Here is a 144,179-nt window from a genome sequence, read left to right as displayed (position 1 = left end):
TTTATTTTAATAAGAAAACTGTATTCAGTCACACTTAACTAAAGTCTTTAAGATTCCTCTTATTAGTTTAAAGTTGAAGTGTGTCTTTTTTTAAACACTTTTTCCTATCCCAACTTAATATGCAGAGTCAACAACAAGTGGCTATTTGTAGGTGTAATAAAAAGTGTAAAAACCTTGGCTCTGTGGTGCTATCAAAACATTGCTCAGTTTGTTTGAGTGTCCCGAAAAGACAGACGTTTGCTTAATCAATGGAGTGAGTTTGGGGAGGAACTATCAGTTTGTTTATCAATGGGAGACTAGGAAGTGTTTGGGTTAATTTTTAAATTCTATTTGGTGACGCTAGTGGCACAGAAATTACACACTTCGGCTTTAAATAAAATATTTTTGTTCTCTTTAACTCTGACACAAGTTTATATCTTAATAAGTCAGTTAGTGACTGTCCTTACAAAAGATATGACAATTTAGTTATAATAACTATCAGTTCTTATAGAAATGCACAGCAGAATTGTAGATCTAAGATGGGTCTTGGTTTATTTAAGGCCACTTGCCTCTGGACTAAAAAGCCCTTTCATCCAGGCAGCCTCATGTGGAATAACAAGCAAGGATTAAAATGTTCAGAACGTCCTTGTCTCAGATCTCCCTAACAAAATGACCCATAAAAAGTTCTGTGTAATAAAAAGTTTCAAAAGTGTAATAGGAAAAGCATGCATTAAAAATGCATTATGCAGTAAACTGAATTTCATTCAGCCAACATAATTTAGTTGGATTAGGTCAAATCAATGTACTATAGCAGTTTTAACTAAACTTTATTAGTTTTGGCCAACTAAATTTAATCATGTTTAATTTAATAAATTTTCTTATGTTGGTCCAAGTTAATTTATTTTATTAATCAAGAGTATATGCCAGGTGAGCAAGTGTAAGGACAGTGAAAATGTTGCACTGTCAATTTGATAGCAACTGTTCATAGAGATATGCCACACTCGAATCAAGCATCACTTTAAAGTGAAAGTCCATCCTCAACCTACTCACAAGCAAAATCTTCACCACAATGGAAACTTTCAAAATTCCAGCATAACAGACACTCTTTTTAAGTGTCAATATAACAGAACATTAAACATTAACAAATCTCCTATTCTCATCTAGCTCAAAACTGCATTAAATAACACTAAATTTCAACACTTGTTCACCCCATCCAGTCCCATGCAAACATTCAGGAAAATGGAAATCCCCTGCCCAGTTTCATCAGTGCTACAAAAAGTATTCATGTAGTCCAAACTCAAATGGATTAATTAAACTTCAATTTTACAACTTTAATTGGATAGAATGCAATGAAATCAAGTTGTGACCAAATGCTCTAGAATTGTGTTGCTTTAGTTCATTTTAATTAAGTAAACTGATCAACCTACAAAAATTCTTTTTTTGAGTGCACCTAACAAGGAACGTTCCTATCAACTTTGGCTAATGTTATGTAAAGGTTAGAAACAAACATTGTTAAAAACGTTAATGGAACATCCTTATGATGTTATTAGTATTCAGTAAAGTAAAATGTTTGGAGAACACATTCTTAGTGCAACTGCTGCTACAGTAATATTTTAAGATATATTTCTATACATTATTAATTTTTTTTTATTTTAAGTTAATTTTTCAGGAAGTTTTCACGTTTTCAGTAATGTTATGCTCTAAATGTTATGGGGACGTTACAAGGTTCCCAAAACCTCAATGTAACATTTGAAAAACATTTAAAGAACATAAATTTGTTAGCTCGTAAAATATTTAATAAAACACTCTGTATGTTCTAACCATAAAAGAACTGCGAGAACTTGCCTTGTTTTTAGCCCTTAACCTCTTAACGACGTGTGGGTCACTAGTGTCCCATTTTTTTAATTTAGCGCCAAATGATTACATATATTTCCTCAGATTTACGAGCATTCTGCACACGCTATATGTTATTTGAAAGCTTAAAGCCTCACAAATCAACCTGTTGTGTCTGTTTTTCAATCAGAACATTATAGCCGAAATACTATTTTAATAAGCATGAGAATCGCACATTTTATCGCGAAAAAATTAATCATCGTTACTTACATTTCATCTCCGCTTGTTATGAACAGATCTGTAGAATCCCAGAAACACCACCATAGATTTCAATGTAAGAGTCCACTTAACAAAATGCACCTGACCATTTGATCCAAAACATCAGGAAAAAGAAAAAAATCAGACTGATCTTCCGTTGTTTACAGCTGCGTTACGTATAATCGATAATGTCTATTTTTGATAAAATATGGATATATTCCAGCGATCAAACTCGACATCTCCTGTATTTTGTAGAGGATCCCAAAAAAAAAAAACAATGACACCTCCCATTCCTCGATCAGTGATTCACAGCCAAAGCTGTCAATCAATCCAGATCAAAGGGCACATTGGCGTCTCCAAACGGGGGTTAAATTGGGGCAGAACAGTACGGTACGGTATCCCTGCACCTACGATTCCAAAAAGGGTTCCGCCACCTCAAAAATCCCAATTTAACCCCTGTTTGTAACTCAGTGTAAAAGCAAGGCACAACCTTGACACTTCTACCACCAGACTGTACCAAACTGAGAAACTGGACAAGAATCACAACTTTCAGAGAAGATTACAACACTAACAGAGTTGCAGGTGTCCTAATAGAAGAAATAGAAGTGCACAGACATCAGCACTCTATTCTGCTCTTCACAGATTCTGTGTTATTGAGAGTGGCCAGAAGGAAGCCACTTCTGAAAAAAGGACAACTCATCATCTCCTGAGTTTGCTCCAAGCCATGTGACAAAACCTGAAACCTTTTGAAGAAAACATTGTGCTCTGATGAGACTTAAATTGAGCTCTTTGGCCTGAGAGTAAAGCACTATTTGCCGCAAACCAAATGCAACCCATTGCATCATGCTGCAGTGTTGATTTTCTGCACTAGGAACTGAACATTGTGTATTGTTTGTATATGTTTTCATCAAGGTCACCATATGGAGCAAAACACAAGCACATACTGAAGAATCTGTTTCAGTTAGACAGAGATCTGTGTCTAGGGTGAAGATTAATTTTCCATCAGGACAATGGCCCAAAGCACACAACAAAAACGATGAAAGGATGGCTTGAAAAGAGGTTTGCGTTCTGGAATTGCTCAGCCAGAGCACTGGCTTGAATCCAATTGAATATTTTTGGTATGACTTGACAATTGCTGTCCACCAACGCTCTCATCTAATCTAGCAGAACAAATTTGCATTGAAGAATGGGCAAAAATTCCATATCTAAATGTGCAATGCTCAGACAGACATACCCAAGAAGATCCACAGCTGTCATTGCTGTTTGGGACTCTGTACAAAGAATTTACCTCCGGTTACTTTAGTAAGAGAGAAATGTATGTTTTTCGTTGCTGTTTTTGAATATATATATATATATATATATATATATATATATATATATATATATATATATATATATATATATGCATCACAGATTGAAGGTGTAATGGGAACAAAATGTGAAAAGATTTAAGGGGGTGAACATTCTGTATACATTTTTTTTTTTTCTATAATTTTTAAAGGAATATTCAAAGTTAAGCTCAGTTGACAGCATTTGTGGCATAATGTTGATTATCACAACAATTATTTTTGACTTGTCTCTCCTAAAAAATAATTAAAAAAAGAAAAAAATCTGGGTTACAGTGAGGCACTTACAATGGAAGTGAATGTTTCCAATCCATACATGCTAAAATACTTACTGTTTCAAAAGTATAGCCACAATAAATGACTTGTTTTGCTATTAGAGGACATGTGCCAACCTGTTCTTGAGCATATCCTGAGTTGGGTTGCATAATTAAAGGAATTGTTTGGAAATTTGGCATTCGCTGAAACAGGCGTTACTACAGTAACAGCAGCTGCTTCATGTTTACCTCTGTAAAACAGGACTCAACAGTATGAGAGGTGAGAACACAAATTGACTGAAAGTACTTCCTTCCTGATTATAAACTCGTATCTTTTGTAGTTTCTCAAGTGTGTCTAGTGAAACACATGGGAGGCTGGCGTTAGGGGTGTTTAACTTGGTTTAACCATAATACAATCATGCCAGTATTCTGAATAATTTCCAACCACCTTTATGACAACAAATGCAGATAGTGCCTTAATCTCCAATATTTGCATCATTTAAACGTGGCTTTAAAAATGTAAGAAGGCACTTTGTAAAGCCCTAAGGATGTCAATGGTATATTATTAAAGGACACGTTGGTACCTTGCATGGTAATTTGCAAGAAAATCGTGACTGCAGCACATAATTAAATATTATAAAAGTGGATGTAACGCTTCAGACAATACAGCTAATAAAAGTGGATTTACATAATAACTCAGGTGTGAAGAGATAATGAGACAATGAGAAGTGTGGAAAAGTTTTGGTGTGGGGTATGCATGTTTGACAAAGTTGTCAAACCATTTAATAATTGAGAAATGAGATGCTCAGGTTCACCTCAACCCAGGTCATCTGATGTGAAGGTCTGCTGGAAACCATGCAGCTAACTAAGGACAAACAGATTTGATAAATGTGTCACTGGGTACACATGGCTACTTTTTTCCTTTAAAGGAACAGTTCACCTAAAAAAGAACATTCTGTCATGATTTACTCACCCTGATGCCGTTCCAAACCAATATGCTTTTTTTCTTCTTTCTTCTGTGAAACACACACACACACACACACACACACACAAAACAACCCATGACTGACCTTATTTAAAAGCAACTGAACTGTAATTGCATAGGGATGGGCATTTTGAGTAATTTTGTAATCGAGTACTCTAACATAAAAAACGAGTAATCAATTACTTGAAATTTAGAATTTAAGTTCAATCTTCAACTTTCTTATGAAAAAATGAGCACTATGCATAAACAACAAGATCTATATTAAATTATAAAAAATGTTGCTGACGGCAGGGAAGGGTACAAAGGAAAATTTAATTGTAATATTCGAGTAGTGTTTTTGCTAGTTGAATATTTAAAGCTGAACAAGTACTTGATTAATCGATTACTTGTGCACATCCCTAATGGAGCAGCGTAAGATTCTTAAAAAAATGTGTGTTCCACGTAAAAAATTGCAGCATACCGGTTTGGAACAACATAGCAGTGAGTAAATGATGACATAATTGTAATTTTTGGGTGAACTATCCCTTTAATGGAAGTGTTTAGAGAATCTATTAAATCAATAAACCTCAATGAGGTAATTTGATATCTATGAGGTCATTTTGGACCTCAGAAGAACATGAAAGCTCTCAGTATCCAATCTGTATCCATGCCCCAATATTAGGCTATACTTGAAAAATGAAAAGCAACACTAGATCAAAAATGAGAGCACATACTATTTGTGAAATATCACCAAACAACACAGAAAAGCTAGAGGCAGAAACCGGTACTCCTCAGTGCACAGAGATCAGTGTCATTGAGTCAGATCACATTCAAAACATCACTGACTAACTGCTCATTAGGGGGCTGTTGTCTCAAGCTGGCAATAGTGTTGGCTTTCCAATGACTCACAAGGAGTGTCTTGTTGCCATTGTGGGCAGCCATTACTCACTCACAGTATGGCAGTTGTAATTACTTCCTTATTCCTCAGCATCACTTTGTTTACCCAGTGTGGCCCTGTGGCAGTGCGATTGGGCGCAAATCATAAAACACTCTTTCCTCCTCCAACAAAACACGTCATATATGGTGTATCTCAAAGGCAAGTCTCCTGTTTAGTGAGATAAGTCACTGTGACATTATGTGCCATTGTGTGTTGACCATTCAGAATGTCTACCTGGTGCTTACCCTTAAGCAAAATTGGAGGACAAAGTGCAGTTTGGACAAAATACTTGACAGCTCAACATCTCATGATCTTATGACTGAATAACTCATTGAGTTGAACTAATGACTGTGGCATTTCTTAGGATCTTTATTTTAGTGTTTTGAATCAGTGTGAGGAGATATATAAAAGCATAGTCTATAGGCCATTTTATGACTTTGATTATTAACCAGCTTGATAAGTAATCCCAGTCTTAGCAAAGTGTTGCTTTTAGCCTCTCTTTTTTATAGTCTCACAAGATCTAATTCAATTCAAACAGGCACAGAATTTTTTTTTCATCGTCACAACTGGGAGGACAATTACTCTATAATCCAACTTTGGCAACCTTGCAAATGAAAGTTTATAAAGTGGAGAGTTTGCAGGGTATTGAAAGGGCAGGATTAGAGCGTTTGGCAAATTTTAAAATACCACATCAAATGATACCCGTCACATTTTAAAAATGAGTTCATCTTGTCACCTGTGGCTTTCCAGTACAACCACTTTAAAGGTGTTGTAAGTGATTTTATTAAATGACAATGTCCTTATTACCTGTCAGATATCATTAAAATAGGTGGCATAAAATATCACACCTATCTCTGTAATTGCCCTTGGCTTGGTAAACAGCGGCAAGAAATATGTCAGGGGCGGCGTTCAGATCGTTTGTTTAGCCAATAAGAAGACTTTCTGCCTGTTAATCATTGTGCACGTTCACAGGGCAGCCTATATACACTCACCGAGCACTTTATTTGGAACACCTATACACCTACTTATTCATGGGATTATCTAATCATCCAATCATGTGGCAGCAGTGCAGTGCATAAAATCATGCAGATACGGATCAGGAGCTTCAATTAATGTTCACATCAACCATGGGGGAAAATTTTGACCAGGGCATGATTGTTGGTGCCAGACGGGCTGGTTTGAGTATTTCTGTAACTGCTAATCTTCTGGGATTTTCTCACACAACAGTCTCTAGAATTTACTCAGAATGGTGCCAAAAACAAAAAACATCCTGTGAGCAGCAGTTCTGTGGATGGAAACGCCTTGTTGATGAGAGAGGTCAACAGAGAATGGCCAGACTGGTTCATGCTGACATTAAAGCTATGGTAACTCAGATAACCGCTCTGTTCAACTGTGGTGAGCAGAACAGCTCACTACAATCTCAGAATGCACAACACGTCGAACCTTGGGCGGATGGGCTACAAGAGCAGAAGACCAAGTCGGGCACTCTATTTGGACCATAGTGTTCCTAATAAAGTGCTCTGTGAGTGTATGCTTGTATAAGAGCCGGTACGGTGTCCTACTCCCGTGAAACGCTCATGGTCGGAAAGGAAAATGCTCAGGGGAACCCTGCCCACCATCTGCTCTAATACAACAGTCTCCAAGTGTCTTATATTAGAATTACATTTTTGTGGATTCTACCTTCCAAAGTAAATTTTCACTGTCATATTTTTGTTATAGCTCTTGGTTAAACAAGCGAAGACAATAAAACCACACTGACAAACATTAAGACAAGGGTTACCTATATTATGAAGGTAGATTTTTACCGAAAGGTTTAAATGTGTTCTTAGGACAAAGGTATTTTTCATTAGAGGAATATTCTAGGTTCAACACACGTTAAGCTCAAGCAACAACAAATGTAGCATAATGTTGATTACCACAAAAATGTATTTCGACATGTCCCTACTTTTCTTTAAAAAAACCCTCAAATCTGGGTTTCAGTGAGGCACTTACAATGGAAGTGAATGTGGTCAGTCCATAAACAAAAATTCTCACTGTTTCAAAAGTATAGTCACAAGATGTAAACAAAATATGTTTTAATTAGAGCTGTCAAAATTTAAGTTTTAACATATGCGATTAATTTAAAAAGTTTAACGCGTTCATTTTTCTTAATCGCGATTAACACATTTACCATTAATAAAGCATAAACTAGCAGAAACACTGGTTGGAAGGGCAAAATAAAGTATTTTTAGCCTCTGTAAGGTGCATTTTAATTACCACATAAGCACGCAAAGTCTTAACTATCACCAAAGTGCAGAATGAGATGTTTTTATCAGCAAGTGATTTTTCACATGGAGTTCAAAGCGATGCTTGATGCTGGCGTTGACACCCTCATGCAAATAGTGAACGCAGCTTCATGATTGCTGTAACAAAGCAGATAACCACAGTCTACAGACAGATTAACATTGCGGAGGATAAGAGTTTAAGAGATGTAATGCCCATTGCAATGGATATGCAACCTATGGGTAAACAAGTTCTTTCAATTAGTCAAACTCCCATTTAGACTTTGGGAAACTTTTAATGTTACTTGAATTGGTGATATTTTAGTCTATTTCTATCTTTATACTGTGGAAGGCTTTGTTTGGAATATATAAATAAAGTATTATATTGTTTCACATTGTTTTGTTTTCTTTCCTTAGAGAGAATAAGTGCATTTTGACAGTATTTTGAAGTATATATAGAGTCAAATTTCAGCACTTTCAAAATCTGCAAATAAATGCGATTAAGAAAAATTATGTGATTAATTGTGATAAAAAAATTTAAATAGACTGAAAGCACTAGTTTTAATATGATTTTACCATGATAAAATCGCTTACTAACCTTTTCTGTGTAAAGTTATAGCCAATTTTTCAACTTTGTTTCCATGGCTACGTAACGCTGTAAACCATAAAACGACTGTAAACCCTAAAACGACTGTAAAAGCGACTATTTAAACAGTTTTACAGCTCAAATAATACAGGAGTTTTAACAGAAGAATTAATGTAAGTGTTTTTATAAAATTATAAGCTTCACATTTCTGCCTTTATACCCTCCAATAATTGGCCCCATTCACTTCCATTGTAAGTGCCTCACTGTAACCTCCATTTTGGAAGGGGAAGTTTTAGTGGTGATCAATATTATGCCACAAATGCTGTCGATTGAGCTTAACTTGTATTGATCCTTCAGTGTCAGATTGTGGCAGGATGTCACATATGTTTTAAATGTCATAATTTATCAACTACAATATTTGTTGGCCAAAACAATGGTTTGACATTTTTGTTCATTGCCTTTCCCATTGTTGGCGTTTCATGAATCGTGTTGTGCTTATTATTATTTAACCTTATAAATTTGGCTGAATAAGCTTAAAAAAAGGTGCTGTTTAAGGCAGGCATAGATTTAAAGAGAGGCATAGATTTGGTTTTGGTAGTGGTGATTGGGGCAAGTTGTCGCGAATGGTCAACATGTGTTCAGTGAACTGTAACTTTACTCCTAGGCAAGAACCATGAAAATGTTTAATAGCTTTTTTGTAGCCAAGACTTTAAGTTATGTTGCAGTGCAGAAATTGACTTCAAATAACAAACCTACCCTGAGAAATATTCACTGGAGTAAAAAAGTGTGACAACTAGCCCCGAAATATAATTTTCCTTATAAAATGCATAAAGTGAGAAAAGGAGGAATTACTCAGTAAGAGGGCAGACTGGTGAATTTACTTTTTGAACCATTTGTTGTAATATCTTGTGCTAAAACTTTCAGAATGATTTATGGCTATTTATGGAACTCATAGAGTCTTAATTTTACATTATAGAGATGGTCAGTCTGTTTCAAACAACTTGAAATACATTTTTAAGACTTAAAATTTCCATCACAAGGAAAATGCATGTATTTCTCATCACCATAACGCGTAATGTCAGATATCAGTTGTGTGTTATGATACATGCTCCATGTCTCCTCAACCTGTTGCATGTCAATGAACGTTGGCTTCACTCCTGCTGCTTCCGATGTTGCTCAAATGATGAGCCAATTCCTGAATAACAGCCGCTTTACCGATCTGATCGTTTCTCCTCTTTTCCATGATCACATCCTCCAAACTCTGAAACTCCAGCACATGAGACTGTTTATCAGACAAGAGCAGCTTTAATCTGTACGGTTGTTTTCCGATGCGTATCTCTCCTCCCATCTTAAACTCGCGTTTACCGAATTTGCACCAGGCGGCGAAACACTCGGAATTCCTCCAACTCAGTTCTTTGTCTTTCGCCCCGACCTGCTCCATCGCGTTCTGCACCACCACATCAGGACTGAGGGCTTTGAATTGATACAGCTCGTTCACGATCCTTCCCCTCCTGCCCTGGCTGGCATCGGTCAGGAAACTGTTCTTGACCTCCGCCCGGTGCAGGTGCGCCACCTGAAAGTCGCCGACGTACACAGCCCAGTGCGGGTACTGCCCGATGGACACGAACTCCAGCAGATCCCCGGGCTTACACTTGTTCAATAAATTCTCCGGGCTGAACGTCTCTGTATCTGCAGCGTTGACACTCTTCTCGTAAATACACTCGTCGCGATGGTAAACGGCGCAGTCCAGCTCGTTCCACTTGTCGTAGAGCTTCTCTTCCTGATTCTGCTCCGATCCATCGACATGATGATCGTCCAGTTCGTCGTCATCCGTCGCGAAAATGTACGAGACCCCAATACGCGGGACGTCTTCTTCAGTGTCGAATCCGTTAGGGTCGGTCGTGGGAACTTCGGCGTAACTTAGGTGTGACAGTTTGTCAACCTGGTTGCCCATATATGCCACTTCACTTCGGACTGATGGAGTAAAATGAGCTCCACCTGTTACGAGCAGACAGATATGGACATCTGGAAGTGCACTGCGATGCTCTAGATACGCGGATACTTTAATAGTAAACCTGCATCTCTACGTCCAATCCACTCGCATTTCAATTACAAATCACATATATATGGCAAGCCGTTTTATCATTAACTCCTTAAAATGTGCTATCCAGATGGAAACGGTTCCAGTACTGTAGTTTGACTGTAATCCATGCAGTTAGTAGTCTTCTCACACCTGACACCTCCAAGCAGAAAGTTCTTCATTTACAGATGGCTGGAATTAATAACATGTTGCTTGCCGTATCCAAAGAGAAAGATAAACAATAAAACCTATTACTGTTTTTATTCCCTCTCTCACAGCTGTGGTCAAATTGTTCTCGTTGTTTTGAAGTGTACCTGCTGTGTGTTTGTCAGCTCCAGCAGATATAATGTGAAGAGCTTGAGGAAAACCAACCACACACACTACACTAGCTTCCTTATTTAAAGAGATACAGAGCTTTTTAACATCATCAAGAGCCTCATACAAAAGCCAGGGTATGAATATTATTATTACAGTGTTCATGTTACACATATGCTAATAATTACATAATAATGCATTTTATACATTTATAGAGTGCAACAGTGCCCACCTTTTCAGCCGTCTGTGTTCCGGAAGTATTTGTCCCATTAATTTTTTTCATAGGCTTTTCATAAAATACTCCATTAAAGAGTTCTAAGCCATGAACCGAACCAGCCAGCTGCAAAGGTGAATTACAACATTACAAACTTTGACTTTGAAGCAAAAAAGTATTTGAAAATCGGACATAAAGATAAAGGCACAAGACTGTGTACTTAACACCTTTCACAAAGGCACAAACTACAATCCCATGAAGTATTGCGCATGATGTAATCGAATAAAAAAGGATGGAAATATATAAAACTATTGATTTTAGGTTGTTGATTATAAGCAGTGTTGGGTGTAATTGGATTACAAAGTGATAAATTACTGTAATCCAGTTACATTTAGGCACAAAAAAGTAGTATAACCCATTATGTTTTAAATTCTTGTAATTAGATTACAGTTACTGACTTTCAATGAAAGTCATTGCTTTTAAGTACATTACTTTTACAAATATTTCTAAAAAATATATTATTTGTGTAATACAATTAAAATGTGAATTCATATGTTCATATGTACGTCTGTTTGCATTTCTGTGACAGCTGAGGGGTGTGCAACAACGAACAAGGAGAAAATAGATATTATTTTGAATTAGTTGAACAAAAAAACAAAAAACTGCTTGTGACAAGTGTTTTAGAAAGGAACTTAAAATTAAAGTAATTAGTAATATGATTACTTTTCCAATGAAGTAATCAGTAAAGTAATTTTAGAGAAGTAGTTATTAATTTGTAGTGGATTACTTTTTTGTGTAACTTACCCAAGACTGATTATAAGTATATAAACAATATATTTAAAGTTTACAGCAAAATATTCAGATATTTACAAATATAAATGTAGTTTGAGGGTGTAAGGAGACCGAATGGATTGCGTCATTCAAAGTGCATCATGGATGTGGACGGTCGCTGCTGGACTTGTTTGGTGGGCTTTGTTGGCTGCGGTTCATTGATTGGTGGATCTTTCTCTGCTGGACCATGGGTAATGTAGTTGTTCATCAGGAATTCCACTATTAACCATGATTTTTAAACAATGAAGTTCAAATAACATGGACTGATGGTTTCAACAAAGGCATATACCATTGATTAACAACCTCGGAGTTCACGATAGGTCTGTCTTTAAAGGTTTATCGTTATAGTTGAAAATTCAATTAGTCTATGGAAAAAATAATGGGATTTGTATTTCCTTAACCAGACTGTTGGTTATTTTTAATGAGTAAATGCAGTAAAGTATCAACAAAATAATTTGTTAATTTTATGGTAAAAATAGCTGGTAATAATTATATAAAAACATAATTTTATCATTTTTGTAATTGTAATTTTGAAGGGTATTTTGAATTGTAATTTTAACGGGAAAAAATGCTACAGTAAAAAAACAGAAATATATACGTATATATAAATATATATTTAACAAGACAAAAAAAAATATTTTACAGTAAAATATGTATTTATTTTTTACCAAATAATTTACAATAAAAAAATTATATTATGTTTAACAAGAGAATACATATCTTTTACGGTAAACTGTTAAAAATATGGTTCCCAGACGTCCCTGCGGGGCCGCATTTGATTATATTTATATTTCTTCTTATGTTTTATATCAGTTATGTATATTGGGGTGTTCTATGTTACATTTTATGTAGATTAGCCTAACAAAGACCTTAGTGGTTGAAATGTTGTCTGTATAATCTATTAAATTGTATGGGAGCATGTAGCAGTGTGCCGGTCTCCTTTTTCACTATAAAGTGTAACGTGTTACCATGATGGTGTTTTGTGTTTGTGTGGGTAACACTGTGAACTGTCTCTCCATGTTTATTCAGTATTGCTCCTGGAAGGGCCACTCTTAACTGTAAAAAATTCAACTTCAAATTTGTCATATAAACTAAATTTTAAATGTTGATTAAACTATCTATTGTAGAAAGATTTTGAGATTTTTAATTGAGATTACTTAAAACAAACAATAGTAAACTTTTATGCCATTTTTGTCAGAGCAACTTAAAATTTTAAGCAAATACAATGTCAAGTTTGGTGATGAAAATAGAATTTACAGGTTTTTGATCATGCTCAGTTTGATCACTGATGCTCAGTCCTAAGGAGGCCATTTGTGGCAAAATAATAATATGAATATGTTTTAAATCAATAAGTGATTAGTGTCCCCTCTGATGAAGTTTCTTTAGTTATTAGGACTTCCAGATGTTTTATGTAATTGTTATTTACGCCACTTTTTAAGTTGGACCAACTACTTGGTACCTTGGTGGGGCTAACACATAATCTTATGTAGAAATGTAGATCTGCTTAATTTTATATCAAGAATACTGAAAATTATGGTCAGCTGTACTTGCATGTTTATTTAATATTAATATTTTTGAGTTTGCTGAACTTCTTGCTGAGTTCATGGAACTTCCAATCCAACTAAAATGTTTATGTTGGTGCAACAAATTTTCCTGAAGTTGAGTAAACTCAAAAATGCTTTGTGGCTGGTTGCTTTACTTTGTGTTGATGAACTTTAAGTCATTATGTGGCCTATTGTAGTTACTACGGTGATTAACAATACATTTTAAAGTGAAAATCATACTTGTATAGTTCTAGAAGGTTAGTATATCAAGTTTATATCAATTAATAATATAAACATTAAAGTATATGAACCATAAAATATACAGGCATCAAAATTACACCCCGTAAAGCCTGAAACATGGTCACCACATTTTTTTACAGTAAATTTCTGGCAACCAGTTAAAGGCTTTTTTTTTTTTTTTTTTTTTTTGATAATTGGGTCCTTTTCATAATAACACAGCGAAAGCAAATGTGTATTTATGTAAACTATACTGAAACAATTGAACATAACTTATATTTGTAACTAAGTAAAACAAAGAAAACCTACTCACAGTGGCCCTGTCTCTGAATATAACTGAATAAAAGATGTCACTGAAATAAAAATAATGCTCAACATGACAACATCTAATAATCATAATCTGTCTAATCACTTGAAAGTCTTGCACAAAAGCTCAATCAGCTGTCAGTTTATTAATGGACCTCACCTCCAGAGTATTCGCAATTATTGTGTAAAAAAGTATTCTTATTCTAAACTTCCTAACGAACTCTTATTAACAAATTAAGCCATTGATCATTTTACTTAACTTATTATAACCTGTTAATGGGTATTACAAATTATCAGTAATATTATGTGAATGCTGGTGAAAATGGATACGGTAACAACCCACTGTGACAAAGTTCCTCTCAGTTTTGTGAAAATTGAATGTTCCTTACTTCAGTTACTGACCTAGTTTTAAAGAGCAAGTCTCTAGATAAAACCAATTTCAATTATTAAGCTACAAGATTAATTATATAATTTGTGACAACAAATACTCAAACCACCAGACTGACCCAGCATAAAATAATGAAATATTAAGAACATTCCAACTGTTAACACAGCATTATTTCTTTTAGCTCAAGCAGGTTAAATGATATTAGAGTTGTGCTATTCCTAAAATGACAAGTCCCATTTCAGGGCCTCACTGCCCCCTGGTGATACCCTGAATGTGTTGCTATAGTAATTACATTAGGCAGGGAAAAGCAAAACAGTCTGCCTTTTAAATGGGTGTTTATGTAACATATTTATTAGTCCTTTCATATAATTTTTACATATTCATTTGTTATAACATATATTTTGGTGAATGTGATGGCGAAAGAGGGGAAATGTAACTTTTGTACAAATTTAATTACAAGAGCATTTTCACAGTCCCATCAAGTACACTACAACAGAGAGTTCCTAAAATGCAGGGTGACTTTATAAAACTGTCACTTATTCTTTCCTAACACTGTGACAGGGGCTGGCACGGGGGCTGGTGTTTTATGGATAGTACAGATGCAGGAAGGATTCAACGGAGTGGAAAAGAACAGATGAGGAGAGAATGGCGCACAATACACACAACTGTACACACTCATCATGCAGCACCAAGATCTCTAAAATGTGTTCATCATCATCGCTGAACACCACTATAATGTTTGATTGGGGAAACACTGTCAGCAACCTCAGTAAAGGCAAGAAAAAAAAGGTCAGGCCACTGAGGGATAACTGTATAATGCAGCAGTACTGCAAATTCTCACAATAAACTATACATTTATACTGATATTCAACACATCTAGGAACTGATGGTACTGATGGATAACCTTGTTGTCACTACTTGCAGGTTTCTGTGTGGCTGTGTCCATGCTGTCGTTCCCTCTGGACTAAAGCAGAAGATACTTTTATTGTAAAATCTGTGTATAACTACGGTTAGTCCAAGCGGGAACTCTTTAAACTGGCCAAGAAAATGAGCGCCACACTAGTGTATGAAATGCTTTTAGTGATCGGCAGTCTACTGGGCACATAGCAAATAAGGCAGCAAAAAAGTTAAATAATGATAAAAGATCAACATAAAAAAGAACCAAAAAAGTTGGTCTTTGGTCTCAGTGAAGCAGAAACGCTCCTCTGCTCAGCAGAAATGAGATGGACATGTTTTCCAGCTGGAATACGACCCAATAACTGAGGCTACGTCCATACGAAAATGTTTTCGGTTTCCTAACGTCATAGTTTTCCAAAGTATGCAGTACTTGAGAGCGCTTTCGAAAGTATAAATGTGTAAACATAGCAAAATCCATGCGTTTTCAACCGAAAATGTATTAGTGTGGACATGGGCTGATTATACTTATTGAAATTCCAAAAGAAATCTAAAAAATCCACAAGCTTTGTGCAAAAGTAAACCTCAACTTCATGTTTTCAAACCCTGCTGATTCAGTCAAGTAGTTTTTGGAGATTCTGTGCAATTATATCATGCATCAGGTCACAAAACATGACAATACAAGTAGGCGGGGGTTCATATACAGAAAACCTGGGTGACTTCATCCAACCATAGGATTGGTCCTTGGATGTTTTCCCAAGCAAAGTCTATATACACATTAAAAGGTCACAATAGGATACCTTTTTGCAAATAATTTTTTCTATTTATAATGAACCATTTTGTACTTTGAGTGAAGTGATATCTGATGAATAAAAGTGTTGGAAGTTAGGACAAGTGATTGAACCCATCTCAGTGAACTAGGACTATCAGTGCTACTCTGGATTATTGATATCTGGATGCTCGCATCCACTTGATGGTTGTGTGTTTCAGAGACACAGAAATAACATGGTAACTCAAGACATATGCAATCAGAAGTGAGCAGAATATGGTGTAGGGCTGAATGCAGTGATTTTGAGGGTGATGTTTTATGTGGGTTGATCTTTTTGTGGGGCAGAGATGTGTAGGGAGGGTGGCGCTCGCCCAATCCATTCCTTCAGCTTGCCGTCCTTGAAGAGCAGGTTGACTGCGGGGAGGGGTACACCAGACTCTGCTGGGGGCTGGCTCAGGGGACCCGAAACCCCGCTGTCAGGGTCTGCAGGCTGTTTGCCATCCTGTGAGAGATGAAAAATAGTAAACCCATTACAAATTCAAAGAACATCTGACAGTGAAAAAATACCAGGGGTCCCACACCTTTGGACAAATTAATTTCCATGACGACTTTTCCAGTGGCTTATGATTAATGGATTGTTAAATAGCATTTTATAGAGACTGTACGAATGAAGAGCAATTTCTAGCTGATGCAGTATTTTACAGCAGAGCAAAACTCTTAACATTTATATTCACTACAGAAACTTCCATGACTTTTTCCATTACATTTTTAGATTTTATACATTTCGATGGACTATTCCAAGCATGGAAATTACAGTTTAAAAAAATTCTCTGGTATTTCTATGACTACATGTACCCTGAACTACAGTTGAATGTAACCTTAAAAATAAGTACATTAGCATGGCTCCTATCAACCTTAACCCATTATATATTATGAAAAATATAGTTATTGAAGATTTACCTGGAATGATTGAACAAAACTGAGAACTTTTAATGCCAGTTTGCGACTGGAATGTAGTAACTCTTGAAGACTGCAAAAAAAACAGTCCATATTGTTTAGTCCAATGACAGTATTACGATAACATTGTAATGCATTGTATACTCTATATTGTACATGTTGTACATCTATATCAGTAACAGTGTCAAAAAAGGCCAACAATGTGTATTTAGACAGACAGACAGATATTTTCAAAGAGAAAAAGAGACAGACAGACAGACGGAGAGATGGATGGATGGATGGATGTTTAAATGCACTTGTCTATGGTTGACACCTGTCTGTGCTGCAGAGTTTGTGGGAGACGATCCTCTGACACACTTTATGGTTAAGCTCAGAGCTGAAGAGAGGCATTCCAAAGCACAGTTCCAGAGGAACCCACTCATCCTCACTAAACGACCCTGTGTACAAATGGAATTTTCTGAGTACATCGTATTTACTCGGTGACACAAGTTGACTGGCTTTTCCATTAGCAGGCCCAGATAGAAATTTTGTGAGCCCACAGAACTGTGTAGAAAGCTCAGCAGATTTCCACAGAATTGGAAAATCCATTATTCACATAGTTCTACACATCTTCCCTCCCTTATGTGTTCATTTATTAAATATTTCAGGAACATTGGAACAATGTTTGAAACAACATCAGGGTGAATATAAGATGACAGAATTTTTATTTTGGTTGAACTATCCCTTTAACACATTTGACAATGTTTAAACCCAAAAATCAGCTAAGAAAATGCGGAAAAAAGTCTCCAGACTCTGTCTGGGCGTAACCATTAGTGCAGGAACACATACCTTCTGTTTCCTGTTTCTTACTGCTATCTCCATTATTCTCCTCTGTAACCAGCTCGAAAGATTCATTGCTTCCATTGGCATCAAGCACTCCACTAAGCTCAGGATCTCCTGTGAGGAAAGTAAAGAGAATGAAAATACTGTAATGTTCCTTTGAGACCCCAGAGGTAGCATACAGCTTTCAGTCTGATTAGTGATGCAATCAAACATACGGACAACAATTAAAACACTAATTGGATTAGAGTCCAAAACAACTGCTCTAATAAAACACAGTGGTGAAAGCTTGGACCGGTTGTTCTCGTGCTCTCATTCTAATCTAATTGCAGCACTTATCAATATAGCCCAGTGTGGCTAATGATCCGCATAGAGGCCGTCCTTATCAGGCCTCTTAATGATTGATTAAATGGGCAGTGTGGATTTGGAAGACATTCTAAGCCTCACCATCGGCGTCACTGGGTCGTCTGCGATGTCTGTTGTTGTGGTTGAGCATGGTGATGTAGCCACACTGGTGCGCCAGATCCACTTTGTCCCGCAGGATTTTAAGGGCTTTGTGCGCACACATATTGGAATAAGAGAACTCTGGGAGAGGTAACAAAAAGAACAGGCAGTTAGAATAGCTGGGTTATTCAGAGTGTTAAAAAGAGGGATGAAATCAGATCTACATAAAGAGAGTTTAGATTTTACCTGCTTTAAAGTCTTCCTCGTCAAATGGGAAGGGGACATGGACGGTCTGACCATGTCCATGCATTCCATGACCCTGAAAAGAGATAACAAATCTAGTTATCGACAAAATGTTTTTTTTTTAATGGCCAATGTTGATCTAGAGAGCCAATAGGCTGATATAACACTGATATAGATAATATAATTTAATGATAGCAGATAAGATGTACACAAAATTGCTGAATTGAATCTTTTGGTAACACTTTCTCTGAAGCTCATATTTATAATACGCCTGATAATATGTTATAACTTCTCATAAATAATTTTAACCACAAATATAATACATTATAATACTTACCTATTCATAGTTAAACCTTTCAAAATTATATTATGTAATGTGTTATATATAACAGGCATGCTTTCAGTAAGAAGTTTTCAGTCATTTTATGAACATCCATAAGATATTTTTAAGTGGTTATAAGACATTACAAGTCAAGCTTGTAAAATGGAAGTTATATACAGTTGAAGTCAGAAGTTTACATACACCTTAGCCAAATACATTTAAACTCATCAATGGATCTCTCATCACAAATACATTATATATATATATATATATATATATAAAATGTATTTATTTATTTGTGATGAGAGATCCAGCTTTTGATACTTAGGACCATTTAGGGACTATTACATCTATTACACAAGGTGCAAGCATTCATTGATGACAACACACTACTGTATCCATACTATACTTTATGTAAATACCTGTTATGTAAATTCTGAAGGGCAGTACTAAATAAAAAAAAAAAAGATCTTTTATCTCTTATTTTGTATAAGTTCCGAAAGGGGTGTGAAAACTTATGAGACAAAAGGGGAATGCAAATTTGTGCACTCAACTATACAGTATATACTGTATATTAAACACCCAATTCATGAGCTATCAGTTGTCTTTTCTTTGGCTTTCTATCTTGTTTTTGAATAACAATCTAAATCGAGCAAATCTGTTATGTGGCAACTAAAACAGCCATTTGGCTCCTAAATGTTTCTGTTTAGTAGCCAATGGCTCCTTGGTAATTATTTTAGTCTGGAGCCCTGAATGTTGGTGCATCTTATTTGGAGCCATGAAAACGACAGAGCTGCTGTCCTCATATGCAAAAAATGCAATCTACAGTAAATACACTAAATAAAAAAAGTAATGTACTGTATAGTCCAATTAAGACATTAAACATTACAACTTCTGCGATAAAATTGGATGTTGATTGTGTTATAATGCATTATACTCTTTAAGGTATAACTATGATAAAGGTTAAGTATTATAATGTATTACAACTGTAGTTACAATTACTTTTGATAAGTTATAACATTTTATAAGGTGTATTGCGAGACTTTCTGAATGCATTATAAAGTATTTATAATGCCTTTACAATGCATTATAAATATGGGCTTCATTGAAACTTTTTGACACAATATTTACTCTAAATTCACCAAAAATATTTCTGTTAACTGACCCATCTCGCACAGTTATCAGCCAAAGCTGATAATCCCAAATTGGCCAAATAACGACTGATTAATTGGCCTGGCTGACATATCAGTCAACATCTAAATGCAGTGTAATTTAGTGTAAGGATCAAGAGAGCGCAAGTGTTTCTGGCTAAGCTGAATATGAGGATATGTAACTCTTGAATAAGTAATGATGCCCTTACCTGAATAAGTACAGCAGAGTGGGTAAGGGCATCATTCAGCATTGTTAGCACATTGGATGTGGAGACGACCCCTGGGTCATGACCCCATGATGTAATAAGCAGCCGGTCATAGGCCTGAGTAAAATAGCAAAATTCTATAAGCATCATATAAATTATCAAAAATAAATGCATCAGTTATTATTTGAATGGCAAGGCTGACCTGAAAGATCTCTGGCAGCTTCCGAAGCCTGGAACCCTTGGACAGCAGCAGTGAAGGAGGGCCTTGACCAGAGACATGATACAGGTACAGTTTGAACCAGATGGAGCTAACCTCAGGAATGGCTGGGCCAATGTGCTGGAAGACAGACAACATAACAATGTGTCCTTAACCAGGTGCAAGGCCACAGTTTTCAGACAAACAATTTGTCTGTCCACGCTGAATGCGAAACTGTTGTGCGACACGGCACAATCAGAGGATATTTTATGTTTAATCTACAGTTATAAACAGCAGGATTTTGGACCAATGAGATTTCACAGTGGGCAGGCTTCCCAGCGTGACACCACAGAAATAGAATCTAAATGATCGATAAAATGTCCTGTTGCTCAAGGTGGTCGCGGCTAGTTTTATCGCTTGTCGGTTAGGACACAATAAAGCTACTACAACATAGATTGTCAACTTGCAACTAAGTAACACAGAATGAACACCATTATGAGACTTATTCCCATGGTGAATTGCTAGCCTTGTTTGTGCTTTTCAAAAAGAAATAAGAGACCTGAACAGAATGTTAAAGAGCATGCAAATCCAGAGATGTAGTTGGTGGGTAATGTTTCATACATGGTGCAACATTTGTATAGAAACCCAGGGGCACAAAAAAGCTATTTAGTTTGAATCATCCTCTCGAGAGGACAGCGATCTGACTGCTCACTGAGCATGCACACAGTTCTGTAAGTCCCAGCGATCGCGCCTCCCTCCCTACAGGTCTGAATGCAGTCTCCTGGGTGAGCTGGGGCTACCTGAGGCGTGCAGCTGCTGATTGGTCGGATCTCGTTGCTGAGTGGTGCCATGGAAACGAGCAGTTTGTAGTTCTTGTTCAGCACACGGCTGCAGGTGGCAGGGTCCAATCCCAGCAGGCTTTCACAGCGGAGGAGGTCCAGAGGCAGGCCTGAAGAGACAAACAGACCCACATATTACTGCCAACCAGGACGTGGGAACATGTGTGTACTTGTACCGCTCCATACTTTAGTTCCATTTTTTGAACTTACAATGAACAAAACATTAAGCATTTATTCATCTTAGTTAATTTCAACATATAGTAATACATTTTTAAAATCAAAAGTTGTATATTATTTTAACATTAGTTAATACACTATGAACTAACATGAACTAACAATGAACAACTGTATTTTTGTACACTAACATTAACAAAGATTAACAAATACTTCAAAAAAATGTATTGTTCATTGTTAGTTTATGATACCTAATGCATTAACTAATGTTAACAAATGAAACCTTATTGTAAAGTGCTAGCAAATTAATAAAGATCACACAGTGATAAGGTTGAAATAAGGACATAAAAATGTCATGCACTACCAATCAGAATTAAACAGAGATGACACAATTTATCTCTATAATAAGAATTCCTAAAATTACATATGACATGGCATTTATAAAATATGAGAGATTTATCGCTAAACGCCACGCTGCTAAACACAATGTACACTAATGTGTACAATAGCACGTGGTTTTCAATGGAAATCCTATATTTACTGTGCAATTGCTACATTGTGGAAAAAAATTGCTTTCAGAGGCTTTATACGGAGTTAGGATGAAAATAAGGTGCATTTCAAACTGTTCTGAGACCAGTACAGACAGACAGCACACTGGAGGTTAAGTCATTCACTAAATAGGGAGCAAGGGAGCATTCTATATCTGTCCTATGCAGCTAAGTGCATTCACTCCTAAAATCCGACCAAAAGTTCAGTTTCAGGCTGCGATGTTTGGACCACTCAACATGTTTGGCAGACACGGGACGATGGTAATAAGTACATAGATTCAGAATTTATAATGTATAATTTTATTTTAACATGGTTGGCAGTGATTGGATGATGCTGGCCATTACTTTGAATCAGAATTATTTATTTCTGATGCAAGGTCTGTATCGTCTCAAAAACATGAATAACCAACACTCCTGGAAACAAAACAACAATTTGATATAAAATCTGACTTTCTATAGCTTGGTATAATTTTAAATTTCACAAAATTGCCATTTGAATAAGCAATTATGCAAACGAATTGTTGAACTGATTCATTGAAACGGACAGTTCGACAAAACTAAATTGTGTAAATAAACCAAACTTCTCATGGTTTCCACTTTTTTCAGGGCACAATTTTCCAGGACATTTCCAGGTCATTTTATGTGCCAACAGCTGTAATATTTAAGCAAAAATAGATTATTTTTTAAATCGAGCATTAATTTTGCCGTTTCTGCGTTTTTTTGATGGTAGTACTCATATCCATATAAGCAGTTTGCTACATGGCCCAGTGTGATCATTAATCCCCGTAAAGCTGTGATTTAATTAAATACATACATAGTCTTTATGTGTTGCGCACTTCAGAGTGCTCTCTGTCTGTCATATCACACACACACAAGAGTGCGTGTGATGATCATAATGAGATGTGTTCAGGGTATGAGCGGCCGGCTTCACAAATTTATTTTGAAGCGTGCATCACCTGCAGATGATATATTTATTCAATTAAATCAAAGACTTTTGCAGTTTAATTATCACACTAGGACATATTGCAATTTTAATTTAATTAACTGTGCATTCAAACATTCATTTTCGTCCAAATATATCATATTCCATGACATTCTGCCTTTTATAGCAAATTACATTTTTATGACTAGATTCCATGATTACGTCTGTGTTTTCTGCATTCTACATGTGGTAACGTGGTATAAGCAGACTCCGATCACTGAATTATTGAAAATTAATTCACAACCTGAGGTTACCAACCACACTACCAACTCGGTGTGAATTTGTTTGTTTTTTTAAATCTCAATGGTCCAACCGACATCGTTGACTGAAATTTATCACTCAAATGTTTTGGGGTTAACACAACAGCTATGTTGGAACAAAAAATCTTATTTTGTGCTTATATCAATACATAAACTATTTCATTGGAGCAGAGCAGAGATGACAGCAGATGAGCAGAGAAAATACGTGCAAGGGATTTGTTCATGACAGTTGGCCGTTGACATCGTTTCACAATGTGCAGCCGCCGGCAGCGACAAAACGATACGAATGTGTGTATTTGACACCTATCCAAAGTCCCAATCGTTACCATGTTTTTTTTTTTTTTTACATGTAATAAAAACCTTGTTAGCAACACATTCAAACAGTTCTATTATACAAAAATATTTTCCAGGACAAATAATTATTTTCCATGACTGGATAACTATACTGCAAAATTCCAGGTTTTCCAGCACGAGTGGGAACCTTGCTTCTAAACTGTATCACCATTTTAATGAGGTTTGAATCAGATGCTTTAAAATATTTATTTCTTAGTACACTTACAGTGTATCCGGAAAGTATTCACAGCGCTTCACTTTTTCCACATTTTGTTATGTTACAGCCTTATTCCAAAATGGATTAAATTCATTATTTTCCTCAAAATTCTACAAACAATACCCCATAATGACAACGTGAAAGTAGTTTGTTTGAAATCTTTACAAATTTATTAAAAAGAAAAAATGAAATCACATGTACATAAGCATTCACAGCCTTTGCTCAATACTTTGTTGAAGCACCTTTGGCACCAATTACAGCCTCAAGTCTTTTTGAGTATGATGATACAAGCTTGGCACACCTATTTTTGGGCAGTTTCTCTCATTCTTCTTTGCAGGACCTCTGAAGCTCCATCAGGTTGGATGGGGAGCGTCGGTGCACAGCCATTTTCAGATCTCTCCAGAGATGTTCAATCGGGTTCAAGTCTGGGCTCTGGCTGGGCCACTCAAGGACATTCACAGAGTTGTCCCGTAGCCACTCCTTTGTTATCTTGGCTGTGTGCTTAGGGTCGTTGTCCTGTTGGAAGATGAACCTTCGCCCCAGTCTGAGGTCCAGAGCGCTCTGGAGCAGGTTTTCATCAAGGATGTCTCTGTACATTGCTGCATTCATCTTTCCCTCGATCCTGACTAGTCTCCCAGTTCCTGCCACTGAAAAACATCCCCACAGCATGATGCTGCCACCACCATGCTTCACTGTAGGGATGGTATTGGCCAGGTGATGAGCGGTGCCTGGTTTCCTCCAGACATGACGCTTGCCATTCAGGCCAAGAGTTCAATCTTTGTTTCATCAGACCAGAGAATTTTGTTTCTCATGGTCTGAGAGTCCTTCAGGTGCCTTTTGGCAAACTCCAGGCGGGCTGTCACGTGCCTTTTACTGAGGAGTGGCTTCCGTCTGGCCACTCTACCATACAGGCCTGATTGGTGGAGTGCTGCAGAGATGGTTGTTCTTCTGGAAGTTTCTCCTCTCTCCACAGAGAAACGCTGGAGCTCTGTCAGAGTGACCATCAGGTTCTTGGTCACCTCCCTGACTAAGGCCCTTCTCCCCTGCTCGCTCAGTTTGGCTGGGCGGCCAGCTCTAGGAAGAGTCCTGGTGGTTACAAACTTCTTCCATTTACGGACGATGGAGGTCACTGTGCTCATTGGGACCTTCAATGCTGCAGACATTTTTCTGTACCCTTCCCAAGATCTGTGCCTTGATACAATCCTGTCTCGGAGGTCTATAGACAATTCCTTGGACTTCATGGCTTGGTTTGTGCTCTGACATGCACTGTTAACTGTGGGACCTTATATAGACAGGTGTGTGCCTTCCCAAATCATGTCCAATCAACTGAATTTACCACAGGTGGACTCCAATCAAGGTGTAGAAACATCTCAAGGATGATCAGTGAAAACAGGATGCACCTGAGCTCAATTTTGAGTGTCATGGCAAAGGCTGTGAATACTTATGTACATGTGGTTTTTTTTTCCGTTTTTTATTTTTAATAAATTTGCAAAGATTTCAAACAAACTTCTTTCACGTTGTCATTATGGGGTATTGTTTGTAGAATTTTGAGGAAAATAATGAATTTAATCCATTTTGGAATAAGGCTGTAACATAACAAAATGTGGAAAAAGTGAAGCGCTGTGAATACTTTCCAGATGCACTGTATACCCACAAGTCGTGTCAAATTGAGCTGCCATTAATGTGGCATATGGCTGCAGTCAAAGAAAACGTGCATTAAAACCACAGTGATTTTTTTTGATGGTGGTTAATTTTCTATATCTGCCAAAATATTGGATGAATCGTAAATATACGATATACAGTGTACTGCCCAGCCCTCAGATACTGACACATACCTATATTTGGTACATCAGGGCCCTGGTTGGGGGTGAGATCTTTGTTGTAGCGCAGAAAAAGTATTGTGTTCCTGAGGGTCAGCGCATGGTCAAAATATCTCTGAGCTTCTCCTTCAGCGGTGCTCTCCACCTTTGAACACAAAAGCATCCCTATCAGCCTCATCACACAAAGATGGCCAACATGCTTGTGAGTGTGAGAGCATATGTGAAAAAGAGAATAACTAAAGGTTGGAGAGATTTTAAGGGAGAAATGCCGTAACCTTTATTCTTTTATGTGTGTAGAAGAGATGAGAGAGCAGTGCCACAGAGAAATGTGAGTGTGTGTGTTGTATAATCAGCCTGTGGCGGTGGCCCCATTCTGTCTCAATGCAAGCACAGAGGCTAAGATACTCTGTCCACTGTGTGTCCTTCGGCTTCTTTGTGTGCTATAATAGAGGTATTACCTTCTCCAGCTCCATGAGAAAACTGTCCAGGGTCTCATCAGACAACTTCCCCACCTCAAACATCGTGACTGCATGGCTCTTCAAGTTCTAAGATGAAAAGAGAGAGGGAAATTTATCACAAAACAACCAGGTACAGTGGCTCTGAAATGAATTTGGACACTTAAGGCACACTGTGCATTATGTAAATATGTATGAATGTTATTGCATAGATAACAAAATATTAAACCACATGGTATCTGCAAACAAATTATGTTTCTCAGAACAATGAAACAAATGACCATATCTCAGAACTGAACAAATCACTTTAAACCAATTTGTCCCAAGGTGATTTTTAGTGGATGTATGAAGTCAGTTCCCCTTATTTTCAAACAGCCGTCCTAGCAGAGTAACAACAAGTGTAGTATCTTGTCATCGCATTAACTAAAGACATGTTCCACTGAGTTTCACAATGAGAATGTGTCCAAAATCCCTTCTGAACAGTGTATATATTGTTTTATCGTTTAAAACCAAACATATGTCTTTTGTGAAATGTTTTGTTCGAAAAGTGTGCTTGGGCCAACTTTCTTTCAAATAAATGCCTAAAAAATGTTAATATTTTTATTTTAATGCAATGACATTCATAAATTTTTAAGTGTGGCTTAAGTGTCCAAATGCTTTTTGTGGCCATAGACAATCTACAAAACATCTTCCTTCATGGCAAATTAAAGACAATCTTGGAACATCGTTACACATGCATCCTCCTTGTAGTTCAATAAATAATATCAAGCACTTTTATAATACACTGGAAAGTCACTTGCAGAGTATCACATATACATTGGGTATGAAATAGGAATACATATATCTGTGAGTGAGACACTCACAGGGGAGAGATTGCCCATCATAAGGAAGGCGGTGAGGGTGGAGTCAAACAAGAAGGCGATCCTTTTAGTGGGGGCCGCCGGAATACTTAGACTGCTCACACTTGCTGTGTCTGGATGACAGAGAAAATCACATAGTCTATTTAATCCCCATTATTATGATGTATGTACTGTTCAAAGCCAGACTAATGATTAAAGGTGCAGTATGTAACAATTTTCAAGTAATATTCACCTTTTTTTTTGCCAATGTATGAACGGCTTGTAACGCAACTTCAAAAATGAGCCCTTCCCAGACTTCCTAGGTTGCCTATTAAAGCCTGTAGACTGATTTTCATGCAAAGGGAGCAGGTCGCTTTTGCTGGGAAAATACAAAGGATGTGACGTTTATGCACGCTCCTGAGACCCTTGCCTCAGACAGTAATAGTGTCTCTTCTGCTATTCAACAGCGACAACAAACTGCAACGCTAGGTAATGTTATCTTAGAGATGGAATCCAGCAAACGTCCGGCTCCCAGCACAACACCGACTCCTACACAAATTCTGAGTAAGCCAAAAAAGCAAAACAAAAAAACATTTATCTACTGAATCCAGTCAGGCTAAGCGGGAACGTGATCGTGGTCGAGCGAAAACAAGAGTGAACATCGGCAGGGCATTTGATTCCTGGAGGGACCTTCGTTCGGTTTTGGGTATCAAAACCGACCCTGAATTGGCGTTCTTCTTATTGGACAGGTAAGCTTACATAACTGCAAAGCATGTGAAATATAGTGCCATAAGGATTGATCTGTGTAATTTTAGCTAACTTGATCTTGCCTGCTAACGCTGACGAATTGCAAGCTACCTTGCTTCGTAACTTTTAAATAATTTCAACGATCTTCTCTTTATACTAAAAGCCAGGTATACAGGATAAATTTAAGCAAATACACTGATTTCTTGATCGTAGTACAACATATGACATACAAAACATACAATAGTGCAACATAACAGTGCAGTGCAACAGTAAACTGTCTGGTATATTTCGGTAGTATGTAGCTGTATGTGTGTATCAGTATGCTATGTTAGCTGATAAGTAGTTTTAGTTTAGTCTCAAAGTTTGTAGTAAAACAATCATAACTATTTAATTTTAATTATGCTACCTCATCTGTCAGCATGATGCCGGTGGATCACATTCAGTCTCTTCATTGTTTTGGCCGATGCTCACTCGCTCGCGTCCCTATGGATTGTGTGCATGAGCACGAGCAACAGGTAGCTGGCTGCAGTTCACTTAACGGCCACAGGTGTCATTAATAACACGGGTTTCTGAATCTTACATACTGCACCTTTAATAAAACACTGCAGTAGAGTGAGCTAATGTCTAAAGGTTAAGTGGGAAAGCTGTTCTCACCCTGGTCCTCCAGGCTGGTGGTATCCGTATCAGTGGCTGAGGAACCTGCCTCCATCACTGGACTGCCACCCTCCCATGATAGCAGCATCTTCTGGGGATCCATAGTGCTCCTGGTCAAAGCAGACACATGAGGTGACCCCCAGACTCTCACATATTAAACCCAAAGAAACAGCAGAGTAAAGGGGCGTTCACATAAACAGTGATTTGTAGCAACAAAGCAACCAGAAGTCATTTGTTTTCAGTTAGAGTTGGCGATTTCTGGTGACAGTGTTTAAAGATTAAGTGTGTAATTTCTGCATATGGTACCAAACGGAATTGCAAAAATAATGACGGTTTTCAAACAGGTTTCCCGAACTTTCTACAAACAGATAGTCTCGCTGATTACACTGTTCAATATTATTTGTTTATGCCCACATGCAGATATATATATATATATATAAAAAGCATGGAAAACCATGTCAGGAACTTTTCACATTCTAAGAGTTTGATTCATGCATTGAAAATCGTTCATCTTGTTCATGAAATGATGCATTATGCACTCTAGCAATTTACTTTCAAATGCTTCCCCTCCAGGATGTTTATTTTTAGCAGTGAGAATTAATTTATTGTCAAATTAGAATATATTCTGTATACATTATTTTCACCAGCAATACATTACATTTGTGATCAAATTTTCATGGGCAGTAACATTAGGGCATCTAGCAGTAAAAACAGGCACTACAACCAAAAATAAAATACATAGTGACATACAGCAATAAAAACCATGTCATGTGTGAACGCCTCATCGGGCTTGAGAGTTCCAGAACAGCAAGGGTTTTGTTTGTTTCTCAGACATAGACCAGAAAATTGAAAGACTATTCATCAGTGTCAGGTCTGTTTCCAGATAAAAGACAACATACTTGAGTCTATTGACCGAAGGGGCACTCTTCCACGAGAGGTGCAGTTGATCTGGGCTGATCACCAGACCCTTTTTAATAGCGAACCCCAGGCGGCAATACATGGAAACTGCATTCTGGAAAAGCACAGCAAAAACTTAATATTCAACTGACAACAAGAACAAACAATCTGTAACATCTGACTTATTCTATGGCTGGGCAAACCAAAGTTAAGGTCATGAATACATATTCCCTGTTTTTTTCCAGAGGTTATTCTTTATGAAGCTATAAGCACAGGCCAGAATGGTTTTGGGTAAAGTGGAATGGAAAAGAAAATTGGGAAACTGTCACATATGGAGATAAAACTCTGTTGGCTCTTGAGATGGAGTGAATGATATGGAGAAAGTAGGTCAGGCTAGATGTGACATGGGCACAATTCAACATCATCCTATATTCCCTCATTGTGACTATACTGTATATTGCTATGTGAATGAGAATGCATCTCAACTGTGCACATGTATGGGAGTATCAAACCACAAATACTGCTTTAAATGTACGTATGTATAAAAAAGTCCTTCTATTGTGAATATTTCTAATGTAATACAGTCTTTTTCATTACAAATTATACTGTATTATCAGCACTGAAGTAAAACGCTGAATTGAATAATTAATATGAATTTCAGAATTTCATAGTATTTGGTAAACCCCCTTTTTGTTTTAATGACAGCATGTACTCGAGCTGGCATGGACTCCACAAGTTTGTGCAAAACCTGATGATCAATGATATTCCAACATGATTTTATGATTTAAAAAATCTTATTTGATGGACCCTTTTCACACGTCAAGTCGTCATAGTTGGCTAAACTTGAAAGGCCGTGAATGGGGGACCACAGCTAATTTAATTTATGCTTACCAGTTTGCTCAACAGCACAAGAAAAAAAATCAATGATTATGCTTTCACAGCTTTGCAAAACAAGATAAAGATATAACGCGCTGGATAACATCAGTAAGAAGAGAGAAACAGGCCAAATTTTCTGTCACTCCCTTAGCAGCTATGTTAGAAGCCTCATCACAGCTGTGGTAACTGATTTTCTAAAACATATTCCAATAATACAAAGTACAATATTATACATTTACACTAAATATTTGTAAAACTGAAAATATAAAAACGTTTGCTACTTTTACGCTGTGAAAAGGATCCATTGTCATGTCTGTGACCTAGACATTTTTTTATTTTTTTTTATCCTTAAAATTGCTGTTTATTTCCAGGTTTAAATTAGATTTTGTATCCCAGATTTCTAATGTGGACTGGACTCAGACTCCACTGGTTATGGCTGTGTTTGCGCATAAAAATAATGTCGGCCACACACATTGTTGAGACCATATGTCAACAACATTTGTCCAAAATAAATAGATTTTCACTAATAGGATGACTGTAGGAAAGGACCAGTTTCATTCTATTCATCAGTAAAATGTCAATGAGATAAAGAAAATGAATAGTGACTATGCCATATAAAAATAAATTCATTAGCAAAGATTGTGTTCTTTGAGTCACATCAGATTTAGCTTTTTAATATAAAGAGAGTAATGGCTTTTCATGATGGATTTCATGAATAAGCTTGTTTTTCACTCTGCCAAAGAGTGAAATGGGGCCAAAGAGCTACAAAGGAAATGTGTGAATACAATGGCTAAGTCCTTATTCTCTGTGGTCTGCATTATACATTCAAAGAAGGACTCAATTCACAAGCCATCCAAAGGATTTAGAAAATTGCCTCTCAGTTCTTTTGCAGCTAGCGTCGGTGCATACTGGATTCAACTCCCTCCCAGTAAGCCATACAGGCATAATTTTATATTAAGCATTCTATGAAAATGACCTTAAATTTTCATCCCTGCATGACACATACCTTCACCAGGCCCAAGTCAATTTCCAGTACATTAGCCAGCTGAAATGACAAATAGAAAAGTGGTGTAAAACCATCTAAGAGGCAGCCAAAGAGCAGAAGTAGTGCACTGCAAAGAGAAAATCATAATGCTGAGTATGTACCTCAGACACATTAGTCTGCTCATCAATGGAAACGAAGATTTTGTAGAGAAGCGTTTCGAAATAATCTCCCTGGACTCTGTTCATGACAAACCCCTCGAGTGGCGGCACTGAAAATAAAAAGCAATAGGCGAGGGGGTGAGTCGTCCACCCTAAATGTTTTCTCTGCCATTCCTCCAAATGGATTTGTGATTATCCCATTATCCATTTCTGATCAAGGATGCTCCCATCCGCTATTACATACAATCTGTGGCTAAAAGAGATTTGGGATGGACCTGCTAAATCCTTTTAAAAGGGTAGCATCATATAAAGAGCCTTTGGGTCTGGTATCAACTACAAATAAAGCATAAAACCTGCAGTTTTATTTGATGAACTGCAGCGCATACCTGATATACAGCTGTCATCTGATATGGGCACATCAAGATATATATAGCCCCGATTGTACAAACCTGAAAAAAAGTGGATTAAATGGATTAGAATTTGTTATATTAAATACGTAAGCCTTGAAAACAGGATGACAAATCTCAGCAAAGTAATCACTATCTTCAGAGTTTTCACACCTTTCTAACCAATGAATTTTGATGATTTTTGCAGTTATTTTTTACGCCTGGATTAGTTTAGAGGAAAATAGAGAAATAGAACATTTCCAGCTAATTAAATATTTTAGAGCTTTGCATAACTAATAACAAATAAATAATCAAATTCACTATAGAAATTTCCATGACTTTAAGATTTTAATTATTTCCATGATTTGTACAGGCCTAGAAACCCCATTTTTAACATCTTCAACTCTGGGGAATGTTTGGGCTGCTGTCTGCAATTTTTCACACTTAAATTTAAAAGCTCACCATTTATACACACTGTGGCCTAACTGCCAAAAATTTGTCTCATTTTCTCCCTTGTTCGATGAGTCCTGTTTTCTTTTACATCACGTGGACGGCCGTGTATGTGTGCACCATTTACCTGGGGAAGTGATGGCACCAGGATGCACTGTGGGAAGATGACAAGCTGTTGGAGGGAGTGTGATGCTCTGGGAAATGTTCTGCTGGGAAACCCTGGGTCCGAACATTCATGTGGACGTCAATTTGTCACGTGCAACCTACCTAAACATCGTTGCAGACCAGGTATATCCCTTCATGGTAATGGTATTCCCAGATGGCAGTGGCCTCTTTCAGCAGAATAATGCACACTGCACACATTGTTCAGGAATGTTTTGAGGAAAATGAAGAGTTGAAGAGTTCAAGGTGTTGCCCTGGCCTCCAAATTCCCCAGATGTCAATCCGGCTGAGCATCAGTGGGATGTGCTGGACCAACAAGCCCGTTCCACGGCGGCTCCACCTCGCAACTTACAAGACTTACAGGATCTGCTGCTAATGTTTTGGTGCCAGATACCACAGGACACCTTCAGGGGTCTTGTAGAGTCCATGTTTCGGCGGGTCGGCACTGTTTTGGTGGCACGAGTAGGACCAACAGCATATTAGGCAGGTGGTCATAATGTTTTGGCTCATCATATATATATATATATATATATATATATATATATATATATATATATATATATATATATATATATATACACACACACACACACACACACACACACACACACACACACTACCGGTCAAAAGTTTTGAAACACTTGACTGAAATGTTTCTCATGATCTTAAAAATCTTTTGATCTGAAGGCGTATGCTTAAATGTTTGAAATTAGTTTTGTAGACAAAAATATAATTGTGCTACCATATAAATGTATTTCATTATAAAACTAAAATGTAATTTAAATTTTTTTTTTTTTTTTAATGGATGACTTTGTCCAAATAATAAAGAAAAGCAGCCAATAAGTGCCCAACATAGATGGGAACTCCTTCAATACTGTTTAAAAAGCATCCCAGGGTGATACCTCAAGAAGTTGGTTGAGAAAATGTCAAGAGTACATTTCTGCAAATTCTAGGCAAAGTGTGACTACTTTGAAGATGCTAAAATATAACACAGTTTTGATTGAATTTTGGATTTTGTTTAGTCACAACATAATTCCCATAGTTCCATTTATGTTATTCCATAGTTTTGATGACTTTACTATTATTCTAAAATGTGAAAAAAATTATAATAAAGAATGAGTGTTTCAAAACTTTTGACCGGTAGTGTATATATATTGTTGTCTTAACTTTGTAAGCATGTAATTCTGGTTTTGTTCAAGTCATCTCCTTCCAAATAGTCTTGTTTTATTCCACTAGATGGCAGCAAGTACTAGAAAAATAATTTTTTCCTCTATCACCTTCCATTACAAAACTGCATTTTAGCCCTCACAGATGTGCTCATCCATAGACATTCAGTCTAATTTTCAGTTCACGCACAACCCCCATTATTTCATCGAATATCTCTGCCTCTGAGTGGACTAGAAGCTCAATATAGGTGTCATTAGAAAGCAGAGATCCTCCCCTTTGATGTAAAACATTTTATCATAAATAGTTCTTAACACATATTTCTGATGATTTGTTTAGCACGCTTTTCCTGCTGGACCGCATATTTCGCTCTGGACAGCTAAGATATAACATTGGATTATTCACACAAACGAGTAAAAAATGGCTAATTTGTTAGATTGTTAGACAACTGCCTAAAGTAAAAGCAGTTTTAACATTTTTTGCTATTTTACTGATCGGTGCAAAAAAGAGAAGTTGGTATTTGATGTCTTACAGAAATCATATTTTGAATATGATTTTTAATCTTTCAAACTGTGGTATTAAAGCAACAAAAGAAACTGTACAGCCACATTCCTGAGAATGAGAGCTTTCATTTGATATATGATTTGTCTATTTACATGCTATTTGAAAGACTTTTATATTCATATTAATATTTCAACCCCATTACCTATAACGGGCGCTGATTTGCAATGCAAATGTTTTCAGGCCTTATTTTGTTATTTTATGTAACAAAAATGCAGAAGAGATGGTTATCTCTGAAAAGCTGAGATTCTAAGCTTTCAAACGATACCCCACATGCCTGACTTATGTATTCGGAGACTTAAAAATTTTAAGAGTTTACTTTTTCACAACATAACGCCAGAGTTGAAGAGGTTAAATACCCTGATATTTTCAGGTTTTCCATGACTGTAGGAACAGTGCATCTTGCTTTAAACATACTTCTTAAAACATAACCATTTATAAAGTACATAATGTCTGTTCATGTATAAACCATGCCCTGTCTCAAGCCTAATTATTTTACATTGATTTTTATTTAAGTGGGCTTCTAACTGATTGAAACAGCCTCTACAACACTCACTCAGAACCACATTGTACTCCATTGATCCAGCCAGCTGGGGTCCAGAATCTATCATCTTATCAATGGCCGTCTTCTCTGCCACAGAGCAGATCTGTAATCAACCCAGCAAAAAGGCACCAAAACTCAAGGCCACATGTATTTTGATCCAGATGTAAACTTTCAGTTGAACAACTATGAGAGCTTTTGTCTGCATGATTCATGCAAGAGGAAAAATTTGGCCAAAAACAAGAGCACTGATTGATTTAACTTCATACATCTAGTTGAACTGAATGAATAATTAAGTTCTATTCTGTCATTCCATTTGAAGTATTTTTGTAATTTTTCATTCTCAGAAGCCTAATATACAGTGGGGTCAAAGTGGTCTGAGACCACTAGTGACAAAGCTTGTAGTTTTATAGTTCTAGTTCTTTATGTTTAGTACTATTTGTAATCATTATAAATTATATAATGAGCATTACAATTTAAGTGAAAAGTTGCATAGAAAAATCAATATTAATTTCTTCATATTTTTTCTGGCCCCCTTTTGTTTTAATGACAGCATGCATTCGAGCTAACATGTACTCTACACATTTGTATAAAACCTCAAGGTCCATGTTATCCCAGCATGATTTGAGAATTTTCCAGAGAGAATATCTGATCTTGTGTACAAAGTTAAAACGCTAGGAAACATTGTCACAAATTTGCTTATTTAGTGACCTAGAAATAGTGCTTCTTCTCCATTTTACATCATAACGTTCTTTGTTTGAATTTTTTTTAATTATCTAACATTGTTTAATTCCAGGATTAATTCGATTTTAAATTTTAAACCTGCCACGTTGATCTGCCTCACCCTGATGTCATCCTCGGTGATGTATCCAGTCTGCACCACCCACCACGGCTCCACTGTGATCTCCACAGGTTTTGATGGCAGAAGATCCCGGGCTGATTTCCTCCGGAAGAATTTCTAGCCACAGACAGATGCTTCTTAGGCAACAGTGTGAGGTTGCCATGGGGTGTACAAAGAACTGCTCTCTATGGACTACTACATCTTAGATCTTCAAAGAGACCCATAAACTATCCAGATTTGAAATAAACATTATGTTGAAATCTCAAGAGAGCTTCTAGGGAAGTTACCTGCAAGAGTTTGATCTGCAGCATAAAACCGTGAATTACTTACTTTGGAAGACCTGCACTGGTTCATCAGGTCAATATACTGGTTTCTGCCAATCCCGAGTAGCCTCAGACCTGAAAGATCAACAATTAGATCAATAAACAAGCTAATGGACCCTTAACTACCAAATTATTTATTGTAAATACCACATACTGTATACTATTATAGCTCTCTTTACACCTGGTAATAACATGTGATCCAATTACAAATGGTCAGGCGAGACAGATTCTCAAATGTGTCTCCTTCAATCAGATTTCCAGGTGAGGTTCTCTCTAATTTTGTGACACAGGGGAATGCTCATTGTTATTTTATTTTGCTGATTACTGTTGTTATTTTAGCTCCAAGAAAAACTGTTAATTCAGATATGCATGATTCACATTATCTGTGTCATTACATGTTGATGTCAGGCAAACTGGAGAAGATCTATGAAGACTTATTCATGCATATGCAGGGCTGTAACCACCTTTGAGGGTACATTAAAACCATTGTTTCAGAACAATGTTGGGAAATGACTTCTTAAAATGTAATCTGGTACTGATTACAAATTACACAACTAAAATTGTAATCAGTAATGCAATCTTTAATCTTACACTTTTTAGGTAATGTAATCTAAGTGATTAATCTAATCAGACCTTCTGATTATTTATTACATGTTTTGATGAATCTCTTATTTTAAGTGTACTAAACACCAATTTACACTTGTTTAATTTTTTTTTTGGATTTTCTCCCCTTTTCTCCCCAATTTGGCATGCCCAATTCCCAATGCGCTCTAGGTCCTCATGGTGGCATAGTAACTCGCCTCAATCCGGGTGGCGGAGGATGAATCTCAGTTGCCTCCGCGTCTGAGACCGTCAATCCACGCATCTTATCACGTGGCTTATTGAGCGTGTTACCGCGGAGACCTAGCGCATGTGGAGGCTCACACTATTCTCTGCGGCATCCATGCACAACTCACCACGTGCCTCACTGAGAGCGAGAACCACATTATAGCAACCACAAGGAGGTTAACCCAATGTGACTCTACCCACCCTAGCAACCCGGCCAACTGGTTGCTTAGGAAGCCTGACTGGAGTCACTCAGCACGCCCTGGATTCGAACTTGTGACTCCAGGTGTGGTAGTCAGCGTCTTTACTTGCTGAGCTACCCAGGCCCTATACTCCTTTCTTTAAACATTAGTATACATGAAATCAATCAACAATTTGCTATTTGTCAGCCTCTGTGTCCATTCCCATTGTTTTCATTCAAATGCGGTTTAAACAAAAAAAAAAAAGTCTGTTTGCACCTCTATTTAGCGCTGTCCGCTTATGATTAGATCACTCAAAATCTATATTTCTAAAGGAAGCTCATGTTCCTCTGTTCCCCAGATCCTTCCTCCTGGGGCTTCAGCAGCCTGTCTCTCCCCGTGCACAAAGGCACAGAGGTCTAAGACCATTAGACAAGGCTAAGGCTGACCACTACGTGCCAGGCATGATGCCAAAGGCAACTGGGTAAGCTGCGAAGGGCAGAGAGAGCGGCTTCACTTCAAGCAAAGAGATTAGAAAAAGAGACCCCAGGCATAGCCTGCTGACTAACTTCTGCTTCCCAATCTAAAGAGCAAGTAACCCCTGCTATAGGGCAATACCACCCACGTGCAAGGAAGACCCACAGGAGCTAAATCTGAGAACAATTAGCACATGTAGACAGCAACAATGGATGAATTTCTCTACACGTTGCTGCATTTGTTATTTGCCCGTATTTATTTCATATCTTAGCTTAATGTTGAGCTTTTATGGAGAAAATTTCTACAATCAGTGAGCTCTCTAATTGATTTACTCATATGTTTTGAAGTACAAATGTATGTATGTATGAGTAGTTACATTGTAATGCAGTCTTCTACACAATTCACCTTAATGTGAGCCTGCAATCCATGTAAGAATGTTGACATCAATTCCAATAGGATGTCATTACGCCAGCACATATTCTTATTTTGAAGAATTATAAAGACGTGTGGGCAACCAGAAAGGCTTCATAAAATGTACATACTTAAAAATTCTATGCCATAACTTTTTCCACAAAGAACACCAGATAATATGTAATGGTGGACCTTTTTGTCTTTAGTCTAGTGCACTTGTTTAAGATGTCCTCCTTCATGGTAACTGCAAAACTTAGAGTAATGCAAAATCCATACATAACCATGCTGTAGGAATTACTACAGTCCAAAGTCTAAACACAAATTCATTTTATGTTAATGTCTGACTATTTTGACAGTATTTTACCCTGAAAACTCAGACACTATTGTTTTCAATGCTATAAATAATTGTGGATATTTGAGACATACTGTGCTTTTTCAGTGAAAATGGAAGTAATGCCTGCATGATTATGAGAAACATAATAATTGTCAATTATTCCCCTTGATATTGTTATTGCAATTAATTTCGGCTTAATAGAATTAACATTAAAATACTTCTTTTGTGTGGGGCAAATGAATGTCATATTCTTTATGTAGGGTACACATCTAAAACAACTGAGAGCTATGCTCCTAAATTAATTTATTGCTGTCTTATACATTGGTAAATCAAGACATTGTTCCTTTTAGCAGAATGAAAAATAAAACCGTTCTTCAAATTATTAATAAATTACACAGAAATCTGTGATTGGTTACAATGCAAAATCGCGGCAAAAAAAGAAAAATAATGTGTGAGAGTGTGTGTGTGTGTGTGTGTGTGTGTGTGTGTGTGTGTGTGTATATATATATATATATATATATATATATATATATATATATATATATATATATATATATACACAGTGGTGTGAAAAAGTGTTTGCCCCCTTCCTGATTTCTTATTTTTTTGCATGTTTGTCACACTTAAATGTTTCAGATCATCAAACAAGTTTAAATACTAGTCAAAGATAACACAAGTAAACACAAAATGCAGTTTTTAAATGAAGGTTGTTATTATTAAGGGGAAACAAAATCCAAACCTACATGGCCCTGTGTGAAAAAGTGTTTGCCCCCTAAACCTAATAACTTGTTGGGCCACCCTTAGCAGTAACAACTGCAATCAAGCGTTTGCGATAACTTGCAATGAGTCTTTACAGCGCTGTGGAGGAATTTTGGCCCACTCAACTTTGCAGAATTGTTGTAATTCTGCCACATTGGAGGGCTTTCGAGCATGAACTGCCTTTTTAAGGTCATGCCACAGCATCTCAATAGGATTCAGGTCAGGACTTTGATTAGGCCACTCCAAAGTCTTCATTTTGTTTTTCTTCAGCCATTCAGAGGTGGACTTGCTGGTGTGTTTTGGATCATTGTCCTGCTGCAGAACCCAAGTTCGCTTCAGCTTGAGGTCACGAAGAGATGGCCGGACATTCTCCTTCGGACTTTTTGGTAGACAGCAGAATTCATGGTTCCATTTATCACAGCAAGTCTTCCAGGTCCTGAAGCAGCAAAACAGCCCCAGACCATCACACTACCACCACCATATTTTACTGTTGGTATGATGTTCTTTTTCTGAAATGCGGTGTTAATTTTACGCCAGATGTAATGGGACACACACCTTCCAAAAAGTTCAACTTTTGTCTCATCAGTCCACAGAGTATTTTCCCAAACGTCTTGGGGATCATCAAGATGTTTTCTGGCAAAAATGAGATGAGCCTTAATGTTCTTTTTGCTCAGCAGTGGTTTTCGTCTTGGAACTCTGCCATGCAGGCCATTTTTGCCCAGTCTCTTTCTTATGGTGGAGTCATGAACACTGACCTTAACTGAGGCAAGTGAGGCCTGCAGTTCTTTGGATGTTGTTGTGGGGTCTTTTGTGACCTCTTGGATGAGTCGTCACTGCACTCTTGGGGTAATTTTGGTCAGCCGGCCACTCCTGGGAAGGTTCACCACTGTTCCATGTTTTTGCCATTTGTGGATAATGGCTCTCACTGTGGTTCTCTGGAGTCCCAAAGCTTTAGAAATGGCTTTAAAATCTTTTCCAGACAGATAGATCTCAATTACTTTCTTTCTCATTTGTTCCTGAATTTCTTTGGATCTCGGCATGATGTCTAGCTTTTGAAGATCTTTTGGTCTACTTCACTTTGTCAGGCAGGTCCTATTTAAGTGATTTCTTGATTGAGAACATGTGTGGCAGTAATCAGGCCTGGGTGTGGCTAGAGAAATTGAACTCAGGTGTGATAAACCACAGTTAAGTTATGTTTTAACAGGTGGGGCAAACACTTTTTCACACAGGGCCATGTAGGTTTGGATTTTGTTTTCCCTTAATAATAACAACCTTCATTTAAAAACTGCATTTTGTGTTTACTTGTGTTATCTTTGACTAATATTTAAACTTGTTTGATGATCTGAAACATTTAAGTGTGACAAACATGCAAAAAAATAAGAAATCAGGAAGGGGGCAAACACTTTTTCACACCACTGTATATATATATATATAAATCAATTTACGTTACAGGAGTAAACCTAAAATGTTAATTGATCTGTTAAATGTGAAATGTGAATGTTAAATGTTAATGATCAGTTAATTGTGGCAACTTTAATTGTAATCTCACTTATTTCTTCACTTAATTGTGCAGTCATAATTGGAAGGGTCTTGTTTGTGAATTGAAAAAAATGTTAAAAATTACACAGATTTATGGCTGGATCAATTGATGGATTAATTTTTTTAGTTTTACCACCCTGTATCTTGATCAGATTAAATTAAAAACAGCACTATTCTATTTAATGAAACCGTAGCTGCACAAGACAGCATAATTAAATTTGAGATTACTCTTAAAAGTCCACTCTGGTGATAAAGTAGCTTACCAAATTTTTACTCACACAATAGCAAAATGCTTTCATTACAACATGTACTATCACGATAAGGCAGAGCAATTCTGTGCCACTGCGTTCTGAATGAGTGCTGTTAAGCTGTCTCATGTGGCTTGTAGCCTTGTTATTGTGCATGAGCGGTCATCAACAGTGGCAAATAATGATTCTCTGCACAAGCAGCAAGAGAACTTACAGTCAGCAGCAGTAAAGTTGGGCAGGGAATCATAACTCTTCTCGCAGTTCATGATGTCCTGAATGAAGTGGAAAGAGAGGGTTAAATATTTTATCGTGGCAGTATGGTATCATCAAGCACTTCAAATGAAATTAATTATAATATAAAGAAACATCAATAGAATGTTTGTAAATGCATTTGAATAACTACAATAAGACTGTTAATAAATCTCTCACATTGCATATATTATACTAAGATATTACATTAAATCTTTTTGTCAAATGTTTAGTAATTATTACAGGTTTTGTACTTCTTTTTTTTATATATATATTTAAAAAAAGTAAAAAAATGTATTGATAGAAGATTCACTGAACTGAGCTTATAACGGGCTAGTGAGGGGCACTCCCTGCAGAAAAAATGTCAAATAATAATAATTTTATTAACTACTTGCTTGATACTAACAAAATCCGTACTTTACAATGCATATAGCTTATCTTACCAGTTCTTAAATAATGCTTTTTAATGTGCTGTCATGATTATGAAATTTGGCTGACGATTAATTGTAAAACAAATAATTGTGATTCTGACGATAAATTGTCTGTTTTGGGGCTGTGGCGATTAATTGTCTCGTTAAGGGCTTTAACGATTAATTGTCATATAAATTGTCATATTTTTAAGGTGTGCTTTTTTTCTTTTATATATATATATTTTTTTCATACACCTTAAGAAGTTATTTTTACATATTTAACTTCAAATATATAAATCAAAAAATAAAATAGGAATGAACTATGATTTCCTTTTCAGGCTTTAAAAACTTATGAATGACATGAAAAATAATGTTTTAAATATAAAAATATTTCTAAATACTTAAAATATGTCTCTCTTTTTGTTCAACTTTAGTTTTGATCAATTTTACATTTACACATGTTTTTTTGAACTCATGTATTTTATGATTTATTAAATAAAAATAAAATAATTATTACTATTATATTTTTATTATACTATACAACAGTAAAACATTTCTTTCCTAATTTCTCCACTTTCATACATTATTTTAATGCTCTGATTAAACCTACAAGCCCTTATTTGTCATGAGGCAAAAACCTTTGAGATTCAGTTTCATCATTTTATCACTCCACAGAAATGGAGTAAGCGTGCGTCTCCTCCTCTTTGACACTGTGTGTCATTAACAGCGTGTATGAACCAGGAACATTTGCCATTACATGATCGTTTATAGCGAAACCGGAACGCTTTGCTTTCACTATCAAAGTTTATACTTGTTAGTTTATATTTTCGTGGGAGATTGGCCTCTGTTGACAGCATGCGCATCAGAGCACTTCACACGCTCTTCAGGACAGGAGCTGAATGACCTCCACGGTGCGGCTGTGGCAGTGATGCTTGGACTCGTTCAACTGAATGAAAAACGTGCTGTTCATGGCATTTATACAGTATATTCGCTTCAAATTCCTTATTTGGGCATTAAAATGTGATTGGAATTTGAAAGCCCAATAATCGCGGTTGTCTCAAATAACCGCAGTTAGATCAAATAACCACAATCAGACGGTTATTTAATAATTGCGACTGGCCTAGATAGCCCTGTGTTATTTATATCGTTGGAAAGGTCTCAATTAGTAAAATGCAATGAGCAAATTTGTTTCACTCTGAGGCCAAACTACGAGTACTACTGTATGAAATTCCCACTGACACACATTAATATAATAAATAGGAGTGTCTTTTTGTCTCATTTTTCCTTATTACTTCCTGAAACATACATATAGTTGTGCTCAAAAGTTTGCATATTCTGGCAGAAATTGTGAAATTTTGGTATTGATTTTGAAAATATGACTGATCATGCACTGATCATGTCTTTTATTTAAGGATAGTGATCATATGAAGCCATTTATTATCACATAGTTGTTTGGCTCCTTTTTAAATAATAATGGTAACAGAAATCACCCAAATGGCCCTGATCAAAAGTTTACATACCCTTGAATGTTTGGCGTTGTTACAGACACACAAGGTGACAAAAACAGGTTTAAATGACAGTTAAAGGTTAATTTCCCTCACCTGTGGCTTTTTAAATTGCAGTTAGTGTCTGTGTATGTGTAATCAATGAGTTTGTTAGCTCTCACGTGGATGCACTGAGCATGCTAGATACTGAGCCATGGGGAGCAGAAAAGAACTGTCAAAAGACCTGCGTAACAAGGTAATGGAACTTTATAAAGATGGAAAAGGATATAAAAAGAGATCCAAAGCATTGAAAATGCCAGTCAGTACTGTTTAATCACTTATTAAGAAGTGGAAAATTCGGGGATCTCTTGATACCAAGCCAAGGTCAGGTAGACCAAGAAAGATTTCAGTCACAACTGCCAGAAGAATTGTTCAGGATACAAAGAAAAACCCACAGGTAACCTCAGGAGAAATACAGGCTGCTCTGGAAAAAGATGGTGTGGTTGTTTCAAGAAGCATAATACGACGATACTTGAACAAAAATGAGCTGCATGGTAGAGTTGCCAGAAAGAGGCCTTTACTGTGCCAATGCCACAAATGACAACACCTTGACACGCCTCGCAGCTTCTGGCATACTGTAATTTGGAGTGACGAGACCAAAATAGAGCTTTATGGTCACAACCACAAGCGCTATGTTTGGAGAGGAGTCAACAAGGCCTATAGTGTAAAGAATACCATCCCCACTGTGAAGCATGGTGGTGGCTCACTGATGTTTTGGGGGTGTGTGAGCTCTAAAGGCACAGGGAATCTTGTGAAAATTGATGGCAAGATAAATGCAGCATGTTATCAGAAAATACTGGCAGACAATTTGCATTCTTCTGCATGAAAGCTGCACATGGGACGCTCTTGGACTTTCCAGCACGACAATGACCCTAAGCACAAGGCCAAGTTGAACCTCCAGTAGTTACAGCAGAAAAAGGTGAAGGTTCTGGAGTGGCCATCACAGTCTCCTAACCTTAATATCATCGAGCCACTCTGGGGAGATCTCAAACGTGCGGTTCATGCAAGACGACCAAAGACTTTGCATGACCTGGAGGCATTTTGCCAAGACGAATGGGCAGCTATACCACCTGAAAGAATTTGGGGCCTCATAGACAACTATTACAAAAGACTGCATGCTGTCATTGATGCTAAAGGGGGCAATGCACAGTATTAAGAACTAAGGGTATGCAGACTTTTGAACAGGGGTCATTTCATTTTTTTTCTTTGTTGCCATGTTTTGTTTTATGATTGTGCCATTCTGTTATAACCTACAGTTGAATATGAATCCCATAAGAAATAAATGTGTTTTGCCTGCTCACTCATGTTTTCTTTAAAAATGATACATATATTACCAATTCTCCAAGAGTATGCAAACTTTTGAGCACAACTGTATAACATAGACAATGACATATAGTAACTTACAGCTGACTTTCCCGATTCAAATGAGCCCAAACAACATAATATGATAAGATGTAGAAATATTCCTCAAAGAGTGTACGTGGAAAGACAATGCACAAAAGGGCACTCAACACACGTTGTGTGTTTGTGTGTGCGTGCGCACATGTCCGAGGACTTTGTGTGTGCAAATACACATCCACATATGTGCTCATCTAAAGGATTGGGAGCCCCTGAACACTTAATATTTCTGTATTTTGTAGTCTAATCCATTCATTTTCAATGGCCGATCATTTCTGAACGGGAACACAAAAGGTGTAATAAAGTGAAATAAATGCAATAAAATGTAAAGAAAATGGTCCAAAATTTTCTTTCTTTTTTTAGATACCATAAGTGAACAAAGTCAAGGAATTTTATTCCAATTGGATTAAGTAAAAAGAAAATTATTTTAAAAAAGTCGTCCGGGTCAGAATGACTGGAACACAACATAAGGGTTAAAGGAATATTCTGGATTCAATAAAACTTAAGCTAAATCGACAGCATTTGGGCATAATGTTGATTACCACAAAAATTAATTTTGGTACTTCCCTCCTTCAAAAAAAAATGCAAAATCGAGTTTATAGTGAGGAACTTACAATGGAAGAGAATGGGGCCAATTTTTGGAGGTTTTGAAAGGCAGAAATGTAAAGCTTATGATTTTATAAAAGCACTTGCATTAATTCTTCTGTTAAAACTTGTTTTATTTGAGCTGTAAAGTTATATTACAGAGTTTACGGCGTTACGTCACAAACTTCTAAAATTGGATATAAATTTACACAGAAAAGGTTAGTAAGTGATTTTATCACACTAAAATCATGTTAATATCCATATTATTTATGTCTTGTGGCTAAATTTTTGAAACAGTAAGTATTTTAACATTACGGATCGGCCCCATTCACTTCCATTGTAAATGCCTCACTGGAACCCAGTGCACCTGCCTGGAGCATTGTCAGAATGCAGAACTTCTACAATAATGTGCATTAGCAACAGAGCAACAATAATAGGTACATTAAATGCTTCTCTATCGCTCTATCATTAGAAGGGGAAAACACTTGATGGCTTTCAGTTTAGACCAGTAAAATGCTTGGCAGCTAGTCCATGTCTAAAATATGTTGTGTATTTATAAAAATAGTGACCAAACCTCCATAATGCTGATGTAGTAGGAGAAAGGGGTGACCCGCAGACCCTTGACCATGATGTCAGACAGGTGGTAGGGGTACAGCATCAGATGCTCTCGGCTGTACTTCAACAGCTCTTCGTAATACTTGCGTTCATCTTTCTTCACATGCCTGACTGTTAGAGACAAGGGTTTACTGGTGTTATAAATCAGAGAAACTGCGATGATTATTTCACTGTAATTACACCTAATAACAAGAGCTATTATATGCGTAGAGAGACCAGGCCAAAGATTGATTGGCAAAAACAAACGGCTTGGCACATTGTCAGAATGAAAGATGGCAGTTGTGGAAGAGGAAAGCAAAAGACTTCTCAGTTCATATAAAGCTTACCTAGGTTATTGCGGAAGCGTAGCTGGTTTCGGATACTGTAGAGAAGAACTTGCTTGTCATACTCGCGCTGCGAGTTTCCAAGACTCTATCAATGAATAACACAATACAAAAATGGCATTATAGATATAGATATGAGGTGCATTAAAATTTACTCACAAAGGGTTTAAGTTAGAGTATGCATGAACAGTAAACACATGATTTTTATATTTCATGGCACTACTTATAAGAAAGGAGTGAATCTGAAGGTCTGTTGTTGAAATATTTTTTCTATTGAAGGGTAATATTTGCCCCTGGATTTGATTTTTTTAAGGGCATTTTTATCTTTATGAGGGCATATTTATTTCTAACCATTTAAAACAGAATGTGTCTCATCCGTTGACTTTAATTTAATCAATTCATTAATGCACATTTTCAAGATTGACAATTTATTACCTCAAACCCTAAACATGAAATCAACATCAACAAATATTTTATGCCATAATATGTATTATAACTAGGACAATAGTAGAATATTAAGAACTATATCAGATGTTACAAATAAAAAAACAAAAACAAAAACAATACAAGAACAATTCATTACAAGGGCATTTTTTGCCCATGCATTATGAATGTCGGTGTCATTTTTGGTGGCATTTTCGCACTGAGCCTGCCTTAATTTCTGACCATGGTCTATAGTAAAGAAAATCACAAATGGCACCTCTTCCTAGACAGCAATGAGATTAAATGGAGACTTTTTCTGAAGTCTCCTGCTTCTCAGATTTTTTTTTTCATGTAGTCAAAACCCCCCAGTAATCTCACATGTGAGCTGAAGAAGAGATCTCAACAATGTTTCAAATTGTGCTAAAACTGCAAACAAATGTCAGAGAATTTTAATATGAACTCAAACATGCTCCAAATCCACATTATCTAGACTATGCCAGCCACATTCATTGTATAATACTCATACTGTATGTCAACAATGGTCTTAATTGTTTACATTTTTAGTTTCCATTCTCTGAGCAAGTCACATTTTCACTAATATCACACCACCTTTATGTTTTAAGCAATAATTTGTTTATTCAAATTGAAAGGCAACTGCAGTTGTGTTTATAAAAAGCTTAAAATGACATACAATTCGTAACATAATCTTGTTAACTGCATCCCACATGGATCTGCTGGTACATTAAGCTAGTAATGTCCTGCAGAAGAATCTGATGATGATGATGATGATGATGATGGTGGTGGTGGTGGTGGGTGGGTGTGTGTGTGTGTGTGTGTGTGTGTGTGTGTGTGTGTGTGTATTCACGGATGAATGAATGGGATGAATGACAGAATCACTGGAAATCATGATGATCATGTGGATTAGGATGTCGGTAGGTCAGGCAGGCAGCTGTCGAAAGCACATTACTCCAGGGGCAAGTGAGCTCAGATGTTGTTTGATGAAGACGTGAGTGTTGCTGTGTGTTACTGTACCTGTTTGACATTAGCGGGCAGCTTGTTCCACGGGTAATTCTGCCTGATGTGAAATTCAACGTCCGTGTTCATTTCTAGGCTCGAGCTCCACGTTTATTCACACAGATAGAAACGGGCTTTCGGGTAAGTCCCACACGACTATACCCTCCCGGTACTTATTCAGTGTTTAGACACCGTTAAGCTATTGAGTATCTCCTTCAGGAATATTATTTTACCGTTGTCAGTGATCGTCCACTTCCTTGTTGTATTTTTATGCGTCACGCTTTTGGCTGTCTACGTCACTTCCGCTCAGCGCGTGACGAAAGGGGATTAGTAGTGCACTATGCAGAGCTGAACAAATATCAAAGCACATTATGGTCAGAAGTAATGAAGGTGTATCCAAAAATAAATTCACAATTCATTATTATTATTCTTATAAAAGTGTCTTTTGTCTTTTTGACGTTTCAAGGCTCTAACTTTGTTTTAATCAAATTGTTCTTAGGAGAGCACATTTCAACATTGTTTGTTTAAAATGATAGTTCACCCAAAAATGAAAATTCTCTCATTTACTCACCCTCATACCATCTCAGATGTGTCTGACGTTCTTTCTTCAGCAGAACGCAAAGTAGCATTAATAGAAGAATATTTTCAGCTCTGTAGGTCCTTTCAATTGAACTGAATGGTGGCCAGAAATTTGAAGGTCAAAAAAACAGATAAAAGTAGCATCAAAGTAATCCAAAAGACTCCAGTGGTTAAATCCATGCCTTCTGAAGCAATATGATAGATGTGGGTGAGAAAAATATCAATATTTAAGTCCTATTTTACTATAAATCTCCACGTTCACTTTCACATCTTAAAGTAACATGATGTGGCGCCTGTTTAGTTTCACTTTTACATCTGAAAGTGAAAGTGGAGATTTATATTAAAAAAGAACTTAAATATTGATCTGTTTCTCACCCACACCTATTATATCACTTCTAATGATGTGGATTTAACCACTGCAGTCATATGGATTATATTTATGCTGCTTTTACCTGCTTTTTGGATCTTCAAAGTTCTGGCCACCATTCACTTGAATTGTATGGACCTACAGAGGTGAGATATTCTTCTAAAAATCTTTATTTGTGTTCTCAGAAGATAGAAAATCATACACATCTGGGATGGCTTAAAGGAGAGCAATGATGAGAGGTTTTTATTTTTGGGTGAACTATCCCTTTAAAATCTAAAGTCCAGATAAAGCAAACACAGCTGTGTGCATCCTAGAGAGGAAATGGCATTGCTAAAGATGATGTTCCCTTCTGACATTCCAGACTCCATGGCATTCCGTTACTGTCAATCTGCCTGGATGCATGTTTGTTTTTCTTTGCCTCTGCAGCAATCTAAACATGACAGTAATTCATCTTCTTCCTGGGTGCAGCTGATGATAGGGCTATAATAAGTATCAACAAAACAGACCGAGAATGAGCTGCCCGCAAACAAAGATGAGAGCAGAGAAGTGAAGTGAAGATATCCGATGAAATCAGAGAAGATGTGACATTGCTCTGTATTCTTTGTAGGTCTTTATCATTTTATGCAAGAGCAACTTCTAGTTTTTTTTATTTAAAAATATTTTATATAAATAAATGTATTATTTTTATTTATTTATTAGGTTCTTATGTCCTTAATGCAATTTTTTTAAAAATCTAATATTTGTTGAAATCATCATGTCAGGTGTCTTTATGCTACACTACCATCTAAAGTGTTAAATTTGAAGATCTGAGATGTTTTTTTGTTTTTTTTAATAGACATGTTCAATAGACAGCTGTTCACCCCACTTAGCCCAGCCATCAGCATTACACTATATTTACCAACTTCCTGGGTACACAACCCTGCCAAAGAGTGTGCACAAGCCCTTGACCCTTGCCTCTGTCCTCTGGATAAGCTGGGCTCTCCATCACAGCCATAGTAAACACAAAAAAAGTATGGTGAACTGCCCACCGCTGTGGGAACAAACAAGGGGAGGGTGACATGAGACCCGGACGACAGCAGCCCTCCAGCCTATTCGAGGTAACTGGAATGTACACAGCAACCTCATGGCAAACTTCAAACTTTGCAGAGCCTCTATGCCAATCTTTGACTGCATTTATCTGTCTTTGAGGGAGATATTTGGGGGAAATTGCCTTCATGCTGCTGAACTGGGCCTGATTCTGTCCTGAGTGTAAAGAGCAAACAGAGGTGAGTTTGAAAATGTATCCTGCAGCGGTGATAGTCACCTAACACTGTACTGTCTCCATTTAAAATTATAAGCAACTAGATTTAATTAATGAAATGTTTATATTTATATACTATATATATATACACTGTATATATATTGTGTATTATGATATAAGGCATTTACAGTTTTTCTCTATTAGGTCCTGAATTGTCCTGGTAATGTAATTAAAAAAATGTTTTTAGAACAGTTGTTAACATTTAATAACAGTGCATTTAATTCCAAAATATGATTTATGGTTTTGTTTTTGTTTTGCAGTGATGCATTCATGTGGCTTTTTTTTTTTAAAGGAGTTTCAGAGCTTTTTGAACCAGACTGTTATGTAGTTCAGGTTTAGTTATGTTATGTTGCATGTTGTTTTAGCAAAATAGGAGTAAAAGACGTATTTCACATTACTTTTGCTCAGTCATTTAGAAAACTGCATGGGCAGCTGAGCGATTACTTTCTATTTTGATGCTGTCTTTTTATACAAGTGCCATTGAAATATGTTTTATGTAATAGGTAATATGTTTTTCTTTTGGGAATACTTTCTGCCCTGTTGTTGTGTCACAGAATAAAGATTAATAATAAGAACAATACAGTTACCATCCCAAAATAGATGTCAGACAGGTCCACGTGATCTGGAGTGAAATAAAATGGGTAGCTGTCTCTGGGGTGATTAGATGACTTAGTGTTGATAATAGCCCAGTGAAATGCCCTCGACTAAATGGTTAGGCTGTCAAGGGCAAACCCACTGAGGGGATCAGAAATATCTGGGAAATGATACAACTGTGTTGATAAACTTAGCTTTGATAGGGAAATGTAGCCAAGTCCTTCACATGGATACATTTAAATGATTTACGAGACACGGGAATAGAAAGTTGTTTTGAGGCACTGAACATACTGGTGATAAAATAATGGAGACAGAGCTAAAAGGGCTAGTTTCGTGGAACACAAAAGGACATGTTAAGCAAACTGACAGCCTCAGTCACCCTTTACTTTCATTGTATGGAAATAAAAATGCAATAACTTTTTGCATAATATCTCTTTTTTGTATATGGTGATGACAGAGTTTTTATTTATAGGTAAACAGACTGATCTCACTTTGAATTTGGCGACATAGGTCGAAATCAGTGTGCAAATTCCACATTGACTTTCAGATGGTCTCTTTTTTTTTCTGATGTTGGAAACTCATGCAGGAAAGATATTTATAAATATATAATATTATAAATGTATTAAAATCATTATAATTTACAATACATAATAAAGGGGAAATGGAAAACTTATGCAGAAAAACATTTTATGCTGTTGTGTTGAAAAAAAAATTATAAAAAGATGACAGTGAAAGCCACCTGTCATCTTCTCCCACTTCATGATAGCATTTAGCCTAAATCATAAAAAATAAAAAAAACATTAAAACTCTCTTTTTGTAAACTTTTACACAATATAGACACAGTTCGCAGTGTCTGACTGGCAAGTTACTAAAATTGTAAGCTGTAGATGTTGCTGACCGCAGTAGGCCTACCACTCCAATGGTGTTCACGATTAATGCCAGTGTTGCACTCATGGGCAATATTTTACTTGTTGAGCTTAAATAATGATTAAATTCCAACTTACAAAGAGTGCAAACGACTTTCTGTTCCGTGCAGGTAAGTGTGCAAGAGTGAGAGAGACTAGAGATGTTCACGATTCTTTCATCTGAAGTCCGAGTCAAGTCTGAAGACTTTAAGCTGGAGTCTGAGTCAAGTCTCGAGTCTTTCGTCACGAGTCTGAGTAAAGTCTCAAGTCAATAAACGTTACATCTTTTATAGGGTATATACAATATATACACTCACCGACCACTTTATTAGGAACACCTGTCTGCCTACTTATTCATGTGATTATCTAATCAGCCAATCGTGTGACAGCAGTGTATCAGCTTCAGTAAATGTTCACATCAACCATCAGAATGGGGAAAAAAATGTGATCTCAGTGATTTGGACCGTGGCATGACTGTTGGTGCCAGACGGGCTGGTTTGAGTATTTCTGTAACTGCTGATCTCCTGGGATTTTCATGCACAACAGTCTCTAGAGTTTACTCAGAATGGTGCCAAAAACAAACAAAAACATCCAGTTCTGTGGGTGAAAACGGTTTGTTAATGCAGAGGTCAGAGGTGAATGGCCAGACTGGTCCAATCTGACAGGAAGATGACATTTACCCAAATAACCACACGTTACAACAGTGCTATGCAGAATAGCATTTCTGAACATACAACACGTCAAAAGCGGATGGGCTACAGCAGCAGAAGACCCCTCCGGGTAACACTACTGTCAGCTTAGAACTGGAAACTGAGGCTGCAGTGGGCACAGGCTCACCAAAACTGGACATTAGACAATTGAAAAAACATCACCTGGTCTGACAAATCTGGATTTCTGCTGAGGTATACAGATGGTAGGCCCACTGTAGCTTCAGGTTTTCGCTGAGCTCAGCGGTTCTGGGTGCAGTACAACACTAAAATAATCAGGAGATTATAGAAAATACACAAAAGCAAATAAAAATTATTCAAACCGAACTTATAGTACACTACAATTTATGTCTGCATGCAAAGTAAACTCAATAAAATAACTTAAAGGAATTTTCTGGCAGTAGTTTAGTTACGCTGCTTTGCTAAACATGGATCACACCGTTTAGGTGAGCATCTGATATTGTCTTTTTCAATTAAATGTATTTACATAAATTGCTTAGTTGCAGAGTGCGGTCAAATCTACAGATGTAAAAATGATCACCGCAGTTGTTACAGAAATGTTGTCGTGTACATCTCAGGCAACAAAACATACATTGATGATGAAAACCGAATGTTCAAAGAAAATGTGAGTAATTTCAATCATGAACAGCATCAACTCAGTTTGTTCTTTTTCCTGTGATTATCTGCAGGATTCCCCCTCACTGAATAGTATGATAATTTATAGAGAAAATGGAAGAACATTTTAGCTTTTTTTTTTTTTGCTATTATTATTATTATTACATTTAAATGTATTCTTAAGTAAACATGACATTTCTATATGGCCATTGTTTTCAAGTGGGTTGATATTGTGAGAGGGCTTTAGCAGATCTAAATGTTCCTCCTCAGTTTTCATAATATAAATAAACGCATAGTATCAAGTGTGTTTAAGTAACGTTACTTGCGAAGAAAGTGCTAGTTAAGATGAATACGGAAAACAATTTGGCACCCGCCAAGTTTTCACCTGGATAATCTGGCACACGCAAGAAAGTAGTTGAAGAGCTCTGCATAATATATATATACATGGTTGGGGAGTAACGGAATACATGTAACGAGATTACGTATTTAAAATACAAAACAGAATCAGAATCAGAATGAGCTTTATTGCCAAGTATGCTTACACATACAAGGAATTTGTCTTGGTGACAGGAGCTTCCAGTGTACAACAATACAAAAACAGCAACAAGACATAGATAATAATAAAAAAATAATTACAATTGAATAAAAAAATAAAAAAATAAAAATTGAATAGAAAATAAAGTATATATATATATAGAATATACAATAAGACAAAATATCTATCTATCTATCTATCTATATATATACACACATACATACATACATACATACACATACATATATACACAGATATACACATATACATACACACATATATACATACACATATACACATACACATGATTGGGAGGGTTACTTTTGAAATGTATTCCACTACAGATTACAGAATACACGCTGTAAAGTGTAATTTGTAACATATTCCATTAGATTACTCAAGGTCAGTAACGTATTCTAAATACTTTGGATTACTTCTTCAGCACTGGTAGATTTTTTCACTTGTTTTGACTATAAAAACTCTGCCAGTATAGTAAGACAAAATACACATGTTAAAAATACATTCTCTGAAAAACCTAAATATCTTATGCAGTGTTGTTTCTAAACATCTTGTTTTAAGGATTTATTGATATTTTTACAGGAAAACAATACAAAAATTATTATAAAGAATAAGATTTTTGCCCTAATATCAAAGGTCTTACTAGAAAAAAAGTATGATCCAACGTGAATTTTTTTGATAAAAAATTATGATCGTGCCTGGTAACATGTGCATGTAAAATGGCTAGAAATAGCATTTTAGCATAGCGTAAAGCTGACAATTTACACAAGGTTTATTTCTATTTCTTCTGCTCCAAACTTACTTCAAACGTACTTCTCTGTCTGCTCGTATGAATGTAACACATCATAAGAAAGTGTTTCACCGCTGTTCAAATGCACTTTGGATCGCATCATTTATATGTATAAATCTTATTCTTGATAATTTTTGTATTGTTTTCCTGTAAAAATATCTAAAAATCCTTAAAACAAGATCAATTTGATTTATCTTGTTTTAGAAACAACACTGCATAAGATATTTAGGTTTTTCAGAGAATGTATTTTTCACATGTGTATTTTGTCTTACTGTACTGGCAGAGTTTATATAGTCAAAACAAGTGAAAAAATCTACCAGTGCTGAAGAAGTAATCCAAGTTGACACACACAGGTTTAAATGGCAATTAAGGGTTAATTTCCCACACCTGTGGCTTTTAAATTGCAATTAGTGTCTGTGTATTAATAGTCAATGAGTTTGTTAGCTCTCACGTGGATGCACTGAGCAGGCTAGATACTGAGCCATGGGGATCAGAAAAGAAATGTAAAAAGACTTGCGTAACAAGGTAATGGAACTTTATAAAGATGGAAAAGATATAAAAAGATATCCAAAGCCTTGAAAATGCCAGTCAGTACTGTTTAATCACTTATTAAGAAGTGGTAAATTCAGGGATCTCTTGATACCAAGCCAAGGTCAGGTAGACTAAGAAAGATTTCAGCCACAACTGCCAGAAGAATTGTTCAGGATACAAAGAAAAACCCACAGATAACCTCAGGAGAAATACAGGCTGCTCTGGAAAAATAAGGTGTGGTTGTTTCAAGGAGCACAATACGACGATACTTGAACAAAAATGAGCTGCATGGTCGAGTTACCAGAAAGAAGCCTTTACAATGCCACAAAAAAGCCCGGTTACAATATGCCCGACAACAACTTGACACGCCTCACAGCTTCTGGCACACTGTAATTTGGAGTGACGAGACCAAAATAGAGCTTTATGGACACAACCATAAGCACTATGTTTGGAGAGGAGTCAACAAGGCCTATAGTGAAAAGAATACCATCCCCACTGTGAAGTATTGTGGTGGATCACTGAGGTTTTGGGGGTGTGTGAGCTCTAAAGGCACGGGGAATCTTGTGAAAATTGATGGCAAGATGAATGCAGCATGTTATCAGAAAATACCGGCAGACAATTTGCATTCTTCTGCATGAAATGCTGCGCATGGGACGCTCTTGGACTTTACAGCACGACAATGACCCTAAGCACAAGGCCAAGTTGACCCTCCAGTGGTTACAGCAGAAAAAGGTGAAGGTTCTGGAGTGGCCATCACAGTCTCCTGACCTTAATATCATCGAGCCACTCTGGGGAGATCTCAAATGTGCGGTTCATGCAAGACGACCAAAGACTTTGCATGACCTGGAGGCATTTTGCCAAGGAGTATGGGCAGCTATACCACCTGCAAGAATTTGGGGCCTCATAGACAACTATTACAAAAGACTGCACGCTGTCATTGATGCTAAAGGGGGCAATACACATTATTAAGAACTAAGGGTATGCAGACTTTTGAACAGGGGTCATTTCATTTTTTTCATTGTTGCCATGTTTTGTTTTATGATTGTGCCATTCTGTTATAACCTACAGTTGAATATGAATCCCATAAGAAATAAATGTGTTTTGCCTGCTCACTCATGTTTTCTTTAAAAATGATACATATATTACCAATTCTCCAAGAGTATGCAAACTTTTGAGCACAACTTTATATATATATATTGCTTATATACAACAGTTCAATGAACAAGTACATTTTTAAAAAATTAGGAAAAACTGAGTACGGTCATAAAAACACATTTGTGTGTGGAACTACTTTCTTACGCGACGGATCAGAATCTGCCGTTGCTGGTTCAAACCAAATGATGCGTCCAAGCCTTTGTTAGTAATTAAAAAATGTCACTTCAGAAATAGTGTCACGGCTTGGGCTGTTTCTAACAAGTTATTGGATAAACAAGGGTGTGTGTGTGTGTGAGAGAGAGAGAGAGACGGAGCGTGTGTGATCACCTGTTGCTACACCCAAGCACAGATGCTGTCAGCTTTCTGAAAATCAGCTTTCCCAGTGGAAAAGTAGCCGTCCAAGCGGGGGTATTTCTCCCTATTTTGCGGTAGCCTGTGCGCAAGAGTCATTTACTATAGAAACCCTAATGTCCTCCGCATTTTAAACAGCATGTCCTCTCCAATGTGGAAAGTCCGGTAAGAGGTAAGCGCTTTGAGATTGTGTAATTAATCAGTCTGTTGTTTCTCAGCTGTGATGAGCTGTAATGCTGAAGTTGTTAGTTTAAAGCCATTTAAAGTTATTTCCTAGCTTTAGTAGTGTAGTAGTAATACGAGCAATCATGGAGCGCTGTTGTATGTAAACACTGGCTGACGCAGATTCACTTCACGTCACCTGACTGGCTCATATTACACACAAAAATGATCTTTTGCCACCACCTTCTGGATAACATATGTAATGTAAAAAAAAAAAATAGATGTAAAAAGAGACACACATAGTAGCTCTTAACACATATGCACTGCTCTTACACTTTAGTTTAGAACGGCATGAACAGAAGCGGAGTGATACACAGTGAAGCGTCCGAGTGCTGATGGTGTGAGACTCATGGAACGTCTCTCGTCCAATCAGATTCAAGGACTGGAACTAACTGTTATGTGTGTGTGTGTGTGTGTGTGTGTGTGTGTGTGTGTGTGTGTGCGTGCGTGTGTGTGTGTATGTGTATATATATATATATATATATATATATATATATATATATATATATATATATATATATATATATCAGTTCAACAAGGCTCAGAACATGCACGCAAGCAATGTAATGCGATATCATTATGTATAAATTTGACAAAAACTTGCCAGCTGTTTTAAGTCCACAAAAAACTACGCAAGCTGATTGCAAGATGCAAAAATACAGGAGAAATCTCTCTCTCGCTCTCTCTCTCTCTCTCTCTGTCTCTCACACACACACACACACAGAAGGAAAGAGAGAAACTGTTCTAAACTATTTTCTATGTTGTTTTAATGCTTTGGCAATACAAAATGTACTTTTGTCATGCCAATAAAGCAACTTGAATTTAATTAAATTGAGAGCGAGAGAGAGAGAGGCAGCATACAACGAAAACATTGATAAAATGAAGCGTTAGGTTTAAATTTACGTAACATCTAGTTGTCTAACATAATGTAGCTACAATGCCCAATGTTTGAGAATTTTGAGAATGTGTGCTTTCAATATGTGGCTCGTTGGTCTAGGGGTATGATTCTCGCTTCGGGTGCGAGAGGTCCCGGGTTCAAATCCCGGACGAGCCCAGTGTAAATACTGAGACTTTGATTTGTGAGGAAGGTGTAATGCAGGAGCTTTCATGGATTAAGGTTGTCATTTTGATAGGCCCTGGATAACTCAGTGGTAAAATACACTGGCTACCACCCCTGGAGTTCACTAGCTCACCTAACCTAATAATCAGTGCAGTATAAATATAATCTTAGAGAGCCAGCTAATTTTACACAACATGGTGTGGATCACGCCACAGGAAAGGTAAACACGAACTAATGCAAGATGTATATTAGGAGATGCCGCTTGTCAGTTACTTGGCAGAATGCGGTCAATGTCAGGGTACTGGAACATTTGGTAGCAATATTTTGTGTTCAAATGTGATTATGCTGGAGTGAACAACCTTTTAAAGGGAGGACAAGTTGTATGGTGTCCATGAAAACATTAAATTATAACATGTTACTCACTGTCACTGAACTGCAATATGAGGTTTATGTGCCAGGCAAACTAGAGATTAAACTTAGCATTATGTGCTTGGTTGCCTTTCTTACAGAATACATAGCTGAATAACCACCCTTGCCATTGCAGGATGGCTAGTACATCAGTTGAGATTTTTCCCTTTAAGGACCAAGAGCTCCCTGCCCACCTTCTGTTTCAGTTGAACTTATTAAGACAGGAGCAGATCTTCACTGATGTAATCTTGTGCACTGAAGACAAGGAAATCCCTTGCCACAGGAACGTCTTGGTGTCCAGCAGCCCTAAGCCTAGTGTCTGCAGAAAGTGCAGTCAGCACCACAATGTACACCCTCTTTTTAAAGACCAACCAGTGGAGGACTGCTGAGTCCATGCTGGTACCACGTTACGCCCATCAGAGCGTCTCCTACCTTCGCTTCATCTTCACTCTGGGAGGAATAGGGGCAGACAAACAGATCTCAAATATGGTGGAGCGCTACAACAGCATGTTCAATCAGTGGGAGGCCATGGCGGCGATGCCCACAGCGGTACTACACCCTGCAGTCGCTGCCAACGACCAGAGGATTTACGTGTTTGGAGGAAAGGATGCCTTGCAGAATCTAGTCAGTCCTATTCGGGTAACAAAGGTCATTCAGAAAAGTTAATCCATGGTTTGTTTTGCTTCGCTCATGGTGTGATCTCACATGACATAACAAATGACTCTAATCCCTGCAAGGTTTATCAAATCTCCCGGAACTTGTGATCTAGACTGGAGACCAGGACAGTGAAGAATGTCTGCGCACCTGCTGCGGTCATAGAGGACAAGATATATATTGTTGGAGGTGAGACTGGGATAAATAGGTTTTTAATTTAATGTTGACTTAAAACATACTGTTTACTTATTTTTATTTTATTTTTAGGATACACAAGAAGAGTAATTGCCTATGACACCAAAGCCAATAAATTTGTGAAGTGTGCAAATATGAAGGAGAGGAGAATGCACCATGCAGCCACAGTCATCAATAATAAACTCTATGTAACCGGAGGCCGCTTCCTCAACACCCATTATGTCATAGAGGACTCTGACTGCTTTGAATACTATGACCCTAAAACAGATATATGGACTTCTAAAGGCTCTTTACCGTACAAGCTGTTTGATCACGGTTCCCTATCTTTGATCTGCTTCTCCAACCGCCCCAACCCACCATGAGGGTGCAGCACCTCTCCTGGGGCGTCCTATTCGCTCCCCTGCTCATTAAGGGAAATGAGAAATATGGGGCCACAGCTGCGACTGGCGAACGTCTGAGGAAGGTTACAGTTGTTTGTGGGCTGAGTACATCTCAATCGTGGCTTCGATGATATGCTGCTGGTTTTTCAATTGTTTACTTCATGTCTTGTGACCTTAGATTTGGTGATTAAAAATGAGGTATATCAGAAATATTGCTTTTTCTACTGTATTGGACTATACAGAAATGAAAGGTTGAACGGGGTTTGGAAAATCAACAGGCTATTCATTCCTACAATTGGATCAATTCATATACATTTTCACTGCACTTTGTCATTTACATGGTACAATAGTGAATAAACAACTGCACATTACATCCTGAGCATAACAAAGGGGCTTGACCATTGGAGGGACAGCGCGATCAGAAACACAGCTGGTCTCAAGCTAGATCTCACCAGTAACTGTAGCCACAAGCTTTTCGATTGAAAGTACACCCCTCAAGTGTAGATAACCCTTGACAACTGTCAGCATAGAAACCACCAATCAGACAACACGACAGGCTTGTTTTGCCAGCATCATCTTGTTATATTGTCCACTCTCACAGACTCAAACCCATTAGCTACACAAGATCTGAACTGAGCGTGAACAAGATTGTTTATAAATCAGTCACGATGAACTACTATGGTAATATAATTATTTTGCAAAAAATAAAAGCATGTCTTATGTGGTTCAAATAAAGGTTCAAGAAGTTCATTGTTTGATGTTCTGTTTTGACAAAAGAATATATATACACCGATCAACCACAACATTAAATCCACTTGCATAATACTGTGTAGGTTTCCCTCGTGCTGCCAAAACAGCACCATCCATCATCTCAGAATAGTATTCTGAGATTTTCTTCTCACCACAATTGTACAGAGCGGTTATCTGAGTTACCGTAGACTTTGTCATTTCGAACCAGTCTGGCCATTCTCTGTTGACCTCTCTCATCAACAATGCATTTCTGTCCACAGAACTGCTGCTCACTGGATGTTTTTTTTTTTTTAGCATCATTCGGAGTAAATTCTAGAGACCATTGTGTGTGAAAATCCCAGGAGATCAGCAGTTACAGAAATACTCAAACCAGCCCATCTGCCACCAACAATCATGCCACGCTCCAAATCACTGAGATCACATTTTTTCCCCATTCTGATGGTTGACGTGAACACTAACTGAAGCTCCTGACCTGTATCTGCGTGATTTTATGCACTGCACTGCTGCCACATGATTGGCTGATTAGATAATCGCATTGATGATTGTTGGTGCCAGACTGGCTGGTTTGAGTATTTCTGTAACTGCTGAATGGTGCCAAAAACAAAAAACATCCAGTGAGCGGCAGTTTTGTGGATGGAAACGCCTTGTTGGTGAGAAAGGTCAAAAGAGAATGGCCAGACTGGTGGCTTGTGGCTGATCGGTGTATATACTGTAAATTGAAACTTGTGGCTGTATATGTCAGTGCTGTATTTTGGACAAAAACAGCACCACATAAAGTTGGAAATGTCACATATTTTTTCTTTTTTCTGATCAGAACATCCATATCAGTATTACTGTACATATTCCAATTCACCTTATTCAGAGTAGCGTCATATAAAATTTTTTTGGTGGGAATGAAAACGAGGCTGTGAGGGATAGTAGTTCAGTCTCTTCAGTGGCATCCACACAAAGCTCCTAGGTCACATCAAATTTGATGTTTCTGGGGGTTTTCTGTAAAGTTAAACAACAGTAAAATCCATTGAACAGACTACCCCTCACAGCCTCATTTTCATTCCCGTCAAATATTAAAGGGTTAGTTCACCCAAAATTAAAAATTCTCTCAACCATTCACCCTCATGCCATCCCAGATGTGTATGACTTTCTTCTGCTGAACACAAAGATTTTTAGAAGAATATTTCAGATCTGTAGGTCTATACAATGCAAGTGAATGGTGACCAAAATGTTGAAGCTCCAAAAAGCACACAAAGGCCACATAAAAGTAATCCATAATACTCCAGTGGTTTAATTCATATCTTCAGAAGTTATATGATAGGTGTGGGTGGAAATGTTTTTTTTACTTTTTTGCCAGGTTGGTGGCGATATGCACAAAGAATGCAAATCGCCAAAAACAAAAGAAGTATGTGGAAGTAAAAGTGAAAGTGGAGTTTAATAGTAAATTATATATATATATATATATATATATATATATATATTACTCTATTAATGACAATCTGTGCCACTAAGCCACAGGGTCAAATTGCAATTTTGCACACGCAGTATCTTGTATCACAATCAGGAACATAGGGCTCTGTCGCTCTTTACAGCTATTTTCCATACATCTGTTCAAAAGGAAAGGATAATAGTTTGTTAAAAAATCATTTAACTTTTTAGAAAACAGTTGTTTGTCTTAATATAACAGAGCGATCATATCTTATGTATAGCTGCTCCTAAGCAGTTTCAGATATGTCAACTATTCCAGAAGTTTTACAGTCAGCTGTTAAAACTGAAGCTTTTCTGCCCTCTACTGGTATGCCCTGGGAACCTACACAATATTAGGCAGGTGGTTTTAATGTTGTGGCTTATCCTGTTATTCATAGAGATATTTCTGGTGGGGTATATCCAAAGGGGCTCAAATGATGTCATTGCTGATGTTATTTCATTGAGGCGTCAGTGTCACTTTGGTGTGAAATGTGCTATAATATCCAATACAATTTCAAATGCAATAATTTCAAATTCAAATGCTTTATTTATTGGCAATTCTCTCCTTGTTAAAAAAAAAATCATAGATTTCATCATGCACACCAATCATTCTTCAGGGGAAGGCAGTACAGTCAGTTATGCACAAAACAGAAGAACAAGTCAACAGGCCTTTATACCATTGCACTGCGTTTTTCTATTGGTATGTGTGTTTTATTTTTAACTGAGGAGAAAATAGAAATACTCCTTCAAAAACCCAGACATGACTTAAATAGCTTGTATTAAGAGTTGTTAAATTCTGCTTGAGAAGAATGTTTCATTGCACTAGTAATTGGTAATTAATACTTAAACTTAATTTACAATTTTTAAGACATGAAGGTTGAGTGAAAGTGGCAAAAATGACCATGAAGAGAGCAATATTTGCAACAACAAAAAAAAGACACTGAAAAATAAAATAACCATTAATATTAATCATAGTATTATAACAATAAAGCAGATTTTAATATTAGATAAGTAGATCAGATGAGATTTGGATATGCAGCATGTACATTAAACATATCCTACATAAGTTACATTCTATCTGAGAGAGTGAATTGGATCCCCCACCTCCGGTAAGTGTTATTGAGCATGTACATCAGGTCCAAGACACATATTGTTCAGATTGTGAAGATCTGTTTTGGCACAGACGATCCATCTCATTAGACAGACAAAAATATATATCTGTAAGGACTCTCTATAATTATCTAAAACTTCATTCAATTGGACCATGTTACCGTCACAGCAGCAGTTTGAGCGAACAATAAGAAAAAACATTTGGTAAGACTTAATCTTGAATTGTTGCGGCATTAATTACAGTGTCTCTTTGTCTTCCAGCGATCGACAAGTTCTTCCTAAGAGGAGAAAGTAAACCAGAGGTGGATGCCTATTTACATCTATAACATTTAGGCTGATCATTCAGCTTACTATTTACATACAACTGCAGAGTTCCAGTTTTCTATATTGAAAAATGTACATTCAGGCCTTGTAGTGCTCAAAGCAGCCTTACGTTTTTTTTCACTAATTAATCTCTAAACAGCTCTTTTCTTACCCTCATATCATTCGGTGTTAATCCAGGTACATCTTTGCCATGGAGAGGGCCAGTCGAAACAAGTTTTAAGTCTTAAACTACATTCCAAAGCTTTGATTACAAATGAAACCTATGTTTCCTGAGAAAGCTGGTGCCTAAGGGCTCATGCTAGAAGAGGGACGGCTTTATTCCTTCACCTCTGGCACTTTTTAAAAGGAAGAGGAGAGGTATCGAAGGTACATGACAAAACTAACAGTGGCCATACTGTCATACGTAACAAAAACCCTCTATTTCTGTCTGGCACTTTCAGTAGATTTTTCTGGCCACCAGGACTGAAGCATTTGCGACAGGTGAGAACAGTATAAACAGGGCCATTTTAAAAAGAGGACCACACCAATAGAGTTCCATGCACTTTGGATCTGTTAAGACAGTGGTCACTCAGTGCGGGGTTAAGAGGCGGGTCATAATCATCCTAAACTTCTTTGATAGTCCGTTCAGATGGCTTGTAGTTGGAAGAACTGGTAGAGGACATGTAGACGGAATGGGTCCTGCGATGCAGACGGGCACGTTTGGTGGACAGGTTGCGCCTGCTGTTGCTGATGATGTCATTAATGAATTTCTTGCAGTCCACGCAGACATCCATGGTGCTCCAGTCCTCGGTGAACTGCTGAGGCAGCTCCAGCTCGTCTTTGGAGGATGAGCGCTCACCGTGCTTGGACAGTCTGAAAGGGATCATTACAAGTAACAATCTTACTGCCAACCAAGGTCAGAAATTAATGGGGAATCTTTTTAATTTATTTCTTTTGTAACAGATATAGTTCTTAATATTCTATTATAGTCCTAGTTATACATATTATGGCATAAAATATAATTCTTAGGGTAACAGGACATTTTTAGAAGAATATTTCAGCTCTGTAGGTCCATTCAATGCAAGTGAACGGTGACCAAAACTTTGAAGCTTCAAAAAAACATAAAGGCAGCATAAAAGTCATTCATAAGACCCCAGTGGTTAAATCCATGTCTTCTGAAGTCTAATCTAATCGATCATGATTTCAAGCTCGATTACACTTCCTATAGCACCATCCAGCACTCTGCGCATTCCTTTAATGTAAAATTCTATTTGACAGTGACTACGTTTACATACACTTAAGAAAACGGTTTAGTCCAGGGTTTTTGCAGAAAGCGACATTCTGAAATGTCATGTAAACAATAACGCTGATTTCCTTACGTCATTTAAGGGATTACGAGAAAGCGGTTTAACACACCTAGGTTTCTCCCGGAGAACGCAGCGTATGTGGTCATGTAATCACATAAGTGCCGTTCTAACAGGTTTTTGAGGAGTGTGCATATGCGTGAACAGACCGGATAACAAATGTCATATAGAGCCCAAAAATAAGTCAACAAAGCAGAAAGAATTCAACATTTCTAGGAGTACAGTGGGGGCACATACACTATAAACTACACCCATTTATAAACACCACTGGAAAATATCGACGGTCCCTCACATTCACGTACAGTATATGTTATCGTACATTAGGGGAAGTCTGGAGATTTACCCCACTAATACAGCGCAATTCCGCAGTAGGTTGTGATAGAAAGTTAAGGAAATAAACACAGCAACAACTCTGGTATATCTGGAAAAAAAGGAGAAGCAATGGGGTATAAAATAGTGAAGTCTTCTTCAGATACCATGTTTGTTTTTTGCACAAGCCTCACGGGGAAATTACGTTGCTGTGGAGAAAACTGCTTAATGACGGAGCCACATGTATATGGGAGTAAAGAGTACGCTGCTTATACAGTGCATATAAACCAGAATGCTGTTTTCATGCAATAAGCTACTTTCTAGCAATAAGCTGCTTTCTGGTGTCCATGTAAACATAGTCACTGCTGCCAACCTATAGAAAATGTCCTACGCAGCACCATGAAACAAATAATGTAATTCCTTGAAAATTAAATGATAATAATACAAACGCCCTCAGCAATGATAGTGATGCGAGTGCTGTTGTGCTTACCTGGACATGGAACGCTGAAGGCTGTTACGGTTGTGGCCGGATGTAGAAAAGGTTTTCTCTGTTTTAGCTGATGCTCCTGAATCCTTTTTGGGCAAAATGCTGGGGCCCAGAGAGGAGATGGGTAGGCTGGCATGGGGCTTGGAAGGCATCTTCATCTGAGATAAGAGGACATGATGTCATTTGCAAACAGACAAATGTCCTGTAAATTAACTTCAACTTATATAATGCAAAAGTAGCAAGAAGCTAAGGACGTCACATTTACCTTCTTACAACACTGTGAACAAACAGGCCTGTAAGAAGGAAAATAAAGAACAACAGTAATTATATTACTGCACTTTTTGTGTTCCTTATTGTAAGTCAGAAATAAAAAGCTCCACATACCTCTTACAGAACTGACAGGTGTAGGACCAGGTGAAAAGGGAGAACCTCTTCGTCCGACATGAGAAGCAAAGCTGACAGGGGAGATTTCAAAATTATACTCTTATAGTCTAAAATCAGGCAAAGACAGCTTGCACACTCCTCAGCTCTGTTGAGCTGAAACTTAGTTAGCTGCCTACCTAGACAGCATTTTAAGGCATCACAGACATGTTCCCAATGTGAAGGCTGTTCCAAAAAAGTAGGCAGTGTACATGTTGTGTTTTTACATAGTTACATTTTACTTTTATATTTAATAATTTAGCAGATGCTTAAAGGAATATTCCAGGTTCAATACAAGTTAAGCTCAATGGACAGCATTTGTGGCATAATGTTGACTACCACACAAACTAATTTTGACTCTTCCCTCCTTTTCTTTAAAAAAAAGCATAAACAGTTTTACGGTTACAGTGAGCCACTTGCAATGGAAGTGAATGGGGCCAATCTGTAAACGTTAAAATACTCACTGTTTCAAAAGTATAGCCACAAGTAATATGCGTATTAACATGATTTTAGTGTGACAAAATTGCTGTGTAAAGTTATAGCCAATTTTACAACTTCGTTGCCATGACGATGTAATGTCAACAAACCCTAAATCCCAAAAATTATGATTTTAACAACTTTACAGCTCAAATAATGCATGAGTTTTAACAGAAGTATTAATGTCAGTGTTTTTATAAAATAAAAAGCTTCACATTTCTGCCTTCAAACTCTCCAAAAATTGGCCCCATTCACATCCATTATAAGTGTCTAACTGTAACCTCCATTTTTGCTTCTTTTTATTTTTAAAGAAAAGGACGAGTCAATTTTATCTTTTGTGGTAATCAACATTATGCCACAAATGCTGCAAATTGAGCTTAACTTTTATTGAACCCGGAATATTCCTTTACTGCGAGTTGTTTTTGTGATGCACAGAGTTGTTGACTATGTACAGTACAGCGTTTCAAATCAGTTACTAATGAGATTCCAGCAGCTGCCTATGTAGGCAGTAGTCAGCAGTGCGGCTTGCTAGGTTTTAGAACAGAGCTCTTGCATTGAGTGTGTACAGTACTGTACATTTTGTTCATTTAAACGGCTTACCTTTCCTTTCTTTAGTGCATTATAGATGTCTTTATACTGCTGGAATTTCTCCAGCTCTGCTTTAACCAGAACCTGTCTGATGTGCATCACCTCCTCTACAGTTAGAGTAAGACACTCGACAGGGTAACAGAATTCCTCCTGGAATAAACACATCACATTCCACCATCACAAACATGCCAAAGGACACATTGTACATTTAAACATGCCACGTGTTCACACCCGATAATGATGGATGGCTAAAAATGGATGTAAAACCAAAACATTCATGCTAGATCTGAAATCTAGATCTCCGGTTACACCCTCTACCAAACACAACACACAAAATCCACAACAAAATGATGATGGCGATAGAGCAGAACATTTAATTCATTAATATGATAAGAATTAAATGTTTCTGTAGCTCAATTAGTAGAGCGTGGCGCTAGTAATACCAAGGTCATGGGTTCGATTCCCAAGGAACAAACTGATAAAATGTATTTGATGCAGTCGCTTCGGAGAAAAAGTAGAGCCAAATGCATAAATGTAAATGGAATGTTAAACTTTCTGCTTATACTATGCAAGTTTCACCACAACAGGTAAAGCAATATGCAAAACAAGCATGTAACAATGTATAGCACCCAAATGCTAGTTCTCTCTCAAATGCACTTAAATAGGGCATACTGAAGCAAGCATGCATAAAAGCCAATTTACATCTCTAAAAGTTACCTTATAACAAACTCTTCATGTAATCAGGTCAAAAGCTATCAAACAAGAGACTCATATTGGCTTTTATGCACACTGTATCCCAGCGTTAATAATATGTAGTTTGATTTGTTTGATGGGACATACCACACGACCGCTGCCTAATGCTCGAGCCTAACCGTCCAAGAAAACAACAACAGGGAATTTATTTGTGTTTGTCAAAAACTAGCAGCTGTTTATTTTTATTTACATAAACAAATTGAAAAAAAATCAATAAAAAAATGTATTCTCTTTTTGAATGATGCAGGAAGGAGGAAGAAGTTTGCAGAGCACAGTTCCGTTAAGATCATAAAATGACGTCTAAGTGAACTGATTATAGTGTGGGCCGGTTCCCTCAATAGCTTTCCCTACTGGCCATGCAACACTGTGCAACATGCTCACATTAAGCAAGCGCACTGTTGGGTCACTGAAAAAGCCAGCTCAAACTGCAGATGTAACAATGATGTGTGAGGCTCTTACAAAATAATCATGCAGAATCTGTGTATGAAAATGTAGATTTTGTGATTTACCTTGTTGTCGGAACGCAGCTTTAGTGTGAAGCAGGAAAATAAAGCAGATCAATTACAGCCCTTTATCTGTACTGCAATGACTCTGTAGTACAACTCTATTTACAGTATGTATACCTGTTTTAGAATGGTTTCCTGTATAAGGTCTGTGATTGTCAAATTTACAACCGCTCAAAGACCAAACCGGTTTCACAATTACTGTTCATCAGTTACTGTGATGCACCATGCACTTAGCAGTAAGCTAAATAAAGCCATTTGTTTTTAATAAAAGATAAAGCTCTATACGAGATCTAGTTAAAGGGATAGTTCACCCAAAAATGAAAATTCTCTCACCATTTACTCACCCTCATGCCATCACAGATATGTATGACTTACAGAACCCAAACGAAGATTTTTAGAAGAATATCTCAGATCTGTAAGTCCATACAGTGCAAGTGAATGGTGACCAGACCTTTTAAGCTCCAAAATTCACATAAAGGCAGCATAAAAGTAACCCATAAGAATCCAAATAAATCAATATTTAAGTCCTTTTTACTATAAATCTCCACTTTCGCTTTCACATCTGAAAGTACTTGTGGCGCCTGTTTTGTTTCACTTTCACAACAGGTGAAAAGTGAAAGTGGAGATTTATAGTAAAAAATTATTTAAATATTGATCTGTATCTCCCCCTCACCTATCATATTACTTCTGAAGACATGGAGTTAACCACTGGAGTTGTATGGATTACTTTTATGCTGCATTTGTGTGGATTTTGAATCTTCAGATTTCTCGACACCAGTCACTTGAATTGAAAGGATCAACAGAGCTGAAATATTCTTCTAAAAATCTTTGTTTGTGTTCAGCAGAAGAAAGAATATCACACACATCTGGGATGGCATAAGGGTGAGTAAATGAGAGTTGCTTTTAATTGGGCTTCTGGGTTGAAAATGAAAGCACAAGTTTTCCTTTAACTTTATCTTGCCACATTCACTGTGACTGCAGCACTACATTGAATCCTGAGAATCAAATTATCTTTTCACAAGACTCAGTTCAGCTAAGTGTGACCACACCCTGCGGCCATTTGACTACACTAAATTACTCTTATTTACTGTCCTGGGTCTACATCAACCAGCAAAGACGTGTTTGTACTTCAGCAGCTTTCAGGCAACAAGTCAAAAACAAACTGCTCTGTAATAAAAAAAGGTTAGTTTGTTTTGCAGTTATTGAAGGTCGTACCAGAGATTTGGAGTTCTGGCGAGATGGAGGAAGGAAAGGCCGAACGCTGGTGGGAGCTTCCTTCTCTATGGAGTGTCTCCTCTGTGGGGCGATACGCTTGTCAGGTTGAGGGGTGGAGGATATGGGCAGGAACTGAGGGGGAGCTGGGAGAAACAAAATATAGAGAAAAAGATTAATTGGATGGTCAGTGCCAATGTCCCCTCCAAGCTGTGAATATGCATGGCAATGCAATTCTGTTGTTCTCTTCAGTACAGGCAGAAAAGAAAAAAAAAAAACATGCAGAAGGCAGACTCAAAAATGTGTGGAAGAAAAGCTAGAAATTTCTTGAAGCAGCGTTTCAACTGGAGTCCACCCATGATTCCATTGATTTTCAGTATGGAACTGAAGCTGTGAAAAATCTTGTGTGCAGAAATACACAAGGGGCTGACCAGGCTAAATCTGTTCTTGCACCAAATAAGCACATTTTAGCACAACAAATAGAACAGGACATGAAGTGTCTTTTAAAAGTTGAAGTTCTTTTTGACATGGCGTCTACAAAACGCAGTGCTCCTGTGCAGTCAAAAATGTCTGTCTAGCATATACATAGGAAAACGATTGAAAAACACATGTACGGACGCAAAAACACATTTGGTGTGAACGACCCTTAACACTGATTAAAATGCAAGATAACGACTGTATCATAGGACAGTGCACAGATTTCAAGCTCAAAGCATGGCCAAACTAAATGGACAAAGATTTTCCTCAGCGAGAACGAAAATTAGAGGGAAATGGGGTTAGTGACATGTTTTTGATTGTTCCGTCAATAGAAAGTTCTGGATATTTAATGATGGTTCTTACTCTTTTTGCCCATGACGGACTCTGGAGACGTGTCCTCCACCATTGAAGTGGATAAGCTGGAACTGCTGTCTGACTTCCGAGTGGTTGTGTCCTCCTGGAGTATGAAAAGAGGCCATTACTACCACCACATTGGGAAATGTTCCTCTGTAAAGTCTCTTGTTCAACATTTTGACAGTTCTCGCTCTTTTGTGGCTACAACAGAAATAGAAAGTACAACAAAAAAATACACACACTCACATCAGAGTCCGAGCTATCCAGCTCGGCCAGCATTGGTGCCTTGAGCAATCTCTTCCTCTGGGAAACTGGTTGCCCTTCGGCCACGCCATTAATGGGGCTGTGAGCTGGTGACATGCCATTGGCCAGAGACAGAGTGCTGATGGCCAACTTTCGGGGTCCATCAGGGAAGTCTGTTTGAGGATGGACATCATAGATGCGTATAATTAGACATCAAAAATCCTAATTTTAATCACTTGAAATCTGACCTGACCTCTCAGACTGAAATGCCTTTCCAAAAATTCTAATTTTAATCACATTCTGTCTATACAAAGCCTTAAGACATCACAACAAAGCTGTTGGAAGTTATTGCACTCAGTAAATCTGCCCAACTGCCAAATGCTTTACATGGTAATATTTATAATACTTTTATAATAATTAAACACAATAACAATACTTCTATAGTAACAAATGGCTTCGGACCAAAGAGTGACTCTACACTGTAGAATTTTGTGATCGATTTCTTACATAACATTGATGTCCACAGCAATGAAAACAAGGGTACACAATGTAATTCAGGAAAATCAAGTCAACAGAACACAATTAAGTTTGAATTCTGTGACTGAAAAACAAAGTCACTACTCACATAATGGTGCAAAAAAATCAGGATTGATGTTTAAATGAAGATCTCTGGCACAAGAGCAAAGAATACCAGACACTAGATAAACTCATAGACCTATATCACATTGTATAATGGAGCCTCATTCATAAAACAAAAGAAAATACAATGGACCATGGTAATTTGAGATTAAATTACAATTGCAAGACCAACTGTAAAACCAACCAGTTTTTCATGCTATACCATACCTGACATGCCCTTATACTGTACTGATAACACAGCTCTCTGGAATTCTCGATTCTGATTGTTCAATGGCGCCATATAGCGGTCTGATATTTCTGAGTAACAACCGCACATCAGGGGAATAAGTCATGTCAGACCAGTTATCGGGGTACTGCGAGTCTGCTACATGTAAACTAATAAAATAATTTCAACTCACATCAGTGTTTCATGTCCATTTACTTATTAATCTGGCAAGCAGGTTTGTAATAAGCTGGATAATGGCAGTCAGTCATTTTTGCAAAATAAACAAAAACAGAACTCCAATGCAAACTGGAGGTGGAATTCTGCTGTTTCTCACATAATAACATAATTTTAATGCAAATAAATATTTGATGTCCTTTTACTTATTTATTTGACAAGTAGCCTTGAAATAAGCTGGATAATGAGCAGTCAGATTTTCACAAAATAAACATAAATAGAACTCTGGTGGAATTTACCTGTTCAGCAATTTCGCTCTTCTCACATAACATAATTTCAATGCAAATCAATATTTCATGTCCATTTATTTATTTATTTGGTTAGCAGCTGTGTAATAAGGGTGATAATGTACAGTCAGCCGGTTGTTATCGGTTCACTCTGCTTTGCGTCGGGGTCCTAAACACCTTGTCTGTGTCTATTTTGTGATAACAACTGGCTGACTGTACATTAGCCCTTTCATAATACATAAACTTTGACATTTGCCCCTCAATCTTTAATACCTGGCTACATCCTTGGGTGTATTAACGCAGCAAAATACATGTCTGTATTTATACAGTGCATCCGGAAAGTATTCACAGCGCTTCACTTTTTCCACATTTTGTTATGTTACAGCCTTATTCCAAAATGGATTAAATTCATTATTTTCCTCAAAATTCTACAAACAATACCCCATAATGACAACGTAAAAGAAATTTGTTTGAAATCTTTGCAAATTTATTAAAAATAAAAAATGAAAAAAATCACATGTACATAAGTATTCACAGCCTTTGCTCAATAATTTGTTGAAGCACCTTTGGCACCAATTACAGCCTCAAGTCTTTTTGAGTATGATGCTATAAGCTTGGCACACCTATTTTTGGGCAGTTTCTCCCATTCTTCTTTGCAGGACCTCTCAAGCTCCATCAGGTTGGATGGGGAGCGTCGGTGCACAGCCATTTTCAGATATCTCCAGAGATGTTCAATCGGGTTCAAGTCTGGGCTCTGGCTGGGCCACTCAAGGACATTCACAGAGTTGTCCCGGAGCCACTCCTTTGTTATCTTGGCTGTGTGCTTAGGGTCGTTGTCCTTTTGGAAGATGAACCTTCGCCCCAGTCTGAGGTCCAGAGCGCTCTGGAGCAGGTTTTCATCAAGGATGTCTCTGTACATTGCTGCATTCATCTTTCCCTCAATCCTGACTAGTCTCCCAGTTCCTGCTGCTGAAAAACATCCCCACAGCATGATACTGCCCCCACCATGCTTCACTGTAGGGATGGTATTGGCCAGGTGATGAGCGGTGCCTGGTTTCCTCCAGGCATGACGCTTGCCATTCAGGCCAAAGAGTTCAATCTTTGTTTCTCATGGTCTGAGAGTCCTTCAGGTGCCTTTTGGCAAACTCCAGGAGGGCAGTCATGTGCCTTTTACTGAGGAGTGGCTTCCATCTGGCCACTCTACCATACAGGCCTGATTGGTGGAGTGCTGCAGAGATGGTTGTTCTTCTGGAAGGTTCTCCTCTCTCCACAGAGGAACGCTGGAGCTCTGTCAGAGTGACCATCAGGTTCTTGGTCACCTCCCTGACTAAGGCCCTTCTCCCCCGATCGCTCAGTTTGGCCAGGCGGCCAGCTCTAGGAAGAGTCCTGGTGGTTCCAAACTTCTTCCATTTACGGATGATGGAGGTCACTGTGCTCATTGGGACCTTCAATGTTGCAGAAATGTTTCTGTAACCTTCCCCAGATCTGTGCCTCGATACAATCCTGTCTCGGAGGTCTACATACAATTCCTTGGACTTCATGGCTTGGTTTGTGCTCTGACATGCACTGTTAACTGTGGGACCTTATATAGACAGGTGTGTGCCTTTCCAAATCATGTCCAATCAACTGAATTTACCACAGGTGGACTCCAATCAAGTTGTAGAAACATCTCAAGGATGATCAGTGGAAACAGGATGCACCTGAGCTCAATTTTGAGTGTCATGGCAAAGGCTGTGAATACTTATGTACTTGTGATTTTTTTCGTTTTTTATTTTTAATAAATTTGCAAAGATTTCAAACAAACTTCTTTCATGTTGTCATTATGCGGTATTGTTTGTAGAATTTTGAGGAAAATAATGACTTTAATCCATTTTGGAATAAGGCTGTAACATAACAAAATGTGGAAAAAGTGAAGCGCTGTGAATACTTTCCGGATGCATTGTATATTACGAAAACAAATATACCTGTAGGCCTCCTATGTAAAAAATGATTATTCCTCATCATTTAAATCTCAACCAATATATTTATTGGTCAGAGATAAAGTATACAAATAAAAATTGCAGCATATTAAATATTGATGCCTGCAGACTGAGTTATATAAGTCTAATATAACTAATATTAAGACTAATCCTCATTTACAAACAAAAAAATAATTTTGTCAGCTCTGGATTTTCGCCCACTCACGTAAGTTTGATGCATTTGATTCATACACAAGCTCTTTCACACTGAGCGATGTGACAGTCATGCTAGCATCATGAATACTTTACCTGAGCTTCGGAACAAGTCCTGTGGAGTGCTCATGCTTTTGCCTGCGCCTAGAAAGGAACATATTTTTCAATATGATCCCTCAGTCAACAACAGCACAAGGCCAAGACAATATTTGACTATAAACCACTGTCTTAACATCAATAGCTCAACCAAAGGCACTGGTCAACCAATTAGGAGCTGTGAAGTTCATTTTGGGAATGTGATATCAGCACAGACAAGCACAAACACAGTGTAGCTACACAAAAGCAGCAGCCATTCTTGACAAAGGATTAGTGGGTTATGATGGTGGAGGGAACTAACAGTAGGAGGAATTATAGAGGAAAGTCCAGTGCAAACAGCCAGGAAAACTGTGCCTCGGAGGCTGGACACATGACGTCTGACTAGGTAGGAGCTACTGATTTACAATAACTATAAAGTAGAGTATACAGCATATTGTATTTGACACAAATGAGTAATTCGTAAATTATGCCGAGCCTGCGGGGGGGTTGCCCCCCTAGATTTCCCCTGTGCAACCTAAATTTTTGCTTGTTTTAAAAAAATGAGGAACAAGTCAAGTTATTTTTATGATTATCAACATGGTTATCAACAAATGCTGTTGATTGAGCTTAACTTGTATTAAATCCGGAACATTCATCTACCCACCATAATCAGATACTGTATATAAATTATAAAAATTGTGAAAATATTATGCCTATATTCCAGTTTCATAATGAAATGGATTTGACTGAAAAAAATTGCTATTTTTTCTTGATATCAGATGCTCTAAATTGAATGCCGATATCAGGCCAGGATCCTGTTTAATGAACGTAGCCTACTTAGTTAGCCAGATAAGTTTCAGATTAAACTTTCAGAAACCTGGGCTATCTTAAGCTATACTGTAGTTAGCCTACCTGCAAGCATGTCTGAGAAGTCAGATATGTTGAACTGATGACATAGCTAGAAATTTTAAGCTTGCATCAAAGAACAGAAAGGGATATGCCAAGTAATCTTGAACTTACTCTGGCTAACCAAGTAAGCTGCGTTCAAAGAACATGACCATGGTCTGAACAGTCTCTCAATCTTAATAATGTAAGGGGGATTTATTTAAGGCAGGATGCACTGCCTTGTCCCCTTCCTCCTCTGAGGACTATCAAGTTCAATGTCACGACCCTAAAGCAGAGTCTTCCAATCACCACAGGAACGTGACAAGGGTAGTAGCGACTATCTGGCACAACCACAGAAGCCAGAAAGTCAGTGAACTGACAGCAGTAAAGCCACGGTGATGTCTTTACCTGATGAGTCAAAACTGATAGACATGCTAAGTGGGCGCATTACTGTGAGAGAGAGGCAGAGGTTACGGATGAAGAGAGAGAGGGAGAAGAATAAATAAACTCACCAGAAGCAAAGAACATCAGACAACAGACTATCTTAAGCATGTCTCAGAAATGTCTTAAGCTAGATAACATACAGTTTAGTGTATAACATGTTCACACAACCAACGGTTTACAATAAAATAGTTTAACTACCGGTACTGTATTTTAGGATTAAGGAAGGTTAAACTTCTCATTTGTTCTTACATTTTTGTACCGGACAACCACTTTACTGCTTAGACTGTTAATTATAAGGAAAAAACTGGAGAAAATCTTTAATAATACAATGAAGTGGGGGCCTGGGTAGCTCAGCGAGTAAAGACACTGACTACCACCCCTGGAGTCACGAGTTCGAATCTAGGGCGTGCTGAGTGACTCCAGCCAGGTCTCCTAAGCAGTCAAATTGGCCCAGTTGCTAGGGAGGGGTCGTGGTCGCTATAATGTGGTTCTCGCTCTCGGTGGGGCGTGTGGTGAGCTGTGCGTGGATGCCGCGGAGAATAGCGTGAAGCCTCCACACGCGCTATGTCTCCGCGGTAACGCGCTCAACAAGCCACGTGATAAGGTGCGCAGATTGACGGTCTCAGACGCGGAGGCAACTGAGATTCGTCCTCCGTCACCCCGATTGAGGCAAGTCACTACGCCACCAGGAGGACTTAAGAGCGCATTGGGAATTCCAAATTGGGGAGAAAATCCAAAAAAAAATAAAATAATAATAATACAATGAAGTACTGTCCAAAAACTATTTATGTAAAACATAGATCTCTATGTATGATCATTTCCTTCAGGGTTTAAAGGTTTATAGAATGTAGACGCTGAACTTTGTCTCTTTAAGCAGATGGAGAAAACAACAGACTCTTTTTACCACAAAAACAAAGTATACATCCCTTAAAACCTCCATTAACAAAGACCTATATCTGGGATATTTATCCACTGTTCACAATGCATCTGTAAGATATTATGATTACCATATTAGTACTTGTGTAATTATACAAACTTCCACACAAAAAGACTAGAGGTTTGTGTATGTGCATGTTCAGCTTCAGTTAAAACCACACAATCTTTAACTAAAGAATCTTAAAGCAAAATACCACAAGACGTCTGAAACCTCTGTGCAAATCCACTAGTAGTACTTTCTTTAACCTTGTAAATGTCATTGGTATGGATGTACACTATATGCAGTATATATAGATCAATACATTTTTAAAAACATATCATTCCAAGGTGAGGACATTACAGATATAAAGTCACAAATAAAATGTCAGCGTAGAGTTTGAGTTAGGAGAACAGATACAAGGCTGTATTACAGATATTTATATTAGAGGACACAAAAGCAGCCATGCATGAGAAAGACACACTGTCACATTTCTACACTGCTGTCTGATATGACCAGAAGTGAATCAATCAATCTCTCTCTCTCTCTCTCTCTCTCTCTCTCTCTCTCTCTCTCTCTCTCTTTCTCTCTCTTTCTCTCTCTTTCTCTCTCTGGCTGAAGGCATTTTCACATACTCACCTCCTTCCACATGACTGACATATTTGATATTTAGGATGTGTGGATATTTGAGTGTAAATGCAAGGCAATTAGGAATAATGAGTATACTACTTGGATAGAATGCATTTGGGCAAAAATATTTGTTATGTTTCAGAGAATAATAAACATGGACTAAGATGCTTTTTCTGTTATGCAATGTTTAAATGATGTACAGTGGAGACAAAAAGTCACACCATACTGAAAATCTGGGATGTCCTTGCTTGCATTGAAGCACACAATTTGGAAACATTCTCAAATCATGCCGAGATAACATGGATCATCAGGTTTTGTACAAACATGTTAAGTCCATGCCATCTCGAGTGCATGCTGTCATGTCCATTTGACAATTGAACCTCTCTCTCAAATTGTTACGCTGATAATATATTTTGAAATGAAAAATTGTGTAATACATCAGAAAAAGAAAGTAAAATAGTAGCATTTTCACAAGTGGTCTGAGATTTTTGGACCCCACTGTATATGTTGAGTGACTGAGAAAATGGATGTAGCCCAGCTATATACTGTGCACTGAAGTGTGTCTGTGTGTTTATCAGTTTGAGTGTGTGAAAGTATACTTACCAAGCCGGTTCCTACGGATCATATCAGGTGAGACAGGTCTGAGCTTTCTCTCCGATCTGATCTCTTCCAGGATTCGCTCATGAAGACTTGGAGGTCTTGGAGGATGAGGCTTCAGCTTACGAGCAGAAACCTTAACGCACATTTACAAATACATATTGATTGACAGGTCACTTTAACAACACATCTGAAGAGTGGATTTTTTTGATAACATTTGTATTAAAGGGATATCATGATGAAACTTGGTCTGCCCAGTCAGGATTAGGACAAATGAAGAGAAAGTCGGATAGATGCTATTATTCCTAAACACCAGAAGAACTAACAATAATATGTGGGAAAATGTTTCAACAAGATCCCTGATCATTTCAATCTGATTTTAGCACCGATTGTTTTATGATTTCACAATGCAATGAAGGCTTTGCAAAGAGGCTTTAATTGAAAGATGGGGCCGTAAACAATGATATACTGACATGACAACAAACCCGCAAGCCGTATATTAGAATTTATTAGTGTGAACAGATCCGAAAAAAGCACTCAGTCAGCGCTATTTCTCATTTCACTTGCGAAGGGGGCTTTTCTTAAAAGGCAAGCAGCCAAAATTGACCATTTGATTCTAAGGGCCTGGAAAATAGTCATAAAACGAAACAGAAAAAAACTATTAAAAATTAAATAAACAAAATCACAAAATAATAAGTATTTTAATGTTATTCCAGCACACATATCACCATATACAGATAGTGATAACCAAAATTAATAAGTGTATTTGTGTGTGTGTTCTCATGCTCACAGGATTCAGTGGAGGTCTGGATCGAATGAACTCTAGTATGATCTCGTGAGCACTCTTCTTTAACCTCGGAGGAATATTACCATTCACCTGCAGCAATGGGAGACAGAACAGAGGTCAAAGGTCAGACAGGGTCTTTACAATTAGCACATGTCGCCAGTGAACTTTAAATTCTGTCTGACATGGAAATAAAATGCAGTCTTGAATGTGTGAAAAAATCATATCACCTCCTGCCCAACAAAGTCAGAGCAGTCTGCAATGTGACTTTTCTTCACAAAACAATGTGACGGATGCATTGCAGACGTGTGTCCTGTCTAAAAAAAATGCATCAAAATAATATCAATAATAGCTTCGTGCAAATACCTACATGTTAATAACCATAGTCAAAGGTGTGCGAGGTGAACAAAAGTTGACCTATTTTCTCAGTTTAAGCTGGCCTATCATGCAAGGTCTATTTCTAAACACAAACTATAACCCCCAGCACTCTTTGTCTACTGACACTCCCTTGATTTAGTGAAACCCTATAAAAACCTTCCAGCTTCAAAAATAAACCTGGTCATTGTCTGATAGGCAAAGTAAACATTGTTATGGGTTATGATCTCTGTAACAAAGCGCAATAAAAGTGAATTGAACTGTGCAACTGTACTGCCGGTCTCACAAAGGGATAAACAATGATTCATGCATGCTAGTTCTGGGAAAATTAGCATTTGCTGGAGGATGTTCATAAAAGGCTGACATGACAAAAGATGCTCATTTCTGGACTAGGCAAAAAAGAAAGGTGAAAAGAAAAATGTATTTACAAAAGCCTGAGTTCACTTCAAGTACAACAATTCCAACTTGCTTAATGTTCGAAAATTACACTAGCAGATATTTGTGATGCAAAAACAAGCAAATACATTTTTTATTTCCGGAACTAAGCATGGTAGTTTGTGAGTCAAAATTACCAGTACTTAAGTACCAAGTTGATACCAAAACTGGGAAAAATAGCAACTTTTTCCAACGGTATTGGATGATTCTCACAAAACCTACCAAGAAAATGTCCTGGTCAAATTATCCCCAAAGCAAAAAAAAAAAAAAAAAAAAAAAAATCATGACATTTTATTTTGCATATACTGTAGCAATACCTACAATGCCTGCAATTAGGACGATTAAGATTTTTTGCATTATGGCATTATTTTCAGGACACTTGAGCACATTTAACCATTGAAAACATTATAGTAATGCATCTGGACTTTGTAATTTTACTATTTTCATTGTTTTCATTTTCTATATGCAAAATATAACTTCTTATTAGTTTCTTTTGATTTTGGAGTAAGTTAGCACCAGAACATTTTCTTGAGAGGTTTTGGGAGAATCACCCTTTTAAGAGCATTGTTATTAATTCCTTTGGTATTGAGGGCAAATTACAGCCATACTGATATTCAATACAACAGCACGACTGAGAGTATTGCATTTATACAATAACATTCTGCTAACGTTGAGTAACTTACCTTTTAGACACAATATGGGTTACTTTTTTTTTTTTTTTTGCTGCAGAAATGAAAATAGTTCCAAAAGAAGCCAAAGCAGGATCAACCATTGCGTGTCGCGAGAACATCGCAAACGCACAAGTGTAGAGTCATACAAACATTGAAAAGTTCCAGTCCTGTTATATTAAATATCGGCACTCCTGGAACATCGTTTGTCTGATCAAATTAGATGACCGGAACTAACTGTTGTATAATATTATGAAAGTTCATGCTTTCATAAGCAAATTAATTCTTAAGATTCTAGATATTCATGAACCAAGGCTTCACCATAGTAAGATTTGTTAATACATGCACACACACACACTCACCATGACTTTGCGCAGTTTGTAGCGTTTGGAGCGGATATCGTCCATGAGCATCTCGTAAGGCGTAAGCTGGTATTCAATGGGCAGAAAGTTGTACTGACGCTCCTGTACCTTCTTCAGTTTCACGCCGTGTCTCAGGTCTCTCATTACCTGCACCCAGAACCGTGCCTGTGGAATACACACAAAATATGTATTTGGCCATGGCCTATAACAGTGGTTTTTAACTGGTGGGTGGCAACCAACATATGGGTTGCAAGTCTGTTTTGATGGAGCTGCAAACAATGGAAAAAAATGGATGCTAAATGCAAATAATAAAATGCAACTAACCATATAGGTTAGTTTTGCATAGTTAGGATAGCAAAATAAAGCAACTTTTAAAAGGGAAAATGTCTAAGGCCCTGCGTCCAATCAACCTTTACATTATTTGGCATATATTAATCAGTTACTTGACTAACATGGTAATATAGCTAACATTAATACAACATTTTGCCCAGTGTTTGTTCCATGTGTTAGCCTGGTAAATTACACTTCTGCTCTTTATGCATTTAAAACATTGTACATTTTCCTATGTCATTTTAAAGGATTATTCTGGGTTCAGTTTCAAGTTAAGCCTAATCGACATCATTTGTGGCATACTGTTGATTACCACAAAAAATTATTTCGACTCGTCCCTCCTTTTCTTAAAAAAAAAAAAAAAAAAAGAGCAAAAATTGTGGTTACAGTGAGGCAATTACTATGGAAACTAATGGGTTTTGAAGAAAAACCAGTTAAAAAATACTATCTTATGACTATGCTGAACCAATGCACCCTCTTAACAGTTCACAATCGTAATATATTCAGTCTGATTTACGCTCATGGAGCATGGGCTTGTTGGATTGGTTCCAGGTATTACCCAGTCAGCATTCTGCAGCTCGTTCAGATCTCTGACGGGTTCCTCTGGAGTTTCTCCTTCCATTCGCCGCAAATTCTGGAGAAAAAAAAAACAAGGAGAAAAAAACTTGAGATGTATGCCACACAATGCATGCGAGTGCATCTATCATTTAGAGACCTAGAATGCCCAAGAATGTCCTCAGCTTGAGGGCAAATACAAAAAAAGTCAAATGTCGCTTTATCCATCATGGGTCTGGTTGTTTGTAAATCGATTCATTTTCATGTGAGAGTATGTCCAAGCATGCAGGCCAACATTGAGTCATTAATGCTAAGGCATTATCAATAAGCAGCTAATGTAGCCTTTAACTGTCTGCACTGCTGCCATCCACCGATAAATACACATGGATTGAAGTTGGGACAACTGCATCAATGGTAGACATTAAGCACATTAACATGCATACTCTTACAATGATTATGCTTAATAAGCCGACAGCGTTTGTAGTCATGTAAACGCATTAAACAGCTTTCATTAAACAAACAGTTCACCCAAAAATTAAAATTCACTCATCATTTACTCACCCTCATGCCATCTCAGATGTGTATGACTTTCTTTCTTCTGCAAAACACAAATGAAGATTTTTAGAGAAATATCTCAGCTCTGTAGGTCCATACAATGCAAGTGAATGGTGATCAGGCCTTTGAAGCTCTAAAAAGGAGATCAAGTCAGCATAGAAGTAATCCATATGACTCCAGTGGTTTAATCAATGACTTCCATAGTGATCCAGTTGGTTTTGGGTGAGAACAGACCAAAATGTAACTCCTTTTTCACTTTACATCTTGCTATTGCAATCTCTAGGCACAATCATGACTTTCTAGTGCTTGATGCATATGCAGAGCACTAGATGGTGCTATAGGAAGTGTAAGTATAATCGAGCTTGAAATCATGATCGGCAAGGAGACTGCCATCAAGATGTACAGTGAAAAAGGAGTTACATTATGGTCTGCTCAGACCCAAAACCAGCAGGATCACTTCAGAAGACATTGATTAAACCACTGGAGTCGTATGGATTACTTTTATGCTGACTTGATCTCCTTTATGGAGCTTCAAAGCCTGATCACCATTCACTTGCATTGAATGGACCTACAGAGCTGAATTTTTTTTCTAAAAATCTTTGTTTGTGTTTAGAAGAAAGTAAGTCATACACATCCGGGATGGCATGAGGGTGAGTAACTGATAAGAGAATTTTCATTTTTGGGTGAACTATTCCTTTGCGAATAAACCAATCGACCGTGCATCTCATGTAAACGCAGGTTTCTTGCTTTGTCAGATTTTTTTCAATAAGCTGATGCATTGTCTCTTATAGTGTTAGTTAGTTTTTCACTTGCAATAGCTAATAAACTACAGAACCTGTTCAGTCATCTTCAGCCAAGGATTTACTTGCACCTTGTTTGTTTTGTTTTGTCAACAAAGGCATTTGAGTGGTTTGGAATTCATACCATAATGAATGAGATTTAGCATCACGACAATTAAACTGTGTATGATTGAATTAGGATTTTTTCACCATAACCTACAGTATGAATTATGTAAGACAGGCAGGTAGGATAAGGCTTATGGTCAAGACAATATATCATTATTTTGCTGCCGGCTGGATTTCTTATTAAATTCCTCTGGGAAGCTTGCAGTCTGCCTCAAAAGAACTGTAAGTGAACTAGATGTGTCCTTTTGGGGGTTACCCTGCCCTGATGCTGCTTTAGCATAAATGAACACGCACACATATACAGAGAGCTTATAATAAAAGAAAAAGTCTGATCTCTTATACTGTACTGCATTAGAAAACACAACCCAAAATTGAATATTTCTTTCATATGTAAGAAAGAAAAGAAATGCACAAAGAAAAAACATGGTATTCTCTTAATCTCTGGAGCGAGAGCATTTTTCTCAGTCTGCTTAAGATCAAAAGGAACTGCACAGCTGATTCTGCCTTTTTCACATCTTCTCTACCCATCTGCCCATTGCCACTCTCTCCGTTTACATTCCCCTCCTAACCTTTATTCTAAAGAAAAGGGGTGCAATAATTCTTCTGGATATCCATTTTCCTGCAGAATTTAGCTCTAACCCTGATCTAAATACATCCCAATTCAAAAGCTTCTACTGTGCACAGCAAGTATGTACTTTGCTGGTGGTGGAAAGTACAATACCAATCAGACGTTTGGACACACATCACTATATGTTTTTTTATTATCGTAAAAACCTTGAGCTAAAAACTTATGCTTAAATGTTTCAAATTAGTTTTGTAGACAAATATAAATAGTTGCCCTTGCATGAATTTCTTTTTTGCTGGAGCAGAAAATGACGGATATGCAAATTATAATGAAGAATTTGTAGGTGTGCCCAATTTTTTGTAGAGTACTTTTGAGTATGTAAAAATAGAGTGTGCCAGTATTTAGTGCATACTACCATGTTATAAATTTTTTTATACCATATACTGTTGCATGCAAGCATGTAAGTAGGTACAGTTGTGCTCAAAAGTTTGCATACCCTTGGAGAATTAGTAATATATGTATCATTTTTAAAGAAAACATGAGTGAGCAGGCAAAACACATTTCTTTTATTTCTTATGGGATTCATATTCAACTGTAGGTTATAACAGAATGGCACAATCATGAAACAAAACATGGCAACAAAGAAAAAAATGAAATGACCCCTGTTCAAAAGTCTGCATACCCTTAGTTCTTAATACTGTGTATTGCCCCCTTTAGCATCAACGACAGCGTGCAGTCTTTTGTAATAGTTGTCTATGAGGCCCCAAATTCTTGCAGGTGGTATACTATTTCGTCTTGGCAAAATGCCTCCAGGTCATGCAAAGTCTTTGATCGTCTTGCATGAACCGCACGTTTGAGATCTCCCCAGAGTGGCTCGATGATATTAAGGTCAGGAGACTGTGATGGCCACTCCAGAACCTTCACCTTTTTCTGCTGTAACCACTGGAGGGTCAACTTGGCCTTGTGCTTAGGGTCATTGTCGTGCTGGAAAGTCCAAGAGCGTCCCATGTGCAGCTTTCATGCAGAAGAATGCAAATTGTCTGCCAGTATTTTCTGATAACATGCTGCATTTATCTTGCCATCAATTTTCACAAGATTCCCCGTGCCTTTAGAGCTCACACACCCCCAAAACCTCAGTGAGCCACCACAATGCTTCACAGTGGGGATGGTATTCTTTTCACTATAGGCCTTGTTGACCCCTCTCCAAACACAGCGCTTGTGGTTGTGACCATAAAGCTCTATTTTGGTCTCGTCACTCCAAATTACAGTATGCCAGAAGCTGTGAGGTGTGTCAAGCTGTTGTCGGGCATATTGTAACCGGGCTTTTTTGTGGCATTGGCGCAGTAAAGGCTTCTTTCTGGCAACTCGACCATGCAGCTCATTTTTGTTCAAGTATCGTCGTATTGTGCTCCTTGAAACAACCACACCGTCTTTTTCCAGAGCAGCCTGTATTTCTCCTGAGGTTACCTGTGGGTTTTTCTTTGTATCCTGAACAATTCTTCTGGCAGTTGTGACTGAAATCTTTCTTGGTCTACCTGACCTTGGCTTGGTATCAAGAGATCCCCGAATTTTCCATTTCTTAATAAGTGATTGAACAGTACTGACTGGCATTTTCAAGGCTTTGGATATCTTTTTATATCCTTTTCCATCTTTATAAAGTTCCATTACCTTGTTACGCAAGTCTTTTTACATTTCTTTTCTGATCCCCATGGCTCAGTATCTAGCCTGCTCAGTGCATCCACGTGAGAGCTAACAAACTCATTGACTATTTATACACAGACACTAATTGCAATTTAAAAAGCCACAGGTGTGGGAAATTAACCCTTAATTGCCATTTAAACCTGTGTGTGTCACCTTGTTGGGCAGTGGTGGCTCAGCGGTTAAGGCTCTGGGTTACTGATCAGAAGGTCAAGGGTTCAAGCCCCAGCACCGCCAAGATGCAACTGTTGGGCCCTTGAGCAAGGCCCTTGACCCTATCTGCTCCAGGGGTGCTATATCATGGCTGACCCTGCACTCTGACCCCAGCTTAGCTGGGATATGTGAAAAAAAAGAATTTCACTGTATATGTGCAAATGTGTGATAAATAAAATTATTATAAAAAATTATAATTATAATTATTTGTGTGTCTGTAACAAGGCCAAACATTCAAGGGTATGTAAATTTCTGTTATCATTATGATTTAAAAAGGAGCCAAACAACAATGTGATAATTAATGGCTTCATATGATCACTATCCTTAAATAAAAGACAATTGCAATAAAATGTCACAATTGCTGCCAGGGTATGCAAACTTTTGAGCACAACTGTAAATAAATTACATTAAAACTCATTATTACTTATAGTTTTATACACTGAAATGTTTTTTTTTTTTATTTATTTTTTTTTTTTACCATTTTCTAAAACTGAAAAAATAAATAAATAAATAAATAAATAAATAAATAAATAAATCTCCTCCTGTATAATACAAGGGGCCATGGGAAACATCAGACTAAAAAGCATGCACGAATGCACAAAAATAATGAACAGAAATACCAACTTTGGCGCACTGTTTTAAATGTACAATGAATTGGGATGCACCAATTCTAATCTTGCATACTATTTGGCACAGGTAGCATTCGAATCGGCACTGGGACCTGATAACAACTTCTTGAGCCACCTACGTCTGCCTGAGATCTCCATTCTGTGCCTTGTTTCTACATAGATTAAGACTCTTTAATGAAAGAACAGTAGAATGAGGAGCTTTAGAAAGCAGGCTAATGCAAATGAATGCCTTTAAGATAAAGCATGCATTCAATGGAATAAAGCTCATATTGTAAAATGTTGATGACATTTTTCAGAATAAACAACATTCTGTGCCAAAGAGGGCTAAACATGCCTGCGTGACTGGGCTGATCATACAGCAATCTTCTTAAAAACAGCTTCTTATAAGCTTTGACAAGAATTACATAACCCAAGGAAATCTACTAATATTTTATGCATTCTGAATACTGAATACATCCTGAATATGTATTCTGCGTCCTTGCAAGGAGGTATGTAGGCCTACTAATACATTGCATGTACTGTAGATGGTGCAAACTCCAATGCATACTGTTTAATAATGAAACGCCATCAAGTATTGGCAGGTAAAGCTGTTCATATCTGATAACAATACAAAGTCAGAGACAATACCTTCAAAAATGTTTCTGGATGACTTGATTGGAACATTCAGTCTCTGTACAGTGTTCAAGACTTCTAGTCAACACAAGGCATGAGTGCCACGCTGTATGCAAAAGTTTTAAGATGATTTTCGCATTAATTAATTAAGAGTTAAGAATATTTGCATATCAGCCCAAATCAAAGCACTATTTATCTATAACAAATTCACTCTGGAACACTTGATTCTGATTGGTCAGCTCTGTGGTCAAATATTTTAGTAGCCTTTAATTATTGTAAAACTGTATAACTGACTATTTTTCCAGGTATTATGTGCTAGTTTCATGTTTCTCATATCACTCCGATGTCTTTTCTCACATAATTAAATAACTTCAATTGAAATCAATATGTCATGTAAATGTATTTATTTATTTTTTAAATAGCCACAATAATGACATATTAAACCCCTTCACCCTGTTGTGGCTTATTTTGCAATAATACCCATACTGTACATAATGAATGTACATAATCCCTCACTTATATAATGCTTAAAGACCCCGTTAAATCAAAATGACATTTTTGCTGCTGTAAACCCAAATCTACTAGCTTTAAGGTCATCTACACTCACTGAGCACTTTATTAGGAACACCTGTACACTTACTTATTCATGCAATTATCTAATTAGCCAATCATGTGGCAGCAGTGCAATGCATAAAATCACGCAGATACGGGTCAGGAGCTTCCGTTAATGTTCACATCAACTATCAGAATGGGGGAATAAATGTGATCTCAGTGATTTCAACCATGGCATGATTGTTGGTGCCAGATGGGCTGGTTTGAGCATTTCTGTAACTGCTGATCGCCTGGGAGAGTTTACTCAGAATGGTACCAAAAACAAAAAACATCCAGTGAGCGGCAGTTCTGCAGACGGTAACGCCATGTTGATGAGAGAGGTCAACAGAGAATGGCCAGAATGGTTCGAGCTGATAGAACGGCTACGGTAAAGTCCCGCCCAAACTGCATTTTACGGTAGGAAATACGTCAACAGACCAAAGAAAACTGTGCTGGTCAAGGTACTTCACACAGACTTTAACGGATCATTAGATATGTACATGAGCATCACAAAATGTATTGCGTTTGTTACTATTATTAATGAAAGTTATTATAAAGTTTTACTCATGAAGGTAATACTAAACAGCCTGCAATACTAACCTCTAGAATATATTACGAAGAACACTCAAAATACTGTGACTAAAGACAATCCATGAAACAAATAATTAAAATAAAAGGCAAATAAGGACACTTTCATAAACTTTAATTTAAGCTTAACTTTAACTGCTATTTAAATACCAACACCAATGCAAGTGCAAGGCAATATGATGGGCAAAACTAAAGTAAAGAACTACTGGTTTCAATCCACCTCCTCAGTCCACAACCTATTCTGAGTCACTTCTGCCATCAGCCCACTCACTCTACTCAACCAGATAAACACAAACATTAGTATCTGATTTATTTTTCACCCTTTCACATGTTTATTAGACACAGTTTCTTCTTAGTTGTAATTTGTTTCATTTGTTTCGTCATTGCTTTTAGGACACAGTTGTCACAGCTCTAGACCAGACGAAAATAAATGGAGTAGCAAGGGAACAAAAAGCAAGATAGCTTCAACAATGGCCTGTAAACAAATGCCCTTATGCGTGAGGAAGAAAATGGCACTAAGCTGTCTCGTATTACATTTCGGTGTGCTTACAGTATAATGGTTTCAGTGGTTTCAATGGTGCTGAGAAATTACATCTTACAAGAGCATCAGGAATACTGCTGTGTTACTAGGGCCACAGATGTAGTGCAGACATGAGAGTCATGTGAGAGTCATTACCTCTTTGGCACTCTTGATCTTCTCCAGGAAGGTGCGGAGCTCCTTGGTCTCTGCGTACAAGGCTCGACATACGGCCTGGTAGTGGTTGGGAGCGTCTGACGGGCTGGGGAGGTGAGACGTGCAAAGCTACAGAGGAGAAAACAGTGAGACATACATCCATCTTTATTGAATGACCCCTAAACTACGTTAGACATTTGTCCCAAGCGACTGAATTCTACATAGCTGTGCTACTTTCATGTCCCTCATATCAATCTACAGTCTCTTTCTTTTTCCATTATAAGATGATTTTAACTCCAATCAATATTTCATATCTATTTATTTATTCAGGTATTTATTTGGCTTCGTGTCAGGATCCTCCTGACTGTACATTATCCCCAAGTCAAAGTGCTGTTTAATTGTGACCACCAGCATAAAATGATATTGTACAATAACAGCTGGACTTTAAGTGGTGATGTTTCTTAATTTGAATGTTGCTTTAAATATGAACAGCATGGCTCCCAGTCATTCCACCGATTTGCCGCATTCACAAGCAAATTGTTTACAGTATACAGCGAATTAGGTATGAATAATCTTTGGCAGCTCAAAGAATTACCCTGTTTGTAAAGAAGTCTCTTTCCTGAAATACTTCAATCTGTTTCGGTGGAGGGAAGTGCATCTTTAGGTCAATGAAAAACATCAATTGCAAAGGATCTGTTTTACAATATGTATCTTCCGACTCTGTCTGTTAAGTTAATCCTTGAAACTTTTATAAAGCCTTTGTTCAAGAAAATCATCTTCTGACTCAATCTGATAGGTTAATCCTTGCATTAGACATATTATGTTTTAGCACATAGCTGAGAGCCAAACCCAAAGCTTGCATGACTGGCAGGTAAAAAAAAAACAAACAAACAGGCAACTTTAGTTAAATGTCACATGTATCCACAATGTACAACTACGCTGACTAACGACACCTCAAACCAGCTTAATGGCATTTTTCCCCACACCTGCCCCTCTGCTCTGCCCTGTTCAGGAATGTCTTACCCAGAGAAGAGTCATTGTCTCTTTGACAAGTTTCACTGAGGAATCACGCTTAACAAGAATACTGACTACGCCGAGGAAAAGCGAATACATCTCATGGGACAAATTTGTTAGATGGTAATCATTACACTGACAAGAGTGAGACAAAAATAATTAGGGGCGCACTGATATATGGCAGATATAGAGCAGTGTTCAGCAGTGACGTCAGTTTGTAGGCGAACCCAACAGGCCAATTCGCCATGGGTTCCCTCTGGATTTTCCTATGGGTTTTTATAATGGAGTTTTTCAACCTTTGAGAAAAATAAGATCTATGTTAAACATTACTTGACCTATACTTGGACGTTTTGTTCTACAATTTAAATTACACACTTTCACACAGCAAACTTGAATTTTGAAGCCGCTGTGTGTTTTTTTTAAAAATAGTATGCAGTTCTATACGGCTTCAAAATTCCCGTTTGAGGTATGACGGTGTGTGATTTATGTTGTTTTGTTTAACACAGACCTTATTTTACTCATAAATCCAATGGCGATTACTCATAAACCCATGGCAAATTCTCTTCCGGGTTTTTGGACTACAACCTGAACAGCTCTATTACTATTTCAAGATGAAAACACACTAAACACGCAAAAAAAAATAAAAATAAAAGTGAATTTAGGCATCATAAAATAATGTACAGCATGAAAAATGTACAACTATTCATCTTGAATGAATGGTCTTTAAGGGGACAGAACTCTTAAAAGGTAATAAGTGCTTTTAAATAGAGCTTTTAACAGGTTATAGTTTTGCCGTAATCTATCCCTTTGAGTCAGCACTAAACACAGAAAAGTTTTAAATCAATATTGTCGGATTAATTGTCCAATCAATATTTAAACAATATTGTCTGTTTAAAATGCAATACTGTCTGATACCAAAAAGTGAAAATCAAAAATGAACAAATATAGGCTGATTATAAATATGGTAATGATATATTGGGCATCCCTAGAAGAAAATGGAATATGGGCAAAACACTTACGGAGAGCAAGACGAAGAGGAAGTTAAAGAAATATTCCAGGAAGTCCTTTACTTTTCCATTCCAAACAAATAGAATTACATAATCAAAGAAATGCAGAGGCACATGCCTCAATGGTACAACACTATCTTCCATTTCTGTCCTCGTTCTCTCTATAGCTGTATAAATGCACACAGTCAGCCAAGAGAAATCTAATGTCACAGTTCATTTCAGTGCTTGACCTGAACACAGAAGGCATGACAGAAAGGGGACATGACAGGACAAGCATTATCTAACCTGCCCTGAAAAGGCCCTTCAGAATACCTCTGGTACTGTGACCCAAACTGACCATTACCAGTTGCTATTTCGTACTGGACCAGATCCGCCTGTTTGCACGTAATAGTTTAAATCTGAAGTGTAAAATTTCTGGTTTACTTATACTTGTTTCCGCATATTAAGCTGGGATGGGAATAAGTATTTTAACACTGATAAAATTATATCAGAAAATATTAAAGCCTACTATCTGTCTACACATAGCCTGGCCATATTCTTTTTTCCCGCAGTTAGTAGTGCTTTATATACTTGCATAATTACAAATATCACTGTAATTCAGAATAACTGAACAAAGAGTTTAAAAGGCCTTTACAGATCTCTGTGGATTGCAGTACTGAAGTGAGCCTGAGGGAATAGTTTAATGAATACCAGCTGAATGAGTATTTCTCAGTAAGTACCACTCACTCTGATCTTCAGAGGAAAGATGACGCCGCAAGGATCGGTAAGAAAGATCTTCCCATGTGTATGCTTTCCAAGAGTCACAAATACTCTCAATTAGTTCTTGATTCTTGAATTCTTGAATATTCATAAAGCTGCTGTAAGTGATATTTGGTGAATACAACACACAAAACCTCCCTACTACCTTATCACTTCAGATGTATCACTACTTACCAATATTATGTCACTGTAGCCTCGAATGTTGGAGACTTCTGCAGGTTCTTCCTCTCCCTCATCCTCCTCTTCGGTAGCCTCGTAGCCCTCGTCAGGACAGGGGTCTGACTCCGTGTCTGCCATGTTGGTCATGAGGTCGATGAGCTGCTCCAGAGGAGGGCTGAGTTCTCTCTCCTCATTCTCCTTTAGTCCATAATCCAGAGCCTTATAAATCATTATACCCAGAGACTCGATAATCTGGAACACACAAGATCACATTCACATTCATAATGCGTTCAATATATACACTGATGTAATTAAAAATCAGCAGATATATTCTTTCAAAATTTACAGTCTTTCTCTTCCGGAAAAACAAACCAAAAATACTGATGACTCATGTTGCACTACACAAATCTTTGTCCAATCAAATGCTCTCTGGAATGAGAACGTTCCTTCTTATGACCAACCAGCAAGTAGCAAATCATGTTTCATGGATGCAACTAAACCCAACTGGCTATTTTTCATTATGGTCTGGCCAAACTTCCTTATTTAACAGAAAATATGGCAACATGGGACAGAAAATTGCACGTGCCGAATGATTTCACAGGTCTTAAATGAGCAACCATAAATCAGTAGCAAGATCAACACGTGCTGTGATATAAACCTCAACGATTTATAACCGACCATCACTTATAAAAGGCATTAGAGGCTCTCTAGCTCAAGAGACTAACTGACTCAATAACCTCTTGGATAAGCCTCATTATGGTCTTATGACTCTCAGAGGCCTGCACAGTTTAATGGTGAGGGATTTCAGATATGACAAATGCTGGATCTTTGGTACAATGATCACTTTGCTCTTCCATTGAGAGATTTTAGCAGATTACATTACACCCAGCTCAATTAAATAAATAAATAACCTTCCGGTAGAGAGTACTGGTTACCAGTGTGAAGGTGTAATCATTTAAGAAATCTTGTACGCCATCTTCAATTAAAATATTAATTAAGTACCAAAGTGTAGATGTTGGATATATATTTGAAAACATATCCATTTGCTGAAGGGCTTTTATTGTAGGTATTTGATGGGTATGTAATATGTTTAATGTGTTATATCATAGTCTTATTGCTATTTTTTATGTTTTACGTTTTATGTGGCACATCGTATTTTTATTGAGTTACATATTGTATAATAATTGAAATTACATTATTATTTACTGCTCTTATTTGTTTAACATCCCAAGACCCAAGTGTGTCTACTGTGTGCATTTTCCATTTCTCTTATACCTAATAACATAAAAAAATAATAATAATAAAAAATTAAAATAAAAATAAAAATCTAGGGCAAATTTTTCAAATTTTTTCCTAAAAATGTATGCCCACATATGGTGGACAGTGGGACTAAGTTGTTAAATTTTAAATAAAACTAAGTTATAGAAAGTCAGATTTTTTTTATCAAATTGTTTGTTTCCAGGAGTGTTGGTTATTCATGTTTTTGAAACGTTACAGACATTACATCAGAAATTAGCATAATTAATTCTGATTCAAAGTAAAGGCCAGCATTATCCAATCACTGCTAACCATGTTACAATAAAAATTTTGCATGAAAAATTCTGAATCCAAGTACTGATTTCCACTGTCCCAGTGCCAAACATGTTGAGTTGTCTAAACATCATCTGCAGCCTGAAACTGAACTTTTGATAGGAAGTTTGGATTGAATGCAATTAGCTCCACAGAGAACTATATTAGAGCTCCTTTGCTCCCTATTTAGTGAATGACTTAACCTCCAGTGTGCTATGGTCTCAGAAAAGTTTGAGCCTTATTTTCATCCTAACTCCATATAAACCCTCTGAAAGCAACATTTTTCAGCTTTTGGATGAACCCATTGATTCTCAATGTGATAATGCACAATAAATATGGATGCATTTACTAATGTTAATGAATAGAACCGTATTGTACAGTGATAAAACATTTTTTTAACAAAATTTATTTTAAAATGAAGCTAAATGACCCACAGATGTGTTAATGTTGAAAGTTATTCAAAATAACTAACATGTTCTTTCAACCTTTGAGAGAATAATGTCCCAAAATCCACATATGTGGACATCGTGTTTTTGTACCAGTTCAATTTAATCATGTCAAATATAAGTTCAGGCCACAAGACTATTTCAAGAGCAGAAGTACTCATGAGCCAACTCTGAAAATCGTGCAGGGAAACCTGCAGCTCAGGCACAGATCAGGAGACTGACATGATCCAACAGCCAACGAGCAATCAATTATACCACTCTAATACAACTGAGCTGTGAGAACAGTTTATGTACAGTAGGTAAATGATATAATGCAGTTACTAAAAGAGCTGTAACTTTTTTCATGCAAAGTATAGCAAACAACTCAAGAATTTAGGTGTGTTCAATACACAACACGAAAGAAAACCAAAACAAAAAAAAAAAAACAACAAAAAAAAATTTAATATTATTTATATATATATATATATATATATTGTATACCTTTGTTTTCTGTACAATAAAAGATCAACTAAAATGTAAACTTTAACAATATAATACAATTAGTAGTTTAATATCAAGCTATAAATATAACAGAGGTGTGATTGTCGGGAATGAGTAATAAAGGTCTTGAGCTTGCATGTTAGAGGACTGCATTTTAGAGTAAAATTGCAACTGTATATCAGTGGATACATTTAAGGAACCAAGGCCTATTTAATTTTGTAATTTGACAAACCTGACCAGCTTCAAGCAGGTAAAGAGACTTTTCAAAAGGCAAACTGTTTATCCTATTTCTATGATGCAGACACATAGAAGCAGAAGTGAGAGGAGGCATTGGGGAAGAAAGAATTGCACAGGGAGCTCATCAGAAAGAGTAAACCGCTATAGGTCACAATTATTTTTCAATGAGAGGGGCAAGCGGAAGTGGCACCCCATGGTGCTTAAGGGAATGTTGCCTCCCAAGGCGACGGTCTACATCACCTTTACCAGGATCTGCCTCTGGTTATAAGAAACACCTTATCAGCATGAAGATAAAATCTAGTTGAATTACTGTTACGTAATGATGTGCCCAAACAGGTGAGGCTTCGCCAATGGACACCACATATCCTAATAATTTTACTCAATGAGTACTCGGTACCTTCCCCCAATGCTCAACAAACTGAGACTCATCCAAGCAGCTCATCTCTATATAAATATTGACATATTTCCAGGAGTGGGTTGGCTGTAGTTCATACCTGCTAACAACATGTTGTCCGAGTTCCAGATATTAATCGTCTTTATGAGGAAAATAAATATCATAAGTGTCCAGCTCTTATGTAATCTAATCCTCCATGTAATACACCACACCAGAGTTCCGCTAAATGATTCAGACCTAAAGCACCAACAACAAGATTGAAAGAGCCCTAAACAGTGTGCATCAGTTATGTAGCAATGAATTAATTCTACAAGACTTGCTTTTCGTTGTTTAAAAACACTTCACCACTAGGTCTACGAACAAGCTTCTTTCATGCACGGATGTCAAAAATGTCATGTTACATCATGTTTCTTCCTCGCTTTCATGTGTAAATAATGTAAAACAGTCCTGCCCACTTATAGCTGTGCAAATATATCTACTGCAATATAAACAGTGTAGCAACATCTCTACCACATTTCGTTGTACAGTATACATCGTCACACTGTCCAGCCTTATTCACTACTTACCCAAGTTTTTTTTTTTTTTTAATGGCCTTTTGGCTTTTTAATGGGATAGGGAAAGTACAGAGGTGACAGGAAACGAGAGGGAGAAGAGTAGGAATGGGATTGGGAAAGGACCTCATGAGCCGGGACTCGAACTCTGGTCACCTGCGATGCATCAGCACCACGTCATGAGCGCAGCCCGCTAGGCTACGGCTCTGACACCCGAGTGACTTTGTAAGTTATTGCCTAAGTGTGGCTGTTACGGATGAATGTAAATGTATGACATAGATGAAAGTAAACCTTCACAATTAGTCTTTCATTGATATGATTTCCTTTTATTCCAAGTTTTCCAGGTGTGGTCAACACTGACGACGCATCAGAGAACCACCTCAATTTAATGGTGCTCAAGTTGATGCACATCTGGGAGAAACAGTCAGCAAAGCTTTTACATAACATTACGTAACAAAAGGACAGTGTGTCATGATGACAAGAAGTCTTTCTCAAAAGGAGGAGGAGGTGTTATGATGATGCAGATGCAGTAACAGCTCATTGTGTGGTTCATCATATGCTAAATAATAAAGTGGTTGTTTGGCACATGGCAATAACTAATAGCCCCTAAAGCTAAAATGTAATTTTTTTTTTTTACACCAGCTGGCTGTGCTGAATACATGCAGGCACAACAGTGGCACAACAATAATGCCTGTTTGTTTTGAACTGAAGCCCACATGAGCAGCACTGGCTCATGGCAAACCAGAAACCAAAAGACCTCCATGGAGAAACTATAAGCACTACAAACTCCTAGCTCTCAGCAACTGTCAGTAAGTTTACATGCACTTTAAAGTTTGATTCAGTCGGACTATAACAATTATTCCCCTTTTTTTTTTAAATGTAGGGCTCTATTTTCATAAGCACGCAAAGTGCAGCGCTACATGCAAAGACTGTGTACTATGTCTCATCCAATTTTTGTGAGCGCTATTTCTAAGCACAATTTCCGTTCCACTGCAAAGCACAACTGCCCATGGATAGGCGTCTCTGCGCTATCTGTGGGTGTTTACATGCAAACTGTGGGTGTATTGTATGTTAATGAAGTGGCGCAAAGCGCAATTTGCTATTTTCCTGAGAAATAGGTCATAGTGCAAAGACATTTCAATACCACGTCTGTTTTCTGCGCAAAGTCCAAAGTCAGTTCCTGCATTTGCAGATTGGAGATTCCACCAGCAGTTGGTAATAAAGTTCATGTCTGAATTCTGAAAGTACAGAACATCAAATAATGTCCCCGACAATCACTGTTGAAGCCATTTGTTGAAACAAAAATTTTTTAGATTTGTGTTAAACTTTCTAGAGGTCATGGTTTATTGATTCAATTATTATTATTATTATTATGTTTATATTTAAAATTGTATTTATGATCTAATTTTTATTGGTATTTTTGCTCCCATTGTCATAAAGTGATTAAGTCACTGCAAAAGGGGTCGGTGGAAGAAGTAGGAGTAAAATTTTTGCATTTGATGTGATTTTTTTTTTTTGACCACTCCTTATTTTGATTATATTTTCATTTTGTTTAAAGTTTAATTTGAATTTAGAAATATTTTGGGGGTTAATTATTTAGTGTTTCAATAAATTAATACAAATTTTCAAAATCAAAATCGACTGGTAGAAGTGCGTTCCGATACAATCACTGTTAATACTAGCCATGATTTGTGTGTCAGTAGATGAAAATGAATAATGACACTTACATTCTCTATAATTTAACCGAGCATAAATTCATATCCTGAACCACATTTTCCATGCGTATTAAAGGAGCACGTCACATACAACAATGACGCAGTAAATGCACAAAATAATGTAAGTCCATATTTCTATTCTTCTAATTCATTGTATACAGTCCATTTATACTTCCAACTCTATGAATGTTCCATCTTTGTTTATATCGCTGGTGCTTGAGGGAATGAACTATATAATAGGACGCAGATGCTGCAATAACCGGAGAAGAACCTACAAATTAAATTGAACTTGACCTAGCCCATTAGTGCACTGTGCGCATGATTTCGCCAAACACACTTGTGCCTAGACTTATCCTTGCATGAAAATACCAAAACTTAATGGCCATTCCCATTGACTTTGCGCTTATGACTTATGGCATAGTGCTGCACTTAGTGCTGGCGCTCTTAAAATAGGACCTGTAAATGCTTTAGTCCGACTGAAATCACACCAGTCCCATTTTTGCGAAATTGGAATAATAGACTTAGATCATGTAGATTAGACTCTAGCTTGGCTTCATCCATAATACGTTGATTGGATAGCAACTGGCATCCATGTTGTGTGCATTGACAAATAACATGGACATGAAGGGAAAGTGTATATCTTAGATGCTGTAACTGTTCACCAAAAGTGTTTTTTGTTTTTCTTTTTTAAATCACCTTTTAATTTTTTGCCATTTAATTAAACAGTCCTGTGTGTGACAAATTTTTAAAAGTACAAATATTCCATGAATAATAAATATTTAGAAAAATGTTTAAAATATTTTTAATGAAGTATAGCATGTCACACAGCAATACACTGTGCAGTCACAGCTTGACATATCTCAACTACCCAAATAACATGGCATTTGAATATGGTAATCTTTCAGTACCATGGTATACTTTTAAGTGCCATGATATTACCATCTGCTACCATCATTGTACCATGCTACTGCCATGCAAATTTTTTGTAAAGGAACATTTTAAGATCTTCATTATTCAAATCGTTTATGATGGAATCCAATAAAAATAGCATTCATTTACAAAATCTGAATGTGCCCAGTTGTGCCAGTGTATTTGCAGCTGAAACACTTTTTCTGAAGCAGTACAAGTTTGGGCGATTCAAGGCGCTGTACACTTGTGTACATACAATCTGGATCAGGCGGAGAGTGTGACTATGAGAGAACACGGAGTTCCTGCAGACGTCCAAAAAATGTGGAAGAACACGGGACTCTTCTCTGCAGTCTTCTCTCCAGGCTTGTGACTCGGAAGGAATGAGAGAAAGAAGGATAAAGAGAGAGAGAGAGCAAGAAAGAGAGAGAGAGTGAGATCAGTGAGGGAGGAGGGAAAGAGGCCTGTCCATGCGGAACCAAACTGACAGGACAGAGCGAAAACATCCAGGCACTCTTTTTCTGACACACAAAAACTGAGCTGTGTCTGGTAAACAGCACAAAGATTTGAGCCCCGTGACAAATGATTTGCAAAATTTGTCAACTTTAAAGGGATAGTTCACCCAAAAATGGCAATAATGTCATTCTTTATTCACCATCATGTCGTTCCAAACTTGTATGACTTTTTACATGAAACACAACAACAAAGATAAAAGAGCAAATCTGGCTTAACCAGCAACCCCTCATATCTAGGCCACAAACCCCTGCCTCAGTTTTGTTTTCACTCAAACCCACTTTGGAGTGATATTTCATTTGTCCATTCTGACAGAAAGAGGCAGTTGCTTTCCTCCATTCTGAGCAATCTGTGTCTCAAGCTATGTAAAACAATGAAGACACAAGTTTCTGTTTCCTCAGCCCAGTTCACATGACATCATTGCTCCAAGGCAATCTTTCTATTAAAGCTTTTCTCAAGGCTTGATTTTGAGGATAAACGACATTCATAACCCTAAAAAATCCTAAATTCGTTTTTCTTGAATGTGTCAGTCTTGGTTCACGAGAAAATTTTGAACATCCACCTTTAAAATGCTTGAGGCACTATTAGCTAGTTCCTATGAATTGCCTCTGCTCATTCACAGAGTGTTAGATGTGAAATGTAGCCACACTAGGCTATAAGCATTCCAAATGACACCATATGGACACAGAAATTATGATGATAATAGATTATAAATAAATAACTAGATGGGTAAAGTTTGATGTTGACTTGACGATGGATGGATGGATGGATGTTATTTTTAATGGTCTGCTGTGCTAAAAGATCAGTTAGAAAAGATATAGCAACACGAGTCAGAATAGTCTGTAGGTCTGTGCCGAGTTTGGTGGATATAGCTTAAAACCCTAGGAGGAGTTACAATTAATAATTTTGGTCTTGGCTGAGACCAACAAAAAAAAAACTTAATTTTCCCACAATACTGCAGCCTCAATCACTTTTCACTTTCATTCATTTTCATCTTTATTCTATACATGAATATTCTGCCTAACATCTCCATTAGTGTTCCTCGGACAAAAGAAAGTCATATAGGTTTTGAATAACATGAGGGTGAGTAATTGATGACATAATCTTCATTTTTGGGTGAACTATCCCTTTAATCCAGTACTGTTCCTGTTTAGAAACTGTTTACGAACTGTTTAGAACCACTAGTGAATCTATCAGACCAGTGAGTTACTGTGAAGAGTGACAGACCACAAAGAAGAGCTATTTTGGTCCATTTAGCCAAACCAGCTTTTAAAAACCTAGGTCAGATGGTTATTTACATCTTTTGTACACACAGTCTTTACAACATCATCTGTGAGAAAATCAAGACACCTAATAGCAAACAACATTCTGACCTGAATTCAAACAGTAACAAGGCTATCTGTAAGACACAAAGTTGAGTACAGCTCTGCTTCTTCTATTGAGTTAACATGCCATTGCCTTGACACAGATGTGGGCAACAGTCAGCTGTCCACTGAAGCATCAGCATGTGGCTCCGCACACCTCACAATACACACACACACAAGCACATGATGCGTGAATAAATGTGTGCACAATCACATACATAAGAGGCAATGTGTGCCTGTAACCTCCTGGCAACATGCAAACAAACAGTATCTGGAAAATTCCAAATGGCTTCTTCTTGATCATACAACAATCATTATTAGGGGGATGTCAGCTGTGCCAAATAATCAAAATCAGACCTAAAGCATAATCAATTATACGGCTTGTATTGAGTCAAATCACATTATGTAGAAGTAGGGAAGGCTTACAGGTTAGTTAGCATTTACATTACACTGACCCTATTTGGACCAACTTTAAATTAGTGTTTGCCAGATCAAGTAGAGTCAAGATGAGACAGGCTTTTCGTCACTGTTCATTCACACCACTTTTGTTTATGCACCAGAGTTTCAACATGCTAATAATCAGAGTGCAAATTAGGAAGGTATAAAGGTCAAGAAAATCACAAATCTACAGTTTTCAGAAAGACCAGAGCTGTGTCCCAAATGACGCCCTATTTACCGTGCACCTGCAGAATGCCAACTACAGTATGAATTTTCAAAGAGTACTACCATCTCAATTTAAAAAAAAAAATTTTCTTTTTTTTTTTTTTTTACTAAGCGGACACATTCACCGTTTTTCAGCTGTCGGAAGTGCCATTTCAAACACATGCAACGTGCTGCTGCTAGCTTTAGCGCTTAAGCCAACCTCTGTCCAAAATGTATATCTCAAATAGCGCACATATTCATACAGCGTGGGGTGATGGTAAAGAATTATACTAACATTTGTACAACCTAGTCTCATAGAATTAACATTACTATAACTTCATTTTTGCAAACTGAGTTTTACGTGCTGCTTTCTACGTTTTGCTGTAGTTCCCTGGTGAAATGACCACTAGAGGCGCTACAATAACTGTGTGTTTTATCCATTTTCACAATTCACGGGTACTATGGCTGTGAAGTGTTATAAACACTTATTTTTGGGGGCCTGGGTAGCTCAGTGGTAAAAGATGCTGGCTACCACCCCTGGAGTTCGCTAGTTCACTAGTTTGAATCCCAGGGCATGCTGAGTGACTCCAGCCCGGTCTGCTAAGCAACCAAATTGGCCCGGTTGCTAGGAAGGGTAGAGTCACATGGGGTAACCTCTTCGGGGTCGCTATAATTTGGTTCGTTCTCGGTGGGGCGCATGGTGAGTTGAGCGTGGATGCTGCGGTGGATGGCGTGAAGCCTTCACACACGCTATGTCTCCGTGGCAACGTGCTCAACAAGCCACGTGATAAGATGCATGGGTTGATGGTCTCAGACGCGGAGGCAGCTGGGATTCATCCTCTGCCACCCGGATTGAGGCGAATCACTACGTGACCACGAGGACTTAAAAAGCGCACTGGGAATTGGGCATTTCAAATTGGGTGAAAAAGGGGAAAAAAATCAAAACAAATAAATAAAAAAAATAAAAAAATAAACACGTATTTTTTTCACTGTATTACTCACACCCTGCTAGGTTATGATATTGAAACACTATGCAAATCTAATGCATCATTTGAAAAACAATAAATTTTAACGCTTGTATTACAGACCTACATTCTCACACTTATTCCAAAGCGATTAACTTGCACCGTAGCTCATCTGACAGAGTGTTGGATTTGGACTCAGAGACCGAGCCTCGATGCCAGCCAAGGATGCTTGAAGTGAAAATGAAGTGAAAGTGTCATAGAAGCAGCACGAAATGGTGTGGTTGCTTCAGTAAATGTGATTTTCATGTTGAATTTGCTTTTAAAACACTGTCGGTTAAGTTTAGGTGTTGATTAAGGGTAAGGATGTCTGTTTTGTTCACCTCTCAATAACGTACACTACCGTTCAAAAGTTTGGGGTCACACGCTGGACATTTCACTGGGAAACTGCAGCCAGATGTGTAATGAAACAGGTAATTTTGGTTTGCAAAAATATTGCCATTCTCACGTAAATGTCATGAGATCAGGCTGCATATGTAAGATGCTGTCTTCACTGAAGGTTTTGCTAGTTGCCACATTCACCATTACTTACTATGGTTTTGTCAGGCCTGCATCATGGCCAGGTAACCCCACCCCTACTGCTACGTAGGGAAAGGTTTGTGCCAAAATGTTAAAATATATTCATAGTTTTAAGGCACTTAGTAGCACGCAAACAAGCTTTATATTCTGCTTTGTCTTCTGAGTTATGTCTGTCAAATAATCAGTAGGCTTGTTACATTTGGTCAGAGAGAAGTTCTGGTCAGAAAGTCAAGCAAACATTTTTCTGCTATTATTTGCTTAGATTTTAGATTTTCCTGCCCCTAACCAGCCATTACAAAAAAAAAAACACTGTTTTAGATTGCTTTAAAAAGTCATCTGACGGTCTTTTCCGATCTAGTTGGCAGAGGTGGGTTGTAACGTGCATTTACTTTATTACATTTACTTGAGTAACTTTTTGGAAAAAATTTACTTTTATGAGTATGTTTAATTGTGGGTCCTTTTTACTCTTACTCAAAGTAAATTTCTAATGAAAAAAATGTACTTTTACTTCGTTACAATGGGCGATGTTCCTGTCATTACATTACTGGTTTTAATTCAATGAGTGTTATTAAATGCATAAATTATTAAGAGTCTTTTTGAATGGGACTTTTACGACAGCAGAACTTACAGCCGCGCTTTGTCACTTGAGCCGAATTCATCACTGCAGCTGCAGCAAGCACTCAAAACAAACACTTTCTTTCGACATGCAATGCCTTCATTTTACACAAAGACAAGCGGATATTTCAAGATTAAAATTACAGCTCCAACTTAAAGCACGTTGCGGTAAGTTTTGCCGATTTTGTGATAACATGTGCTTGTCTGTGTTTTCATGGTCATTTTCAGGGTGATTCTTTATCTATGGGCTCTTAGGACCTCAGTTTATAAGTATACATTATTATATCAGTGCTGCAATACATCTGTGTTTGTATCCATGTAAACTTCCGCGTTAAGAGTAAATGCCTTTTGCTCTGCCCATAAACGTGCAGACAGCATTTCTACGTTTGACAGACACAGCGCATATTTCTAATGGACAGCAGAGAACAAGCTTTGAACTTAAATAAGCCTAACACACTTCCAAACACAGAGATAAGGCGCAGTTTACCCTTAGTGTACAGAACTAATGATCTAAATTCTTTTGACGAAATACTGTAACTAAACTAAGAATCCATGCTGTCAGGTAGCAACAGTAGGCATTAAGAAAGCATGATCTTGCTTTATTTTATTCAGCATTATATATAATTGGGCCTGTGGAACATTGTTCACATTTTTTCACCATAATAATTACTAGAAAAGTTTCCAAACTTTTCTTTTAATTGACAGATTCATCTAAATCTGACAAGCGTCCATAAAGTGATAGTTTAGCCATAAATTTATATTCTGTAATTATTTTCCCACCTTCATGTTGTTCCAAACCCGTGTGACTTTCTGTATTTTGTGGAACCCAAAAAACATTAGACAGAATATTAGAGACTGACAGTCTCAGTCACCATTCCCTTTTAAAATATGGAGGAAAAAAACACGAAGTGAAAGTAAATGGTGACTAAGGGTAACATTCTGTCTAACATCACCTTGATTGTGGTGTCATATGGTTTGGAACATGATGGTGAATGATGACAGAATTTTCAATATAATAATAGTAATTATAATTATTATAATAATAATAATAATAATTTTTATTATGTAACATGTTAAATGTGTATTATGTAATGTAATATTGGGGAGTAAACGTCTATTATGTTCTATGTGGAAGTAACTAGTTACTCACTACTTCAGTACTCTTTCAATTGGATACTCACGTTTACTCAAGTAATTATTAGCATGAGTACTTTTACTTCTACTTAAGTCTTTTTTTTTTTTTTTTTTTTTTTTTAAGTAATTGTACTTTTACTTGAGTAATGTGTTTGGCTACTCTACCCACTTCTGCTAGTTGGGCAGTGCTTGGCCAAAAAAAAAAAAAGCAGTAAAATTGACCAGACTTTATGCCGATAGTCAAAAGTCTGGCTCTGCGAGAGCGAGACTAATCATTCAAAATAACTTTCCATTCCAAAGAGACATTAAAAGTTATTCATTCACCTGGTGGATTTCCAACAGTCTGAACAACATTTTTGTCCGTTGTTGGATGGGAATTTTGGAAACCTTGACATAATAAAGTGATTAGAGATGATTGGGATTTGATTGATATCAAATGAATTTACTCACACATAAACTAGCCTATATAAACACACGGTAAATCTCTGTTAATTTCATTTTACCCAGCTCGATCTCAGCAAATATTCCCATCTGAACATCTAAATCTGAGCTGTCTGTATTGGCCTGACAATTTCCGCAAGATGAGAGAGATCAGTGAGGGTGAAGGGATACAGGTCTGCTCATGTGGAACTGAGCTGACAGGAGGGAATGAAAACATCCTGGTGTTTCCTTTTTTTCTTGTGCTCATCCACTGAAGAGAAAAAGGAACACAGCAGCACTATGACGAAGAATATGAATGCCAAAATATTTCTTTGCCAAAAGAAAACTGAGCTCCTAACCTGTATAATTAGGCTACAAAGCCCTGCCTCACAGTTTTATTATCGGTCAATCTCACTTTAGAGTAATATTTCATTCCCACTTTCCACACTGACAGAAAGATGCAGTTGCTTTCCTTTATTCCAAGCTCTATCTGTGTCTCACTCTATGCAAAACAATGTACACACAAGCTACTGTTCTCATAGCTCTTCTTATATGACATCATTGCTCCAAGGCAAATCCTGAGTTTTGTTCACCATTTTCCAGCATCATATGTAGATGAGCCACTTGAGATGACCAAAACAATGGCATTTTTATTTTTATTTTTAAACAACCTCCTTATGTACAATTGAGAGCATAAGTTTGCACTCCCCTTGCAGAAACTGCAAGATGTTCATCTTTTTTTTAAATATAAGAGGGGGAGCATTTTCTACTCCCTTGTAAAAGCTGATAAACCCATTTATTTTGCTATAAACTTACCTATGCATGATTATATGCGGTTACATTTTAATATTTGCAATGACTTGAGCAATGTTCTTTTCCCCAATTTAGGGTCCCGACCCACCAATTGAGAACCACTGAACCGTATGAATAAAACCTGTATTGGGGCAATTGAGGACTGGCAACATTCGGACTAAAGTACAGCCATTTACTCAGCTTTAGACTGGCACAGAAATAAATAGCTAAAAGCAACAGAATGGAAGAGAAAGACTTTGAGAGAATGAGAGTGAATGAAAGAGAGTAAATGAATGGTTAGATAATGATTTGGGCTAAATCCAAATCCTTACAGCAAGGTGGACATTTGTTTCCCTCAGACGAACACTGTGAGAATGACTCAGCGGAAAGAGAGGAAACACTAGCACATGTCATCCAAAGATCCTTCTTACTGTCTCACCTCAACAATTTAACCTTACTTTAACATCTGAGGTGAAAATTAAACGAAAATACCTTCTTGGTATGTTCAGAAACATCAGAGAAAAAGCAGTCACAGCATATTTCATCCTTTATCTAACATGATTTTTTTGTTACAGAGTTTCACCATGCTATAACTACATCTCTCCCTTTCTTTGTCCTCTTCAATTACATTTTTTTAAAACTTAGAACACATCTACAGGCCTGATCAAACAAACAGTCTAAACATACATTCACATGGTTCTAATCCCTCTCAGCATGACAGAGAGAAAACATCAAAGAGCGCAAGACGCTGCAGTTGTGCCTCACTCGACTCCTGGTGAGCTCAAAGCAGCAGACTCAATCAAACAGACAATCTATATAAGGGGCCAGGAGAGAAATAGGTTTTCTGAAACCTAAAACCATTAGTCTCACTCTGTTGTTCACAGACCTTGACATCCTCTGGGAAAGGATGTGGTAACTTTATGAGGTTGACTCTTGGCCAAAACAACACAAAACTCTTCAACTCGTCTCAATCAAAGCCAGTCAACAGTTACATTAACCTCTCTGTGAGAGGAGCCAAAGAAGCAACAGGTTAGGGCTCATGGGTCTTGTGGTTTTTAGGGATATCTAAATGCCAAGCATAGCCCTTCAATAAGGTATTTAAAAGATATTCATAAAACAAATGTTTTATTTTAAATAGGCTTTTATTGCACAAAATCATCATAGTACTCACAAAAAAACAGAGACCTACACATTATGCATGATCGGGAACATTAATTATCATATGTCCCATAATTTATTTAATGCTGAAGGTTGTGAAATATATATATATATATATATATATATATATATATATATATATATATATATATATATATATATAAAATTGAAGTCAGAAGTCTACATACACTTAGGTTAAAGTCAAAAAAATTTAACCACTCCACATATTTCAAGTCGTTTAGGACATCTCCTTTGTGCATGACACGAGTAATTTTTCCCAACAATTGTTTAGAGACAGATTGTTCCACTTTTAATTGACTATATCACAATTCCAGTGGGTCAGAAGTTTACATACACTAAGTTATCTGTGCCTTTAAGCAGCTTGGAAAATTCCAGAAAATGATGTCAAGCCTTTAGACAATTAGCCAATTAGCTGCTGATAGGAGGTGTACTGAATTGGAGTTGTACCTGTGGATGTATTTTAAGGCCTACCTTCAAACTCAGTGCCTCTTTGCTTAACATCATGGGAAAATCAATAGAAATCAGCCAAGACCTCAGAAAACAAATTGTGGACCTCCAAAAGTCTGGTTCATCCTTGGGAGCAATTTCCAAATGCCTGAAGGTACCACGTTCATCTGTCTCAGGAAGGAGACGCATTCTGTCTCCTAGAGATGAACATAGTTTGGTGCGAAAAGTGCAAATCAATCCCAGAACAACAGCAAAGGACCTTGTGAAGATGCTGGAGGAAACAGGTAGACAAGTATCTATATCCACAGAAAACGAGTCCTATATCGACATAACCTGAAAGGCTGCTCCAGCAAGGAAGAAGCCACTGCTCTAAAACCGCAAAAAATGCAGACTACAGTTTGCAAGTGCACATGGGGACAAAGATCTTACTTTTTGGAGAAATGTCCTCTAGTCTGAAGAAACAAAATCTGAACTGTTTGGCCATAATTATCATTGTTATGTTTGGAGGAAAAAGGGTGAGGCTTGCAAGCCAAACAACATCATCCCAACCGTGAAGCATAGGGGTGGCAGCATCATGTTGTGGGGGTGCTTTGCTGCAGGAGGGACTGGTACACTTCACAAAATAGATGGCATCACGAGGAAGGAAAATTATGTGGATATTTTGAAGCAAAATTTAAAGTTAAAGCAAAATTTAGGAAGTTAAAGCTTGGTCGCAAATGGGTCTTCCAAATGGACAATGACCCCAAGCATACCTCCAAAGTTGTGGCAAAATGGCTTAAGGACAACAAAGTCATGGTATTGGAGTGGCCATTACAAAAATTTGTGGGCAGAACTGAAAAAGTGTGTGCGAGCAAGGAGGCCTACAAACCTGACTCAGTTACACCAGTTCTGTCTGGAGGAATGGGCCAAAATACCAGCAACTTATTGTGAGAAGCTTGTGGAAGGCTACCCAAAATATTTGACCCAAGTTAAAGAATTTAAAGGCAATGCTATCAAATACTAACAAAGTGTATGTAAACTTCTGACCCACTGGGAATGTGATGAAAGAAATAAAAGCTGAAATGAATAATTCTCTCTACTATTATTCTGACATTTCACATTCTTAAAATAAAGTAGTGATCCTAATTGACCTAAGAGGGAATGTTTTCTATGATTAAAAATCTGCCTTTAGACGCATATGAACTTAAGTGACATCCCATTCTTAATCCATAGGGTTTAATATGACGTCGGCCCATCCTTTGTAGCTGTAACAGCTTCAACTCTTCTGGGAAGGCTTTCCACAAGGTTTAGGAGTGTGTTTATGGGAATTTTTGACCATTCTTCCAGAAGCGCATTTGTGAGGTCGGACACTGATGTTGGACGAGAAGGCCTGGCTCGCAGTCTTCGCTCTAATTCATCCCAAAGGTGCTCTATCGGGTTGAGGTCAGGACTCTGTGCAGGCCAGTCAAGTTCTTCCACACCAAACTCGCTCATCCATGTCTTTATGGACCTTGCTTTGTGCACTGGTGCGCAGTCATGTTGGAACTGGAAGGGGCCATCCCCAAACTGTTCCCACAAAGTTGGGAGCATGGAATTGTCCAAAATCTCTTGGTATGCTGAAGCATTCAGAGTTCCTTTCACTGGAACTAAGGGGCCAAGCCCAGCTCCTGAAAAACAACCCCACACCATAATCCCCCCTCCACCAAACTTCACAGTTGGCACAATGCAGTCAGACAAGTACCGTTCTCCTGGCAACCGCCAAACCCAGACTCGTCCATCAGATTGCCAGATGGAGAAGCGTGATTCGTCACTCCAGAGAACGCGTCTCCACTGCTCTAGAGTCCAGTGGCGGCATGCTTTACACCACTGCATCCGATGCTTTGCATTGCACTTGGTGATGTATGGCTTGGATGCAGCTGCTCGGCCATGGAAACCCATTCCTTGAAGCTCTCTACGCACTGTTCTTGAGCTAATCTGAAGGCCACATGAACTTTGGAGGTCTGTAGCGATTGACTCTGCAGAAAGTTGGAGACCTCTGCGCACTATGTGCCTCAGCATTCGCTGACCCCGCTCTGTCATTTTACGTGGCCTACCACTTCGTGGCTGAGTTGCTGTCATTCCCAATCGCTTCCACTTTGTTATAATACCACTGACAGTTGACTGTGGAATATTTAGTAGCGAGAAAATTTCACAACTGGACTTGTTGCACAGGTGGCATCCTATCACAGTACCACGCTGGAATTCACTGAGCTCCTGAGAGCGGCCCATTCTTTCACAAATGTTTGTAGAAGCAGTCTGCATGCCTAGGTGCTTCATTTTATACACCTGTGGCCATGGAAGTGATTGGAACACCTGAATTCAATTATTTGGATGGGTGAGCGAATACTTTTGGCAATATAGTGTATATATATATACACAGTGCATCCGGAAAGTATTTACAGCACTTCACTTTTTCCACATTTTGTTATGTTACAGCCTTATTCCAAAATGGATTAAATTCATTATTTTCCTCAAAATTCTACAAACAATACCCCATAATGACAACATGAAAGAAATTTGTTTGAAATCTTTGCAAATTTATTAAAAATAAAAAATGAAAAAAAAAAAAAAAAAATCACATGTACATAAGCATTCACAGCCTTTGCTCAATGATTTGTTGAAGCACCTTTGGCACCAATTACAGCCTCAAGTCTTTTTGAGTATGATGCTACAAGCTTGGCACACCTATTTTTGGGCAGTTTCTCCCATTCTTCTTTGCAGGACCTCTCAAGCTCCATCAGGTTGGATGGGGAGCGTCGGTGCACAGCCATTTTCAGATATCTCCAGAGATGTTGAATCGGGTTCAAGTCTGGGCTCTGGCTGGGCCACTCAAGGACATTCACAGAGTTGTCCCGGAGCCACTCCTTTGTTATCTTGGCTGCGTGCTTAGGGTCGTTGTCCTGTTGGAAGATGAACCGTCGCCCCAGTCTGAGGCCCAGAGCGCTCTGGAGCAGGTTTTCATCAAGGATGTCTCTGTACATTGCTGCATTCATCTTTCCCTCAATCCTGACAAGTCTCCCAGTTCCTGCTTCTGAAAAACATCCCCACAGCATGATGCTGCCACCACCATGCAGTGGTGCACTGTAGGGATGGTATTGGCCAGGTGATGAGCGGTGCCTGATTTCCTCCAGACATGACGCTTGCCATTCAGGCCAAAGAGTTCAATCTTTGTTTCTCATGTTCTGAGAGTCCTTCAGGTGCCTTTTGGCAAACTCCAGGCAGGCTGTCATGTGCCTTTTACTGAGGAGTAACCAGCCCATCTGGCACCAACAATCATGCCACGGTACAAATCATTGAGATCAAATTTTTTCCCCAATTCTGATGCTTGACGTGAACATAAACTAAACTCCTGAGCCGTATCTGCCTGATTTTATGCACTGCACTGCTGCCACATGATTGGCTGATTAGATAATCACATGGATGATTGTTGGTGCCAGATGGGCTGGTTTGAGTATTTCTGTAACTGCTGATCTCCTGGGATTTTCACACACAACAGTCTCTAGAATTTACTCCGAATGGTGCCAAAAACAAAAAACATCCAGTGAGTGGCAGTTTTGTGGACAGAAACGCCTTGTTCATGAGAGAGGTCAACAGAGAATGGCCAGACTGGTTCGAACTGACAAAGTCTACGGTAACTCAGATAATTGCTCTGTACACTTGTGGTAAGAAGAAAATAATCTCAGAATGCTATTCTGAGATACGGGTTTGCGCTGTTTTGGCAGCACGAGGGGGACCTACACAATATTAGGCAGGTGGTTTTAATGTTGTGGCTGATCGGTGTATATACTGTTTATTAAACCTCAGATTAATGGGTTTTCAGCTGTCTTCCTTTTCTTCTGCTTTCTATCTTGTTTCTGAACAACAATCTAAATCAAGCAATTATATGATTTGGTGACTAAAAACAGCCAATTGGCTCCTTAATGTTTCAGTTAAGGAGCCAATGGCTCCCAAGTCATTTTTTAGTCTGGAGTAGTGTACTATACTATACCATAATAGCTATACAGGTTGGCTGGGTTCCAAAATCAACTGGGTAAATGCAAAATGGACCCACTCTAAAGTTGATCGCAAAGAGAGACAGATGTTTTGAGTTTTTTTTAAATACTTTGATATTTAAAATATTATTTTTAATAGAATTTCATAAGTGTTTAAAGCCTTGTAAGGAAGTCATGTAAAAGTTAAATATGCATAGACTTCTTAAGGTTTATGAAGCACACTAATATACCTATGACAAAAGTATGACAATTTGTACGACAATTAATCTTCATAATCTTGAGAGCCCTAAAACATACAATAATTGTCTTAATCGCAATTATTTGTTTGACAGTTAATCATCAGACAAATTTCATAATAGTGACAGCCCTATAACCAGATATGAGTACAAAATTGCGTACATCGAATAAGCCAGTAAGAACGCTGGTAAAGGTTTTTACACTCAATGTGAAATTGAGGTATAGGTATTGAATGCAACTCTACTGCTCCTTTTAATACAGAGGTTTTTTAACATTACAGTAACACAAGAATGCATTTTAAGTACCATATGTACAACGGGACCACATGCTTGTAATGCATTGCTCAAGCCTTAGCATCTCCATTTGTATACTTTCATAAGAGTATGTTTCAGGCCTCAAAGTTCCATTTGAGAGCCAAAATGAGATGTGTGGAAGTGGTGTGATTGTGACGAGCAGCGGTGTGTCAATGCTGCAAGACAGACACTCACTCATAGTTCAGTGAACAGGCAGCGCTCGACTCTGCTATGAGGGTGAGGTCTTAAACATGCATACTGTCATATCACATGATCCCTGAGAAAGGGAGTTGCAGTCATGCAGAACAGAATACACACACACACACGCACACCCTGCCTCATTACAGGCCTCAGACAAGGTAGAGTCTATGATGAGGAGAACGCCCTGATCTACTCCATTGGGGATGCCACAGTGTGAGTTTTTGACGGTTAGATTACCATCTGAGAAAAAATTAAAATGGCGGTTAACCGGTTTTATGATTATTTTCCAAAAAAAATTATAATGCAACAGCACTGAAGCAACAACTGAACGTCTAAGTGGATGTATTTCTGGGGGATATATACAATGCTAAGGACAGCCCTAAAATAAGAAAACTAAAATAAAAAATTAATAGGAGGTATATAATTAGAGATGCTCCAATCTAGGGCATGACACTGCTTATGTGCATCCCAAGCTCAGTGATGTGCTTCAGAGTAACCAGAGTGCTTCAAAAGTACGTAACTGTAAGATTATTGTGGGTGCGCAACATGTAGCATAGTTCAAGGCATCCAACAGTTTTTACTGCATCAGTTTATTAAAGCAATCCGTTGTCTGTCAAACACCACAAAATAAAGAATCGGTAACAGACTCTATAAAAATACTCTGCACAACCTTACAAGTAAACTTTGCACTATGCATAATAACGGGAACATTGCTTACAGCAGGCGATTTAACGTCCGATCATGACTAAAATTGACATTTATTGTTGAATGCGGTGAATTTGTAATTTATAATGAGGATGATTTAAGACGCAACTTTTCCAAGTTTACTCGATTTTATTAACTACACGCAATGCACCACGCGCTGTCAACATGCTTAAACATTACAAAAAGTGGCATCTTTAATTCATCACTTTAAAATCACCACAGCTAAAAATATTAAACTTACTAGTTTGTTGCTAGACGACTAGTGGAGCATCCTGTTCCATTTGCAGAATGTGTATCTTTCTATGACTTCTGTCTGCTTGTTTTACATCCGTCGTCTTCAGTCAGTCATTTAAATGCTCCCAAACAGCTGCTTCTTTTGGTGGATATGAGTCTGGTAGATCAAATTCCTCTGTTATATTCTGGAATTTGTGTGTTTAAGCTTCAGTTTCATGTGAATTGAAAGTTCACGTTCAGTCCGCGACACCTAGCTAAGCACCACACGGTCACCGTCCATAACCATAGCAACAGCTCCAGTACCCACACAGGCACAAGAGTTTTCACATGTAAGCTTAAAAAATCGTACAAAAAATTATTTTAAATTATGTATTTATGCATTATAATATTTTTTTCACGTGTAAATAAAGCATTTCACGGTTTTTAACCATGGATTCAAAATTCTTACTGTTAAATTAACCGTGATATTTTTAATCGCGGTTAACAGTAAAACCGTATAAATCGCAGCATCCCTAGTGTTCACATCAAATAAAACAGCAAGCAGGAAGCAAAATTAACACTTGCCAAATACAAGTATAATCGGCTAGTAAGCAAACAGTTATTTGCCGGTTGGCTAGTACATTTATGAGAAACAAAACACAATACATAGTTGAAATCGAAATGGAAAGACGACAGTCTGACACGCTGATGTAAGCAACACAAGCTATTCAAAACAAATATAAATCTTCTAAAGAAAACATCGGTGATTGTCTGGACTTGTACCTCTTTTCCTTTTTCTCTAGTTTAATATTTAACATCTTAGGTTTGTCGAGGATGCATACAGTTTTTTTGTAGTGAGTGGTAGGGCTGGGCGATGTAAAAGAAATATTTTTATAAAAAATATTGCGATATCCGATTACATTATCAACCCCTCTGCCCTCACTGTCGAGGGATCAGTGTTTATTTTTGCTTAATTGATTGTGCTTTTAAAATGTAATTAATCTACTGAAACACAAAAATTTTCACCCCAAGATATTTCTAAATTCAAATTACACTTCAAATGAAAAGAAGTGGTCAAAAAATCTTATATAACCAACTCCCCAAATCCAAACATACACCATCTCCACCTTCCTCCACCGGAAAAATACCAATACATATAAGAAAATTACCAATGCAAATGAAGATATAATGATCACTTTACAAATGTAAACATAATAATAATGATAATAATAATTGAAATAAAAAAAAACTTTACCTTTAGAAAGTTTAACACAACCCACATAATTTCTACTTTCATAAAACGTCTACAACAGTTTGTTATGTCACTTAGTCTGTGCTTAAACTAATAGAAAACACCAGTTTTCCAGAAGTGTAAGCCTAATAAATGGAGTGGATGATGAATACAAGTTGATGTCACAAAGCAAAGTTTTTTTTATAACTTTTTATTCAAAGTTTTTCATAACAACAGATGTTTTGTCACACATTATTTTCATAAATGTCTTTCCCCAAAAGGTTGTACTTCCTTAATTATGACATTTCTAATATATGTGCTGTTTTTATATAGTTGCCAAGCCATAGTGCATTTGTTACAAGTCATGTCTGAGTCTAGAGAATAGTCTTTAATCCGTAATGCTTTTAACGTTTTAATATTTTTAAAACGTTAAATATTAAAAACGTAAGAGAGTGATAAATATTGGGCCACTATTTAATATATTTGCCGACTTCCCAGCTCCATGGATTTATCAATTCCCGATACTGTCGATCATCGTCTGTTAATGACTGTCGCAATCGGCATCAGGATATTTGTCAGATATCGCCAATATCCGATTACATTGTACTATCGGCCAGCCCTAGTGAGTGGTGACATATATACAGAATATTCTCTTAAGCCTCCAAAATCAAAAATACAGAATATTATCTTAAGCCTCAAAAATAAAAAAATATAAGGAGTGAAATCACAATGTCTTTTGTCATGTGCCATTTTAACAAAAGATTAGCATTTTATGCTGTGAGTGACACATTGACTTGTGATCTGTGGTGCTATCAAATCATTGCTTTTTGTTTGAGCATCCCAAACAGCCAGACATAGAAACATTGTCTCAGCCAATGGCATGTGTTTGGGGAGGGACAATCTGTTTGTCCATCCAAGGGCAGATGGGGGGAGTGTTCAGGAAACCTGTTTGAAACCAATCATTATTTTTGCAATTCCATTTGGCCAAGCTAGCTGCACAGAAATTAAACACTTCGCCTTTTCATTTAATAATGTATTTTTTTTTTTTTTAAACAATAATGCATAATGCAGTTTCATTGCAGGCAAGAAATATTTATTCCAAAAGTACATTTTGTCCGTGAGTTTCAGTGATCACAGGATGACCATGCTCTTTTTTAGTAGGACTGTTTCTGAGAACTTTTAATGATCGAATGTTGTCACAGGGCTAATGAATGTTTACATTACAAATGGAGTGTGTGCTTATCTGTGCAGTGCATCTACTCCATAGTTCTTGTGTACAGAGGGAGACAAGATCTTGCTTTTCTGATCTTTGAATAGCCTCACATTTACTGTCACGAGTCTATCGTCTAGGAATCTGAGAGAAGGTCCGTATGCAAGCATGGATACATGTGTTCTTTTTGTTTGCGAGTTTGTGAGTGTGTGGCTGTGTGGGCGTATGCTTGCATGTGTGCATCCCCTGTGTGGACCCATCTGTTCCTGCTGAGGGCATTTTAAAATCACAGTTAGTCAAGAGATCTTCCTTCCACTGACAGTCTTACATAGTTAATTTCCAAAACAAGCAGTGAAGAAAGGTTTCATCTTCAGAATTTTTTTTGATCCCCTTTTCTCCCCAATTTGGAATGCCCAATTCCCACTACTTAGTAGGTCCTCGTGGTGGCGCGGTTACTCACCTCAATCCGGTTGGCAGAGGACAAGTCTCTGTTGCCTCTGCTTCTGAGACCGTCAGTCCGCACATCTTATCATGTGGCTCGCTGTGCATGACACCACGGAGACTCCCAGCATGTGGAGGCTCATGATATTCTCCGCGATCCACGCACAACTTACCACGTGCCCCAGTGAGAGCGAGAACCACTTAATCGCAACCACGAGGAGGTTACCCCATGTGACTCTACCCTCCCTAGCAACCGGGCCAATTTGGTTGCTTAGGAGACCTGGCTGGATTCACTCAGCACGCCCTGGATTCGAACTCAAGACTCCAGGGGTGGTAGTCAGAGTCAATACTCGCTGAGCTACCCAGGCCCCCCATCTTCAGAATTTAAGGAAAATAAGGAAAGCTTCTTCAGGGAAAAATCACGAAACATTTTTTTTAAATTTACGCCAGCTAATGCGCATGTATGTATTTGAGCATAAAATAGGCAATGGCTTTATCAATGCGTGTGTTAACATGCACACCAGTATGCTGATAACTGCTGAAAATCTGATTATTCACTCAAAATGCAAGAAAACCATGTTTTCATGAGATTTGAACTCAAGATTATTCTCTGCTTTTGACATCAAAATGTAAACAGGTATGCGCAAAACAGCATCGTGCAGCGTTTTGTCTAAGCCCACCAGACAGGGAAATTTGTAGGAAAATGACCATAAGCACAACAAATGTGTGTTTGAAATGGCTATATAGTATTTATTATTAATATTCATGGGCATTGTAAAATACTACTATGTTTTATTGTTGTGGTCAAATATTATTTGGTTACCACTGTGCTAAATAAATAAATAAAACAACTATTCTTAAATATCTGTTTCGCATATCAGTTATCGGACATAAACATAAAATAATGGGTTTTGGTTGGAAAAAATCAATATTGGTCAATCTCTATTCACAACCGTACATACTAATAGATGTCTCTTAAACTTCTCTATTCATTCAATAGCATACAGTAGCAACTTGAATACTGTCTGTATGAATGAAAAACCAAAGTCAAGTCACTTTTCTATCCTCGCAATAGCAGTAATAACTACAACCAGTGACAAAGGTAAAAAAAAAAAAAGTCAAAGATCATGACTTCCGTAACCACGATAAGTCTTAGCATAATTGGCACAAATAAGTCCAATCGAGATCCTACTAAACTAAACAAACTTTAACTGACAGCAACTTTTTTTGTGTGTGTTTAAAGAGCCCAAATCACAAAATGGATGGGAGTAGCTCTAAACTTTGTGTGAACAAATCACATTCTCAAACAGGATTGACAACTGTATTCTGCTACTGTGAGAAAGTAGCCAATAACGCAACTGATTCTTTTAACTGAAAGGCGGGACTTTACATCAAACCAAACGCTCTAATTTCTCAAATTCATTTTCTCCTCTATATATAGTATAACATGCACGCTTTTATGAATGCCTGTCTCTTTTATATGGAAACTAAATGAAAAAGAAGTAAATATTCCATGCTCTGTCTGAGTTGGACAGCAGAAGATCTCTTGGTGCCGAAAAGCTTGGGAAAACTATTTCCAAATGGTCTACAGCCTAGCTTTGGTTAGTTCTCAGACAGGTTGGGAGCTTTCCAGACAAAAACACTGAATCTTTGAGGCAAGCCGAGATCCACACTGTCGTCACGTCAAAAAAGTACAAACAGTTGTTGATGAATACCATCAAGAGAGTGAGATGAGACAATGAGGTTGCCAAAGACACAGACACTCCTGAAAACACCTACACCAAAATCTCCCTGGCAAACGTCCACACTACTGACATGGACAGCAGCAATTTCACCTGAGTCATCAAAAAGCACTGCTCCTCGGTGACCGCAACATCTGGAAACCTCTAGAAACTAAATATACAGAGAAGACAACTACGTCTGTCTCTTAGGAGTGCTCAGCAAATCTCAATAAATGAATGCACTGCATCCATAGTTTTAGGCCGATGTCCTTTACCAAATATAGTAACAGAATGACTCATTGTTCTCAAAAGTCAAAAACCAGTCTTGCACCTCAACAAAAGCAAATGAGATGACTCACCTCTATTGATGTGCTGGGCGGAATGTGTTTATCTGTAATGGGGAAGAGAAAAGAAGTGAGAGAAACAATTAAATATACAAAATAACTCTAAACAGTGCTATAAAAACAGCATATTTAATTTCAATACATAACATTTTTACATTCACTTTATTCATGAAAATGAGAACAGAATAGAATCTAGATTTATTTTTTTTTACATTTTCTGAAAATCTGAGTTGTGTTTGACCATTCAAACTCTACACCATGATGCTAGAGAGTTCTGGCAGATTCCAGAATGTTCTGTGGGGTATTTAATGTGTCGTAATTTGGACTGGGTATTGATACAGATTTCCTGATTCAACTGGATTCCGATTCACAAGCTCTCGATTTGATTTTGACAATGCTAATCTATTACTAGGTGATTACTAAGGTATTCTGGGAATAGTGACTTTGGTTTGTCAAGCTTGAAGGAGGACAAAAAAAAAAACCCCACCATGAAACCAAAAAAAGCATTAAGTCTTCTGATGCCATATGATCACTTTGTGTGAAGAACAGAACGAAAGTCGTTATTCACTCTCAAATCAAATAATTATTATACTCTATAATCAGTGTTGTGTAACTTTTTCCTCTTTTTACTTTATTTTTCATAATTGGAGTACCGCCATCTTGATTTCAACACTTCCTAGTTTAAAAGTGAATTAAGTTCGGAGCCAGGATTAACTCCATCTTTGTTCTCGTGCAACTATATAAAGATTCAATGGATGAATGAGTGGATTTTTTGAGGTTTTAGAGGATTGGAAGTGTCATGGAATAATATGTTTTATTGGAAGAGATGAGTTGAATGATTTCAGTGATTTTATTATTGTAGATGATATCGTCACAATTGGGTGTAATCCATTTACAAAGTAATTTGTTACTGTAATCTAATTACTTTTTAGTCGAAAAGTAGTGTAATGCATTACATTTTTAATTCTTGTAATCAGATTACAGTTACTGAATTTCAATTCCTTTAATTACTTTTAAGTGTATTATAGGGTTATGCTTATTTATAATATATTATTTAGGTAGAATACATGAATTATGACCCCATAATGAGTCATTGTGTAGGAGAAATGTGAGATGCTGAGTGTATGACTTGTGTGTAACAATGAAAAAGGAAGAACTATAAACATTATTTTGAATTTGTTGCACAGAAAAGATTTAGAAAGTAACTGAAAAAGTAATCACATTACTAAATACTTTAAATGAAGTAATTAGAAAAAAATTGGATTACAATTTTAGATAAATAATTAGTCATTTGTAGTGGATTATTATTTTTAAGTAATTTATGCAATGCTATCTATAATTCAAATACAGTGGCTACATCAATAACGTCAGACCTTGTTGGTTTTCATCGCATCTTGTGACCAAACGTCATGATGTCATGTTGCAAGAACCAATGAGTTTTATGTTATCAGCATAGCCACAATATCCACAAAGCCTTTGAAGACCAAAAAAAAATGTACCTTTTGTGTTCCATAGAAAAATATAGTCATGAGAGTATGGAGCGACTTTAAGATGAGTACATAATGACAGAATTTTATGTTTTGGGGTGAACTAAAACCCCCAGAATCGTTCTACGGAGGCGTGCAGTATGTGTTGCAGGAATGCATAAATTTAACAGAAGGCAAATTGACCATGCTACATCTCTCCCCCATTTCTATATTACAGAGAGAGACCCAGGGGTCCACCTCAAACAACCTTCACAAATTAAGTCAAATTAAAAGGATGCAAACCAAAAAGCAGTTTGTGCTGGTTGAGCCCAAGATACCAAACATCTATACTGTGATTCGAACCATAATATCTGTCTTTTCAGCCCTCTCTTTAGTGGCACTGGGGTGTAATGTTACAGTGTTAAAAGAAAGAGCCTCCCCTGGGACTGGCTGAGGCCCACATTTCATTGCTGCCACCAATGAATGAACCCAGTGTTACTGCAACGGTCACTTTCAACAACTGAACATCAAATATAATTACATAGATATTTACACTGGTTTGTCAGAGAGTCTGACACCAATAACAGAACACCAACCTGAACTACGAGGGGTTTTAGAGACATTGTCTTTCAGTGAAACAGCCTTTTTACATTGTATGAAAACATAAATGTCTACTATCGAATTATCTTTCAAAAGATGAAAAGTGCTCACTGAACCTAATTCACACATCTTTATATAGTGACCTGGTTACCATGGAAACCTTTTCACCAGAGTGTCTGACGCAGTAGGAAACTTAAAAGCTCCAAAGCAAAAGCAAAGGTGTAAACCCACCTATCCAGATCGCAATGTCATTTTCTTCTATTTTTGCCCTTTACTCTCTAGACAGACAGTTTATTCAGAAAACAAATCACCAGAACTATCAATTACTAAATATGTTAACATTTTTATATGTATAATTTTGACAGATAACAAACAGCATACACTTTCTGATTCTTTTGGTGCAATCACAATATGACAAACGAGCCAGTCCAATTCCTACAGACAACTAACAATGTGCATCACTTCAGACAGAGAGCAAGGCTATCAATCTCAGATTAACCTATATCTCATAATTAGGCTTCTCAGAAGCTACAGAGCTCCTGAACGTCAGACCCTCCAGCAGTATACAACACATTTGAGTTCAATGAGGTTTCCTAAACTTTTGATCAATTCATTTCCATGAATTTCCTTGCACTGGCAAAGAGCCATTTTTAGCTGATGAAATGCTGCAGAGCTGAGAATAACAAGAATATTTGTATATGTATTTTATTAACCTGTATGACTTTTCCAGGCCTGGATATCACAATTTTAAATTTGCCTGATATTTGCAGATGTTCCAATCTCACCTGAAGATGAATGTGATGCAAATCTTAAATTTTTTAAATCTGATGTGGGCACTACCTCCTCTCTAACTCTAGTACCTACCACATGGTCAATCTGCATGACATCATGTCATTTACCAAGGATACATGCTGTTTGCAGGGTTGCAACATCTATGAATATCTCTATAGTTTTAGCAAGAACACAAAACAGAAAAAGGAGTGCAAGGGTTGTCCAGGAGAGAAATAAACATCGACAAAGCATTGCCTGCAAGCTTGGAGACAGAGTTTGGCTCTACACATCACAGCCCTGAAAAATAAATTCTCAAACTGTTTTAGGTCTGAAGGACAGATCTATTCACTGTGAATAAATCATGACTGAAATTGGAATAGTTCACAGCTAACAGTCTGATGGTCAGTGTAATTTGAGCAAACCAGCAAACTTCCCCTGAAGAGCAGAATTTAGAAGACCATCACGTTACATAAGCATTGAATTTCTCCTCTGATAGTGATCCTCTGATCTAATTACTTGCTTGACATCTGGCACTAGAGCTCTCATATAGATTTTAATAAGGCAGGAAGACAGGACAAATTTCCAAAAATATCTCCTCATCATTACTCGTCAAATTTGTATAATCAGGGTAATTTAATCACTGACTGCATTGTACATCCACTGCATACCTATACTGATACTAATACAATATACTAATACAAGTTCAGCTCAACCAACAACATTTGTAGCATAATGTTGATTACCCCCAAAAAATATTTATGAAACACCCCTCCCCTTTCTTTAAAAAAAAAAAAGCAAAAATTTAGATTATAGTTAAGCACTCTCTACAGTTTCTACAGTAGGGTTTATAACGTTAAGTCGTCATGGCAAATAAGTTGTAAAATTGGATACATTTTACACAGAAAAGCGATTTTTTCACATTAAAATCATGTTAACACACATACTGTTTACATCTTATGGCTGTACTATTAATATAGTATTTTAATGTTTACTTCACTTCCATTGTAAGTGCTTCACTTTAGCCTAGATTTTCACTTTTTGTAAAGAAAAGAAGGGATGAGTAGAAAACAAAATTTTGTGTGTGGTAATCAACATTATGTCAAATGCTGTGAGCTTAACTTGTATTGAACGCAGAATATTACCGGTAATAGTTTCACCCGAAAACAAAATTCTCTAATAATTTCATGCCATCTCAGATGTGTATGTCTTTCTTTCTTCTGCTGAACACAAACAAATGATTTTAAAAGAGTATCTTAGTCAGGGGCACCGCCCCTGATTGTATGGACCTACTGGATATTAAATTTAATATTTAAGTTCTTTTTTACAATAATTGTTTTTTACAATAATTGTTTACTTCTGGTCGCTCTCCAATGCGCTCTGATGAGAGCACCAAATTCTCGCAGCCAATGGCGTAAGTGCTGTTCAAATGAAAGCAAAACTAACGAAGCTTGTGAACAGCGCTCTCTTGTAAATAAACCGAGCTGCACTTCCTGTTGTATCGCGTTAATTCTCACGTGAACATGTAAACGCACTTGCGTCACGTGAGAACTCAGCCCTCTCATGAACACCAATTGGGAGAGCTATCAGAAGTAAAGAATTATAGTGAAAAGGACTTAAATATTGACCTGTTTTTCACCCAAAGTGATCATTTTGCTTTAGAATAAAATAATTTAACCACTGGAGTCGTATGGATTACTAGTACACGACTGTCTGTACTTTATGGAGCTTTTAAGTGCAGATCACCATTCACTTGCATTGTGAGGACCTACAGAGCTGAAATATGCTTCTAAAAATCTTTGTTTGTGTTCAGCAGAAGAAAAAAGTCATACACATCTGGGGTGGCATGAGGGTGAGTAAATCATGATAACACTTTCATTTTTGAGTGAACTATCCCTTTAAGTAATCAGCAGCTAACTGTAGTTCATTTACAGGTTTGTATTAGACCTACATCTACATTACTACTATAAGGCAAGCAGAAGACATCCACGGAAGTGTCCCTTGGAAAATCTTTCACCTGAACGATATGGAATCAACCTTGTCTAATCAAGCAAAAAGTAAATGAAGTACACCATATCTAATTCCTGACTGGGTGGAATGGAAAGATTGAGACCGTCATTTCAATAATTACACTTATGACTGGCAGAGAGCTTAATTCTCAAAGGGAAAAAGAGAGAGATGGAAACCAAACCTAAAGCCCTCAGGCTAAGGAACCCAAATAACATAATGGCCGAGAAATTAATTACACTAGTTCTCTCTGTGAAAATCACTCTATATATTAACTGGGGAAAAAGAAGCTTAAACATTTAGGAGGAATTAAAACCTAGTTATCTGTTGCCTACTCAAAACACTAGAATTTGGTGCTTCTCTAAAACTTAAAAAATATATATATATTTTTTTTATAATTTATTTTAAATTTAATCCATCAAACTTATTTTATATGTTGACTTTTTTTGTACTTAAACATTAATATTATAGAACATTACAGTGTCTAAATTATTCATATGTGGCATACGTTTTTGTGTATTCTGGACAATATATAAACGAGACTAAGTATATAATCATGATGTTTAGTATGCATGGTATCACTCGAGTACTAGGCCAAAGAGCATGTCCCTTTTGTTTCCCCCTTGACTGTATAGGTGCTTACAGATGAATCTATCACATGGCTCCATTGTTTACAGTGACACGGTGGTCGACACGATATAACCAGACGATACGGGTATTAGTGAAGAGAAAGTGTATCAGGATAACCATTAATCAAATCAATCTTTTAACTAAAATTAAACCCACGCTAATTTATAATAAAGATATAAATCAGTTCCTATAAATTCTCGAATAAAATGCCTTTTCTGTTAGATTTGACTTGAAGGTAAATTATTAATTTCGTCCATATATCTAAATGTCCTCATGGACTCCATAAAATCATAGCACTGGTTATATTTACGTGGCAGTTGTAAACAATGCAGCACGTTACCATTGCCTTCAAGCTACCTTCATTGTTGCGCCATTTATTGCCCATTTCATTTGACTTCTAATGTAAATATGATGGTGGTGGTTACCTGGACTGCTCTGTTGACATAATTTAACAGTCCCGTCCTTTCGGATCCTCACGTCTTCAGGACCCGCGATGCGTCCAGGTGGACTCACACTTCTCTCTTTCCGCCTCCGTTTCTGCGTTAACCACCTGCAGCACTGATAACACACGGCCCATGCCTGCTCCTCATTGATCGGTTGACTGTACAGTGTTAAAATCTCCTCCAAAGACAATTCATCTTCCCCATCCTTACAATCCATACTGATGTCTTCGGTTTTCGCTCCATCTCCGGGTTTCTCGAGCGCCGACGGTGAGATTAACATTCCTTCATCACTCATTTTTCTTCTCCAGGTTTCCCGAGAGCGGTAATGACTGTATGCTACTATGTTAAAGGGGAAGACGTATGTTTACGTTGGGTCTGTCATCTAGAAAAACGCCGCGCGCCCGCCTCCGCTGCCTGTGTCGTTAACTGTAATCTGGATGTGCTGGTGGTGTGTCAGTGCTCGCCATGAGAGGCGGTTTTATGACTTTTCCGCATGGTCTCAAAGGCAGTTGACTTCTTCTCCTTTGACGTTTTATGACGGTTGGCAAACTAACTCATGGTGCATTTTTCAAAGGCAGTCAAGTCCTTCCATGAGAGTCCATAGAGCGCTATACAGCGCAACAGTCTGCTTCCGGAAGTAAAAATCGCATTCATTTATCCCATAGATGAATTGATTTTCAACGATAACTTATAAACCTTTAAAGACAGACCTACCGTGAGCTACGAGGTTGTTCATCGATGGAATATACTTCTGTTGGAGCCGTCCGTCTGTGTTTTCTCAACTTCATTGTTTAAAAATCGTGTTTGATAGCGGAATTCAATGTAAACAACTACATTACCCATGATACAGCAGAGAAAGATCCACCAATCAGAGAACCGCGGCCAACGAAACCCGTGAAACATGCCTCTGAGAGACCGCCCACTCCCATGACCTACTGTGAATGAGGTAATCCAGTCAGTCTCCCTTCACCCTTAAACTACTTATATATTTGTACATATATGGATATTTTGCAATAAACGTAAAATATATTGCTTCTATAAGCTACTTATAATCAATAACTTAAAATCCATAGTTTTTTTATATGACAGTAGTTTTTATTCAGTGACATAATTCGCAATGCTTCATGGGATTGTAGTTTGTGCCCTCATGAAGGACGGTAAGTACACAGCCTTGTACCTTTGTCTTTTGTTCGATTTTCAAATATTTTTTGCCTCAGAACAAAGTCTGTGATGTTGTGATTCACCTCAGAGCTGGTTGGTTTGGTTCATGGCTTACAGCTCTTTTATGAAGGATTGTATAAAAAGTCTATGGAAGAAATTAATGGGGAAAATACTTCCGGAACACAGACAGCTCAAAAAGTGGGCGTGCACTGTTGCACTCTATTAAACACGATTTTTAAACAATGAAGCTGTAAACTGATACCTTCAACAAAGGCATATACCATTGATAAACAACATCGGAGCTCACTGTAGGTCTGTCTTTAAAGATTTATAAGTTATTGTTGAAAATCAATTAGTCTTTGAATGAAATGAATGGGATTTTTACTTCCGGTGTTATGGATCAACTGGGGATCATGTTAATTGGGGATGTGCGCATGCATGTGATTAATTTTACTTGCCTTTTCAGCAGATTCGTTCGATGTGAATTGTCAATGAGTAAAGAAAAGACGTTTTGCACATTAAACATTTTTTGGTATCATTATTGTTTCATTTATGTCTGTTCTAATGAATCTGACACAGTTTAAGAACGATTTGAGCGGTTTCACAGGGTTACATCTGGTTTCCCATGTTAACGTGGGACATTGATTTGAAAGGGAACTGGCGATTACACTTGTCAGAGCAGTAAATCGTAAGTGGAACTCTTTAATTTAAAAAACACTAAAGCATCATAGTCTGAAATGTATTGGAACAGACATCGATGAAAAAAAGCGGGTTAATAATGATACCAAAATTTTTTTAAAAATGTGCACAATGTCTTTTCTTTACTCATTGACAATTCTCATTGAATGAATCTGCTGAAAAGGCAAGTAAAATTAATCACATGCATGCACACATCCCCTGTTAACATGATGTCCATTTGATCCACAACACTGGATCCAAACTGAAATGAACTGAGAAAGTCACATTAAGATAAAACACAAAACAAATAGCATTACAAAAGATTGTGTTAATATGTTTTAAAAGTTAAATGTTATTTAAAAAATGAATAATAAATACAAATCACAATGTTATAGGTCCACGTGTAAAAATCCAAATCTGAATCTAAATGCACATAGCCTATAAATGTTACATTTAAATATATCTGTCCATTTAAAATGTTAAACCCAAATGTAAAAATAAACATTTGGTACCCCAAAAGTGAGTGCCGTGGGCTGTGTCCGCCAAATCTTTGAGGAATTAACAAATGGATAATGAAACGTTGCAACAATTATGTTTATCATAGGCTATGGATTATCATTTAATATTTTGATTGCCAAGTTAGTCCTATTTCTTATATAATTACATAACCATTTATGTATAAAAAGTGAATTTTGTATTTTGCTAAATGTGGAAGCATTTTAATCTGTGGCTCATTATTTTGTTATTGAAACTCAAATTGACTTTGGCTGTTGAAAATGTGACTCTAGGAATACATATTTTATCCCTTTTATAAAATAGACATAACTTCTTGCTTATAGCTTCAAAGCAAACCACCCATGTCTGTCTTTCTAATTATTTATAGCAATCACAGTCAGGGTGATAGATTTGGTAAAATCATTCATATGTCTCACACTTTTCTTAAATGTTATTCATTTCTATCTTGAAACATTTTCAAACAATTGATGTCAAAGTGAAGGTCTAAATCACAGAAATGGTCTGTTTACAATAGCATGTCTAATGTGAAGATAAACTACGCCATCTATTGGTTATACAAACACATGACTTCTTATAACCATTTTGAATATTTAGCTGTATGTAATAATAATAATAATAAAATCTCTGCAATTAAGATTAGAAAGAAAGGACGAAACCCAGACCATATTGGTCGAATTTAGTTTAGTCTGATATACATAAAAACAATAAATATAGTGTCCTTTAAAACACTTATTTACACCAAAGGAATTAAAAAAGATAAATAAAAAGCGCCTTTAATATTTGACAACCCAGTTAAAGGAATATTCCGGGTTCAATACAAGTGAAGCTCAATCGACAGCATTTGTGGCATAATGTTGATTACCACAAAAATTCATTTTGACTTGCCCTTCCTTTTCTTTAAAAAAAAGCAAAAATCTGTGTTCCAGTGAGGCTCTTATCATGGAAGTGAATGGGAGCCAATCTGTAAACGTTAAAATACTCACTGTTTCAAAAATATAGCCACAAGACATAAATAATATGTGTGGTAACATGATTTTAGTGTGATAAAAATCACTTACTAACCTTTTCTGTGTAAAGTTATAGCCAATTTTACTACTTTGTTGCCATGACAACTTAACGCCATAAACCCTAAAATGACCATAAAAACGAATATTTAAACAAACTTCACAGATTAAATAATACATTTTTAACAGAAGATTTAATGTAAGTGCTTTTATACAATTATAAGCTTCACATTTCTGCCTTTAAATACTCCAAAAATTGCCCCCATTCACTTCCATTTTTTAAAGAAAAGGAGGGACGAGTCAAATAATATTTTTTGTGGTGATCAACATTATGCCACAAATGCTGTCAATTGAGCTTAACTTGTATTGCACCCAGAATATTACTTTAATGTTGTCAATTTTACATTTCATTCAAGCATGACAAAAATGTTTGGTAGGCTACTTAATATCAGTGTTAGTATTAGAATTGCACAATGCAATGCTGATACACATTCTTAATCTTAATTCTTAAAGATTTCAAGATATCAGGCCCAATTGCAAGAAACCCTTTAATTATAAGAAACCCCTTATTAGGCTATTGTTACTAATGGTTTTCTTGCAAAGAGGGTGCAGAGCTCCTGTCTGCAACAATATGAACATATGCATTGCTCAGTAAAGCAAAGCATCACTAAATGCTATACAATCTGGCAAACTGATGATCAAATATACCTTTTCAACCCATTTCACAACAAAACCATTGGGGTAGTGTAATATTTCTTCAACAGTGTAATATTAAAATGGCATCACTTGTGATAAAGCTCTCTACAGTCTTTATGATTTCTTATTTAGCCGATAATCCTCATTGCTGAACTCCTCTGAGTTTCAGTGTGTGCTCTCTATCTCAGACAAAGATGAAGTTTTCCCACTTGGCTCCCCTGGATGAGAGGCAGCATTACTAACAGATGAAACATCCTCTGAATGAGTAGACCCCTCCTTGGATGCTGTCTGCTTTGAGTCACTTATCTGCAGTAAACACAAACAAGCTGTCGCCATATCACATGAAAAACAGACCAGTTCAAACATTGACACAGCTGCTCACTTCATGGACCATAGTTCATTTGTCTGTGCATTTACAAAACCCTGAAGTTATGCATCTTGAATTTTTGAATTTGTAATGTCTCATTAAAATTGTGATGCCTGTTTTTATTCAGTGAGATGCAAGACACTAACCTGATGAATAGATTGACAGGATGTCCTTTGGTGATTTGTGCAGGTGCTTGAAGTTAAAGTCTGCTTCCCACATTGTGTTCCTGCATTAACCGTCCGACTGTCTTGTCTTGAAGATTTGACTACCATACCACTACCTGAGAAGTCATTGGAAATCATGTTGTACACAAACATGTGGAAGCTGTGTTCCCCCTAATAACAAAATATTTAAAGACTAAATCATATTGCTAAAGGCAAACAAAGTTTAATGTCATAGCAAGCTACTCTGTAAAACCTCAGCATCTTATAATAAAATGCTATAGACGTTTGCAGTTAAATATTACCATTTCAAGTTGATTTTCTTTTTTTTTTCTTTTTTTTTTTTTTTACAAAAATAGTATACCTGATGGTTTTGCATTCTCTTTAATAGTATGGTTACATTCTCCATGAACGACATGATTTTTATAAGTCACTCCATTGGGGATTTCAGCATCAGTATTGGTCAGCCACGTCGATTCAGTTTCTCTGGTCCAGCTCTCATGATATTGCGGTTCGATAGCACCTGCACGGCTCCCACCGCAGCCCATTGAAATAATCTGGAGCATCCGCAGGTAAAATGATGCGGCCAGCGTCTCTTGTGCTCTCAGTCCCACGCGCAGCAGTGAGTGCACTTGAGCATCTGCCAAACTTCAAATGTGTCATCACTTACGTCATGGAAGGCAGGCTACAATTTATTGTGCTACACAGGCACTTTGCACCAAAGCAAACAAACAAATTTGCTAAAGAGACATATTTTAACCCCAAATCAATCAAACAAAATTTAAAATTATATTTTGCGTAAAGACAATGAAGCCTACATTTAAGACCATTAAGATTTTTTGGATTGTGACATTATTTTCAGGACCGTAACACATCTGGATGTTTTACTTTCCAGGGCTGTTTCTAGCTAGGCTATAAGTGTCAGGATCCTGCCTTCTGGCTGGTTTCTTGTTTACTGGCAAGATCCTGACACCTATGTGCTGTTCTTTCTCTTCTGTTATTTTGTGTCCATGTGTTCCTCTGCCCTGCAGGGGCGGATCTAGAAATTTTTTCATGGGGTGGCAAGGAGGTGGCATGCAGACTATGAGGGGTGGCAAAACCAAAGCAAGCGTCCATGCGTAGTTCTTATGGATTGAGGTAACAAGCTTCATTGCAATAAGTACTAGTTCATTAATTGGAGTCACTATCAAATTATAAATATCCATAAATTTGCGATACAACTGCACTTTTTACAGGAACTACATAGTAACCATTTTGCTACTGATTTGCCAACATAAAAAACTAAAATTTAAAATAAAAATAAAAAATCACATAACACAAAAATGAGTAACACAATTTCTTTATCCAGAGCACCAAGACATTGCATTTTAAACACATCAACAAATTCTAAATGTTCCTTAGCTTGACATACTGTAAAACTGGCTATTTGGATGAAACGCCACCACCTTATGCAGGAAAAAAAAAAAACATTATTTTGTTAAGTGTACTCATGGATAGAGAGTGCATGCACATCCAGTGTTATTCTGCTAATAAAGACCTGTAGGCCCATCACCTTTGTGTCAGCTGGAATAAGCCATTTGAAAGTGAACATTAACACAAAGTTAGTATTAAATAAAAATAAACTGTATGAAAATTGTACTGTGGGTGCCAGTGCTGCGAAACTCATGAATATTTATTATTTTATGCACAGTAAAATATTCTTTTAAATTAGTCATTCTTAATGGCCGATTCAAGCACTTAAATAAATATTTCACATAATATAGTACTTTCATCTCTACAACTGCCACTATCAGTCTTGGGATTTTGTTAGTCAGTAGATGAACACATAGATAAGCACTTTAATTAAGAACATGACTGATTGGTTTAGTGGTGACTTTTTGCCTCTAGTTTTTAGAAGTTCCAGTTTCTAATTGGCCCAAATATAACTGTTTATTGTAATAAACAAATATTTTATCTGTACATCAGTGGATGGGTGGTATGCTTTAAAAATAAAATGCAATAAAAGATGCAGGGAGACAAGAGTGGTGGAAAAACAGACACATTTTTTTTTTTTTTTTTATCCCATTTCCTCCCCAATCTGGAATGCCCTATTCCCACTACTTAGAAGGTCCTCGTGGTGGCACGGTTACTCACCTCAATCTGGGTGGCGGAGGACAAGTCTCAGTTGCCTCCGCTTCTGAGACAGTCAATCCGCGCATCTTATCACGTGGTGCATGACACCGCGGATACTCCATGCATGTGGAGGCTCATGGTACTCTCCGCGATCCATGCACAACTTACCACACACCCCATTGAGAGCGAGAACCAATAATCGCGACCACGAGGAAGTTACCTCATGTGACTCTACACTCCCTAGCAACCGGGCCAATTTGGTTGCTTAGGAGACCTGTCTGGAGTCACTCAGTACTCCCTGGATTCGAACTCGCGACTTCTGGGGTGGTAGTCAGCGTCAGTACTCGCTGAGCTACCCAGGCCACCACAGACACATTTATTGACCGGTCTGTATTTGAAAAAAACAGCAAACTCCGAAGTTCAGACAGCGACAACCACAAACTCTCCACACCAGCAGCTTTGATTATGGTGCGCATTCGTTGTGGCATTGTTTCAGCAACCTTATGCAACGTCGCAACATTTATTTCCATCCAGAATTGCATTAAATTTTAGCCAAGATCTTGTATTGACGACGGGAGAGTCGAACCACTCCATAAAGTCTTCTCCAGCACATCCCAAAGACTTTCAATGGGGTTAAGGTCAGGACTCTGTGGTGGCCAATTCATGTGTGAAAATGATTCCTCATGCTCCCTGAACCACTCTTTCACAATTTGAGCCCGATGTCGTTGCGCTGCGCCTGGCGCAGTCATGAAAACAGAGCCCTATAAATGTTACGAACATACTGCACATACAAATTTTTGCTTGGGGTCCCCAAAAGGCTAGGACTGGCCCTGCATAACAGAATCTCAAACATTTCCTTACAAGCCATATGTGTGTGTGAGCATTAAGTGCAGGTGATTTTCTAATGTACTTCAGGTCAGATTCAGTATTACCGGACCGATGAACACTGCTGTCTTTTCTGTATGAATATGTCAAATAAAGATTATACTTTTCAGTTTCTTCCTGTAACGCTCCACAGTTGATTTAAAGATGGAACTGCATGACTTTATGATGTTGTGTTTTATGATGTGACGGTTAAAGGAATAGTTCACCCAAAAATAAAATTCTCTCATCATTATTCACCCTCATGCCATCCCAGATGTGTGTGAATTTCTTTCTTCTGCTGAACTCAAATTAAGATTTTTAGAGGAATATTTTAGCTGTTTGTCCATTCAATGCCAACACTTCAAAAGTTCCAAAAACACACAAAAACAGCAGAAAAGTAATCCAAACGACCCCAGTGGTTTAAATAAATATCTTCTGAAGCAATTCAATGGATTTTGTGCAAGTACAGACCAAAATTGAACTTCTTTTCACATCAACAGTCTTCCTGGCGATCATGATTTCAGGCTTGATTACACATCCTAGTGCTTGACGCATGCACAGAACCGCTAGATGGCGCTAGGATGCATAATCGAGCCTCAAATCATCGCCAGGAAGACTGTTGATGTGAAGATTTACAGTGAAAAGGAGTTATATTTTGGTCTCTTCTCACAAATTAATAGTAATTTTTCATAATGTACAAGTATATATGAGAATTGTTCTATGATTTCAGGAGCCATAAGAAAGAACCCCTCAACAAAAGAGGCAACAGAGGGGAGCCACCAAGAGGTGGTCTCAACATTTCTAAAAGGAGCTGGTAGAAAAGGTGGTAGAAAAAGAAAGAAGAACTGAAGACGGTCATTAACTTAATTGCATCATATGCGTCAAATATACAAAACAGAAAATTATTTATTTATTCACTACAAAACAGAACTAAAATAATGAAATAAAGAGTTCCTTTACTTAAGAAATTCTTTATTTTCTATATATTTACATTATAATATTGTACTTTAAATGTGTAAATATATTTACATTGATGTTACTGTAAGTCAAAGATATTTATTGTATAACTTGTTACCATGTCTATATTTTACCAATAATTTGGTATGTTTAATCTGTTCAATTAAAATATGAATAAATTTGCAATGGTTTTTGAGAGTGGTGTGCATGTTTTTGATTCATTATTGGTTGGAAGGACATGAGTGTGTGGAAAGACATAATATGAACCGTGGGCCGACTGTGGGCCGCCAGCAAGAATGTATGGTCCGCAAGAAAAATGAAGAAAAAAACGCCGGTGATCTGCAGGCGGTGGCCATTAGTAGGCCGTCGACTTTGCCAGCAGTGGGCTGCTACTAGCCATATGTTAGCTGGGACAGGAAATAGTCAATCTGCGCCGGAGCATCAGTGACCAAGATGGCACAGCTCATGAACACCCGTCTCCCATCGCACAATCCAACTATTAAATACTCCGTTTATATAAGAAGGAAACACCCTGAACAAAAGGAGGTGCCCGTCCTCGCCGCTTGCCCGGAGGCCAGTTCCCTGCTGTTGCCAGCGCTCACGGCCACGGAGGCCATTCCCCTGCCACTGCCCAGCCAGACCCTTCGCTAGTGGCCACTACCCAGCCGGACCTCATTTCCACTCCTGGTCTACCCAGTCGCGTCCCTGTCCCGAGGCTGCCTGACCTCATCCCGTCTCCAGACCAGCCGGACCTTGCCCCCATCCTGGAACCTCCTCCTCAGCCTCCTGACCTCACCTCTTTCCTCGAGCCTCCTCCCTGGCCATCGGATCCCACCCCCTTCCTGGAGCCTCATCCCTGGCCGCCAGACCCCACCCCCTTTCTGAAGCCTCCCCTTTGGTTTCCCCCACCCTCCCCCCTTGGCTGGTTCTGTCTGTGCTCCCCTGTAATCTCCAGAGAAACCTAAAAAACTTCACCTTGATGAATGGTTCGTGCACTCCGGATGCCGTCAAGCGACCGCATTCCGCAGATCTGCCCCGCTCTTCCTGGAAGTTCATAACGAACTGACAAACTCCTGGTGCACACCCTATTCAGCTCGCTTGCACAACGATTCTACTCTTCTCAATAAAGTGGACCATGGGGAAGACAAAAGTTATGAAAGAGGCGGTAGCGGCACATCTCTGCCTGGCGAGTAGCAGGGCGTGGAACTCACACTCCGTTCATCTTTCTAAGCCGTGTCGACTAACGTCCACACTGACTGGAATAGCATACTCAGTGGCAGGCCAAACTGGTTCAGCACTCCACATGATGACGGTGCTCCAAGTTTTCCAAGCTAAGCTCCTCAAACAAGCAAGGCTACAATCCAGAGATGTTCAAAGAGCTCCAAACTGCTACGGACTTAGCGCTGCTGTTTGTCGGGAAAGGAATATTGTTGACCAAAATGTTGTTCAATATGTTGTTTTCTGTGTCTCACATTAATCACACGCAATAAAGTTTGCACATTGTGCACAACCACTTCCTAATGGTGAGCGGCGCATTATATCATGTATGAACATACAAAGATGAGACGCTCACACTTTTTCAACAAAGGGCTTTCCCACTCCAAAGCCCACACATTTTGCACAAATGCTACCCAATGGTGAAGTCCACGAATGCGTGGCAAGTCCTCACTGTCATGTCAGAACTGGTGTTTACAATGATCGAGCACAATCTGTGGTCGACCACAGGATGTGCCGGTGTTGCACGCACAGACTGCGACACACAGCAGGATTTACAGCCGTTATTTCCTCGTTCTGGAGAAGGACGGTGGGTTTCGGCCCATTCTAGTTCTGAGACGCTTGAATTGCGTGCTTGCAACACGCCCATTCAAAATGTTAACTCAGAAACAGATCTTATCGCACATCCATCCTCAGGACTGATTTGCATCAATAGATCTGAAGGACACGTACTTCATACACCAATTGTACCGCGTTACAGGCTGCTTTTTAGATTTGCATTCAAGGGAGCTGCGTATCAATTTAAAGAGGCCCTATTATGCTTTTTGTGATTTTACCTTTCCTTTAGTGTGTAACATAGCTCTTTGTGCATGTAAAAGGTCTGCAAAGTTACAAAGCACAAAGTCCACGCAAAAGGGAGTTATTCTCTCCCACAGACAACACTGCTGAAGAACTACAAGAAATGGCTGGATTGTAGTCCAGCCATTTCTTCAGTAAAGTATCTACGTCACTATGTAACACATTTGCATAATGCCCATCTAAGGGCTACTTTGGCCCGCCCTCAAACAAACATAGTTATAGCAGAGGCCAGGATGAGTTGGGTTAGTGTTGTCACCATGTCGAGAAGACGCTGTTTTCTTCACTGCAAAAGCAAAACCTCTTTGTTTGGACTTCCAAATTCAGACAAATTGAAGTATTTGTGGTTAAAATTTATTTTTACCACTATTCCTCAACAGTACAATGACAACCAATGCCAGATTTTCAAGTTGGTTACCCCTGAAAGATAGTGCAGTTCACACTTTGTTGGGACAATCTGGCACTTTAGGATCGCAACCTGTAAGTATGCTTGATTATTTGTGGATTTATCTGGTACCGAGAGTTCAAAAGCAGAGTTTTGTGTTGTAGCTAAGGTGTACACCCAATGCACAGCTGTAGGCCTCTGCTAATCTGCTAGATAATGTTATTGTGTTAATAGTTTTGTTAATCAGCTGCGATTCTACTTTAACCTACAATTGTGTAGAATTATGCAGATTGTTTGTCATTCTTATTATCATGAATAGTGATCAAGTGTGGAGATGGATTTATTTTTACAAATGGTCATTTTACTTGCTATGTAACGTTATTGTTTTGGTAAGGGTTTACTATTTAGCTGTGGGCCGGCTTTTACCTAAAACTGTGTAACAAAATGGTCGATCTCAAGAGTCTTATATAATTATATAATTACAAGCTGTAATGTTACAGCCACTATTGGTAGTCCACGGCCAACTTGCACACTAACCCGGGAGTAAGCCTCTGTTCTCCGTTCATAGTTCTGGTGACAAAAGTTCAGCTACACCCATTCCAGCAAAAGATGACTAACTTAATGCTTTTTTAGGTTCACAATAATCAACAGTGTACTTGTAAGAAAGCTACTAAATTAAAACGTACCACTGTGAAACATCCTGCTCAAGTCGTGCTTGCGAAGGTGGTTCGGGTCGATCAGCTTGTTCTTCCAAACTTTCATTATTTCATTCATTATCAGACTCGAACTGGTACAGCAAAAACCGACGCCATTGTAGACATAGTTACAAAAGTGTTTACAGCTGTTAAGGAAGCCTGAAACTCGGTTATGGTAAGGGATGTTACATTTCTGACACACGCTCTACGAGGTTGACCAGAAACAACAGACTAGGCCAGCTGACAAAAGGTGTTTGATATGGTAGAATGGGATTATCTTTTAAAGATTTTGGAAATGTATGGGTTCGGGAATACTTTTAATGGGTGGATTAAGTTACTTTATAGACACCCAGTAGTGGCGGTTCAAACGAATGGATTAATTTCAGATTATTTTACTCTGGATAGAGGCATAATGGAACCATTATCAGCCACTATAAGAAAGGAGGATGTTTTTCCAAGGGTGGTGGAGGGAGGTTTGGCACATAAGATTTTGCTTTACGCAGATGATATTTTATTATTCGTCTCCGACCCTACTAGATCTATGCCTTGCCTCCACAGAATTATTCATTCCTTTTCTAAATTCTCAGGATACAGAGTAAATTGGTCTAAATCCGAAGCTTTGGCTCTGACAGCGTACTGCCCAGTAACGGCTTTTCAGCCGGGCGCCTTCCAATGGCCCAAACAGGGCATTAAGTATTTGGGTATTTTATTCCCAGCAAATTTGTGTGATTTAGTTAGAGTTCATTTTGACCCTTGTCAAATCTATGATTGGGAAGGTTAATGTTATTAAAATGACTTGTATTCCAAAATTCAACTATCTGCTACAATCTCTCCCTATAGATGTCCCCCTCTCTTATTTCAAGCAATTTGATAGCATAGCAAAGTCCTTCATTTGTAATGGTAAATGTCCCAGATTACATTTTAGTAAATCACATAGGCCAATTGACAAAGGTGGGCTAGGCCTACCCAAGATTTTGTTTTATTATTATGCATTCGGTCTCAGACATTTGGCTCATTGGTCGCTTCCACCTGAGAGAGCACCTCCCTGGTTTTGTATTGAACAGGAAGTTCTTGCCCCTATTTCGCCATTGCAAAGCCTTTCTGTCAAACTAACCGGAGAAGTTAAGTTACACCCGTTATCTTGCATTTGCACTTGGTATGGACAAAAGTGTCCAGAGTGTTTAATTCTGACATTTATTTAAATGAAGCCTCGAGCATAAAATCATGTATTAATAAGTCCCCTTTCTGCTGGACAGAGTGGATTGTGAGGGAGGTTAATACGCTCGGTGACCTATATGAGAGTGGAGTGTTGAGATCCTTTGAAAATATAGTTCAACATTTTGGGATTCCCAGGTCTCATTTCTTTAGGTATTTACAGCTGCGCCACCTGCTCTGTACTATTTTTGGGAGTAGCATACACCCCTCTAAAGTGGCAGATACTCTGGGAGCAGTGATTACTGCTTTTGGAAAAGGTCATGAGGCATCAGTGTATTACTCCCTACTAATTTAGAGTCTGGGGCACGGAGCTTCGGCTTCTCTCAAGAGATTATGGGAGAAAGATTTAAACTTGGTATTGGAGGAGGGAGTGTGGGCTAGGATTCTAAAAAAACCTCAGGTCTACATTTAGAGATGCAAGGGTGCGCCTTATGCAATTTAAGATTTTACATCAATTCTATTGGATCCCCTCTAGATTGTATAGGCTTGGTCTAAAAGACACAACCACCTGCTGGCGATGCCAATCAGAAGATGGGGACACAACCCATGTTTTTGGGGGGTGTGTTAAGATCTAAGAATTTTGGTTGAGGGTTCAGAGTTTTATGTGTGACGTATTGGGCACTCAAATGTCATTTTGCCCCAGATTCTGTATTTTAGGCGATGGGGCGGTCATTAATATAGGGGATAAATACATAAAGAATTGGGTCCTGGTCAGTGTTATGATTGGCAGATGGGTTATTCTTAGGGGATGGATGTCAGCTGCAGTGCCCTCATTTCGAGAGTGGTGCAGAGATGGGCAGGGTAGCGGCATTTGAGGAGATGTCATATAGATGGCTGGGCAACCTGGGTGTATTTGATAAAAAATGGGGCAGCTATTTGGCTTTTTTGGATGGCTCTCAGGGAGGGGCAGTGGAGAGGGATCTGTAGTTTTAAATGTGTGTGTGCAATTTTATTGTTTTTTTGAAAGTATACTTTTTATGGGGTTTTTTTATGTTTCTAAATATTTATGACCACTGGGGTGCGTGTTTGTGTCGGGGGTGGGGGTGGAGGGTTAATTTTATATAATTTGATTCCACATTTTCTGTTATGTTTATTTAATTTGTGGAATGGAAACAATAAAAACTGTTAATAATAAAAAAAAATATGGGCTCTTTAAAGTCTTTCATTTCAGTCTGTCTCCGGCTCCCCGCACATTCTCGAAATGTATCGATACGGCGCTTGCCCCATTGAAAATTTACAGTGTGCGTGTTTTGAATTACCTCATTGGTTATTGGTGGTAATTAAGGTTATTACTAGCCAATCAGAGGCACTACTGAGCGAACACAGAGACTTGCCAAATTGCAACAGGATAATGCAAGTTTCATTCTATATAATAAATATAATAAACCAGTTAATCGTGCGCTGGAGTGTTTTAAAATGAATTTTGATTGCTCTTCCTACTTATTTTTTCACGTATTTTTTTCACATTCAAAAACACTTTGGATTGATATAACTAGGCTTAAAGAGGCGCAAATAACAGAGACGGAGCAATGAGAGCTGCCTGTGATGGTGAGAAGTTAAGTAGCTGAATTCAGCATTGTGTGACGGTGGCAGGTCGAGTGAGAGCTGACACAGAGACCTGCCATCGACGCAGGCAGCTCTCCCTGCCACGGAAAGATTTTACCCCTGCTGACAGACTCACCAGCGTACGGAGATGAATCATTGATAAAATATATTCAAGTGTCCACAAAAGTCAAATTTGGCAATATTTGTGCTTACTTCAGACCTTTATATACCTTTTCTGGTACTTGGCATGGATCAAAAGCATTTTTTGAGGTTTTTCTTGAAATCATTTTACGGTTGTTTTTCCATTCGCCACCATTGTTTCCTCCCAGTGATGGTCACAAATATGGCTGCTGTGGGGAAAATGTGATGTCACTGAAACAGGTCAATCCACAGTTTTCCTGAAAAACCACTGGGAGGCGCTATGATGATTCTAGTTGCCAGTTTTCTGTTTGTGGTCTCCAGACGCACTTTAAAAACTATCAAAACGAGCGATCCAGATGGAGAGCAACAACCATTTAAGTAAAAATTAATTTGTGCTGCTGTTGATTGTCATTACAATTCAAAATAGTTAATGATATTAACGTAAATAATCTCGGACCATCGATTCATGACATCTACACACTTAGGTAAGGCACTGTTATTAAAGAGTCTTTACTTGACTCTGTAAAGTATCGGCACTATACAGCCACATGTTTCTGACAATTTTTACAAATGTAATACCTTAAACATTATATTACCACTAAGAATATATGCCAATGCTAGTGATAAGACTGGAGACCAGAAATTGAAAACAGCCGAATCGTGGAACACTTCCGTGTTCAGGAAAAAGGTGGATACTTCGATTTTGATGCGAACGCTCAGCATCTGCGTTAAGTCGAACGCGAGCCTGTCAAAGTATAGACCATTTCAAGAATGTAAACAAAAACAAAGGAATTAGAACGTTCCAAACGTATTTCCGGATCCTTAGAACAAAGTCTCTTTTTCAAGGTAATTCAGTCCACTCGGAGGCCGTCTTTGGAATGCTCTTCTGCAGTTTGGGCAGCTATTTTTCTATGTAAACAAGTGTCATGAAAGTGCAGCTCCTATCTATTTGAATGGGGAAAGATGGTTGGTCAAGATAAAAGAACATATTTTAAATAAGAAGTAAAATCTGACAACTCTGTATGGCGGGGTGTGCAAGAGACGGACACAGTGGGTGTGGCACCAGGCCTCAGAGAGGCATTTATTTAAAATGTCCAAAACAATGGGGAATCTGGGGCCTTCGCGGTGGAAAGGGCTATGTGAAGGAAGAGTAGTGAAGTCAGGGGATGGTCCAGGTGATAGTGGGCAGGATCCCGGTGGCAGTGACGCGCTCCCCTCCTTGGTCCGAGGCGCGTGGGGCTGCAGCTTCACTCGAGCGGCCTGGCATCCTGGCCCGTCGGCCGCATACATGCTCCAGTCCCCGACGTCACATCTAACTCGCGCTGGGGTTCGGCAATGCATCTAACTCGCACCGGACTCTCCCCGCTCCATTCCTGGAACATGCAAAGACGCCAGCAGGTAGAGACTCCAGGGGAGAGGCGCACTGGGTGTTTAAAGGCAACGGTGATGAGGCTCTTCATTGGGTTCAGGTGAGCCCCGTCACATGCTGCCAAACGGGAGAAAATCACCATTGGTGACGATCATCCATGGGAAGGGAGTGTTGTTCCGTCACAACTGGTATAATAAATTCTGCATCTTTAACTCAGATTATGCTAAAAAACACAATTATACCATCTTGTATAGCTAATGTGCATGCGTGTTCTCACGTTGATTGACAGGCGATTTCTGTATCTAAAAGGTGATTGGCTATTTTACCTGTAAGGTGGGACTTCCTTTCTACATCCGTTGGCTGCCATTGGGCGTTCCAATTTCTCACATTCATTTTAATAGAAGTAGCCTGTCTCTGCTAAATAGTCTCTGTTTTGACACATAATAAATGTTCATAGAACAATGGTGATTTGACGTCACCAACGAACAGTCCTTGTAATGGTCTATCCACAATTTTCCTGAGCAACCACTGGGCAGTGCCATGATGATTCTAACTGCCTGTTTTGTGTTTCTGGTCTTGAGATACAATGTAAAATCTACCAAAACTAGCAATTCAGACGGAGAACAACCATTTAAGTGTTATTTGGAGTACAAATTAATTTCACGCTCAACTTCATGCTTAAGTTGTTGTCTGTTATAACAACTCAAAGTAGTTAATGATAGCAACGTAACTCACCTCGGACAATCGCTTCATGACATCTACATACTCGGGTGAGGCACTGTCTATAAAAAACGGCCATCTCGACTCTGTGAAGTATCGGTGCTATGGATTCATATGTTTTTTGATAACTTCTACAGATGTAATACTTAACTTGCTAAGAATAAATGCTGATGTGGGTGAAAACACTGGAGACCGGAAATTGAAAACAGGCAAACAGTTGAACACTACCGCGTTCAGGAAAAAGGTGAATACTTTAGGCTTAAGCTTGAAGACTCCCCTATTGGGTTCTAGAGGGGCACTTTAAGTAGAAATTCATTTAGGGCCCCCATTTGCTCAGAAACAGACCTGACTTTTATTATTCCCATTGTTTTCAATGATGATTCTCAGTACCATAACAGTCATTTTATACTGTATTAAAGTTAAAAAAAGAAAAAAGGAAGCTGTTGTACAATGATTTTTTTTATTATGAGCATCGAAAATGAAAGGCAGTTCAAGGGTGTACTAGGCTACTATGATGTATAAATACTTAATTTAAATAATATATAATTTATTTTCACATTGCTGTAATTGGATTTGGTGGGTAAAAATGTGCCATGATCTGTCATGAAACTAATCTCACAATGTAAAATAATCTTAATGGCCTTAAAAATAGACTTCTTTTGTATATGCAAAAAAAAACACACACACACACATTTTGGAGCACAATGGAACCAGGACTTTTTTTTTTTTTTTTTTAAAGGTTTCGTGAGAATCACCCCATCAGTTCCACACAAATAAACATAGAGGAGATGAGTCTCACGTAAACTGTCCAGGAAATTTCAATTTTCAACCCAAAGAAGGAAAATGTAAAAAAGCAAGATTTGTTGTATAATATTCAAATATTATATATATATATTTTCGCATTAAAGATAGTTTTTTTTTTTTTTTTGCGTTAAGGTAAAGAGAACTGGTGAACTTCATGGTCATGAAAACAATCTCAGAATGGGGATAATGCTTAATGCTCTATAATACACACTAAAAACTAACACAAATAATAAAAAAAAGGAATAAAAAATAAAATAATTAAATTAAAAAGATTTACATATGTACACTGCTACTACCATGTTTTGTTTTTTTTTATACATTTAAGCCTTTTAGTACCACCATGGTATGTACCTGGTATATTGAATTGATGCCTTTCATTCATATATATTAAGTAAGAAATTGTGATTTTAACATGGATCTTTACCTTTGACCATGAAATGAAATAAGCAGACTTAGGTTCTATAATTTTATTGACTCTGATTGGTCTTTTTATCCAGCATGTGACCATGTATTTCTCTTTTCCATCAAAATATATAAATAATTGTAATCCCACAGGAGAAGCACAAACACAGACAAACATGAACATATTGGTTCTTGACAACATAATTAAAGATAATCACTGCATTATCTGCACATGTCAGAGAAGCTGAGAAAATTAAAAGCAAAAACAATAATTAAATGCACAACCACTTTGGGCTTGTGTTGTCACTGCCTCAGTGTTAACTGTTGGACCACACATCCTCAAAGGACAGATTAAAAAAAAGAATAAAATCCTCATTTGTAAACATATTAAAGTAAAAGCAATTTAACAAGCAATCAAACAACAGATGTGACAGCAAATGCCAAATAGACATTTGCAGGAATGATAAAGGAATGAGACAGTAAAAGCATGTTACCTGCAGAGAGGTAAAAAGGTAAAGACAGAATAAACAATAAGTCATTAATAAATTATAGGAGGCCAGTCTTTGTGTCTCACAAAGGCAGGATGGAATGGTGCATTTGAATTTGAATTCTATTTGAAGTCTAGGAGGTTGCATTCAATCTTGTAGTAAACATATGGATAGTACTCCTGCTGGCTGAGATTCAGGCCTGGGATGTCCATAGATGCCTATAACGCAATAAAAGTTAAGTAATTAGCTATGTTGTCTTGAGGGCTGTAAATCAGGACCTAGATTTTACATTGGACATTGAGTGGTGACCCAACACAGTTTCGAAAAATTTAATCGTACAAAAATGTTAACAATAAAACTATATGATTATATGGCTAGTTGCATTGTTTTTCCCTGCTGTCTGCAACCCATTTTTCAATCAAAGTCAGAGAAAGCTCACTCACATCAATAATTGTAGCACTGCTGTCCAAGTGCTTGTAAAGGTCTTGCAAAACTTCTCTCAGCTTCTTCACATTTTTCTTGCTGGGCTGCAACAGCATGGCCTGGAAATTGACGGGCAGCCCGTATCTGTTAGGTACAAATATGGAGGTCATATTTCTGAAGCCCACATCATTACACAATCTTACATACAACGGGGACTGAGATGTGTGTTTTTCTTCAGCACACATCGACACACTGTACCTCAAGACGGACTCTGTAAAAACTCGAAGTGCCTTGATGTGTATCCATGCGATAAAGGCCTCACTGAAGTTTACTTTAAGCCAGCGTACCAAAGGCCCCTGTGTGGATGTGCAAAATCAGATTGTCCAGTTTTATCAAAATGTATCTTTTCTCTTATCTATTACTTAAAATCAAGGCTAATCAAGGCTCAGGGCCTCTCAAGCTGCTAGTGATATTGAGGTTCCTCATTAACATAATTGTGTAGGAATCTTAATATTCAATAGTGAATTCATTTTAAGCAGCTGCACACATACAAATTGCTTCTTCTTGTCTGTGGAGAGCCGATTCATCTCCTCTTTGTCTGCTTTCATCTCCTCTTCATTGTACTGAAAGTCACGCACTATGAACCTGAAAAAACAAATCAGTAACGCTGGGTCAGTTTCCTGGTTTCTACTGAAAAAAGCAGCATCAACGAGCATCATACAAACACAATATGATATAAGTCTTTGCTTTGTACAGCAGTATCTTCTTCACAATCTGGGAATAGATTTCACGTATTCCAAGCATAAATCCAAAACCTTATGGAATTATCTGTTTTATATTTGACTGTGTTAGAATAGGCTGTAAGGCTAAAGACTAAAGAGACTCACTTGTTTTCTCTTGCTTTGTGTTTGAAGACGTCAACAGCCTTCCTGAATAGTGTGACACTGAACAACCCACTGTCTTGGTCTTCAAATAAAAGCCTAATAGGAGAGCAGATGAAAATCATAAGATCAATGAGCAGTTATTTTCTCTGATTAAACTGAGTGCAAGAATAAACTGCTAGTTTAGTTGACAGGGACACAATACAACACACATCTCATTGGCAAGAAAAAGTATGTGAACCCTTTGGAATTACCTGCATTCATTTATAAATTTGTCTTAAAATCTGGTTTGATCTTAATCTAAGTTTTAATGAACAAACACAATTGGTTTTAACTAATAACACACAAATTATTATATTGTTCTTGTACAAACTGAATACATCATTCAAACATTCACAGTGTAGGTTGGAAAAAGTATGTAAACCCCTAGGCTAACGACATCAACAAAAGCTAATTAGAGTCAGGAGTTGGCAAACTTGGCATCCAATTAATAAAACGAGATTGGAGGTGTGGGTTAGAGCTACTTTGACTTATAAAAAGCACTCAAACATTTTGAGTTTGCTATTCACAAGAAGCATCTGTCGACGTGGACCATGTCTCGCAAAAAATAGATCTCTGAAGACCTACCATCAAGAATTGTTTCTTTGCATAAAGCTGGAAACGGTTACAAAGTTATCTCGAAGAGCTTAGATATTCATCTGTCCACAGCTAGACAAATTGTCTATAAACTGAGATTATTTAATACTGTAGCTACTCTCCCTAGAAGTGGCTGTCCAGCCAAGATGACTCAATGGACACAACACAGAATGCTCGAGGTAAAAATAAAAAAAAACCTAGAGTGACAGCTAAAGACTTGATGGAATCATTGGAACTGGTTAACATCTATGCTCATGAGTCTACTATGTGGAAAACATCAAACAGGCATAGTGTCCATGACATTATGACCAATTAATGCAAAAAAAAAAAAACCCAGCTAATTCCAAAGGGTTCACATACTTTTTCTTACTACTGTATGATACAGTTTTATAGTGCCATCACATTGAACCTGTACTGTAGCCAACTACTTACATTTTAAGATGCATTCATTTTTGCCATTCATCAACACAATGCACTCAATGTAAAAATGAAGATATTCTCCTGAAATGTTATTGAATTATTAATTATTTTTATGACGTCTGCATGATTATTGTCACTTTTATCATTATTTATAACTCACAAACTATTACAAATCTACCTGACATCCTTTTTTATGACAAACATTGATGTGCCAACAGTAACAGTACCATTCAAATCTTTACATTGAGAAGGTTGTGATAATAAGATTGATCTTAATGCAAGAAGTTTGAGTATGACAATTGCCCCATTACAGAGAAATTGAGAGTAACCCACAGTATCTCAAATAAAATACTTATTATTATTATTATTATTACTGAATAGCTTTCACTTTTATATGGTACTAATAGGCTGAATGGTATTATGTGTTTAAAGCAAAGTCTAAGTGTTAATTTAGTTAAATACTTTTTAATATAATATTCTGATGAGCTGAAAAGTAAAGAATAGTCTTCAGTCGATACTTTCATGCAATCATTTTCATTACATTACACAGGCTAACTTGAATAAGTTAGCTTGTATGGCAGCTACCCTGTAAAGCAGCAACATTTTAGATATAAAATAGATCTTCAAAAGGTATCAACACTTTAGGCAGCAGAAGAAAAATACTGGACCCAATCCAAAATGATGGTTAAGCTGGTTCATAACTCTAGCTTGTTTGTGATTTGAAGTTTAGATTGTTACATTTGCCCCCCATGTCCCCTATTTACAGTATAGTGTTTAAGTATATGTGTGTATATATAGTAACATGTAATAGAGCAGTGACATAGCATAATGATGATGTCATGTTTCATGTAATGTATTGCAGTTATGTAATAACTACACAGAATGCTCATAATACTTTTGACAAATCATTTTTGAGAGACTCTGAATGTTACTTACTCTGTGGATCTTGGAACAACCATTTCAGCAAGAGTTTCGTAAGTCTTCTGCCAGTCAGCATAACTTGTCCTTTTTGTTTGGCCATAAAGCAGCAAATAAGGTTTTAGCTTATTATTTTAGCCAAAATGTATACTGAGTTAATGCAATGAGGAAAAATAAAAAAACATTTTCTTCAGCATAAATTACAGAAAATACAAATACTTACAATATAAATGCACAAATACTTTTTGACTTACTTCTGAACAACTACAAGTAGAGTAGTAAGGTATTCAGAGTCTAGTATAAAATCATCTTTCTTGACAATATCAGCCAAACTCCTAGACATAAGACTCCCTCTAGTGGACAAGAAAGATTATTGTAAAACATAAAGATAGGTGATTTAAAGCTGATGTAACTTTTTCAGTGTTTTTTTAATATGCAGAACAACTATAAGTAAGCCATGCCTAGGTTCATTTTCTCAAAAACTGTAAACACGGTCTCTCTATGGCACTATAAAATTCTGGTGTTTGTTTTGAGTGACTCACTTAGACCTGTCCCAACAATGTTACTCAAACATTGGCGTGAGTTGGGGGCAGGATTATCTCTTTGTTTGACCAATGTGGGACGTATTCAGAAAGCTGTTTTGAAAACATTGTTTATTTTTGCAATTCCATTCGGTGGCACTAGTGGATCCGTGTAATTGTGTCCATTCCTTTTTCTTTTATAACCCAATAATGAAAAACTAAAAATGTGGGGGATTTTTTTTTCTTCATTGGTTTTAACACTGATAAATAAAATATGCAGATACAAACTAATTTCCTGTTGACCATTTCATTTTCTTTTTAAAAAGGAATAAACGAGATTGGGGGGAAAGGCTCAATATTTGTTTTCCTTCAGTGTTTAAAAAATTAATTTACACCTTAACTATTCGATACGCACATGTGAAGCGGCACTGAAACGGCCCTTTCATCTGATTGGTCAACTCGCCCCGTCTTCTGTATCCTACTGCCTTCAGCTAGAATTAGAGTTGGGATCGCTCTGCAAATTTGTCTAAATTTTCATTAAATATCATCCTGAACCACCACTAACTGTAAACTATGCATGCCATATGTATTAGAATCTTGCTGCTTGGCACATCGTGGTGTTGTTCCGAGGTGTTGCCTCTAATGGACGACGCATGAGAGATCACAAGCCACATCACTTGGCCATTTGCTGACTGGGAGTTGGTCTATTATATATTATTTTTATTTTTATAACCTTGTATGATTTTGTAGTGACTGTAGTGCCGCGTCCCATTGATAAATGTAATTTTAAAAAGTTGCGTCAATTTGTATAAATGCCCCACGTGTTAATGAGTTAACACAAGCTTATTTTTGACATTTAATAATATATTTATTAAATGTTCATCCAGGCTGAGGCAATTACGTCAGCAGCACACTCTATCAGCAATCTACGGCTTGCAGAAATTAACATTGCACTTATGGAGATAGGGTGACTAGACGTCCCAATAACAGGGACAGTCCTGATTTAACACGC

The 144,179-nt window shown here is 37.6% G+C and overlaps 4 protein-coding genes, 1 long non-coding RNA gene, 1 other non-coding gene and 1 pseudogene across 10 annotated transcripts in view; 3 read left to right on the top strand and 4 right to left on the bottom strand.

Annotated features, from left to right (window-relative positions):
* Positions 1-8,972: 8,972 nt before the first annotated feature.
* On the bottom strand, positions 8,973-10,784 carry LOC127424825 (protein LRATD2-like). Its single transcript, XM_051670279.1, has one exon. It carries the CDS (start codon positions 10,370-10,372, stop codon positions 9,554-9,556), a length of 819 nt encoding a protein of 272 aa, XP_051526239.1. The 5' UTR covers positions 10,373-10,784; the 3' UTR covers positions 8,973-9,553.
* A 3,871-nt stretch (positions 10,785-14,655) lies between these two features.
* On the bottom strand, positions 14,656-47,163 carry LOC127424820 (protein FAM91A1-like). 3 transcript variants are annotated; one of them, XM_051670266.1, is made up of 24 exons: positions 46,898-47,163; positions 45,446-45,530; positions 45,079-45,230; positions 40,533-40,590; positions 35,554-35,621; positions 35,227-35,340; positions 34,398-34,488; positions 31,505-31,567; positions 31,122-31,228; positions 30,982-31,020; positions 29,102-29,214; positions 28,203-28,312; positions 26,826-26,935; positions 25,966-26,052; positions 25,523-25,652; positions 21,135-21,283; positions 20,341-20,475; positions 20,142-20,255; positions 18,463-18,535; positions 18,220-18,357; positions 17,782-17,889; positions 17,267-17,390; positions 16,957-17,026; positions 14,656-16,498 (listed from the first exon to the last, which is right to left on the bottom strand). In XM_051670266.1, exons 1-24 carry the CDS (start codon positions 46,967-46,969, stop codon positions 16,313-16,315), a joined length of 2,496 nt encoding a protein of 831 aa, XP_051526226.1. In that variant the 5' UTR covers positions 46,970-47,163; the 3' UTR covers positions 14,656-16,312. The 3 variants fall into 3 exon arrangements, with proteins under 3 accessions (XP_051526226.1, XP_051526228.1, XP_051526227.1); XM_051670268.1 differs by lacking the exons at positions 34,398-34,488; positions 35,554-35,621; positions 40,533-40,590; ... (1 more) ...; positions 45,446-45,530; positions 46,898-47,163 and having other exon boundaries at positions 35,227-35,244; XM_051670267.1 differs by lacking the exons at positions 34,398-34,488; positions 35,227-35,340; positions 35,554-35,621; ... (2 more) ...; positions 45,446-45,530; positions 46,898-47,163 and adding an exon at positions 32,082-32,601.
* A 1,580-nt stretch (positions 47,164-48,743) lies between these two features.
* LOC127424826 (kelch-like protein 38) lies at positions 48,744-58,927 on the top strand (annotated as a pseudogene).
* trnap-cgg (transfer RNA proline (anticodon CGG)) lies at positions 56,531-56,602 on the top strand. Its single transcript has one exon. It is a non-coding gene; the product is annotated as a tRNA-Pro (tRNA).
* A 2,034-nt stretch (positions 58,928-60,961) lies between the features above and the next one.
* Positions 60,962-121,588, bottom strand: LOC127424822 (protein spire homolog 1). 3 transcript variants are annotated; one of them, XM_051670269.1, is made up of 18 exons: positions 121,001-121,588; positions 115,120-115,151; positions 89,569-89,805; positions 86,618-86,743; positions 79,590-79,664; positions 78,701-78,865; positions 76,867-76,953; positions 76,083-76,212; positions 72,629-72,676; positions 69,060-69,229; positions 68,823-68,916; positions 67,986-68,128; positions 66,774-66,791; positions 65,524-65,661; positions 64,411-64,481; positions 64,292-64,319; positions 64,030-64,184; positions 60,962-62,739 (listed from the first exon to the last, which is right to left on the bottom strand). In XM_051670269.1, the coding sequence occupies exons 1-18, from the start codon at positions 121,311-121,313 to the stop codon at positions 62,490-62,492; spliced, it is 2,280 nt and encodes a 759-aa protein (XP_051526229.1). In that variant the 5' UTR covers positions 121,314-121,588; the 3' UTR covers positions 60,962-62,489. The 3 variants fall into 3 exon arrangements, with proteins under 3 accessions (XP_051526229.1, XP_051526231.1, XP_051526230.1); XM_051670271.1 differs by lacking the exon at positions 72,629-72,676 and having other exon boundaries at positions 60,963-62,739; positions 121,001-121,587; XM_051670270.1 differs by lacking the exon at positions 66,774-66,791 and having other exon boundaries at positions 60,964-62,739; positions 121,001-121,587.
* Positions 121,589-121,789: 201 nt separating this feature from the next.
* On the top strand, positions 121,790-129,404 carry LOC127425340 (uncharacterized). Its single transcript, XR_007894607.1, has 3 exons — positions 121,790-121,964; positions 126,633-126,738; positions 129,308-129,404. It is a non-coding gene; the product is annotated as an uncharacterized LOC127425340 (long non-coding RNA).
* Positions 129,405-138,778: 9,374 nt separating this feature from the next.
* LOC127425339 (V-type proton ATPase subunit C 1-A-like) overlaps positions 138,779-144,179 on the bottom strand; it is a 9,378-nt gene continuing 3,977 nt past the window's right edge. Inside the window, exons 7-13 of the mRNA XM_051671196.1 lie at positions 142,901-142,999; positions 142,665-142,733; positions 140,679-140,771; positions 140,343-140,436; positions 140,050-140,147; positions 139,812-139,935; positions 138,779-139,586 (exon numbers count right to left, since the gene is read on the bottom strand). Coding sequence (XP_051527156.1) covers positions 139,491-139,586; positions 139,812-139,935; positions 140,050-140,147; positions 140,343-140,436; positions 140,679-140,771; positions 142,665-142,733; positions 142,901-142,999 — 673 coding nt within the window. The 3' untranslated portion in view covers positions 138,779-139,490. The remainder of the gene's footprint in view (positions 139,587-139,811; positions 139,936-140,049; positions 140,148-140,342; positions 140,437-140,678; positions 140,772-142,664; positions 142,734-142,900; positions 143,000-144,179) is intronic.

This window comes from Myxocyprinus asiaticus, chromosome 34 (assembly GCF_019703515.2).
Source record: "Myxocyprinus asiaticus isolate MX2 ecotype Aquarium Trade chromosome 34, UBuf_Myxa_2, whole genome shotgun sequence".
Lineage (NCBI taxonomy): Eukaryota > Metazoa > Chordata > Actinopteri > Cypriniformes > Catostomidae > Myxocyprinus > Myxocyprinus asiaticus.
This window is presented reverse-complemented; position numbering and strand designations above follow the sequence as displayed.

Bases quoted from the DNA above. Each gene is read 5' to 3' on its own strand.
- LOC127424822 (XM_051670269.1), bottom strand. From the start codon at position 121,313: ATGAGTGATGAAGGAATGTTAATCTCACCGTCGGCGCTCGAGAAACCC. The intron at 76,954-78,700 runs GTGAGTGTGTGT...CCATTGCTGCAG, and splicing joins ACAAACTGCGCAAAGTCATG to GTGAATGGTAATATTCCTCC. The intron at 62,740-64,029 runs GTAAGCACAACA...GATCCCTTTCAG, and splicing joins CTTCAGCGTTCCATGTCCAG to ACTGTCCAAGCACGGTGAGC.
- LOC127424825 (XM_051670279.1), bottom strand. From the start codon at position 10,372: ATGGGCAACCAGGTTGACAAACTGTCACACCTAAGTTACGCCGAAGTT.
- LOC127424820 (XM_051670266.1), bottom strand. From the start codon at position 46,969: ATGAACACGGACGTTGAATTTCACATCAGGCAGAATTACCCGTGGAAC. The intron at 28,313-29,101 runs GTATGTTGTCTT...TGCTTTGACCAG, and splicing joins CCTTCGGTCAATAGACTCAA to GAGCACTATGGATCCCCAGA. The intron at 25,653-25,965 runs GTAATACCTCTA...TTGTGTTCAAAG, and splicing joins TTCTCATGGAGCTGGAGAAG to GTGGAGAGCACCGCTGAAGG.